At 43.1% G+C, this 141,063-nt stretch overlaps 12 protein-coding genes, 3 non-coding genes and 2 pseudogenes across 15 annotated transcripts in view; 9 read left to right on the forward strand and 8 right to left on the reverse strand.

Annotated features, from left to right (window-relative positions):
* Nucleotides 1-19,144: 19,144 nt before the first annotated feature.
* LOC115679219 (agmatine hydroxycinnamoyltransferase 1-like) lies at nt 19,145-21,016 on the forward strand. The gene has a single exon (XM_030602818.2). The coding sequence runs from the start codon at nt 19,239-19,241 to the stop codon at nt 20,622-20,624; it is 1,386 nt and encodes a 461-aa protein (XP_030458678.1). The 5' UTR covers nt 19,145-19,238; the 3' UTR covers nt 20,625-21,016.
* Nucleotides 21,017-26,207: 5,191 nt separating this feature from the next.
* LOC115679173 (uncharacterized) lies at nt 26,208-29,212 on the forward strand. The gene is made up of 4 exons (XM_030602760.2): nt 26,208-26,607; nt 27,236-28,210; nt 28,420-28,467; nt 28,606-29,212. Exons 1-4 carry the CDS (start codon nt 26,386-26,388, stop codon nt 28,996-28,998), a joined length of 1,638 nt encoding a protein of 545 aa, XP_030458620.2. The 5' UTR covers nt 26,208-26,385; the 3' UTR covers nt 28,999-29,212.
* Nucleotides 29,213-29,715: 503 nt separating this feature from the next.
* Nucleotides 29,716-31,581, reverse strand: LOC115679178 (GDSL esterase/lipase At5g22810-like). The gene is made up of 5 exons (XM_030602764.2): nt 31,275-31,581; nt 30,970-31,100; nt 30,549-30,788; nt 30,173-30,428; nt 29,716-30,073 (listed from the first exon to the last, which is right to left on the reverse strand). Exons 1-5 carry the CDS (start codon nt 31,525-31,527, stop codon nt 29,880-29,882), a joined length of 1,074 nt encoding a protein of 357 aa, XP_030458624.2. The 5' UTR covers nt 31,528-31,581; the 3' UTR covers nt 29,716-29,879.
* A 1,995-nt stretch (nt 31,582-33,576) lies between these two features.
* On the reverse strand, nt 33,577-33,738 carry LOC115679301 (U1 spliceosomal RNA). Its single transcript, XR_004005485.1, has one exon. It is a non-coding gene; the product is annotated as a U1 spliceosomal RNA (small nuclear RNA).
* A 5,497-nt stretch (nt 33,739-39,235) lies between these two features.
* On the forward strand, nt 39,236-42,684 carry LOC115679177 (UDP-D-apiose/UDP-D-xylose synthase 2). Its single transcript, XM_030602763.2, has 9 exons — nt 39,236-39,627; nt 39,941-40,033; nt 40,178-40,285; nt 41,217-41,331; nt 41,405-41,538; nt 41,641-41,742; nt 41,825-41,917; nt 42,015-42,150; nt 42,228-42,684. The coding sequence occupies exons 1-9, from the start codon at nt 39,364-39,366 to the stop codon at nt 42,341-42,343; spliced, it is 1,161 nt and encodes a 386-aa protein (XP_030458623.1). The 5' UTR covers nt 39,236-39,363; the 3' UTR covers nt 42,344-42,684.
* A 2,333-nt stretch (nt 42,685-45,017) lies between these two features.
* Nucleotides 45,018-45,099, forward strand: TRNAS-GCU (transfer RNA serine (anticodon GCU)). The gene has a single exon. It is a non-coding gene; the product is annotated as a tRNA-Ser (tRNA).
* A 144-nt stretch (nt 45,100-45,243) lies between these two features.
* On the forward strand, nt 45,244-48,820 carry LOC115679175 (protein RETICULATA-RELATED 1, chloroplastic-like). Its single transcript, XM_030602762.2, has 7 exons — nt 45,244-45,848; nt 46,252-46,350; nt 46,543-46,763; nt 47,259-47,328; nt 47,543-47,622; nt 48,042-48,106; nt 48,496-48,820. The coding sequence occupies exons 1-7, from the start codon at nt 45,321-45,323 to the stop codon at nt 48,687-48,689; spliced, it is 1,257 nt and encodes a 418-aa protein (XP_030458622.1). The 5' UTR covers nt 45,244-45,320; the 3' UTR covers nt 48,690-48,820.
* A 53-nt stretch (nt 48,821-48,873) lies between these two features.
* Nucleotides 48,874-51,062, forward strand: LOC115679174 (scarecrow-like protein 3; annotated as a pseudogene).
* A 934-nt stretch (nt 51,063-51,996) lies between these two features.
* On the reverse strand, nt 51,997-53,280 carry LOC115679179 (tubulin-folding cofactor C). The gene has a single exon (XM_030602765.2). The coding sequence runs from the start codon at nt 53,155-53,157 to the stop codon at nt 52,099-52,101; it is 1,059 nt and encodes a 352-aa protein (XP_030458625.1). The 5' UTR covers nt 53,158-53,280; the 3' UTR covers nt 51,997-52,098.
* Nucleotides 53,281-66,136: 12,856 nt separating this feature from the next.
* LOC130137832 (uncharacterized) lies at nt 66,137-67,513 on the forward strand. The gene is made up of 2 exons (XM_056310230.1): nt 66,137-66,700; nt 66,844-67,513. Exons 1-2 carry the CDS (start codon nt 66,485-66,487, stop codon nt 67,324-67,326), a joined length of 699 nt encoding a protein of 232 aa, XP_056166205.1. The 5' UTR covers nt 66,137-66,484; the 3' UTR covers nt 67,327-67,513.
* A 127-nt stretch (nt 67,514-67,640) lies between these two features.
* Nucleotides 67,641-71,986, reverse strand: LOC115679172 (GABA transporter 1). The gene is made up of 7 exons (XM_030602759.2): nt 71,823-71,986; nt 70,599-70,829; nt 69,262-69,359; nt 68,966-69,152; nt 68,731-68,861; nt 68,336-68,569; nt 67,641-68,209 (listed from the first exon to the last, which is right to left on the reverse strand). The coding sequence occupies exons 1-7, from the start codon at nt 71,923-71,925 to the stop codon at nt 67,829-67,831; spliced, it is 1,365 nt and encodes a 454-aa protein (XP_030458619.2). The 5' UTR covers nt 71,926-71,986; the 3' UTR covers nt 67,641-67,828.
* Nucleotides 71,987-81,406: 9,420 nt separating this feature from the next.
* On the reverse strand, nt 81,407-81,489 carry TRNAL-UAA (transfer RNA leucine (anticodon UAA)). The gene has a single exon. It is a non-coding gene; the product is annotated as a tRNA-Leu (tRNA).
* A 108-nt stretch (nt 81,490-81,597) lies between these two features.
* Nucleotides 81,598-85,316, forward strand: LOC115679114 (splicing factor U2af small subunit B-like; annotated as a pseudogene).
* A 1,725-nt stretch (nt 85,317-87,041) lies between these two features.
* LOC115669334 (uncharacterized protein At4g22758-like) lies at nt 87,042-88,420 on the reverse strand. The gene is made up of 2 exons (XM_030590564.2): nt 87,761-88,420; nt 87,042-87,652 (listed from the first exon to the last, which is right to left on the reverse strand). The coding sequence occupies exons 1-2, from the start codon at nt 88,146-88,148 to the stop codon at nt 87,447-87,449; spliced, it is 594 nt and encodes a 197-aa protein (XP_030446424.2). The 5' UTR covers nt 88,149-88,420; the 3' UTR covers nt 87,042-87,446.
* A 6,709-nt stretch (nt 88,421-95,129) lies between these two features.
* On the reverse strand, nt 95,130-96,026 carry LOC115679115 (putative phytosulfokines 6). Its single transcript, XM_030602679.2, has 3 exons — nt 95,809-96,026; nt 95,607-95,695; nt 95,130-95,453 (listed from the first exon to the last, which is right to left on the reverse strand). The coding sequence occupies exons 1-3, from the start codon at nt 95,903-95,905 to the stop codon at nt 95,346-95,348; spliced, it is 294 nt and encodes a 97-aa protein (XP_030458539.1). The 5' UTR covers nt 95,906-96,026; the 3' UTR covers nt 95,130-95,345.
* A 12,105-nt stretch (nt 96,027-108,131) lies between these two features.
* On the reverse strand, nt 108,132-109,641 carry LOC115679280 (arogenate dehydratase 1-like). Its single transcript, XM_030602883.2, has one exon. The coding sequence runs from the start codon at nt 109,613-109,615 to the stop codon at nt 108,296-108,298; it is 1,320 nt and encodes a 439-aa protein (XP_030458743.2). The 5' UTR covers nt 109,616-109,641; the 3' UTR covers nt 108,132-108,295.
* A 29,898-nt stretch (nt 109,642-139,539) lies between these two features.
* Nucleotides 139,540-141,063, forward strand: part of LOC115679299 (probable ribosome biogenesis protein RLP24) — a 1,838-nt gene continuing 314 nt past the window's right edge. Inside the window, exons 1-5 of the mRNA XM_030602903.2 lie at nt 139,540-139,655; nt 139,983-140,095; nt 140,360-140,473; nt 140,630-140,766; nt 140,876-141,063. The exon at nt 140,876-141,063 is cut by the window's right edge and continues 314 nt beyond it. Coding sequence (XP_030458763.1) covers nt 140,015-140,095; nt 140,360-140,473; nt 140,630-140,766; nt 140,876-141,050 — 507 coding nt within the window. The 5' untranslated portion in view covers nt 139,540-139,655; nt 139,983-140,014 and the 3' untranslated portion in view covers nt 141,051-141,063. The remainder of the gene's footprint in view (nt 139,656-139,982; nt 140,096-140,359; nt 140,474-140,629; nt 140,767-140,875) is intronic.

Raw genomic sequence — 141,063 nt, forward strand, 5'->3', positions numbered from 1 at the left:
TATTTTCATTGTCGACGATAGTTTATGCCTAAACAGTTTCATGGACTATGAAAAAAATCTTCGTTCATTTATTTATTTTTGTAGGTGATATAAGCCATCTTTTTTAAGAAATTTTTTTCAAAATTATTCATTTTTCGCGAAACAAATACACCAATAGCAAACAGTGGATTTCTTGCGTTGTTAGACGCAAGGAATGTGAATATCAAGTCCTTGCTTGCTGCACTTCGATAAAATCGCAGGTACACCGGATTATAAATCTTTTACTCATATGAATATAGAACTATGAAAACTCGTGTTTATATGAATATAAAATTATCTTTAGTACTAAATGGGAAATTCTCGTATGGAGTCGGTCTATCACAAGACAGATGAAACACGCGTCTTCGATAAAAATGGACCTCACGTGAATTCCATGATATTAACAATCGAGATTCATTCGATTTACACGAATTGAATTTAAGCAATAATATTCCATCGTCTCATCCATTTCTTTTGTTCATTGTTATGTGCTAAAATACCGGTGTTTAATTAAGAGCGAGTATATGCCAAAAAAAAATTTAGAGCGCATAGATTGACTTCCTACGACGATAATGTGAAATACCTTTTGGCTGCGTTTGGTCGTCCAGATTTCTAAACAGGATAGGACTAGATAGGATAAGATAAGAAATCCTTGGATTTCTTCATATCCTATCCACTGTTTGGTGGACTACGGATTTAAAGTCGGATAGGATAAATTTTTTTTTTTTTTGCTATTCACAGATTCGGAGGAGTCGGTGAAGGAAAAAAAGCCGAAAATTTTTTTTGGTGAAAGCGCACAAGGTGTGGGGATGAAGATGACGGTGAGTGGAGCATAAGGTTTCTGAAAAAATAGACATTAGAAATCCTATCCAGGTATATCCCACCTCCCCCCTCGGATTTTTTTATCCGGGCTATATCCGGTCTATATCCGACCTTATCCTATACTGGACCACCACCAAACACAGGATAGGATAAAACATATCCTATCCTGACTTTTATCAGGTCGATCAAACGCGGCCTTTATTCTTAGTAGTCCGTATATGGAGTGGAAATACACAATTGCATAGTCTTTGACCTGTCCTCTCGACTAACTAAAGGTTTTCTTTTTAATTCAACGGTGAAAAAGATTTGTGCGTTTGAAAAAAAAAAAAGATGAAGCTTTCCGACATGTCATACCTAGATTACTGTAAATTGCTCACATTTTTGGTGGTCTCGTTAATAAGCGTCATTGGAAAATTCAGAGTCAACATAATAATAGAAATAGTAAGAATGTTCCTCTTAATGAAGTATTTTAAGAATCGAACAACTTTTACAACTGAACTGCTTCCTTTCACATTGCCCTTTCTCTACTTGATTAGATAAAAGCGCGGGATGAAACGAGTATATCATGATAAAAATGGTTGAGATTCATTCAATTAATGTGAATTCGATCTAAGCAATAATTTTATGGAATACATCTCATCCCCTAACTTTTATTTGTTGTGGCGTGCGAAATACCGGTGCAGAATGTAGATCACAACGATTGCCTTCCTAAGACAATAATGTTGCGTACCATTTGATCCTCACTAATCCGTATGTGGAATAGAAATATGCACATGCATAGGCCTTGGCCTATTCCCTGGACTAACATAAAAATTTTCATTTCTTAATTCGGAAGTAAACTATATTTTTGTGTTTATAAGATCTCGAATTTTTGCATCTTATTAACAAGTGTCATGGGAAACTACTTTTAAAGTGAATACATAATAATTAGACATAGTAAGAATTTTCGTCTTTGGCCCGATACGATGAAGCGCTTTAGGAAACGGACAACTTTTACCACTAAACTTGCTTCCTTTCGCATTGCCCTTTTTCTCTACGTGATTAAAATAAAAGCCTGGAAAATGGGCCTCGTGTGGATTCCATGATAATAACGGTTGAGATTCATTCGATTAATGTGAACTGGATTTAAGCAATAATTTTCTGGAATGCATCCCGTTCCTTTCTTTTGCTTACTGTCGCATGCGAAATAACAGTATTGAATATAGATAACATCAATTGCCTTCCTAAGACAACAAGGTGACGTACAATTTGATTCTCGCTAGTCCATATATGGGATAGAAATACACACTTGCATAGACCTTTCGCCTGTCTCCTCAACCAACATAAAGGTTTTTCTTTGTAATTTCACAGTAAAAAAAATCAGTGTTCAAAAGAAGAAGGAGCAAGAAAAAGGGAGAAATTTATTTTCATATGTTGTACTTTTTATTTGTTTGTCCTATCTCTAACTCTTCTTACTCTCAAACTTTTGCCCTTTTCTTACACATATACTAGCGTCCCAACCCCCCAATCCCTTTATCAACACGGCCGCATGCCTATTAATCATGCGTTATACTTAGATCATTATGAATTGCTCAAATTTCTGTGGGTCTCATTAATAAGTATTCGTCGAACACTATTTTTAAAGTTAAAAAATGATAATACACATGGCAAGAATGTTCCTCATTGGCCCAATGCAACGAAGCACTTTAAGAATCGAATAACTTTACAAGTGAACCGACTTCCTTTCACAGAACCCTCTTTCTCTATGCGACTAGATAAAAAAGCCTGCATCTTCTGCCAAATTAAACAAATGATAAAAAATAAGATAGAGAAATTGCATCTGTCCGATCTATTTCTTTTAAATAATAATGTTACGTATTGTTTGATCCTCACTGGTCTGTTTGTGGAATAGAAATACACACTCACATAAGCATTGGCTTGTTACCTGGACTAACATAATCATTTTTTTAATTTAGAAGTAAACAATATTTCTGTGTTTATGAGATGATCAAACCTTTGCATCTTGTTAAGAAATGCCATAGGAAACTACTTTTTAAAGTGAATACATAATAATCAAACATAGTAAAAATGCTCCTCTTTGGCCCAATGCAATAAAGCACTTTAAGAATCGAACAACTTGTACAACCGAACTTGCTTCCTTTCACGTTACCCTTTCTCCGCGTGATTAAATAAAAGCTTGGGATAAAATAGCTCTAGCATGGATTCCATAATAATAATGGATGAGATTCATTTGATTCCTGTGAACTAGATTTAAGCAATAATTTTCTAGAATGCATCCCATCCCTTTCTTTTATTTGTTGCCGTGCGCGAAAAACCAGTGTTGAATGTAGTAGATAGAAGCAATCGCCTTCCTAAAACAACAACACGACATACCATTTGATCCTTACCGGTCTGTGACGGTATATAAACACACTCTTGCACAGACCTTTCGCATGCTCCCTCAACCAACACAAAGGTTTTTCTTTTCAATTCGACAATAAACAATATCAGTGCATTCAAAAAAGGAAGGAGCAAGAAAGGCGAGAAATTTATTCCCATACGTTGTTGTACGTAGATCATTTTAAATTGCCCAGATTCCTATGCGTCTCGTTGAACATTATTTTTAAAGTTAAAACACGATTTTTTTTTTTGCTAAAAAAGTTAAAACACGATTGAACACATGACAAGGATGTTCCTCGTCGGCCCAATGCAACGAAGCACTTTAAGACTCGAATAACTTTTACAACCGAACTCACTTCCTTTCACAGGACCCTCTTTTCTTATGCGATAAGATATAAAAAGCCTGCATCTTCTTGCCAAATTAAACATATGTGAAAAAAGTAAGATAAAGAAATTGCATATGTCCGATCTATTTCATTTAAATAATGTTACGTATTGTTTGATCCTCACTAGTCTGTTTGCGGAATAGAAATTCACAAATAGGCTCTGGCTTGTTCCCTGCACTGACATAATTATTTTTTAATTCAGAAGTAAGCAATATTTCTGTTCTTATAAGATGCTCAAATATTTGCATCTTGTTAAGAAAGTCATAGGAAACTATTTTTTAAAGTGAATACATAATAATCAGACATAGCAATGAGGCGTTTTAAGAATTGAACAACTTTTACAACCGAACTCGCTTCCTTTCACATTACAATTTCTCTGCGCGATTAAATAAAAGCTTGGGATGAAATAGCTCTCGCATGGATTCCATAATAATAATGGATGAGATTCGTTCAATTCACGTGAACTGGATTTAAGCAAATGATTGCTGTTGAATGTCGACAACAGCAAACGTCTTCCTAAAACAAACAACGCGACGTACCATTTGATCTCACTAGTCTGTCTACGGGATAGAAATACACTCTCGCACAAACTTTTCGCATTGTTCCCTCAACCAACATAAAAGGTTTTTCTTTTTTAATCGGATAATAAACAAAGGGATAATGACACAAACAGTCCCTGAACTTTGACCTAATGTGCAATTTGGTCCCTGAACTTTTAATTTGTTCAATGTAGTCCGAATGAACTTTTGGCTAATGTTGATGTAGTCTGCGAAACTTTTATTTTGTTGATATAAATGCGAAGCTTTTTGGTATATATTGGTCGGTCGCGAATTATGAAAATGTTGATATAATCCTCGATTTGAATTAATGGAAAGAGTGTATTGTATTAACATTTTCATATAAATCGCTCATATTCCTGCGGGTCTCGTTAGTAAGCGTGCCGGGACACTATATTCAAAGTGAAAACACAATAATTACACACGGTAAGAATGTTCCTCTTTGGCCCCAATACAATGACGCGCTTTTAAGAATCGAATAACTTTTTACTCCCCGAACTGGCTTCCTTTCACATTAGCCCCCTTTTCTCTACGGGACTCGACAGAGGCCCGCATCTCCATCTCCAAAATCAAGCAAAAGTTCAGAAAAAAAAAAAAAAAGAAGCAAAAGGATAAGGAAGCTGCATCGGACCGATCTATTTCATTTAGTTCGCTTTGTCGTCTGACCATGATTCTCAGGAAGGCGACGTGGAAAAGGAATTCAAAGCGTAAGCGACAAAGGGGGGAAAGAAAAGCCAAAAAAGAAAAGAAAACAAAAGCACGTTCCCTCGCAGGTCGCGAAAGGGACGAGGCTTGGGACGCATTGTCCGTACACTCGGGACGAACTAAAGGAGTTTAACGCGCGCGCGCGTCGCGGAACGTGCTGCTTCGGACACGTGTCGAGAAGATACTGGTCCGCCCTCGCCCAGGGCCGGGCTAAGGAAACCGAATCGATGCACGTGTCGGATGGAGAGGATCGCGCCCACCGCAATCCCGTGGGGCACGACGCAGCGGAGAAGTCATCCCGGGGGTGGGGGGGTGGGGTAGGGGGGTGTTTCGGGGAAATGGACCGCCCGGTCGGGTCGTCGTGGACTATTGCCGCGCGAGGTCTTTGCTTAGTGGGGGGGATTTATTAGATCCCCCTTTCTTAGCAATCTGCAGATGGGCGATCCTGCTTCTTTATAAAAAGGGGTTTGGGATTCGTTATTAGCTGTCCCCGTCCAAAACATACCAAACCCTCACCGCAAGGAATTAATTGGCCTATTCTCAAACCCCAAACTTTATTTGTCCCACTATACCTCTGAATTTTTTTTGTCTCAAGCAAATCCTCAAATCTTTTCTCCGAGCCCCAATCTACCTCTGTCAGTTCAATAGACTGCCCACTAACTGCCGAAAAAAAAAACTAGACTGAAGCACATGGCTGGCCGGCTGTTGTCGCCAACTGGCACGCCGCCATACGCCGGAAAGAGCTTACGCTGCCCAAGGAGCGTCTGAAGGGCCTCGTGTACCCGATCTAGGGAGGACATGACCCCGCTCCAGACGGGGCCGCAGGCCCCGCCGGCGACTCGCTCCTTCCCGGCCGGCCAGGATGCGGCCACCACGCATGGTTGCCAGCTACGCCGCAATTGTCGTCCGGTTTTTTTTTTTTTTTTTTCGAGACGTTAACTGGATTGGAGTATATAAAGAGTGCAGATTTGGGACTTATAAAGTTTGAGGCTTTTCGAGACAAAAAAATTCAGGGTATAATTGGGACAAAGTGTAAAGTTTGGGGTTTTTTTTTGGAATTAGGCCGAATTAATTGATTAATAACGTCTCTACGTTTTTGGATTTTACCGAGCCCCGATCGAGTCGCGCACGGCGTTCTGATATCCCCGTCGCGTTCTCTCGCGCCGATTCGACGTGGGCGAGGTTGGACGGAGTCAAATATGAAGAAAATGCAGCCACCGTTGCAGGTGCCTTTTCTTGACCGTGAATTTGACCGGGCAGAGTGAAGTGCGGTGAGGTTAAGCTTCATTTTTGCCTACGACATTGAAAAATAACGTTTTTGGAAGAGCGTTCGAACAAAAAGAGCGTTACCCTTTTCCACAGCACGCGGGTTATCGTAAATTGAATCAAGTCGGACTGATTTCGCTTTCTATTGGCATTTTCGGAACGGAAAAGTTATTAGTATGGCATTTACAATATATATAGACCGTTTATCCCACAACCATGATCATGCACGAGCCGTACAAGGAAGGCAATTTGAGAAATATTAACTGGATATCATTGCCGAGCGACTATTCAGTTCATTGCGCAAAAAAAGAAGAAGCAACGTGCCATTGTGAACAAAGACATATAAATTAATTTGGCCAGTCCTCTAATTTTTAGGTTCGATTGTGTTAGCTGAACATCAGTGCCATCTTTCATGTGACAGCAATTAGGTGTGTTTCGTTACTTCAACACCTTGCTTTTGGACATACATACATACATCAAAATCAATGATTCATTGCCCGAGGGTGGCTACGAACTCAATCGGCCCGTGAGATTAGCACTTGCGAGGCTCGAAAGGCTAATGAAGTGGGGCACGACGCACGAGCAAGGATTTTAACGTGGAACATCTCGACTCAATTGAACTGGGCCTGGCCCAGCTTGAACAATTGCGTGTGATTTCATGCGAGCATGTGTGCGTGCTTTTTCTTTCTATTATTCGGATTGGACAACAATGTTACGTCTAGACCCGTCAAATGGAGAGTAGGGTCAAGTTTGAATCATGTCGAAAATGTTCCAACCCAAAATGATCGAATTCGATTGAATACAAATCTAGTGACTTGTACCCTATCTAATACCCATATTACTAAAAGTCATCTATAATTAACAAAATCTAAGAAAACTCATACCCAAATCGAGGTGATAATGCGGAGTGAGCGAGCGCGAGTTCAACGAGGGCTAAAAAGAGTCATAAAGGTGGGTTGGATCTAAGAAAGTTGTGAACTCATATAACACATATGTTATTTTAAGTTTTACCATCCTAAATCTATTTATGATCTGTTTACTAAACATAAATAACTCATATACTCAGTTCATTAAATATGTGTTAAAGTAACAGGTCGAACATCCGACAACGAGCTTTGCTCAACCCATAATCTGTCCAACGATCATCTCTACCAACCCGTTAATAGCCTCGATTTGCCTTGAGCCGCCGAGAGTTGAACTTTTCCCGAGCCCAAGTCCTATCAGGCGACGGCCTATCGCGCTATCCTCTTATTTGGGTAAGTTCTACACCCGACGAGGAGCCGTCTTCATTTTTGGACAGCAAAGACAAGGTCCATTATCTCCTTCTCTATCTTCGGAACAAGACATGACTGGATCTGGTTTTGGTTTAGGCGGTGGAAACATGTTACGTGCGTGCCCAAATGGTGAGGGACACATAGAGGAATACGTAGTGCTTCCTTTGCCTGGGTCAAACCAAACCAAGAAAAGGGAACGAAAAGAAACAGAAAAGAGGCGGGAAAAAAAAATTGCGGAATGCGAAATCCCCAGTTTTGCAAAACGAAATCTCAATGAATGTCGGGTTGCTCAGGCCCGTCCATGACCCAAAATTTACATTGCATCGTTCATTCGTTCGGGCGGGCAGACCCAGGCCGAAGTTCGCGGGGCCTTTTAATACAAGGGTCGTAGCCAAGCCCACCTAGAGGTCTCCACCACTCACCCGCCCACCTATTTAGCCCAAGTTGTATGTCGATGAGGTGGGGAAATTATCGAAAAAATCATAAATATGTTGCAATCGTGTCAATTCAGGCCTAAACCTTTTTTTAATTCGACCAATTAATATTAACCTTTGCCAATTCAGTCATTCCGGTCGATTTTGGCCGAAAATCGCTGACTGGACGCGGGTTGTCCTAAGTTGCACGGTTAGCGTTGACGTGGACAAAGTTTGTAATTATTTAAAAAAATTGAATTTTTTTTATTTTTCTTTCCTTGTTTTTTTTTCATCGTGCCAACAAGGGTCATCGGTGACCTTTGTCGACCACAATGGCCTCGCCCATGGCCAGCGAGATAGCAAAGGCCCTCGCGCTTAGTCGGCAAGGCCACGATGGCCTCGCCTAGGGCTTTCGCGACCGCGTCCTCACCCTCGGCCGATGAGGGTCACTAGTGACCCTCGCCGGCACAATGAAAAAAGAGGAAAGAAAAAAGAAAAAAGAAAAATTCAATTAAAAAAAACTACAAAAATTGTCCACATCTGTGCCGATCATGCCTCTTAAGACGGCCGGCATCTACGTCAATAATTTTAGGCTAAAATTGGCCAGAAGGACTCAATTGACAAAATATTTTTAGTAATTTCCCGTTAATAAGTACATACGGAATTCTTTATCAAAGAGAGAATGTTATGGAGTTCATCAAAATATCATTCCGTGGGATGCAAGCGCCCTTATACACTCAGGCTGTGTTTGGTCGTCCGTATAAAACTCGAGATAGGATATGTTTTATCCTGTCCCGTGTTTGGTAGGTGTCCCTGATAGTATAATGTCGGAGATAGAGAGGATATAACTCGGATAAAAAAATCCAAGGGGAGGGGGTAGGATAAGGTCGGATAGGATTTCTCCTATCCGTCATATATAAGCAAATTTTTAGAAACCCTACCCTTCATTCATGCACTCTTCACCCACGCGGCTCGTCGAGATGCTGAACTGGAAGGACCCGCAGGAGGAGGAGATCATGTGGTCGTCCGCGGAAATACTGTTGAAGCTTGCCGGGAAGAAGCGCTTTTCCGCACCTCGCCGGCGACATCAGAGAAGCTCCGACCCTCTTCGTCGCTTCTTCTTCTTCTTCTTCTTCTTCTTCTGGGCGCACTGACTGCTCTGCTCTGCTCAGCTCAGGTATTGTTACTGTCCTCTCCAGTTTCGCACTGTCGTCAATGGCGTTCGTCGTGTTCGTTGAATGGTATCTAGTTCGCGGTGGCGCAAGGAATCGGTGGCCCTTCTTCCTTGCAATTGCTGATTTAGTTCTGTTCGATTTGTCTGTTTCGAAAAACAACGCGATTGCGGACGATGAAGGAACTCACCATCTCGCTGTTTCGATTGTTTGTTTTGTGCTTGCGATGCTCTGTGGTTCGGTGGAGTTGAGGTTTGGTAACTTGGAGCTTGTCTCTCCGCTCTTCGCGGCTTCAGTTGATGTCGAAAGATGGCTTTTTTATTTCACATTCGAGTTCCATCTTTGTTATCCCATTTAAGATGTTCTTCCGACGTTGTTGTGTGTAAACCCTGGTATTTGATGCTTTTGCAGATCAATGGGTGGCTTGGCTGTTAATAAGAAGAAGAAGAAGGGTGCGGGTGCGGTGAAGCCTCCGCCTAAGAAGAAGCTGAAGAATGATTTGTTTGCGGAAAAGCGCTCGAAGAAAGATGATGATGACAATTTTCTTGTCTCATTTGTTTCTATTTTCATTTTATTTTTTTTTGCAAAGAAATTTGAAAATCTAATAAAATGTCATATTTTCAAGTTTATTTGTGTATGAGAATGTTATTTTTATAGTAATAAGATAGAAATATTTCATGAGCATCACGTAGGGGTATATATGTCCTTTATATTGATATACAGTTTCTACCAAACGCAAGATAGGATAGGATATGAGAATATCCGACTTTAAATCCGTACTTCACCAAACAGTGGATAGGATATGGCCAAATCCCTAGATTTCCTATTCTATCCTATCCAATCCTATCCTGATCAGAAATACGGACGACCAAACGCAGCCTCAGTTTTCTAACAACAACTCACAATCACCTGCTGGGGAAACTAGCATCCACCTGTCCAGGTTCATTCTCCCAAAAAGGAGTGATCAGACCAGAGTGATCTGAATCACAAAGTGAGTTTTTGTCGTTGAATTGGCGCATGTAATGCTAAAAAATAGGGACATCCATCTCCTCCTACCTTGGATAAGCCTTCTGTCGGGGCTAAATCTATTCCACACCTAACAAAGAAATTTGCATTAAGGGACACACGCTTCCCTCGATCATGCTGAAAAGTCCTCGAAAGCAATGAATGTGGACGCAATTCGAGATGATCTTTCGGGCATGTGAAAGTTCACTCGATCCCTTGTTCGCGGGATATAACATTGACTTAGCCGGTGCCGATAAGCCGATGCTAAGGAATTGGTTTTCAAAAATGGAGAGAAGTTGTTGATGACGATGACATCGGTTCGTTCTCGGTGTGTTTGTCAACGGGGCCAAACGCATTTGTTAATTGATCCCAATTTGGAGTTCTTCTACGTTAGAAAGCCAGTCCAAGGTGAACGAAGCCATGTAGATGACGTACAGAATAGTCTTGTCTGGTATCAACCTTAGTTTCTCAATCTAACATGGTGGCACGAAGAAAGAAAGGTTTTCTCGGTTCGACGATATCGAATTTGCCTAAGCAAGAAGGGCCGACGGCGAGATGGCAGAGGCTGGCGATGATTAAAGGTAGAGGGAAGAGAGAGCAGGGGAAAAGAGTTCGGGTTTTAGGGAGATTTTCCAAATTATTCATTTTTAGCACAACAAATGCGCACTTATTCTTATTTTAGAAATTGCTTTGCAATAAGTAATTCATAAGATGTTCACTGAACGATATTTCCTTTTCGTGAAAATCCTCTTAGTCAACGTCCTTTGGTTAAATGCAAAGTCATAAAACCATTGCTCTCTCAAATGCACTCGAAGAGAGCATTGTTTGTATAGAACGGGGATTGTCGGAGAATATTTTTCTCAATCTCATTCCGTGAAGCATAGAAGGGAAAATTCCAAATAGGAATATGAAGTGTCCTCATTTTCTTCAAAAGAGGATCTAAAGTGGACTTTGTTTAAAATAAGGGCCTGAAGTGATTTACTTAGTCTTAAATAAAAGCCTCGGCGAGCTCATGCATCTTACATGCTAATTTTGGCGGCATGGCCAGGGGCTTTTTCGTCCAATAGCACTTCTTTCCTTTTCTTTTCAATTTACTGTTGATCGTCTTCTTCATTCTTCCTTCTTCTTCTACACAATGCTGAGCATGCTCAAGCCGCAGGTGCAGCAGGTTTTCAAGCTCATCGACTAGACAGTCCTAAGTCTCAAGCTCACCTCTATATTCGACTACGGCTATCCATGGCTGTAAGGCTTGATGGGCCACAAGCCTTGACGGCAAGGTCGAGTTCGTGCCTCTAGATTTGATTTTCCGATGGCACAACATGGTTACCGTGATTGACACTGCCAGCTTGCCATGCGCCGACCAGCTGTCGCACCACCTCGTCATCACAAGCCTAGGCGCATCCTCGAGCTTTGAGCAAAGCCCCTTGCCTTTATCCTCTGTCTCTGTGGGTCATGGGAAGGATCTTGGTTCGGGACATTGGTTAAACGTTGCGAATCCCTGTTGCCGATCCCGACCTTAAAGATCCCACATCTATTGTCCTCCAACGCCGGCGACCTCCGTCGTCGCAAGCCTAGGTGTAGCCTCAAGCGTCGAGTGAAGCTCCTCCACTCTCCGTCTTTACGAGTTTGGGCTCGAGATGTTGCATCCGATGTCGCCGATCCCAGATACGGCGTCATTGACCTTGGAGATTGTCGAATATCTAAATTCGATCCTATCAACGATACAAGAAAGTAATGAAAATTCGCACAACACAAGAATTTACGTGGTTCAGCAGGGGAGATGTTCCGCCTACCTACGTCCACGGGGAGATGAGATCTGTTTCACTAATAACGTAGAAAAGTGTACAGCCGCTCTTTCTCACTCCCTCCCTCCCTTTTTTTTAGATACCTGTTTCGCCCTAAACATATATAGCGAAACCCTACACGGCACAAATTACAAAATTGCCCACATAGCCTAAAATATTTAGCTTTTCTATATAAATCATTCTATGACTGAACATAAAACGCCTCTGGCGGCCCCCGTGCTGTCCAGTCGTCAGGGGGCCTTTCGGAACCGCGTCATAATCTCTTGGATAACATAATACAAGACATCAACCTCAACAATCCCATATCTTGTGTCCTCCGAGGCCAGCGATGCCATTGGCAACCTCTGTGGTCGGCGACACCATTTGACACATTTTATTCCGTTGTTTTTCCTTTCAAGATGTGCATGCCCATGCTTGTACCCTCCTTGTTCATGCACCTATGTGATCTTTTGCTCGGCGCACCATATTTTATTTGTTTGTTCTCTTGTGTCTTATTTTTGGGCCTATGTCACGACCCGCCAAATTTTCGCCGAAGAGGGAAAATGGCGTAGCCTGGTACGCGCGAAGGGGGCGTTTGGAAAGTTGTCAAATAGTGAAAATTTCTATTCTTTTGTTCCCAGAATTAGTTGGGAACAGAAATCCGTTTATTAAAATTTTTGTGGCCGGGCACAAATTTGCAAAAAATTATTCCCGGAATCGAGTTTTGGAATAAAATCAAGTAGCCTCGCCCGGCCAAGGTGAGGCCAACCTCACTATTGCTGGGGGTGGCGAGGGCAAGGACGGTGGCGAGGGCCGCGACGCCCTCGCCGGCCCTGGCCTGTGGTTGGTTGCCGGGGCCGGCGACCGGCCATGGCCAATGAAGGGAAGGAAAAAAAAGAGAAAGAAGTATTAAAAAATTCAAAATATTATTAATAAAAAGAAATTTTGTGTAGTTACCAATCGTATTTCTGTTATTTTTCTATTCTAAGAATAGAAATTTTGGGTAGTTACCAAACGCCTTCAAATATTAGAAATTATTCTCGGGCACAGAATAAAAAAGAATCATTTCTAAGCAGAATCAGTTCCCGGGCACAGAATCGTTGCCATGGGCACCCTAAGTCTAGGTTTGGGACTTAACTTGGGCTCTCCCAAGCCCATATCATATCGCGACTTATGGTTTAGGTTTTTAACCTGCAAATGATTTTTATCTAGGAATCGCCACTAATCCATTTGGGGTGGGTCGATTAAAAATCCAAGTAAAGTGACAGTAGAATCACCCTACTCTAGAGGTGTCAAAATGGGTCTTAGACCCATATATGACTCATTTAAAAATAAATGGATCATATATGTGTCACTTTAATTTTAAAGAGTCAACCTTAAATGGGTTTTAAATTTTAAAGCTTAAAGATAAATGGGTCTAAATGGGTTGAGTTTGGAACCCATGTCCAACCCACCTACTAGACCCATCCACATACTCTCTCCCTCTTTACAAAAATGTTTTAAAAAAATCGAAATTTAATTATTTTTATTTTTTCTCTTTTTCTTTTATTTTTTCTTTTCTCTTCTTTCTTTTTCTTTTTTTTTTATTCCGGCCGGTGGTCGGCCACGGCGACCGGCCACTGGGCGGGACGACCTCGCCGAGGCCGGTGGCTCGAGCTCGCCGGCCTCGGGCGAGGCTCGAGCCTCGCCGTCTGGCGAGCCCTCAAGCTCGCTTGGGTCAGCGACCTTGAGGCTCGCCGTCCCGCGAGGCCGCCGGCCTCTCCCGAGATCGGGCGCAACGAGCTTCGCCGGCCTCCGGCGAGCTCGTCCTCGCCTGTGGTCGGTCGCCGGCCACCGCGGCCGGCGATCGGCCAAAAATAAAGGAAAAATAAAAAACTAAAAAAAAATAAAAATTAAAAAAATTAAAAATTCGATTTAAAAAATAAAAAAATATTAATTTTTTTTATTTTCTTGGATATTGACTTTATGGAAAATATTTTCTAGAAATGTCGCATTTTTCGTAAAACAAACAGAACCTCAATTTTAAAAAAAATTATAAAAAATTTTCACTAGCTTTGTATTGCATAAAATGTTTTAGCAGTATAATTTTAAAAAAAAATCATAAGAAATAAGTATTCCTAATATAAAAGTGTTTTAGCAATATGGGTCGGGTCGGGTATGGGTTGGGTATGGGTGGGTCGGGTATGGGTCGAGATATTTACACTATGAATAAATGGGTCATAAACGGGTTAATGGGTCAATTTGGGTCGGACCATTTATGACCCGACCCAAACCCGATCCGACCCACCCGTTTAACAGGTCTACCCTACTCCAACGAACCAGAGATTAAATGAGTAGGGAACTTGGTTACACTAGTTGAGTAACTAGTGCCCTTTCGGTACCTTTTATCCTGTTTATTTTAGAAAATATTTGTCAGGTAGTTTGGATTGATTTTATGACCTATCTCCTAACATGTGAGGTGATCAAACGAGTCCACAATCATCAAATATTAGCAGTCAAACTAGATATGCAGCTTAGGGTTCTAACCCTAACTAAGGCGGCAACATTCAAAACATGATAATTTATGCAATTATATTCTAATTAGAAACAACATGCATAATAATAATAATACAACAGTAGTAATGATAACATGCAAAATCCCACTGTATAGCCCTATATAGGCTTATCCGATTTAGACGTAATTATTAATCAAATAATTCACATAATTTAGAAAAATATTCAAAAATACTAATTTCTAAACTATTTCCTAATTAATTTTTAAAAAAGAAGAAGAAGAAGAATAATAATAATGATAATTACGATTTAAAAATAATAATTTTTTAAAATTTTTAAATTAAAAATAATATAAGTATAAACATAATATTCAACCGGGTCGGGTCAGATCGACCCGGGTCAACGAATCTGACCCAAAGTCGTTGACCCGGGTTCTAAATCGGATCGGGCCTGGTGGAAAATGCCAAAATAGACCCGGTCGAACCGGCCCTATTTGGCATGCAGACCGGTCCGGTAGGTCTTTCGGCCGGTCCAGGCCGAATTTCGGGCCTCTTAGACGCGGGAGGCCATCGGCCGGGCAAAAATCCAGCGATTTGCCGGCTATTTCGCCCAGCCTTTGGCTTCAGTTTCCTCAGCACCTCAAGCAGAGAAGATTAGGAGGGGGTAGATCGCTGGCGGGTGACCGGAGTGGTCGCCAGCCAAGCTTAGGCCAAGGCTCATTGAGCCCCAAATGTCTGTTGGAGCTTGGCCGGCCGACACAGGTCATACTTTGACCTCGTCTGGGCTCCAATGGCCGTCACAAGGCCACCCAAGGGGACGAAGATTTGCGGGTCAGCTCGCATATCGCCAACGGGGGACTTAAATAAAACTGACTTCATGTGGGCATTTCGTCGAACACGTGGAGTGCACGTCCGAAACATGGGAACTTCGACCTATTCCGAGACTCAAACCTGTTCCGACGACCGTAACTCACCTCTGACGTCAACCTCTAGACCGTGAGCAAGGACGGTATGGGTGAGGATTCGCGCGAAACAATCGGCGCGAGTCCCGGCCAACCTATAAACCAAAACAGGGGAAAACAGAGTTCGACAAGGGCTGAGAAGGACTTACCGGTTATGGCTGATGTTGGGGGGTCGCCGGTCAATCTGCGGGTAACGGCGAGGCCGGCTGGCTTCCTCTTCAATCCCTTCAAACACTCAGCTCTCACTTTTGCTCTCAATTTCTCTCAAAATCTCTCAAAATATCTCTCAAAATCTCTTTGCTATGTTTTTGGCCGACCATTTCTCTCTCCTCTTTGCCGGTTTATATAGTGGTCGCGGGTCACTTGCTTTGTCCCGAAAGTTGTCCATTGAATACTCTGCACCGGCCTCTGCTCCTATTTAAGACTTTTGTGGCCATATTGTGCGGTGGAGCGGGTTATTCGCACTTCCCAAGCGGCGGTCGGCTGCAGGGGAAGTCAAAGAGGAAGGAGGAGAGAGGGAGAGAGGCCGGGCTAGTGGGGGAGAAGAAGGAAGGAGCTGGGCCGGGCGAGAAGGAAGAGAAAAAAAAAGGAGGGAGTGGGCCAGGCCCGCGGAGAAGAAAGGAAAGAGCCGGGTCGACCCGGACCCGACTCGGACCGATCCGATTTTTTTTTAAAATATTTTAAAAATATTTTTAATTTAATAATAATTTAAAAAAAATAAAAATGCTCTAATAGACCCTATTAATACAAATCTGCCTAATGTCTATATGCAATGCAATTAAATAAAAAATATGTATACTTTTTCATTTAGGAATTAAGGACATTAACCCCTAAATTTTGTATAATTTAATTGGGCAATTAAAAAATAGGTGTCAACAGCCTAATTCCAAAAAAAAGTACAAACTTTACCTTGAGTGACAATTCGGGCCCTAACTTTTTGTTGTATCATAAAAAATAAAAAACTTTTATTTAAATCCCAAATTTGGCCCAAACAAGTTGATGCTTTTTTTTGAAATTAGCCCCTTATTTTTGTTTGAAAGTGAAAATATTTCTCTGGTGAGCCAAGCGCTTGTTTAGATTTTGGAAAGTTCAGGAAGAAGGAAGAAGATGAACAATAAAATGAAAAGAAATGGAAAGAAATGCTTTTGGCCAAAAATGTCCTTATTTGTGTTGTTAGATAGCATGTGCTCGTTGACCGGCGACAATTTGGCCGGTCGGCTAGCTAGACCCTTATTCGAGACTAAGTAAGTCACTCCGGGCCATTATTTGAAACAAATTCCACTTTGGATACTTTTTTGCGAAAATGAGAATACTTCGGACCCCTATATGGAATTTTTCCAGCATAAAATGTCGTTAAGTCTTCAAATCAATCCATGTCCCGATTATCTTAAGCCAGAATGCATAAAAGGAGAATTAAAAATAAAAAAAGAAGGTGTCTCTGAATTATTTACAAGTGGTTATGAGGATAATTCAGAATTATTCCAAAGATATTCTCAAGAGGTCGAGGTCTTGATCCTTCAATCTCAACAAACACCCTCGCCTAGTGGAGGCATTGAAAGTCTAACTGAGATAGACAAATTGATTGACCTTTGCACATAGATCCTCACCCGAATGCTCCCTCGACAAATCGCAATTAGAATGTGGGGTTTGCTACTTCCAATGTCTTCATAATTCTAGAGGACAAACAACCTTAAATGACCTTAAAATTGACAAGTTGAGGGGCGTTAGGTGTAGTCTTTAAACGAGCCGAGAGGGCCGGTGGCTCAGTCCAGGTGCCGCCTCCCATGTCTTTATCGCGTTATTTATTAGTTAGGACTTCCACGGCGCCCCCAAAATTCTTGATCTTTTCTCAATGGTGCTTACCTAACCTTGATTTTTGTATATTCCCCACGATGCCAACCATGAACATTTGACAAACTTTATTAACTTTGGACTTATCCATGACAACGATCCAATGATTTTGTTGATGCGAAAACTAATGGTACGTGTGAACCTCCTAGTGTGCTGTAACTGTTGTTAATTTCGTCGCGATTGGATGATGTATACATGTGATGATCATGTCTCAACTAATGCGTAGACGTGAAAAAAAAAAAAACCATGATATGTTTAATCGTGATAGTAATGGTCAAACTAACGTTATCTCGTGTTCGATTGTGAATTGACTGAAAATGAGATGGGGTTCAGCTTGAGGTCAAGGATGTGGCGGGGAGGGCATTTGTTTGATAGATGGGATAGGATTTTGTCCCTTAGCCCATTCGAAAAAATTAAAAAACAAATTTGTAGAGGAATAAGATTTTCAATCAGAATTCTGATTGGAAAATGTGTGTCGAATTTCAAATGCATGGAGCGCAATCTCCGGCTACAATTCAATTATAAAGAGTTCCACTAATTCTTTCCTCTCTCTCTCGAAGGCGATTCGGGAATCTTGATGCTTTAATTTTGAGTAGAGAAGCACAAATGTCGATTTTCGCTTCACAGATGGACCCAAGGGTTTTCATGTCATAAATTATGTACGACGCTTACTTAAGTGTTATAACTATTTTTCTGATTACTCGAGAGTTATATAACTTTTCAATCGATCATTTGAATACTATAATTTTTTAAAAACGTTCATGATAATTGCCATGCCACATCGGATTTTCTGCACTTGGGCGAATACTTTTAAAAAGTTATCGTACTCAAGTAATCAATTGAAAGTGATGGCACTTAAGTAACCGTTTTAAAGAAATTCTGGCATTTCAGTGATTGAAGAAAAAGTTATAGCACTTAAGTGAGCGCTGTACAAAAGTTATGACGCTTGTGCTGTCCTTATTCGTATTTTAATAGCAACCCATAGTTTGCTACTAAAAATGAATTTGATGGCATTCAATCATAGACCAAAAATTATCGCCGTCTACACAATTATTATCCTTTTAACAACTTCTTTTCCTGTTAAGATAGAGGGGACACCTTCTTTTTTTGGGATCTCATGGGTAGGTCGACATAATCTTAATAAAAAAGCGTTTCATGTTCCACTCATATTCCTATTGTTCCCAAGTACATGTACACGTGTCGAAGTAGGAGTATTGAGTTTGGCAAACTTTGGGTGGCTTCATCCTTTAACTAATAGATTTAAAAAGAACTATACTCCCTACCGGTATTTACTTCCCAAGATTTGTAATGCGCAGAGGATTTAATATGATCTAATAATCCTCGATTAGCTTACATCCTAGTCAACATCTTTAGTCTGATTAACTTTATTGAACGATATCGTCAAGTGTCTCGTTTTTGTGTCGTGCCACTTTACCCACAATAAAGCTACGAGCGAAACTAGGGTTTCTTATAAAAAAAAGTTCATGGAGCTTTGCATCGTCAACCTGATTAACTAGACTGATTATAACGAATTATCAAAATTTTCTCAATGTATATATGATGAGAAAATTAGTATAATTTGGGCCATCGAACGGAAGTAAATATTCACAAGAACTAGCTTGAGTTCACGCTCACCATTATCAATTGTCGTTCAAGTGATCATGCATGCATGTAAACCGACGCCAAACCTTGCCAGACTGCCGCTTATTGATCAGCACATCATCTTCTGTTCTTCCTACGGATCCACAATACAATGTCTATATACGCATCAACCAACTCCTCGTTATGTTCTCTCTTCCCAAAGAGTACTGTCCTCACGTTCGCCAGCTGAAATGTAAAACAAAGAAATACCAGAATAATATGAACTCATGCTAAAGTCAACCCTTAAGTTTGCTGATGAGATTTTCGTAACCACTAGGAACAACTGCTTCGCATGATAGAATAAGGGTCCTCTTGGATGGGCTAAGTTTTTCTTTCTTTGAAGGGCACCTTACGCAATTTTTAATATAGGAAAAACGCATAGTGCCCGAAATCTCTGTAAATTAGATTGAGGTCAGCATTTCAAAGCCGTTCTATAAAAGCTCCCTCTGTTTCTCTCCTACGTACAAAGCCAAACAAAGAAGCCTTTGAAACGAAAACCAGCTTTGGCAACATGAAGGTCAAGATAGAGAGCTCGAGGATCATCAAGCCTTGTTATGATGGTCCTCCTCCATCAACCACCCTGTGCATTCCTCTTACCCCTTTCGATAATGCAAACTATGATGGCCAAATGGCAGTTATCTACGCCTATCGTCCCCCGACACCACCGAACCTTGCCATAAAACTAGGGTTGCAAAAGGTTTTATCGGTGTATAGAGAGTGGGCAGGGAGGTTGGGTAAGAATGAGGAAGGCGACACGGTCATTATTTTGAATGACAATGGGGTTCGGTTCGTCGAGGCATCTGTCAATGATCCCATCGATGAATCGATGCCCTCTTCGCCATCGCCCGTTTTATTGACTCTTCATCCGAGCCTGACGGATGTAGAGGAGTTGGTCCAAGTTCAACTTACCAGGTTCAGTTGTGGCTCACTCGTGGTCGGGTTCACCGCTCACCACCTTGTAGCCGACGGTCATGCCACCAGCAACTTCTTGGTTGCATGGGGAAAGGCTTGCCGAGGATTCGAGATGGGCCCACTTCCGACGCATGACCGAACCATTTTCGTTCCTCGAGATCCACCAAAGTTCGAGTTCCAGCACAGAGGGGTGGAGTATACAAGCAAAAAGCCAATCAAGATCGATGATGGTTTTGATGACAGTATTCTCGCCGAAGAAGTTGTGATTCACAAAGTCCATTTTACGACGGATTTTCTTGCCAAGCTCAAATCTAGGGCTTCTTTGTCCCGTACTGAGGATATGAGAAGTCCCCTAGATTTTAAATCCGATCAGATTATTGTATCATCTCCAACCGGTATTTCCAATGGCCTAACGCAGCCCAACAAAATGTTTAGCACATTTGAGTGCTTGGTTGCTCATCTATGGAGATGCATAACTCGGGCTCGTGCATTGAATGGATTCGAGACAACTCAGGTGAGAATCTCCGTAAATGGTCGAATGAGGCTGAACCCTAGAGTTCCAAACAATTATTTTGGCAACTTGGTCCTTTGGGCTTTTCCGAAGGCTAAGGTCGAGGATCTCTTGAACGAGCCAATATCATATGCGACAAAGGTCATCCACGAGGCCGTTTTGAAGGTCGATGATCATTACTTCAAGTCATTCATCGATTTCGCAAGCCACAAGTTGAAGGCGGAAGATCTCTATCCCACGGAGAATATAAACCCGTCCCCGGCCAATTTGGAGGTGGATAGTTGGTTGCGATTTCCGTTCTACGACCTAGATTTCGGATGTGGGAGCCCTTACATGTTCATGCCCTCCTACTTCCCAATAGAGGGGATCATGCTTCTTTCACCTTCTTTTAAAGGCGATGGAAGCATAGATGCATTCATACCACTTCACAAGGATCACCTGGAGAGGTTTAAGGGGAACTGCTATACCCTTTAAAACCTGGGGTTTGGTAGACTACCAAACGCATACTTGCCCGCAGTCGCTATTTGTAGTTGTTTTAGTCTTATTATTATGCACTTCAGATTTATGTAATAACTATAAACAATAAAGGATAGAATAATCGAGGAAAGTTGGCATCCACTATCCTACTTCAGAGAAAACTAGTCGGGCAATGAATAAAGAAATCTAAGTTGTAGGTAGAGAGAGTTTGATTGTCGTTAGTTATGTGTTTTTAACATCTGGGGAAGGGATCATCGGGCTTGGAGCAAGTCGGTCGCTTGTCCCTATTTGTAATGATGCTCCTTGATCGTTGAAAATCTGTGTACGGTTTGGAAGGAAAAAGAGAGGTTCCTTCATGAATAACAAAGCATATATTGGCCCATTATTGATGATTGGCTCGAGATATTGTACACAAGAAGGACGTTGTCTCTTGATGTGCATCGAAACAAATTACTCCAAGACCGAAAAGTGTTTCATATATTAAGTTAGTAGCTCTATCACATATATTTCCATTTTACTCTCGATTAAGAATATAAATTATTGAGCCAAGTAGAACGCTATCCTAATCACAAATAAATTGCCACGTCAAGTATTTTTGCTGACGTGACTTATTTAATAAATAAAAGTTAAGCACAATTACTAACGTAGCTCACTTACTCAACAAGATTTATGCCATCTTCATCTAAAATGAATAAAAAAATTTCTTTCACTTTTTGTCACTTTACTTTTTCATTCATGTTTTTCTATTTCATTTTTCTTTCCTCTTTTTTTTTTTTTTTTGCGCCAACTTGTTTATCTTCTTCCTCAGTTCACTTTCGCTTCCAGGCTCCAACATGCCATTTCTCATTATCGTCAATTGCCACACTATCACCATCTCGACTGCTAATGTCCACATTGGGCAGTTGCCACCATCTTCGTCGTCGCCGTCTCCATTTGCCGATGTCCATCAACAGTCTTGATGCTTACTCTCTCTCTCTATTGGAGTGAATTAGGTACTCATTAGGGGTGAATACTGGTCTAAGGTAGACCCTAGAATCGAACGTGACCGGATCTACCTAGCCAGTTTTGGTCTGGTTCTCGGCTTTGGGTGCGGAGCCGGGCTGAACCGAATCGAGAAACCTTAATTCTTGTATTTTGAGTGGGAATTCAGGTTAAGCTATTTATCAACACCATGGCGGGACTTCATTTCAACTATCAAGCATTAATCACAGCAAAAGAAGGATAGCTGAACACAGGTCAAGTGCTCCGACCAAAAAAAAACAAAACACAAGTCAAGAGCCAATCTTTTATCATATCTGTGGACCAAAAGACTCAGGCCCGGTTTGGTTCAACTTTTCAAATGCTACTTGGGGGAATGCAAATACCTTTAGGTTAAAGTCCCTTGGAAAAATGCAAGCGGTGTTTGGTAAAAAATCATTTATAAAGCTATTTTGGCCCAAGTCGTGTTTGGTAGAATTTTTTTTGCAAAAGGGCTTTGGGAATTTTTTTTTATTAAAAAAAAAAACCTATCTTACCCTTCGCCGGGGCCGGCGAAGGCCTACGGCCGCCGGCAAGCTAGATCTGGCGCCGGCGGCCGTCGCCCGAGGCCATGCGACCCAGGCGGCAGATAGGGTCGAGCGACCCAGGCCGGCATCGCCTGGGCGGTCGCGCGACCTCAAGCGACCGTCGCCTGGGTCGTGCGACCTTGCCGGCCTCTCGCCGGGCCGATCCGGTGTCGGCCGCCCTCGCCGGCCACCTCACGAAGAAGATGAACAGTACCAATAGAGGCAAAAATCGGAATAAGCCAAATAAGTGAGGGTAGTTTGGGGATAAAAAATTTGGGTTCAACATTTGTAGAATGCCAAAAGCCCAAAGCTGATCCGGACCAATTTTGGGCTTTCGGCATTCCAAATGCTAGCATTTGACCAATGCTAGGCCGAATGCTGAACCAAACGGTTCAGCATTTTGGGAAGGGGCTTTCGAGGTCGAAAGCCCAGTCCCAAAGTTGAACCAAACGGGCCCTCAAAACACTTGCACCACGACCACAAGTGAGATCTATGTTTTCAGCATATAGGATCAGAAAATCCATTATTATGACAAGCATTCTACAATTCATATTTTATGTTACGTGTTTTGAATTTTTTATTGTTTCTTTTATTTTACGTGTTCATCTTTTATGGATTGTTACTTTTGACGGATGAGAATTTCTATTATTGCTTTAACTTTTACGTTACTTGACTTAGGGATGAGTTGGATACTTCCCAATTCCTCTATAATTCTATTTGTTTTGTACCGTTCTTCTCGCCGTTTTGTTGCGCTACTATTTTGCTGTAGCTACTATTTGTCTCGATTGCGAATAAAAAAAATAGGAATTGGCTTGTTCCCTAGTAAAGCAATCGGATCGGACTGACATGGTCGATTCTAGGGTTTATATGATAAGTTTCAGGTTCCAAAAATTGGGAACCGGATAGGTTCTAGATTTCAAGTTTCGAATTTATTCATCCAAAAATCGCTCACTCCTAATGTTCATTAAAAGTTTAAGCACTTGCGTTGTTATTTCTCTTAATTTATAAGAGAGAGAGAGCAAATAGACTTACTTATCAAATATCGTGGCACATGTTGAACGAATAAATTAGCGTAAATATCTTCCAGAAGTTTGAATTTTTTCTCCGACGGTGTCCCATATTCTTCCGGAATGACCTCCTGCGGTACAAGAAATAATAAAATGAAAGATTCCCAATGCAATAATATATATATGTACACACACAAATAGTGGTTATTACACTAGAAATAGCACTTGAAACTCACTGGTTTTCGACGCGTAGTTGGGTCCACGCCTGGCTGTGTGAAACCAACATATGTAATCTTAATGTCAATCATTAGATGCATCGGCCGTCAGTGCTGACGTCATTAGTCCTATAAAGAATCATGGGATTATACCTGCGTGGACAATCAACGCCTCCTGTCCGTGACCGGTGTGATGATTTTGGGTCTTCTATGGTTGGAATGACCGGACAAGAGACGTGTTGGACCGTCGTGTTGGTTAACCATAGCATGGATCGCATGAGAGAATCGCATTAGGTCAACATTAGGGGTGAACATTGGTCTGGGGTAAACCCTAGAATTGAACGGACGACTCCACCCAACCAGTTCTAATTCGGCTCCCGATTCTGAGTTTGGAGTCAGGCTGAACTGGATTGAGAAACCCTAATTCATATATTTTGTGTGGGATTTCTGGTTAAGCTGTTTATCAACACCGTAGCGGGACTTCACTTCAACTATCAAGCATTAATCACAGTAAAAGAAGGATAATCGAACACGGGTCAAGAGCCAATCATTTTATCACATTTGTGGACCATAAGACTCGAAACACTTGCACCACGGTGAGATCTATGTTTTGAGCAAATAGGATCAGAAAATCCATCATTATGCCAATCACTCACTATTGCATGTTTTATGTTACATGTTTTGAATTTTTTACTGTTTATTTTATTTTCGTATTAATTCATCTTTCATGAATTATTACTTTTGATGGATGGAAATTTCTGTTATTGTTTTAACTTTCATGTCGCTTGACTAAGGGGTGAGTTGGACACTCCCCAATTCCTTTATAAATCTATTTGTTTTGTACCGCACTTCTCGCCATTTTGTTGCTTTACTATTTTGCCGTAACTACTATTTGCCTCGATTGTGAATAAAAAAATGTTTTACTAAAGTTCGTCCTTTCAAGGAATAAAAAATATATAGGAATTGGGCGGTTCTCAAGTAAACCTCGGAATTGGACCGGACCAACGTGGTCGATTCCAGAGTTTATAAAGTAGGTTCCAAATTCTAAAAATTGGGAAACAGTCCCGACATGATAGGTTCCAATTTTCAGGTTCCGAATCTACCCACCTTAGAACCGCTCACTCCTAATACTCATCAAAGGTGTAGGCACTAGCATTTGTCATATCTCTTAATTTAAGAGAGAGAGTAAATGGACTTACTTTACCTATCAAATTTCGTGTCACACATTAAACGAATGAATTAGCGTAAATATCTTCCAGACGCGTGAATTTTTTCTCCGACGGTGTCCCATATTCCTCCGGACTGACCTCCTTCGGCACAAGAAATAATAAAACGAAAGATTCCCAACGCAATAATAGATACATACACGCACATATGCATACACACATATAGTGGTTATTGCACTAGAAATAGCACTTAGAAACCCACTGGTTTTCGCCGCGTAGTTAGGTCCACCGCCGGTGTGAAGCCAACAGCGTATGTAATCTTAATGTCAACCATCAGATGCACCGTCCGTCAGCGCTGATGTCATTAGTCCCACAAAGGAGCATGGGTGCGCACCCGCGTGGCCAATCAACGCCTCCTGTCCGTGGCCGGTGTGACGAATTTCGGTCTTTCGGTGGTTGGGAGGACCGGGACGAGAGAGACGTGTTGGACCGTCGCGTTGGTTGACCAGCGCATGGATTTGCATGATCCCGCCCGCCGGATAGTCCCCCTTCGTTGTCACCCACCTACCTTAACGATAAAAGGGTGTGAAAACGACCGCCACCTAATCTTTGGTACGCAGCCTCTTTTGTTTAGGGTCGTCCGGGGGCCGATCCCCATGTTTTGCTTGTGAACGTGAAAATTTAAAAAAGGTGCAATCATCGGCCACCATGTTAATAAGAGAAGAGAGAGACAACGGGGGCGAAATTGAGATGCTCTTTGTTTCCCTGCCGACATTAATTAGCAGTAATCTGACTTGGGGGACCGTCCTCCACGCAGTTAATCGCACGCTTAACCTGACTAAGGTTGCTGGGTATGGATGATTAATGCAATGTATAGAGATTAAATACGAGCATTGCATACAGATAAACATTTCCATACTTTGCACGCGTCTCCCACTCCATTTTAACGAGTTGAATTTCGCGAAATTTTTGAACTCGTGTTACCTGCTCGCTGCATCGGACTTGTGGGCCATCGCGATTCTACTAGTCGGACTTTCCGGTGCGCGTGATTAATATCTGCAGCAACGGCGCTTACCCATTTGCTCAGATCACGCGATTCTCTTGTGCTATCACAAATTGAGCTGATGGCTCTCGCTGTTGAGCCAGATTCTACGAACTGAGGTGTGAATTTTTCTCCTTACGATATGCGTCATTTGGGATTATATCATTTTAGCAAAGGGAAAAAGGAATTTGTCACTTTTGGCAGACGAAAGGGTTAAAGACCGAGTTCTATTTCTAGATAATCTTGTACCACGGGACATTCACGTAAACAAATGGGCCCCTGAATTGGCCGAAAGCAAAAAGGGCAAAACAAATGGCCCATTTTGTTCGGCCCACCGGGCCTAGCCCCGCACACGCTTTTCCAAGCTCAAGCCCGCTAACTCGGGTCGGGTAGGGGCCGAGGCTATTCCGGGCGGATATTGGGGTGATCCGGCGCCGCCCGGTCAAGTCGGGTCGCCGGATGGGCTCGGAACGTGGGCCGGATGTGGGCCTTTGCCGGCGCGTCACGCCCACGCGCCGTCGCCGCCCCCTATTTTGCGAAACGATGGCGGTACCCCACGCCCGCGCACACGCACGTCAAGAAAGAAGCTGTCCTGTCCCTCCTCCCCTGTCGGTGTCCCCATAATTTCTCCATTTCTTTAAGCTGCCGGCAAGGCAAACAGCTCCCAGAAACCCTAACCCCCAAATTCTCCTCCCTCCCTCTCACTGCCACCAGTCCACCATTCATCGCCGGATCAATCGAGCCAATTCGAAGCCGGTCGCCGATTGGGAGGTCCCTCTCGTCAATGGCGGAGGACAGGGGCGGCGGCGACGGCCGCGGGGACGACGTGAGGAGCGCGGCGAGCGATTACTCGTCCGAGGACGAGGGGACGGAGGACTACAGGAAGGGAGGGTACCACGCGGTGCGGGTGGGCGACGCCTTCAAGAACGGGTGCTACGTGGTGCAGAGCAAGCTCGGGTGGGGCCACTTCTCCACCGTGTGGCTCGCTTGGGACACTCAGATATCGGTACGTGCGTTCGTCCTCCCTTGGGGAGTTTGCTGTTTGATTGGCAAGAGTACGGCGATGAGGGAAATGGGATTGAGAATGAAGTTTTCGAGAGTAAAGATTTGTTTTTTAAGATTTGGCCGCGAAGGAAAATGACTGAGGATAGACATTTTGTAATGTGTGTTGTCTGGTTCGTAAGTTGCTGTTGTTTGTTTGAGCAGAAGCATTGATTATAGAGATTAGTGACATATTAAGTGATGTAGAAGCATGAATGTGTTAAAGTGTGATGTTCTTTGCTCGAAGTACTGAAAATTTGGTTTAATTGAGCCAGTAATCAGTTCACTCAGGTATGTTAGTTGCAGAAAGGAATGTGTATAGAGTCTTCATGGGTAGTTGTTTTGCTACTGTCTGAGGCTTCCCTGAGTAGACGGCTTTGCTCCTTAGGTCTTAGTAATAAAATTGCCGATTCCTCTATTGGAAATTCCTAGATATTGTCGTCTCTGGTGTAAGTCTCAGTTACTCTTGAGATTTTTCATGTTTTTTTTTTATGTTGAGAACTTTTGACTTAATTGCATCAACTGATTGGGGAAGTCGCCAAAAATTCTCTCTGTTCTAGTCGTTAACAACTGGAGAAATTCATTATTTGTAGCGTTATGTAGCTTTAAAAGTCCAAAAGAGTGCTCAGCATTACACAGAGGCTGCAATGGATGAGATAAAGATTCTCAAGCAGATAGCAGAGGGAGATCCCGGTGACAAAAAGTGTGTGGTGAAGCTTTTGGATCACTTTAAGCACTCTGGGCCAAATGGACAGCATGTTTGTATGGTTTTCGAGTACCTGGGGGATAATCTCTTGACCCTTATCAAGTATAGTGATTATAGAGGGGTTCCTCTCAACATGGTTAAAGAACTCTGTTTCCATATTTTAGTGGGTCTGGATTATTTACATCGACAGCTTTCTATCATACACACTGATCTGAAACCGGAGAACATCTTACTTTTGTCAATGATCGATCCATCTAAAGATCCCACAAAATCAGGTGCTCCACTTATTCTCACAAGCAAGGATGAGGCAGCACGAGTATCTGCTATTTCCAAGGAGACTAAGAGCGGGAATGGGAGTTTAACTAAGAAGCAAAAGAAGAAGATCCGAAGGAAGGCCAAGAAGGCTGCTCAAGGCTGTGTGGCAGAGGAAGTTTGTGAGGAGGGAGATTCTAAAGCTTTTGAACCAGCAAGTAGTAACAATGATGAGAAAGAATCTGAAGATTCCGTCGATGTGCAATCTCATGATTCTTTGAACAAGGATGATTCAGCTAAGAGTGATGACAATAAGGATGCCTGCAAAGGAAATACACATCATAGAAGTAGGAGTCGAGCGACAAGGCAGAAGCTCCTGGCAGAAGTTGATCTCAAATGTAAATTGGTTGATTTTGGAAATGCTTGTTGGACTCATAAACAATTTACAAATGACATTCAGACAAGACAGTACAGGTGTCCAGAGGTTATCTTGGGTTGTCGATATTCAACTTCTGCAGATTTATGGTCCTTTGCTTGCATTTGCTTTGAGTTGGCCACTGGCGACGTCCTCTTTGATCCTCATAGCGGCAAGAACTACGAGCGTGATGAGGTATTCACTCATCAATGAAGCTTCGAGTACTATTGTTTCCTGTGGGATTTCTCTCCTTTTTAACTAGTTTTCTTCTATTGAAAACCCAGTCTATGATCATATGTCACAGTTCCTTTGAGGTTTCTGGAATATATTAGATCTTCCGGTTTTGTTAATTATGAGATGCTTATATTTAGGTGTTATTTCACTTCTTTTGGCTAATTTTGCAGGACCATTTGGCTCTCATGATGGAACTTCTCGGCGTGATTCCCCGTAAGGTAATTCATCCGGTAGCTATAGGTGCATTAAGCTACACTTTTATAGATAATTTGTTTGTTTTTTGTGTGACAACAGTGGTTATCCCGTGCTTCTGTAAGTTAAGCTTATTCAAGCCACTAAAGTGATATTTCTTTCAGATTGCAATAGGCGGTCGATACTCTCGTGATTTCTTCAACAGAAACGGTGAGTTGAGACATATCCGCAGATTACGTTTCTGGCCTCTTAACAAGGTTCTCCTAGAAAAGTACAAATTCAGTGAGCAGGATGCAAATGACATGGCCGACTTTCTTCTGCCCATACTTGACTTTGTGCCTGAAAAGAGGCCTACAGCTGCCCGATGCCTTGTTCATAAGTGGATTTCTGGGAGTCCTCGAGTTATTCAGCTTTCCACAGCTGGTAACAATGTTTCACATGAAAAGGAGCAGAAGGTTGAAAGGGAAGCAATGGAGCATGGCGTGGGGGAATTTGAAGTCAATGGAGCCCCCAAGCAACAAGTGGAAACTATAACTTCATCCGATGTGACCAAATAGACATGACTAGCCTGTTTGGTTTGTCTCGTGTTCTAGTCTGTCCCTCTGCATTCACACAAATCGTCTGAGCTCTTACTGGAAATTTTGTGGGACGTATATAGATATAAGTAGTGGTCACCCTTGCTTGAAGCTCTATTGAAGTTGCAGATGGTTACTGTGAAAAAAATTTTGATGAAGTAATGAGAAGTAAATCACCCGCCTATCTTATTCTCCAGTCTTGGATTGTTGATGCCCCAATTGCTGGATTACTCAAGTTCAGCTTTCTCACTTGTTCATCAGACAAACTTAGCATTCTTCAAGGAGGATGTATGATTCTTTGCTGTGACGTGGAAAAGAATTTATTTTTTGTGGGATACGGTCTCCCAGAGTGCATATCCTTGTTTTCACCGGTTTTCATGCTTTGGATTTGTGGACCAGTTACGGCACATTTTATTTCCGCCATTGTTCTTCCTGTTAGTCCTAGGAGGTTTTAAAGAGTGACATGATTCTGAATTGTAACCCTGGGTTTCCTAACTGGACTAGCTGCGAGTTTTGTGGGCAAAAAAGAATTGTGCTGCCAAAGAAGATGCGGAAAACGAATAGAAAAGAAAAGAAGACATCAATATGAGGATTTCTAGGTTTATTTGTCTTCATTAAACTAAACTACCAAGATCATTAGTATGGTTGCTGTTGTGATCGTGAGCTGTTCAATTGCTAGTTTGGAATTAGAGCAGGTGCTATAAAAAGTTATTGCCTTTGTTCATATGAACTGGTACTGTAACACAAACAGGGGTGTTCGTACATATAATTTATTCTTACCTCTCTCGCACACATGGTATACTAGGTATTAAAGACAGTTGAGTGGAACTAAAATGGTTGGAGTTCTGTATATATGATCCTAGCTAGAAGATGAGGGAGATGCCGTTGGTGAGCAGATCATCAGACAGTATCTTGTTGGTCGCTTCCGTTGGATGAAATCCGTCCCAGAACACATATTCCGATGCATTCGCGCACGTGCCCACCGACTTTGGGTTGCACAAAATCGATGTTTCTAACAAGCCTGTTCCGCAACATGCTCTCCTCGCCTCGGCAAAACCTGTCAAGGTCACCGAGTTATGTATTTTCGCTTAAGGTGACCATTGCCCGACTCTGAAGGTGTATGCCCTGAACATTTGAAATAGGAATTTTCACATACCGCTGTCGGAGGGCTTTTGGACGATGTTGTAGAGAGGCTGGTAGATGTCTAGGACCACCAGAGTAAGGCCAGAGAGCTTGCTCTGCAAGGTCTGAGAAGTGGCATTGAGCTTGTTGTTGAAGGAGACTGCGTCCCTGTTCAGCTTGGTGACGCAGCCCTCGCTGTGGTTGCCGAATATCGTGATCGTCGCCGGCAAACACCCGAGTGGCGGTAGCGTGGTCACCCCAATCTTTCTTGCCCCTAACGAATACAATTCCTGCCGCAGAAAAACACCATTTTGGTGTTATACATCGCAGTTCTCTTCTGACCATAATTATATAGGGCGACATTAAATTGACCAGAATGAACATAGACCCTCGAGAAAGAAAGAAAGAACCTGAATGAAAATGGAGTAGGAGTGCATGAGAAGGTCTGAGAATTGGTCAGGCGTGTAGACTTTGTAGAGAAGAGGGTTGATGTAATAGTTCTGGGCAAAGTCGCTGCTTCCGGCACTGATGAGGTAGAGTCCATCTGATATTATCGCGGTGACGTTTGCTTTGTACTTCGGTGCAATCTTTATGATCTTGTTCTGGTACTCCTTGTAGTACTTCAGCTGCTCGGTCAACGAAATCGTGTGCTACACCCACCACAACTCCCAATTGCACATTATTAATTAGTAATTAGACTGGCAAAGTCCAGATCAAGGCTAGAGATGCAATAACCAGCTTAGTATTATCAAATGTTACAAAATCTAGAGAGAGAGAGAGAGAGAGAGAGAGAGAGAGAGAGAGAGAGAGAGAGAGAGAGAGAGAGAGTACATATAGTTTGGCTGTGGAGTCATAGTAACCAGAAGAAGCAGAAGCGAAATTAGCGCCAATCAGAAGGTGCTTTCTTCTGGCCTTTTCGCTGAGATAGGCTGGTGGGTAAGAAGTAAACCCAATGTTTTCGGCTGCCACCAATCACACATATTCATTAGCCACACATGAAACACATTACTAAATCCTCAAAACCCAGATGAATGTTAGAAATAAGTTGAACTAAAAGCCAAGAAAAGAAGGAACAGGAATAGAGAATGTACAGAATTTGAAAAAATGGGGTATGACAAGTACGGTTTTGTGTGTACCAGTGAAGTCAGCAGCGAGCTTGCCATTACAGAACCTCCCGGTGGGCTGGTGCTTGATGAAGTCCCGGCCATACGGAGGGAAGTTTGCCTTCACGATGGTGGAGAGGTGGTTGTTGTTGCCGGCGTCCACCACCGAGTCCCCAAACACGAACATCGAAGGCACCAGAGGTTGGCCATCGACCACCACGCCCAGCATTGTCATCATCATCGCTCCAAGCAAGCATGAAGCACCTAAAAGACTCGATAAGCCCATTGTCTCTAACACGAGAAAACTTGCGGATAAACTATGATACGCTGTAGTGAGGACTAAATGTTGGACATTATAAAAGAGAGCGCGAGAGTCTGGAAGAAGCTGATAAGCGCGCGAACAGGTCTAAGGAGAAAACAAAAAGAAAGGGAAAGAAATTGCTGGAGGTTGAGAGTGCATGTGTCGCAAGAAATTAACCCGATGAAATCACCAAGCTTAAGACTCACGCGTACCTTGTTCATTAATGGCGTTAGGCCGGGTCTGACCTAATTAATTAAAACAAAGATCTTGTCTAGACCAGCAGATGATTGGTGGCCATCATGTGTTGAACCTCGTTGACCTGATATCATTGTGCCAAAAGAATTGCAATCCTGATTGAAGAGGTAACTTTTCAAGTGAGTTCATCAAAGGGTCTTGTTGACATTTCGTCCCCGACTGTATAGAGAGCAGAAAGGAATAGATTTGCAAGAAAATTACGTCGAAACAAGGAAAAAAAAAAACTTAAACTTTGTCAAAGCATACTTTTGTAGTTTTACTGAGCACAGAAAAGAGAAGAACATCTTCTAATGGTGGTATGAATGTGTCGCGCTGAATAGTATCACCGATTTGTTCGGATCTTTTGATATTTGAAATTTCAAACCATGCCGGTTTATAAGCATGTCAATCAAAATGGAGAATTACGGATAGTTCGGTGATATTGCATTGGCACCGCACGGCATGTGATATCACCAATGAATAAAATACAATCTCTCCAAGACAATCATTTAAATTTTATCCAATCGATCAGATGAATGCACGAGGAACAATGCTATGATATTCCTTCAATCCTAATATATATATATTAGTCAGTTTAGCAAGAATGAACCCAGGAATCATGTGCATGATCTGTCAGTTGAACTTGAATCTTGCTGCATTTTAACCTTACTCTCTCTAATGTTCAACCTACCAAGAAATCACTCTCTTAGCTAGTAATTGCGATCATCATGGGCATAAGCATAGACCCTTTTTCGATCAACATTGAAATCAATGAGATCGGACCCGATACATCAAGGGACAGAGTGATTGTTTTGTAACAGGGAAAAAATAAAGGGCGATGGTTCCACCTATAATACCCTAATGGCGTGTCTTGATGAACTCTGCATTTGAGCTGTAGTGGCTTCCGCGGCACTCTTTCGTCTTTTCCAAGCAGATGATGATGATGATGATTCACAAGGCGTGTACAAGAATCTCTGTTTCTGAATAAGCAAAAACAGAGAAGGGGACAAAGAAGAGCTGAATTGCTGAATGGTTCAACTAGAGGAATGTGGTTGGCACTCGAAGTTAAGGCAGTGTCATGTGTTCTTCTGACCCTGTTCTTACTTTCGTGTCGTGCATCCTCGATTCTTCACTTCTGTTGCTGTTCCAATGTCACTATCCATAGAGATCAGAGATGGCATATACTGAGGTTTGAGGTCGAGGCGCCTTGCGAGTTTCCAAATAATATTTTCAAAGTGTTATGTGTAGTAATGAACTGCATATGCCAGTCCCTGTTCACAAAGTGATCGTGCGTTATAAGAAAAATGACCATTTTTTAATTTTCAAGCAAACCTAAGGTGGCGGCGCAAGGCATATCTCTCATGCAAGATAACTTTTTTCCCTTTAATTTGGGTTAAAATTTAATCAAGTACTAATAATCCGATTACAATTTTATCATATCACGAAACGACAAACACCAATTTGGATGCGTAGACACCTCATGCGATATAACGCTGCACATGCAAGACTTCACACGCTATCCAAGCTTCTTAGAAAAAAAAGACCAAACTAAACTGTTGGCTAGAGCAAGTCCATGGGGAAATTCGGTAAATACGAACCATCCGATTCGTACGCGTCAGCACGCACGAGCATGGTCGAGAAAATTAGAGAAAAGCCTGAGTCCCGATCCCGCTGGCCTGTCATATGGAACCGACCGACTCTACCCTTCGTCGACCATGCCCTTTCCCTCCCTAACGAGCCAAAATCATAATGGCTAAAAATCTCAATTAGACTGATGAAAGAAAACTTCAACTTGTAATGGTAGGGGCCGCGCGAACGCAGGCCCCCGCTGCCACAAATTATGACGTAGGCTCAACCACTATGGGTTGACCTTAGGCGAGCGCCCCTCCAGAGTGCAATGGAGGTCGCTAACCTAGGCCATGGGCCTTCATGATCGCCCATCGACCCCGTCCAGGTAAGTATGTTGCAACTTAATCCGAGCCCGTTTCTTATACTCCTTCGACCTCCTCTTTCTCGTGCTTCCCCCCGATGTGGGACTCCTCGAACAGCCTTCTTCCAACCGTGCCACGAGGCTGCCTGGTGTGCTTGTAGTAAAAGCACAGCGGGTTCATCCTGAGGACTCCTCCAAGCTTTTTCCACGCCGCGACTAAGATTCGATTCGACCTTCGTTTTATTTTCATTCCTTTGAGGCGTGCGGTGTCTCCGAAGCCCCCACCTCTCCAGTCTTCATTGCCTCCCGCAGTGAGCATACACTATACGAGCATCTGCTACTCTTGTGTTATTTTATCCAATATGTTGCTCCCCATTGGTTGTGGAAATCGGCGGTCGCTCCTCCGTCCATAACTCTGGTCGAATCCCGCGCCAACATTCGCCCCGCGGCTATAACTCCATTGGAAACGTCGGCACCCTGGATACCTTCCTTCCGGAAGTGAAACCCAGCTCGTTCGAGTCCCGTCACACGAGAACAGGGAGATGAGAAATGAAACGAATCGAGTCGAGAGCCAAGTGGACATTTTCTTATTCAAACTCGAGCTCGGTTTGCAGTTCGAATCTCAACCCAGAAAGGCACAAAACCCATAAGAGTGAGTGTGAGATTGTCCTACTGACTTGGGAGCTCGGCTTGGGCTTTTGAGTTCTCAAGACTTCCCCAAATGCAGGAACGTGCAAAAGATATCAATCAAAGTAAATCACTCAGATGTAGCTCGTGAAGGTGCCAGATCCGACGACGAGAAACCCAGACCCAGCTCCATCTGGAATTCCAATTACTCTAATTCGGTCGTTAGCGGTGCTCAGAACGAATCACGTCGAGTTCGAACGACTCCGTCTAGATCGCGTCTGTGACCTTTGGAAGCTTCGTATTCCTCTCACGTCTCGTCATCAAGTGCTTGTCTGGGCAAAAATCTATTGATCCAGGAAGAAGCGACTCGGTTGGGCGGGCTTTGGGAACGCTTGGGATCGACCGTCCTGATCGACCCGCTGGGCCGAGTTTGGTGAGACCTTCGGCCATTATTGATGATGGGCTTTGAGAAAAGAATGGCCGCTCGCGGCGCTCGTCGTATTCGCAGTGGCAAATGCGTGAATCCTCCCTGTCGGTGCTGCGGCGTCCCTTTCTGTTTTCGCCGTTCCCCGCGAGGCGCACGCGCCGAGAAAAACGCGCCTTCCTCGAAATCGCCAGATGGGAAATGAGCAGGGGATCGTGCCCGAAGATTTACAAGCATCGATCGATCCCCTCTTAATCTGAAGCCGTGTGCCGTCTTCGGCACGGACTCAGTAGCTCGATGTCTGTGCATCCTCGAGGGAAAATGAGTCACGTGGGTGACGAATGATAAAAGTGGAAGACGATAATATTTGCGCCGATGCGTCGTTAAAAAAAAATTATAGAGAGCTCTACTTGTTAAGTATACTTGATAATTCAATGTATCGATTGTACATAATTAGAGGAAGGCGGTGCATTCGAAGTTACTGTTTTTTTTCTTAATTTGGGGGTTAAACAAGTGCCTTGGACACTCGTTAAAGAAAATCCATTTGAGATGTTTTCATATCATGGGATTTTAGAGTAATCAAATACAAATCAATTTTCCCTTGCAGATTTGGATCTTTAGATGCATTCCGACCGACAGATGTCCCGCGTGTTTCTCGTTTTGGATTATTGATTGTGCTCGGTTGTGACGCGTGGAGCTAATTCACAGATATCATCCTTGGAAGTGCTAAGAAACATATTGCATGTCGCGGGCGTGATGTAGATTGCAAGTTTGTTCTCTTATGAGTACTTCCTCGATGTCATGGAAAATTCGTTTCTTTCGCTATACTCTACTGAAGAATCCCTCCTGTTTAGTAGTAAAATTTGTGAAAAAAGAGCACGCCCGAGAAATCAATGAAAATTCTGACTTCGTAAGCGAATCGATTAGTGACCAAAGTAGAGCATACTTCATTTAAGTGATGTGGCAAAGGACTAACCCGAGCAATGACATATTAACTATGTGTCCCATTTGCCGACATGGCGATGACGTGGAAGTAGCTTAGACTTGACAAAACAATAACACAAAAACCACAGTCCGCAGAGGAATCCCAAAGCAGTTGGGCCATGTGAGCGAGGGCACATAGAAAATGTATTCAATAGACAAATGGCTATTGAAATGGAGTTCCACTGTCCCATTATACGCACTCTTATATAGGTATCCAAACTATTTCAATCGCTGAATGATGTGTATGCAATCTGTTGTTTAAAATTTACAGTCGAATACATAGATAATCGAATTATTAGGATGCCGGTCCGAACATAATATGAAATACAAGATCAATGTTGTAATCAGCGCGCCACTAAACTCGTAAAGTACGGTGCCAAAAGCGTCATATCTTAGAAACTGTGAAATCAAAGTTAAAAATCTCGCAATTTTCTACACGACACAATAAATTGACTTTCACTTCTGCGGAGTCTGGGCCAATCACGACAAAAGCGTTTCAATTCTAATTTACCCAAGAAAAAACAATCGCGTCCGCGAAAATGTTCAGACACACGCGACATTAGTCTCGACCGAAACACGCTTTCCTTGCTCAGCACTTCACGATCCGATGCTGTTGGGCTGTCGATTCGTGCTTTGTCTTATTCTGACGTTACTTAAGCTTACATCCCACGAAGGAATGTCTCTCCTTTTTTATGGCTTCCCAAATCCCCCCCCACTTAGCGAAAAGGCGATCGCATGAAAGGCTTGGATTGACACCTTCGATTCGGTTCTGTAATCAGATGGCGATTTACGGAAAAGGGACAGAGACGTTCCTTTACCTTCCCGAGGAGGCGCGTGAGATTCCTTTTCGGGGATCGGCGCGCGTGGGTCAGAAACGAGCGGTGCTGCGCACTGCGCAGAATTTCCGGTTTCAGAAGGGAGAAAGGAAAAGAAAAATAAATGGGACCCACGCGGGGCATCATGAGCGCGGACAGCTCACTGCTAGAAAGCCAATCACATGACCCGTTTCTCTCACGGAACGCGGATACCTTTTTTTGGGTTTCGACGAGTGCTTGTCGTGCAATGGAACGACCACGCCCCGCTGGTCGCTGCTTCTTACGGAAATTCTCCACGAGTTTTAATAGTCAAAATCGAACCTGGCTAATTCACAAAAGAGAAGAAGTTACTGTGCTAGTTTCGTCGTGTTGCCCCGACTAATGTGGCACGTTTATAAGGTTGGAATCCACGAACGTTCGATACGCGCTCAAGGAAGCATGCCGTGCATTGAGTTCTTGATCTTGAATTTCTGATTGCCTATTATTTCGAGAAGAAACATATTAAATAGTGTCCTTTGTGCACTTGCTAGAAATTATTTTATATTCGTTCGAAATTTAAAATTATTTATTTAGGCTAGGTGAATTTCTTAATTTGTGGGGCTGTTCTATAATTAAAAGTGTCCCGAAAGTCCTTATTTCCACTTTTAGCTAACTTCGCTAATGCCTTAGGAGAACTTGTTAATAAGACCCTTTTTACCAAGATGCTAATTCTATTAATGTCATATTGGTTGTTTTTATTTGATTTATATTTTGAAAGAATGAGGTCTTAGATAAACACATTTTAATCAACACTCGATAAAAAAAAAATCGCCTTGCAAAAACGTCTAGTGTACCTAGCAATGTAATTTTGTTCTGACAACGAAAAGAAAATCGTGGAATGAAGCTAAGAGTGAGCATCGGCATAGGGTTAACCTTAGATCAGCCAAATCCAACCGGTCCTGGCTTTGTTCCCAAGGGGAGTTGACCCATTTCCTAGTACCAAGATCCCTTGAACCGACATTATGAGGGTTGGTCCTTGGTCTCGGGGTTAGGATTGGTCCAGTCAGACCAACCCTGTATATATATTTTGTCCAAACCCTAGGCCCCTCCTCTTCTAGACTGTTGATTTATAGTGATAACAGAGATGGTGACTTTGTATAGAATAATCAGTGGGGCTTTTTTTTTTTTTCGGGAGTCAAAGAATCGGTGGGACTTAACGGCGATGGTAACGGACATTGTCTTTGTGCTTTTCTTTCTTGGTGCTTGGGGTAAGAATAAAGATGACGAAGAAGTTTACGAGGGGGTTTCGTTAAGGATGAGATTGCCCTTCGATGGGATGGATGCAAATAATAATATGATGAAAATGGCAAAATATTTGGGCCGTTCAGGAAACACTCTTGCCACTCTTCTCTAGAAATTTCGCCTTTTCTTGCTCAATGCTCACCTCACAATCACAGCACAGCTCAGCTCGTGACATCGCTTGCCTCTCTTGGCTCGCCTCACGAACGCAGCTTGCTTACCTCTCTTCCCTCACCCCACGAACGAAGCTCAGTTGCCAAGTTCCAAATTAATGCTTGATTTGAGAGCTTCAAGCTCGTGTGAGTTCTCGATTTATGTTGGGCATTTATTTTTTTAAATTGGCTTCCCGATTTATGTTTGATCTAAGAGCTTCAAGCTCATGTGATTTCTCGATAAATGTTGGGTATTTATCAGAGGTGTACAAAGAAATCGGGAATCGCCTAAAACCAAATTGGACCGGCGGTTCCCGGTTTTCATTTACTAGAATCGGTGAGTACCGATCAAGTTTCCAGTTTCAAGTATGGAACTGTTTGCCCGTTCACCTGGAACGGTATATAAATATTATATGCCTTTTGCCATTTACCCTACATTTTTACTCATGTCTCGCGATCCTCAAAATAAAAACAAGAAGAAGAAACGCTAGTCTCATCTAACTCTCTCAGCGAGAGTCTCACTCGGCCACGCCTTCAACTCTGTTGGTGCATCTTAGACTCGCAATTGCCTTGTGCCTCGCCTCCGACCCTCCCTCACATCTCGTCTCGTTTGGTTGTGAATCTGTAGGGATTAGGGACCGGTTCCATGAACCCATTTGGAAACCAAACCGGACCAACAGTTTGACTTTCGGGTGGATCCATGGAGCCAACCTTTGATTATCGGTTTCAAGTTTTCGGAAAATGATCCTTAATGAGCGGTTCTCGGTTTCATGGTGAAACCGCCCACTCGGATCATACTTACCCCTAATATTTATTTTTTTCCTTAGGCTTCATGATTTGTGTTTGATTTGAGAGCTTTAATCTTATTATAAAAATCTCTTTCTCGGTGATGAAACAAAAAAAGAATCTATCTAGAATCGGACTGGACCGTCAGTCCCCGGTTTTAGGCTCAACATGATCGATCCCTGATCGCGAAATTTGAAAATCAACATCGTGCAAGTTGGTCCTTGATCAGGCGCTCATCGACCATGCTCACCCCTGGAATGAACAGTCCAAAGCCGGAAAGCCTATATGCTGACGTGGAGCAATGATGCGGCGAGTAGCTCCCACTCCCCATCATCCTTTCCACACCTCTCTCTCTCTCTCTCTAGCATCTCATTAGACACCCGGATCCATTGATTTCCCACCCAATCCAACTTAATTTGTTTCCCCCTCTCTCTCTCTGCGAAACGATAAATAGCACATGAAAAGAGCCGCGTCGGTCCTCACCCTCCATTACCATCATCATCAACGCTTCCCCCCATTTCTGCATTCCTAGATTCTCTAGAGAGAGAGAGGGAGAGAAGAGAGAGGAGAGAGAGAGAGAGAGCAGCGGCAATGGCGAGAGTAGATCTGGACGGCCGGCCGATCGCGCCGCTGACCATATGCATGATCGGCGCCGGGGGCTTCATCGGTTCCCATCTGTGCGAGAAGCTGATGGCGGAGACGCCGCACAAGGTGCTCGCCCTCGACGTCTACGGCGACAAGATCAGGCACCTCCTCGAGCCGGAATCCCTCCCCTGGGCCGGCCGCATCCAGTTCCACCGCATCAACATCAAGCACGACTCCCGCCTCGAAGGCCTCATCAAAATGGCAGATCTGGTACCCTCTCTCTCTCTCTCTCTCGCTCTCGCTCGCGTGATTCCGCTGGTTACGGTTCTTCATCGATGTACGCGAGCTAGCTCGTGCTCGTGAACTGCGATTTGTCTGCTAAGCAGTGCTGCTCTCTCCGAGTTCTCTGAAAACGAGCGGTTCATCATCAGTCGTGTTTTGGATACCGCGGTTGATGGATTGAGCGTTGTGATTCTGCTCTTAGTCTTAGTTGATCGGTTGTCCGTGCCTTGAGCAGGCTTACGAGTGGTTTCGTTACCTTTTATTGTGCTTGACGCTGATTTCCGTTGTCCCTTGCTTCCAGACGATCAACCTCGCCGCGATCTGTACTCCCGCCGATTACAACACTCGGCCTCTCGACACGATCTACAGTAACTTCATCGACGCGCTGCCTGTGGTATGGCATTTCGGTTTCCATAGAATGTGCACTCTCAAAGCATGATTTCGGAGATCTATAGTTTTGGTGGTGCAATGGAGACTTCGAATGTTTTTTTTATAGGAATTCATTGAAGTTGATGTCTGATTCTGCTGTCGATTTTAGGTCAAGTACTGTTCGGAGAACAACAAGCGACTCATTCACTTTTCGACCTGTGAAGTGTATGGGAAAACGATTGGTAGCTTCCTTCCCAAAGATAGCCCACTTCGTGAGGTGTGATTTCCCTTTCTTAATGTGTTTTTGTGCTAATGCACTGTTATTAAGCTCTATGTTTATATCTTGCTTTTCTAGCTGTGCGTTAGCATTTGTATGGTCTTAACTTTTCCAGAGACTGGATTACTTTAAGCTCTTTTTGAATGATTACGGATCTGTTGATTGGTCTTATCCTATTATATCCTGGCCCAAATGTTGAAAGAGATTTGTACACTGAATTTCCCATAGTGGATATGGGATTAGAGAATGTGCAGTAGTGCAGAAAGTATTTGTAAGCACTTATAAGGGGGAGAAGTCTTGGAAGTTGTTGCTATTGGTATTTTTAAATCTGAAGTCTCCATCATTTATACTCCTACTGTTTTCAAAATAGTTTTTGTGTCCAACAACTTAAGAGTAGATGTTGCATGTTTGGTTTTCTCCTGATGCATAATTAACCGTACTCAATTCATTATCAATATCACCAGTGTAGAAACTTACTGCATGTAATTGGCTGAATGGGTGTTTTTAGGATACTCGATAGCAATATTCATATTTCATTTGTAAGGTGATTGGAATCTAGGTGGTCTATCTGGATGCTTCTAAATTGAGGGCATTCAATAGGAAGTTCGAGCAAAGAACTCATTGCTACACCGAGATCCAAGATCAACTCTTTCTTTTATGTGATGCTATTGTATTCATAATGCATATTGTGCATTTAAATTTTGGTGGGCTTCCTTGGCTCATTGATGATTGATCCTTTGGCACTTGATGGCCGTTTTGAGGGAGGTACAGATCGATTTTATGGAAGTAGGTCCAGTCAGTTATTGCGAACAGGGCACGTAACTAGCTGTTTTCTGGCTAATAAGAAAAGACTGTTTGCATCATGGTGTCATTTTTCGCATGCAAGATTGTTAAACAAAATCTGAATTAGTATACATTGTCTGCTTTACAGGACCCTGCATATTATGTTCTCAAGGAAGATGCTTCCCCCTGCATTTTTGGCCCAATTGAAAAGCAGAGGTGGTCCTATGCATGTGCAAAACAATTGATTGAGAGGTTGATTTATGGTGAGCGATTGTTCATTGAATTGCAAATTTTTACTTTTTTCTTTCATATGCTTACTTTCGTCTCCATGCACAGCCGAAGGAGCAGAAAATGGTCTTGAGTTCACTATAGTGAGGCCTTTTAACTGGATAGGACCCAGGATGGATTTTATACCTGGCATTGATGGTCCAAGTGAGGGTGTACCCAGGGTTTTGGCATGCTTTAGTAATGTAACTCCTTTTTCCATTATGGGAATCCATTCATTTTGAATTTTGCTCCATATATCTTCTGGCATCTTTAGTAATATGCATTTTCGTTCTCCCTTTCTGCAGGCTCTACTACGTCATGAGCAACTCAAACTTGTAGATGGTGGCCAGTCACAGAGAACTTTTATTTACATAAAGGATGCCATTGAAGCTGTTCTTCTTACGATCGTGGGTTAAACTTTCCCCTTTTTCGTTTGAAGGTTTCTATTGTTATTTAGATTTGACAGCTGACAGTGCAGTAACTTCTCAGGAAAACCCGGAGAGGGCTAATGGGCACATTTTTAATGTGGGTAACCCGAACAACGAAGTAACAGTTAGGCAGCTTGCTGAAATGATGACTCAGGTGAAGGATGTTGCACTTTGCTCCTTCATTGTAAATTAAATCACGCATATAAAGCTTCCATGTCCAATGATATAACTGTTATTTATGCATTATGCAGATCTACTCAAAGGTCAGTGGGGAGGCAGCTTTGGATGTACCTACCATTGACGTTAGTTCCAAAGAGTTTTACGGCGAGGGTTATGACGATAGTGACAAGAGAATCCCGGACATGACCATCATTAATAGGCAATTGGGTACGCTGGTTCTTTATTGTTCTGGTTTACCTGCCTTTTTTTTTATTTAGCTCTGAAATAAATTACCATGCTTGCAGGTTGGAATCCGAAAACATCCCTCTGGGACTTGCTAGAAGCCACGCTTACTTATCAACACAGGACATACGCTGAGGCCATCAAAAAGGCCATGTCAAGGCCAGTTGCGTCCAGCTGATTTAGTCGAAAAACTGGGTTCTCGTGTTGGATGCTGGCTGTTGCAGGCGTTTCAATTCTTTGTAAGGTTTTAGTTTGTCCAAATGGGTTGGTTTTTGTATACGTTGGTTTTTCTCTCTCCCATATCGGTAGTCAAGTGCTCGGGGAATGTTGTCTCTGCAAAATCTAGTAGACATTCGAGGGATCTGTATCTTAGCGATGTAATTCGTAAGTCAATCTTAAGCTACAGTTGGGATGCAGAGCATGCAACGAAAGCAATCTGCTCCGGGGGTTTGATTGCCGTGCCCCTATTTTAATTTATTTTTTCCCAAGGGCATTCTATATAACTTTGTTTAAGCTGTATTCTCGTTCTTTCTCCTCCATTGATTGATCATTCTAGTGCAATCACGTTAAGCATACGGAGCACATGTTTGGCATTCCTGTAGTAAGCGCTTGGGAAAGCAGAAACCATTAATTTGAAGGTTATATTCACAAGGTGAAGGTAGGTTTGCTGAACTGGCATCTGTAATCTGCGTATATGCAGTCTTTTCTTTTGGGCACGCTCTAGTCCCGTCTCCAGCCATTGAAAGAACACATCATATGCGGGACTGTATTGGGTCTTCTGTGGGCGTGGTGTGAGATGCATCGCTGGTCAAATTTCCCTATTTCGTTCTGTTGGCATCATCCGCATCTTTTGATTCTTTGTGTGTCGCGATGCTTCTCTGATTTAATGTGCTGTGTCGGTAACGACGCTGCCGCGCCTGCCAATTCGCACGAACTCGTTGGATGGGCCTTCGCTTTCGTGCTCCATTAGCGTTGATGCAGGCAGTCCATGCCCCTAAACTCCCTTCCGTACTCCATCATCGTTGATGCAGCAATCCATGCCCCTAAACTCCCTTCAATTTGGGAAGGCACTGCACTTGTTACGTCGCGGCCGGAGAAACTATACAATTTGATGATCAATCGTACTGTAATCTATTATCATATTTGATTTCATATAGTTTAAGTTGGAGCGAATAAGTTTTTTACTTATATATACTCATCACATGACACTTCATTTTATCTATATACTCGTCACGTAGCAAGTTTTCTTGGCAATTTTTCTTAATTTGGATAAGGCGGGACCTTTTGTAAAACTCCGGATCTACACTGTGCAATATTGTTTGCTTTTATCTTGGGTACAGGTGCGAACGCATCGCCATCCCTCTCAAGGTTTTGTTTTCATCACAACGGAAGCTTATGTGAAACGCGTTACATAGATATAAAATCCCAAGCCTTATAAGCTAGTCCAGGACTCCCCCTCTAAGCGATGTGGGACAAGAGAGGCTCCCCCTCCCTTCCCTACGCACGTCCGAGGACCGAGACGCGGACGCACCGCCATCCCTCCTCCCCGCGCTCCGCCGCTTGGCTTGGGCCGTCACACCTTTTGTTGCTGAAGCTTATGAACAACCTTTGATGATTATCGACCCCTTCATCCCACACGCTTCGATCACTGACTTTCAATGTCAACAAATTAAATAAAGATCGTTTCTGAATATTGTCTTTTAAGTGGGAGCGAATGGTTATACATTTCCAATAATGTACATGGCGAAAGCTTTTGAGCATAGTATCTTAACTATATTTTTCATAGTGACAGCCTTTTCTTTTATCTCACACCACAGAAAAAAGGTCCAATTAAAAAAAAAACCCTCAACTTTACACTTTGTCCCAAATATACCCTGAACTCTTTTTTGTCTCAAGAAAAACCACAAACTTTTATCTAAGTCCCAAATCGCCCTCTAGTTAAAATCCGTCGAAAAAAAAAAAAAAAAAGAGAAGGCAGGCGGTGTGGCGGTGTGCCAAGCCTTGCCGGTGGGCTGCCCATGCAGCCGTCGGGAAGGAGCGGCGGCCCACGCCTGGGCCTTCCGAAGGCCGGCGACCCTCGCCGGCCCGGGCGACGGCCGCTGCCCCGATCGGGGCGGGGTCGCGCCCTCCCCAGATCGGGGCTGCGTGCCCTCGCCGGTGGCTCGCCGGGTGGCGACCCCGCCGGCCTTTGAGAAGGCCCGGCCGATGGCGGCGACCCTCGCCGCCCGGGCGAGCCGCCGGGCGAGGGCGCGGCCCCGTCTGGGGCGAGGTCGCGCCTCCCCCGAGATCGGAGGCTGCGCGCCCTCGCCGGCCGGCTCGCCGAGGGCGACCCCGCCGGCCCTCACAGGCCTTCCCGAAGGCCGGCGACCCTCGCCGGCCCCGCGAGAGCGCGCTGACCCCCGTCTGGGGGAGGCGCGACCCTCGCCCGAGATCGGGGCGCGCGCCCTCGCCGGCGGCTCGCCGGGGCCGGCGAGGGTCGCCGGCCTTCGGGAAGGCCCAGGCGTGGGCCACCGCTCCTTCCCGACGGCTGTGGCGGCGGCCACCGGCGAAGGCTTGGCTACCGCCGCAGCTGCCGGTTCTCTGTTTTTTTTTTTTTTTACGGATTTGGACGGATTTTTAACGGGAGGGCATATTTGGGACTTAGATAAAAGTTTGTGGTTTTTCTTGAGACAAAAAAAAATTCAGGGTATATTTGGGACAAAGTGTAAAGTTGAGGGTTTTTATTGGAATTGGGCCACAGAAGAAATTTAACGAGATAAAGAAATAAGATCCTCAATAGGACGATAGAATTGTTTATTGTTATAATAAATAAATATATATCTACTCTATGTATGCGCGCTAAAAGCAACAACGTCGCTTTGGCCGAGTGGTTAAGGCGTGTGCCTGCTAAGTACATGGGGTTTCCCCGCGAGAGTTCGAATCTCTCAGGCGACGTGTCGTTTTGATTTTTCCCTATTCTTCTTCTTTTTTTTCCCCCTTTTTCTATTGTTTTGTCTTTTTTTGGGGGCATTTCTCTCGACGGAATCCAAAACTAGAACCTCTCTGGATTCTCTCTGGTGTATGTAAATGTAATGTAGAAGTTCTTGCGATTGCATCGCGATTCAGGCACGCTCTCGAAGGATCATTCCCTCCGATTCCGATTCGCATCGTCGACCATGTCCGCCGCGAGCTCGCTCGATCTGCAGCCGTCTCGTTTCTCGGCTCCGGCGAGCAAAGCCAACGGCGCGACGCTCGAATTGAGGATCGCCTGCTGCTCCATCAAGAACCCTAGCTACGGAGCCCCGTCCGCCGCATTGTCGCTGCGCCGGTCTTCGGCAGGGGACGGGCCGGCTTTCTCCATCGTCAGATGCTCGAGCTCGGAGCCCGCCTCGATGGGGACTACTACTCAGGCGATCCCCGGCGTTTTGGAGAGCGGAGCTGAACCGACGATTGGTGGCGGCGGCGGCGGGGGCGGCGGCGGCGAAGAAGGGCCCCGGGGAGGTGGCGGAGGTGGAGGCGACCACGGTGGAGGTGGTGGCGGCGGCGGCGATGGAGAGGAAGAAGAGTTCGGTCCGATATTGAAGTACGAAGACGTAGTGAGAGAGACGGAAGCGCGAGGCGCAAAGCTTCCTGCCGACATGTTGGAGGCCGCCAAGAGTACGGGGCTTCGCGAGCTTATTCTTCAACGATATCTGGATTTGCAGGTTCTTTCGCCGTTTCAAATTAGTGAATGGATCTCAACTTGTCGTTTCCATGCTGTTGGTTCTTCGAGAATATCATCGCTTCACTTGTGTTTCTATTATCAAACAAAAGTTGCGGGAACTTGTGAGTAGATATTTTGAGATATTACTAGAGGGAGAGCCAAAATGGGAATCGGAAGGTGAAATGTGTGTTTTAGGAGCATAAGGTTTTTCTTTTCTGGGCACTGCAAGGACAGTTACCATCAAACTTTTCACCTTGTTGTATATAAAGATTAGCCTTGCAAGGTTGCCGAGGGGATTGGTCATGTTTAAATGTCCAGTAGTCGAGTTGAATCTATATCTCTCTGGTGCATTTTCTGTGTTGAAGTTATTTTTTCTGGTGCTTATACTCAAATTATACTTGCAGGGGTCATATTGGCCACTGGGCTTTCTAATGAACCACTGCTCAATGCTTCGGAACAGGATGTTGGCTGATCCTTCTTTTCTTTTCAAAGTTGGGACTGAGGTACATTGATGTTCTGTTTCGGTAGGTGGGTTTGGTATTATGTGATGTTATCACGTGTTCATTGAGGACACTTGACACCGATAGAGAGACTGAAACTGCTTATTGCTTGACCTTCCAGTTGGATTTTGTGCAGTCTAAAAATCTGTCATGTAGTTGTGTACTAAGCTCCTTTTGTTGTCTTGCATGGTGCAGATAGTCATCGATTCCTGCTGTGCAACTTTCGCTGAAGTTCAGAAGAGGGGCAAGGATTTTTGGTCAGAGTTTGAGTTATACATGGCTGATTTGTTGGTTGGTGTGGTGGTAGACATTGCTTTAGTTGGTTTGTTAGCACCATATGTTCGTATAGGGCAGAAGTCTACGTCGAGAAGTATGTTTGGACGCATTCAACATGCTTGCGGTTCTCTTCCCAGCAGGTTTAGCTTCCCTTCCACAATCTTCTTGTCATTTGAAACTTTAAGTAGTGGATGATGAGTTACGAGATTTAGCTGTTGACATCGTGTAAATCACTATTCTATTTTTGTTTTGGTAAGGATAAATCACTATTCTATTTGTTTCCTGCAATTGTTGAAAGTCGATGATTTGATGAAAACACCTAGAATTAATTTAATTACTTTGAAGAACAACCCTAGCTAGTCAGTTAACTTCTTTTGACTGAGTAGTTAAAGGCTCAATACCGCTATTCTCTGCCTGATAAATGTCAGTGGTAGGAGTAATGTGGCCCCTGGTTACTTTTTTTCCTTTTTTTTGAAGCTGTACCGGCATGTTGTTCAGGTTTTGATTTGGTCGTTGTGTGTTTGATACGCCACAATTAGTGAAAATGGTTTTTGTCTGTAAATGGAAGATATATGTTATCTCATTTCCTGTTGAGCTCTTGATAATTATAGTTACATATCCTTTGATCTGTGCAGTGTTTTTGAAGCTGAAAGGCCTGGTTGTAGGTTCTCTATTAGGCAGCGGATTGCTACATATTTCTACAAGGTATCAACCATAGCTAGATTTGTTATGTAGCTCAAAGGACATTTCTTTAAATATTTTGGAGGTGGGAATTAGATTGTTGGTTGAATTTTGTGGTTTCCAAGCTTCTTTCCATTTCCCTTTCCTATGCTCAATATGTGTTCGGGATTTTGCTAGTTGTGTTTCTATTTGTAAACTTTAATTGTTTGGTTGGCTGAGTGGTTCATTTTGGATCCAGGGTGTATTGTATGGATCCGTGGGATTTGGATGTGGTCTTATAGGTCAAGGAATAGCAAATTCGATCATGACTGTTAAAAGGTAGACAACAAATCCTACTATCCACCTGCATTATTTTGCAGATCTTGATAATCTTTTCACTGTTACGGAGTGTGATGTGGAACTTCTGGCATTTGTGACTTTACTCTTTTTTTTTCCATTTTTTATTATCCGGCAAAGCACTTTAAGCATTTTTATATATGCACAAAAATGATTTCGTGGAAAATGGTTGGTAACGGCTTTTCTCTCCAAACATGTGATGTTGGGATTACAGAAATAGCTTGTGCTGCTCTGGTACATAGCTCCCTGTCTCTCTAACACCCAGATCCGCACTCCCTGCACACATACATGAACAAAGCACATGGACCTCGGTCATAATAGTCGTAGAGCTGTCATGGATTTTCTTTTGCCATTACCTCTTCACTAGGTGACTGATCTTATGAGTGCATTGTTATCTTCAGGAACATTAAGAAATCAGAGGAGGATATACCTGTGCCACCTCTTATACAAAGTGCCGCACTTTGGGGTAAGTTCAATCGACAGTTTTTAGGTATCTGTTCAAGTTATTATAGAGAGATCATTGCCTGGAAAATTAATTTCTTAATATTTGAGTAGCTGATGTTTCGTTCTTTTCTGCTTAACCTTTCTTTTTCTTTTTATCTGCCGACATGTTGTGCATTTTAAGGTCGTTGCCGGTGGTTAGAGTAAAAAATCCGACACTTTGGCTCTAGCGGGCTAGATTCTTGTTTGCATATTATTGGTCGTTCTTTATATGCCGTCTTATAAGAGCTGGAGAGGAAGCAGCGAGAGCTTTTCTGCACTAGAAATTCAACTGTAGTGCTTTGCATGTACAGCTAGACATCCATTTGAAATTGCATGATTCTGTTCTGTGTGATGACTTTGCTTCTCTCTCAGGTGTTTTCCTCGCGGTATCTTCCAACACTCGTTATCAAATTATAAATGGCCTAGAGCGCTTGGTTGAAGCATCACCTTTGGCGAAGAATGTCCCACCTGTCGCAATGGCTTTCACTGTCGGTGTGCGGTTTGCCAACAATATCTACGGTGGGATGCAATTTGTAGATTGGGCTAAATGGAGTGGGGTTCAGTAGCAGATGCTTGCGCGTAAATTATATTATCCCATGTATACCATTTGTCATTCTTTGAAACGGGGACAGAATTTCTTTGTTTGGCAAACTGTCGGTTACATCGGTAAGAACAGTATGATTTTCAGGTTTTATAATGATTTCCATACGGTGGCGTGTTTCTGCTCTTTTCTATTTGGCTACGTGAGGTGGAGAAGTAAATGGTGAGACGTGAAGATAGGTCTCGTCTAGAATACTGGACAGAGTCCCTCTCTGAGCTCACTTGCTCGAGTCGTACTTTTCCTCCGAACACAGCTCAGACTTCACGGATTACAACTCTTGGTGAGGATTTTATTTGTTTTTCTTTTCTGGGTGGTCGCTCTCTTACTTAATTGGCACAGATTTGTTGTTGTTCTTCACTCTCTGTATATTGCTACTTGGCATCACTTCTTGTTTGGTTTGCTGGATTCTGTCGGTCTAATTTCTTTCTCCTCTTGTTAGATGGTAGGAATCGCTTAATCTTATCATAACTTCTCCGACTGGTGGACCTGTTCTTCGCCATTCTCATTGCCCAATCCGATACATTGACTTGATCGGGTCCGGATAGAGTTTGCTCGTCTCATTTCTGCCGATTTCTTGAATTCCTTCTCTCTTTCTCTTTTGGTCATCTTCTGGAATGAAGGATAGATGTCTGCCCTAGTCTGAAGTAGATTACCACTGTTTAGAGTATTCCCGTGGACTGTCCCCAAGTCACCTCCATTGGGACTATTATCGCCTGCGTCAATTTTGGAAGTTTTTTTGAGTCTTTGATCAGTAATGCGATGTTTCAAGACGACGGGTCTTTGTACGTAACATCCTCTCCTTTCCAGTTCTGTTCCATGATGTCACTTTCGCCAGGTTTTGGGTCACCGCATTCATTGCCAAAGGAACTAAAATCCAAGGAACGGGGCTTGTACTTGATACATTTGTTGCTAGCTTGCGTGAATCACGTCGCCAACGGTAACCTTGAGAATGCAGACATTGCCCTCGAGCAAATCTCTCGGCTCACGTCTCTCGATGGGGATACTATGCAATGGATCGCGGCATACTACATGGAGGCGCTCGTTGACCGGATACTCAAGGCATGGCCTGGCCTTCATAAGGCACTTAATTCTACTAAAACGTTATTGCTGCCTGAAGAGCTTCTTGTCCGCAAGCTGTTCTTTGAGCTGTTTCCATTCTTGAAGTCGGCATTTGTGCTCCCAAATCAAGCTATAATGGAAGCTACGGAGTTGGAGTAGAAGGTTCATATTATTGATCTCAATGCAGCTGAACCCACACAGTGGATTGCGCTGCTTCAAGCTTAGAATGCACGGCCTGAAGAGCCGCCCGTTCTCAGGATTACAGGGATTCATCAGCACAAAGAGGTCTTAGATCTTGTGGTCCGCAGATTGACTGAAGAAGCAGAAAGATTGGATATTCCATTTCAGTTTAATCCAATAGTTAGCAAATTAGAAAATCTTGAGTTTGAAAAGTTGCGTGTGAAGACTGGTGAGGCTCTGGCAATCGGCTCAGTTAGTCAGTTGCATATACTATCGGCCTTGGACGATGAACATCACCGGAAAAGATCGCCTCTTCCATTTAAGAAAAGTAATGGAACTAACTCACACAGTCTTACTGATGAGCCAAAACACGCTGGGTGAACTGCTTGAGAAAGACTTGGTAAATGGGAGTAGCCCAAGTACTGATTCAGCTGCATCGTCGCCGCTTTCTCTAAATGCTTCGGGCAAGATGGATAATCTCCTCAATGCTTTGTGGGGATTGTCCCCAGAAGTTATGGTAGTGACACAGCAAGACTCGAACCATAACGGATTCGCTCGCGGAAGCTTTGCACTCTTATGCTGCATTATTCGATTGTTTGGAGTATATGGTGTTGAGGACATCTTTCGAGAGATTGAAGGTGGAGAAAATGCTATTTAAGGAAGAAACCAAGAAAATTATATCATTCGAGGGAGCCGTAACGAAGGAACGACACGAGAAGCTCGAGAAGGGGATCCAGAGGCTTGACTTGGCTGGATTTGGGAATGTGCCGTTGAGCTACTAACGGGAGGTTGCAGGTGAGAAGGTTGATGCAGGGATACAATTGTGATGCCTGTAAGATCGAAGAAGAAAACGGATGCGTGATGATGTGCTGGCAAGATCGGCGTCTTTTCCCCGTGTCGGCTTGGATATGTCAAAAGTAAGATATTATATTTTGGCATTGCTTCATTGGCTCACAAGTGTGTCTAATCATTTGTAGGATCTGTATCTCCTGAAGAGTGGAACTAATAATTTTCAATCCGGATGATTGAACAGTGCACTCTTAGGCAAATAACAGTCGGTCTTTATACTCTTTCGAAACGGAAATGTCATTGTCAAGTTCGTGAATGTGCATTTAGATCGATCTGATTATGGTTACTGTTTCATCCCTCGAGTTGCAAACGTCGACGTCTTATCACATGCCGGAGGGTTTCGAGCCTGCATGATGATGACAAAGAAAGAAGGGTTGGGTTGATATTGATTCCTTGTCATGACTTCTTAATGGAATTAGCATTGTTCTTCTGGTTTTAATCAGTTAAGTCTGTTTTTCCTTGAGCTATTCAGAATTCTTGAAGGACTCCATTAGTTCATCAACGTTAAATGACCTGAGCCTACACCCAGAGAAATGGCCTAGAGGGTTTCAAGCGTGCTCATTAAGTTTCGAAAGTCGTTACGCACGCACGGCTCACGCAATGCTCATACCGAGATCAGAACTTCGTTCTTTCTGGTCTTTCTCAAGCTGTGAAGTACGACATTTGACATCAAGGTGTTAGTCGAGTCTGCAACAACCGGATCTCTGTATGAGCTACGAGATTCGAGATTAATGGTGCTTGTGATCAACAGGCGTTCACTGGCAGCGAACCCAATGATGTTTCTTTCTTCCCAGAAACAAAAAATGAAATCCCACGATGCTTTTAATCCCCAAAGCTATTATGGGCTTTGCGTGGATCTTATGAAGCTTACACTGCATCAAATTCGTCCCCAAGACTTCGCGACGTCACAGCATGATCAAATGCCTCTCGACCTGTTTCATCTTAAAAGTAAGCTGATACTGCAGTTCATGCAAAAACAAGAGAAGGGTTTGAACTCTTCAGCAGTCTCTTGAAAGGCAATGCACGACATTGCAGAATGATTCGAACATAAGTGCAAGACAAGATTCAGGAACCAGGATGGAACCAAGTGAAGCAGATGATGCTCAGTGCTTTGGTTGGTGGTACACAAAATCCGTTTCTCTGGCGAGAGGCATCAAGCACAGGTATCAACAACAGCCGCAAAATGAAGAGGATGAAGATCAGTCGAATCAACACAAGCCAATTAACAGAACAGACAGACAAAACTCCACCGGAATCTCGGCACAATCTCACGCCATCACGAGCTCTCAAGCAGACACATCGGAGATGTCAATAGTTTCAATGCGCTCGTTCTCGGGCAAAACTGACCAATTCGGAGACTGTGCGGCCCTCAACCACTTGAAATCGTCGACCTTGGACCAATTCCCGGTTTCTTCGCCGAGCGCGGCGTCCTCAAGATCCCGCTCGATTCCCCGGTAATGGAGACGACACGGCGCGAACCTCACTCCCGAGCAATCCTCGATGATGGGTCTGCTCCTCACCCTCAAGTAGAAATCGCTCGCATTGGCGTTGTGAATCCTTATCTGGTGCGACGCCAGCACGAACACGCAATCCTCCGCCTCCTCGATCAGGACTGATCCGGTCACGGGCCCAGCGTAGACCCTGCAGTTCCTCAACCTGTGCACGAACAGCGCCCTCGCGCACCCGATCAGCCTCACCTCGCACGACTCCAGATCCGACAGCGTGAACTCGCCGATCTCCAGTCCCCTCACGTCCTTCGCCAGAACCTCATTTGCCCTGTTCCTAAAACCCGGCGAATCGGGCACGGCGACCGCCAAGCTCCCGGCTTTCGCGGCTGGCCTCGAATCGCGAGTTTCCGCTTCGGCTCCCTTCAACGAGGACGCGGTCGGTTCCTTCCTTGCGGGCTTGTTCTTGAAAGAGAACTTCTTCTTGGGGATCAGCTCGGAGCTCAGGTTGTCGAGGGCCTGCTTCAGATCGGAGATGGTCTTCAGAGAGGACCGGACCTCGTAGGAGGGCAGGTAGTAGGAGCTCTCCGCGACGAGCTTCTCGAGGTCGGCGATGGAGGCGGAGATCTCGTCGAAACTGGGCTTGAGCAGGGACGGGTCGGCGAGCCGGCACCGGGCGAGGCGGGACTCGATGGACCTCCTGGACTCGCCGAAGAGGGAAAGGAAGGACGAGGTGGACTCGAAGGAGGCGGCGGAGGCGGGCGGCGAGGGGCCGGGCACGTCGGGGCGAGGCTGGTGGCGGTTCGAGAGGCGCTCGAGCATCGCTAGATGCTTCTTGCGCAGTGCGGAGACGTCGGCGGAGTCGGATCCATCTGCTGCTGCTCCTCCTTCAGTTTCCATCGCCGGAAGCAGAGCGAGCCGGGAGATGCACGAAGCCGATTCGAAGGAGGAAGACGACCCGACCGCCTCGCGAGTTTGGGCTCCTGTTCTTTCGTTCTCAGAATTTCAAAGCTTTGAGTTTAATCCGAATTGCTTGATAATTCTCCTATTATATGGAAAAAGAAAAACGTGAACTTTTTTTTTTCTTTTTAGTAATATTAATTAATCCTGAGAATAAAAGTACAGGCGACATCGAAGAGCAAATTCAATAATTCCGTCATTTCTTTAATTAATTGAACTTTCAAGCCTCTGAATGCATCGAAATACGGATTTTTCCCATCAGATGGCTGTTTTCTCGTCAACTCCATCATCGTTATCAATACATTAAGATTAGCGTAAATCGTGTAGTTAACATACAACTATGCCGCAAATGAAAAACAAAAAAATCTAGTAAATTGTATGGATATGGGAGTGTCAACAATCAATGTCTAATGCACCGATAGCATAGCCAGGGATAATAAAAGTTAAAGGCGAATTTTGATGAGTGACCAAGCCAAAATCGAGTCAATACCTGTCAAACGAATGGATCAGATCAAGTTTGAGCGGGTAAAAACTTCGTGACACCAAGGCTAAGGAAATGAAAGAACAAGCATAAATGCCGACAACAAAGAGCTTTCAAATCAGTCACCACGTCGTCGCGGACAATTGCCGCCAAGAGCCGTTGCTGTCGCGCCTCCATCCGATGATACCAACCCCTTTGCTCTCTCGATTCATGTGGCACGTCTCTATCTATTTCTCTATGCTAAGGTCGCAACTCGTTTTGGGTGTGGTGGTTGGGTTGTGAATTACAATTTGTGTGGTGACCCAAGTGAGTATGCGTGGTTCGACTCCACTCATCCAATTCAAAGTGCCCATGGGCAATTGGTAAAATTCGGACCTAAATGGATTCTCTAGAAACTCATTAAGACTCAATTTGACCGACTTTAATTTTTTAAACCCATTTTCACATTACCTTTTACATATATAGAATTCAGTCCTAAAAGTACAAGTCAGAGAATGGATATATGACTCATTTTGACACTTCTAGACATAAGAGACCAATAATGAATTTAACTGTAAACATAAAATGTTATAAATCCAAAGTATGCGAAGTCTTATACGTAATTCATAAGAACTCTCTATTATCAGTTAGATTACGAAAGATGATTGACTTATGACATACTACAATGAATATTTCTTCTTATTTTTGCAAGGCATTAGAGGAAAGATATACATTTTCAACCTTGTAAAACCTTATTATTTTATGGATTTTAAACACAATCATATCTTGCACCAAAAAATCGAAAAGAGAAAAACAAAAATGAATAGGCTATGTTACTTTGGGCCTGAAAAGTCCAACCATTACCATAAGGATAGTGGAAGACGAAGATAGAAAGTAGTGCCATCGTACCGAAGTAGCTTCATTGGATTAAATGGGTTTAAATTGGTTTTTTTTAGCCCATTATAGCCCATTATTAATTGGGCTTTCCTCTATTAGACCCATTGCAAGTTAGCCAATCCATATACCATCGAACTTATTAATTATGATTTAAAATATAGTCATTGACCCATTTCGCCACCTCTACTCCATGGAAGGTTTGGACCTAAGAAACCTTATCTAAGTTTATATTAAGGGCCTAAAAGGATTACTAATAACAATCAATTGTGTTTGGGAAGGCCACGAGGATCATGCGGGTCTATTAACTTGAAACGTCTGACCCTAGAAACATTATGCCTATGAAACCATGATGCCAAGTTGCAAATAATAATGATTAAACCTATGTAATCCTGTTTTGACTTATATATGAACGGGAATGCTTCAAAATTCGAAAATAGTTTGATCTTTTGCTTTGCATCCTCATTTATAAAGTGACTTGGAAGGAATTATTTACAATATATGCGTTTACATTTATTGGATTTTCTCATCCTGTAATGAAATGTAATAATTAGTTATAAAGAAGATGATTTGCACAAATACTACTACAAACTACAGACAACAAAAATGCAATGACGTGTGGCAAATAGTGGCTAGATTTGATCATAAATTCCGGCAAGAAAGTAATTTCGTACTATTGGGATTTTTACGGGCGAATTCCCTAAAAAACTTCCAACTTTAGGTTAAGTCCCAAATCTACCCCGAACTTTTTTTTGCCTCAGGAAAAATCCCAAACTTTAGGTCCAGTCTCAAATCTGCCTCAAACTTTTTTTTGTCTTAGAAAAAACCCCAAACTTTAAGTCCAGTCGCAAATTTGCCCCAAATTTTGTTTTGTGTAAAAAAAAATCACCAAAATTCAATTTATTTAAAAAAATATACCCCCGTGATCCAATCCCAACTTAACGTGGTACTTTCATGTCGACAAAAAATCCACATTAGAAAAGTAATGAGGCGATAGGTACAGGCTGATGTCGCATTCCACTTCGATAACAAATCCAACCCAATAAAAATTGTTGAAATTCTCCAAAATAAAATCGTTCTAGGATATGAAAGTTAGGGATGATAACAAATCCACCACAAATTTTTTTTTTTAATTTAAAAAAATTGAATTTTTAGGTTCAGTCCAAATTTACCCCGAACTTTTCTTTGTCTAAAAAAGCCCTATTACTTTGTTGATGTGGATTTGTTATCGACGTGGAAGTGTCACATCAAGTTGGGATTGAATTACGGGGTATATTTTTGAAAATAAATTGAATTTTGGTGATTTTTTTTACACAAAACAAAATTCGGGACATATTCGGGACTGGACTTAAAGTTTGGAATTTTTTCTGAGACAAAAAAAAGTTCGGGGCAGATTTGGGACTGGACCTAAAGTTTGGGGTTTTTCCTGAGACAAAAAAAAGTTCGGGGCAGATTTGGGACTTAACCTAAAATTTGAGATTTTTTAGGGAATTGGGCCGATTTTTACTTTTGGAAACTAAAATTTATGCCAAAAAAAATCAAAATTCTGGTTTTAATTGGAGAAATTAAGGTGGCCACTCCAAAAAATGTTACATTGTCGTCTGGCCTAAATTTCTTTTTATAAATATAGTTGTGCTTATCCAGACCGCAATGATTATTTGGGCCTACTTACTTAAAAAGAATGCAGGCAAGCCTAGAAATATCGAGCCGTTAGTCCCCTGAATCCACGAGGCCAAATTGTTAGTAACATCTAATTTATAAGAAAATTATGGAGAAACAACATTTTACTAGAAAATTGAATAATAAATCTCTAGAACATGTACCATTTCGATAACTTAATGTGCCCTAATTGCTGCTACAATCCGTAATTCATTACTATATCAAATAGGATTCTCTCTTAAGCAAAGGCAAGTTGAATGACAATTACTATAAACGATCCATGCGATGAGGACACAACATGTGTGTTCTTTCCATGGAGCGAACTTTTGGCCAGATTTGGTGATAAATTCGGGCCTGAGTTTGAAATTATGCCCTTTCCATTATTTAGATACCGTAGATGGCTAGGTCTTTTCAAATAATCCATAATTCATTTCTGTATCAGAAATGTTTCTCTCTTAAGCAAAAGCAAGTTGAATAAGAATTACTATAAAAGCTCCCCACAATGAGGACTCGACGCGTGTGTTCTTTCCATGGAGTAAAGTTTTGACTAGATTTGATCATTAATTCGAGCTTGAATTTGAAATTATGCACTTTCCATTATTTAGATACCGTGGACGGCTAGGTATTTTCGAAGAAGTAAGATAAAATCAATAGAAAAATCCAAAAGATTGGTTTTAATTCCATAACATCAAAATGTTGGAAAAGAATTGAGTAAATGTTTTCACTTAAATGTGAAGGAGAATTTTTTGAAATTTGAAAATATATTGATTTTTTGCGTTGCATCCTCATTTATAAAGTGACTTGGAGGAAATTATTTACATTATATATATATCTTGGATTTTCTTATTAATATGTATTGTGATGATATCATTGAAATGTAATAAATAGTGATAGCGAAGATAGCTTGCACGAATACTACTATAAACTGCACACAACAAATATGTAACACACGTGTTGAGTGAAATGTATATGTGAGTTGTGTAAGACTAGTCTCACATCAGAGAATTGATATGGTATTGAGTAGTTAATATATCTAAGTTGGCCTATAGCTTATTGGCTACTTGCTCGTTGAGTGAAAGTGGGTCAAACTTGATATGTTGACGGGTTCAGATTTTGGCTCTCTCTTGGCGATATCACGAGATGAAGGTATCGGGTATCTGTTCTGGAGTTGATAGTTGATTGATGTAGAAACGCGGGCTTGATGGCAGACTTCATAGTTCGGTATGTGTTTTTGAGTGAATGTGGGTCTAATTTGATACGTTAACGGGCTCGAACTTGGGGGTGTAGCAACACAGCCCGATGGCAGACCTCATAGTAGACCAGATTCATCTATCTTTCTCCGGGTGTTCACCCTACCTTTTAGCCTGTGAAATGAAAGCAGTCTAGCGAAGCCTTGAAGTCACTTTACTCTCTTGATCCGAATCCCTTTCTGGTGACATGAAAATTCCACTGCGCTTAACACTTGGAGTTCGAAGTGGGATAGAGATAATGAGCTCTTTAAAGCCCTACATTAGACAATTAGTGTATATCTAAGTTGGCCTATAACTCATTGGTTTAAGCTTTTAAGTGAAAGTGAGTCAAACTTGATATATTAACGGGCTCAGACTTGGACTCTCTCTTGGCGATCTCCCCGGATAAATGTATTAGGTTTTTGCTGCGCGCTCACAACAGCATGCCGCGTGTGTGTTTTCCTTGGAGCGAGCTTTTGGCCAAATTTGGTCATAATTTCGAGCCTGAGTTTGAAATTATGCACTTGCCATTATTTAGATATCACAGACGGCTAGGTCTTTTCAAATAATCCATAATTCATTACTGTATTAGATATGTTTTTCTCTTAAGCAAAAGCAAGTTGAATAATAACTACTATAAAAGCTCCCCGCAATGAGGATGCGACGCGTGTGTTCTTTCCATGGACCGAACTTTTGACTGGATTTGGTCATAAATTTGAGCCTAAGTTTGAAATTATGCACTTTCCATTATTTAGATACTGTAGTCGGCTAGCTCTTTTCAAATAATCCATAATTCATTACTGTATCATATATGTTTCTCTCTTAAGCAAAAGCAAGTTAAATAATAATTACTATAAAAGCTCCTCGCAATGAGGATGCGAAGTGTGTGTTCTTTCCATACAGTGAAGTTTTGACTGGATTTGATCATTAATTCGAGCCTGAATTTGAAATTATGCATTTTCCATTATTTAGATACCGTAGACGGCTAGGTATTTTCGATGAAGGAAGATAAAATCGATAGAAAAATCTAAAAGATTGGTTTTAATTCCATAACATCAAAATGTTGGAAAAGAATATGTTTAGACACTCGGGAGCAAATTAAGTATATCTGTCATTTACTCAACTAATTGTATTTTCGAGCTTCTAAATGCATCAACATACAAGTTTTTCTGATCTGGTGACTGTTTTTTCATCGATCTAAGACATTAGCATTAGTGCATAATGATTAGCATAAATCATGTAATTAACGTAGTACTATTCTATTCAAAAAAATGAATAATCAAGTAAATTATTTTAATATAGTCATTGGCAGTGTTAAGAGCCTAGCATATTGAAATGAATTTGCTAGGAATAACAAAATTTGAAGTTGATTTTGGGTTGGTGATTGGGCCAAATTCGAGTGACTTGCTTTGGAAAATAATATGATAATCTCATTTTGTTTTGCTCCTCCATGTAGATATGTTAAATGGGTGCATAGGGTTAGGTTTGGATAGGTCGAAAATTGATATGACCCGAATTGACTCTTTCAAGCAATCTTGACATATTTTTGTATAATACAATTTTAGCTATTCATACCCAATGCAAGCTCCATACCAATTTTCTTAACCATTTATATTACCCAATTTTTTGTGAGGATGGATCTCAACCATTAAAGTTGAAAGGTTGAGATGCGTCCTATTTTTTGTTCATTGTTATTCATTTTTAGTTTTTTTTTCTTTGTTTCCAATTTTGGCCGTCTTCTTCTCCATGACACCAAGGTTAAGAAAATGATTGGACAAACTTAAATGTCAACAACGAAGAAATTTGGAACAAGTCGACCTGACATCGCCAACCATTATTGCCGAGAGCCCTTGCCGTCGCGCCTCCATTCGCCAGCTACACTGATCCCCTTGCTCGCTTGACTCATCTGGCGCATCTCTATCTATTTCTATAAGGTTGCGTCTTGTTGCTATGGTGGTAGGATTGTGAATTATAATTTGTATGGTGACCCAAGTGACTATGTGTGGTTGAATCCTGCTCAGCCAATTGAGCGTACCAATAGGCGACAAGCCATAAATGGGCCAGAATGGGTTCTTTAGAAACCCACGAAGACCCAATCCGATTGACTTTAATATTTTAAAATTCATATTCATCTGGCTCTTTAAATATTTAAACAACATCTAAACAACTTGGTCCTAAAAATATGAGTCAGATTTTGACACTTTAGGCATAAGAGACCAACTATGATTTAACTTTAAGCATCGGATGTTATAGTTCCAAAATACGTAACTAGTAAGAACTTATATTATCAATTAGAATAAGAAAGATGATTGACTTATGACATTCGACAATGAATACTTGTTCTAATTTTTGAAAGGTATTAGAGGAACAAAAAAATTTTCAACTTTGTAAAATCTTTTTATTTTTATGGATAACACAATCATTTCCTGCACCGAAATATTGAAAGTAAAACGAAAAGCAATATGCCATGTTGCTTTGGGCTTGAAAAGCTCAACTAGCATCCAAAGGATAGCAAAGACGGAAAGAGAACGTGGCGTCATCGGATCAAAGTAGCTTCTTTCGATTAAATGGGTTGAAAGTGGGTTCTTTCTAAACTCATTATAACTCATTATTAGTAAGGTTTTGCTCTATTAGATCCCGTTGCAATCTATTTTTTTAAAATCTTAGCCAATGCATATATCACTGCAAATATGCAAAGATATTCATCGAAAATCATCTTCCCTCACCGAGGGAGCAAGGCCGGACCGCCCGCGAGGCCGACCGGCGACCGCCGGGGTCGCGCGACCCAGAGTGGTGACCGGATCCGGCCGAATATTAGCGGTTCGGCTAAGTGGAATATTCGTGATCCGGCCGCGGTGTAGCTCCACCGGAGCCCAAAAAAAAAAAAAATTAGCAAAAGTCCTTTAGCCAATAGTTGATTTTGAAAAATACTAATATTGTCCCAAACATTGTCAATTTTTTTCATATATTATATATTTTTCCAATTTTTTTTCCATGGCCTTGTGGGATCAAATCAGAACTACAAAGGAAAGAACGGAATAATCGGTTCCCAATTCACAAATAATATTTAATATTGGTCCCATTGGAACCGGACCGGACCGGACCATACCGATAAATATGTATTTTTCTAGTTTTTTCATATATATAATATTTTAATATATATGAAAAATATTTAATATTGGTCCCATTGGAACCAATTGTTCAATTTTTTCATATATTATATATATTTTTTCAATTTTTTCCATGGCCTTATGGGATCAAATCAGAACTACAAAGGAAAGAACAGAATAATTGGTTTCCAGTTCACATATAATATTTAATATTGATCCCATTATAACCGGACCGGACCGGACCACGGTCTCAAGACTAGCCGGTCCAGTCCCCGGTCCTAGAAACTGGGAACTGGTCCTCCCGGTCCGATTCTCGATTTTTGGATTGGACCAGATCGGACCGGGAACCGCTCACCCCTATTCCTCACCCATTTTGACACCTCAACACGCGAGAAGGTTTGGACCTAAAAACCCTAACCTAAGTTTATATTAAGGGCTCAAAGGGATTACTAATAACAATTAGTAGTGTTTGGGAAAACCACAACGATCTTGCAGGTCTATTCACCTAAGCCTAGGAACATTAGGCCTGTGAATCCATCATGCCAAGTGGTACATTACAATGACTAAACTGTGTAATAATGTTTTTGATTAAATGTGAAGGAGACTTTTTTGAAATTTGAAAATATCTTGATTTTTTGCGTTGCATCCTCATTTATAAAGTGACTTGGAGGAAATTATTTACACATATGTATATTTGATTTTCTTATTAGTCTGTATAGTTATGAAATCATTGAATTGTAATAAAAAGTGATAACGAATATGGCCCGCTAGTCCCTTTAGCCCAAAGGTATTTGCATTCCCCCAAAATGTATTCCCCCAAAGTCGAACAAAACGGGCCCCAAAGTAGCTTCTTTCGATTAAATGGGTTGAAAGTGGGTTCTTTCTAAACTCATTATAACTCATTATTAGTAAGGCTTTGCTCTATTAGATCCCGTTGCAATCTATTTTTTTAAAATCTTAGCCAATCCATATATCACTCAAATATCAAAGATGAATTAAAATATGAGTTCCTCACTAGGGGTGAGCAAGATGGACCGCCCAAATCGCGACTGGACCGGACCTGATCGGACCGACTGATTTGATCCGGTTCTCGGGAATATTGGTCCGGTTCCTGGTTTCTAAAAGTGGAATTGATTTCCGAGCGATCCGGTTCCTGGTTCTAGGGTGGGAACATGACCGATTGGACTAGACCAATAAATATATATTTCTAATTTTTTCATATATAATATATAATATATATGAAAAATATTTAATATTGGTCCAATTGGAACTGATTGTTTAATTTTTTCATATATTATATATATTTTTCTAATTTTTTCCATGGCCTTATGGGATCAAATCAAAACTACAAAGGAAAAAACGGAACAATCGATTTTCAGTTCACAAATAATATTTAATATTGGTCCCATTGGAACTGGACCGGACCGGTCCACGGTCTCAAGACTAGCCGGTCCGGTCCTCGGTCTTAGAAACTGGGAATCGATCCTCCTAGTTCGGTTCTCGGTTCTTGGGTTGGACAGGATCGAACCGGGAACCGCTCACCCCTATTCCTCACCCATTTTGACACCTCAACACGCGAGAAGGTTTGGACCTAAAAACCCTAACCTAAGTTTATATTAAGGGCGGATTACTAATAACAATTAGTAGTGTTTGGGAAAGCCACAACGATCTTGCGGGTCTATTCACCTAAGCCTAGGAACATTAGGCCTGTGAATCCATCATGCCAAGTGGTACATTACAATGACTAAACTGTGTAATAATGTTTTTAATTAAATGTGAAGGAGACTTTTTTGAAATTTGAAAATATCTTGATTTTTTGCGTTGCATCCTCATTTATAAAGTGACTTGGAGGAAATTATTTACATATATATATATATATATATATATATATATATATATATATATATATATTGGATTTTCTTATTAGTCTGTATAGTTATGAAATCATTGAATTGTAATAAAAAGTGATAACGAAGATGGCTTTCACGAATACTACTTTAAACTACACACAACAAAAATGTAACACGTGTCGAGTGAGATGCATATGTGAGTTATGTTAAAAAATTCCCACATCAGATAATTGGTATGGTGTTGAGCTGTTAATATATCTAAGTTGGCCCATGACTTATTGATTTAAATTTTTGAGTGAAAGGTGGTCCAACTTGATATGTTGAGAGCCTCGGACTTAGGCTTTCTCTTGACGACATCCTTGAATAAAGGTTTTGGGCTTTTGACGTGCGCTCCCAAAAAAGGCGATATCACAATCTATTCTAGTGTTTGGTGAATGTCTCAAGAAAGGAATTTGGTGACCAATGTGGTTTCCGAGCGGTAGGTGTTGTAGTGTAGAAACGCGGGCCTAGTGGCAGACTTCATAGTTCAGTATGGAGAATGAGATATCGTGTTGTATAATGATATCCGGATTAAGGGGAAGCACACCTAACACTAAGTGGGCCTGATGGTAGATTTCATAGTTCAGTTTGGAGAATGAGATATCTTGATGTAGAATGATATCCGGATTAAGGGGAGCACACCTAACACTAAGCTCACGTGTGATGGGGAGATTGTTGAGATGCTAGAGAAGTCTCACATCGGAGAATTGGTGGTGTGAAGCAGTTAAAATATCCAAATTGGCCTATAACTCATTGGTTTAAGTTTTGAGTGAAGGTGGGTCCAACTTGATATGTTGATAGGCTCGAACTTGGGGGTATAGCAACGTGGCCCGATGATAGATCTCATAGTTCGGTTTGGAGAAAAAGACCAAGGATAAAGTTGGGCGTTGATGAAGATTCGAATTGAGGGGAAGTACACTTAATATTGAGTTCACACTTGAAGGGGAGAATGTTGAGATGCACGTGTGATTTGTGTTAGAGAATACCTACATCGGATAATTAGTGTATATCTAAGTTGACCCATAACTCATTGGCTTAAGTTTTTGAGTGAATGTGGGTCCAACTTGATATATTGACGGGCTCAGATTGGCGATCTCCTCGGACGCAGGTACCGGGTTTTTGCTGCGCGCTCACAACAGCATGCCTTGCATTACATGTGGCAAACAGTGGCTAGGTTTGATCATAATTTCCGGCCAGAATCTAATTTTGTAATGATTAGGATTTTTACTTTTGGAAACTAAAATTTATCCAAAAAAACCAAAATTCTGGTTTTAATTGGAGAAATTAAAATGGCCACTCCTAAAAAATGTTATATTTTGGTCTGACCTAAAAGGGTTTCTATAAATATAATTGTTCTTGGGGTGAACCACAACAATTATCCACGCCTATTCACTTAAAAAGAGTATGTGCAAGCCGAGAAAAATTGAGGCGTTAGTCCCATGAATCCATGATGCCAAATTGTTAGTAATATCCGATTTACAAGGAACTTACTAGCAAATTATGGAGAAAATAACTTTTTACTAGGAACTCGAAAAATAAATCGCAGGAACATGTACCCTTCCCATGACTCAATGCGCTATAGTCCATAATTCATTATTGTATTGGATAGGATTTTCTGTTAAGTGAAGGCAAGTTGAATAAGAACTACCATAGAAGCTCCCTGCAATGAGGACGCGACGCGTGTGTTCTTTCCATGGAGCGAACTTTTGGCCAGATTCAGTCATTAATTTGAGCTCCAGTTTGAGATTATGCACTTGCCACTATTTAGATGCCGCAGACGGCTAGATTTTTCAAATAAGGAAATAAAATCGACCGAAAAATCCATAAAAATTGGGGTTAATTGTGGCAATCCCATGGCCATGCCAAAAGCCAGCCTCTTACTCTCTGTACGAAAATACAAGGAAAAACGATAAGCAAATTCCTTACAAATTTAGGCAATTTCAAGGAATAAAATTAATGTAATTTGTTTTTTTCTCAAAAATATAAAACCAGGGTCCAACTCAAATTTTCAAGTCACGAGGGGTAGAAGAGGAATACAATATATCTAAGGACCCTATAAATACCATTGCCCTTACACAATTCTCCACAAGTCCTAGGGACCAAATTACAAGAAAAGAGTTGAGGTTCTTGTCGTGCTCCTTTCCAAGATTTTCATTTTCATTTTCATTTTCTACAGGCCTTTTGAGAGAGATTGAGATGGAGAGGAACTCAAGAATCGTATATTCAAAATAAGTGTAACTTCATTTCCATGTCTATGCAGGATTGGGTGGCAAACCATTTCGCCATAGACATGCCAAGCCAGATTGTCGAGGCCGAGGGAGTGCAAAAGGAGGACACAAACGCGGCCATGTCGTCGCCGGAAGCTACGGTGGCCGCTGACGCCAGCGCAGGAGGGGAACCGGTGGTGGCTGCGAACCCCGAGCCGAGCACCACGGGAAAGAGGAAACGTGGTCGCCCTCGAAAGTCCGACAGTGATGAAACAACAATGGGTCCGCCTCCCACACCGGCACGGCGGACAGCCATGTCGCCCGCACCGTTGGCTCTCCCCGTGCCTCCTCCGTTTGCCGAGTCCTCCTCCACCAGGCGCCGCAGAAGAGGGAGGCCGAAGAAAACTTATAAGATAAAGCTCATGCGAACTCCTCCTTGTAAGTTCCCTCCCAAAAATAATGACGCGACAAGTTACAAGCATTATTATTATTTGGCATTGGAGACACATTTGGTGAGCTTTTACATGCTCCCTAATGCTCTTTGGATGTTGGATGCCACGAAGGAGGGGCGATCCTCATAAGACACCCGACTCCCTCAAATTAAATAGATCTTTCCTCGATCTAACGTTATGAATCTAATCTCTCAATCTACCAACTACTCCCATGTAATACGACAGTGCTCTAAAATACAAGTGCCGATTCCTATAACGGTCTTAAAAATGGCGTTGATTTCTTTTCGAGTAATTTTTGCATGAAGGGCAGTTCGTGGTGCCCTCACAAAGGCAAAACAGCCCCGTCTCGGTAGGGATGATATTGATCGTTGATCGGTCTGATCGGGTCGGGTCGGGTCGGATGCATAAATCAGACCTATCGGGCTTGCGCTGCAAAATTGTGAAGGGTTTGAATTGGGTTCGTACGGTCCAAAGGGAGAAAAATGAAATGATTCTTTGTACAACTATAGGGTATCCAAAGGGCTGAAAGCGGGACAACAATAATAGATATTTACGAATTTACCCTCGAATTTTATTTCGCTTATTGAATCTCTAAAATCTCAATGATTCTCGCAAGAACAGAATTGAACGGTAAACATGCATAGCCCAATGTCATATGTTTCGTGGCTAAAACTAACGTAACACTCTTTGCAGCCGCACTCGTTCATAAGGTCGGACCAACCTTCAAGCCGTACGTGCTATTGGTGCCCGCGGGACGCGTACGTATCGTCATATATACAAATTTATTTTGTCGTCGTCGCCACCTTAGTCGGTTATCTGATTTCAAACATCTGCTAAACCGTGGTTTTCAGGACATCATTCAAGAGCTGTTAGCATATGTTCAGGAAGAACATACAACGGTGGTTCCTATCACTGCTACTGGTGAGGTCTCTTCTGTCGCCTTCCATAGCAGCAATCCTGGTGGAGAAAAAACCGCATTCGAGGTTCTTCAGTCTCTCGCTCCCTTCTTATTTATTACATCGGAACGAGTTATCGACTTTTTCAGTGCGCTCGCCGGAAAAATTATTCTCGAGAAAAGGCCTTAATCTTACGAGATGTGTACTTTCTGACAATGAGTAGTCGGCTTAATTCGATGAGATTTTCTGCCGTGCCATGCCTGGAACACGGGATTAAGTTGTAGGGCTCAATTAGGTGACTGATGAAAATCCACCGACGATTGACAATCATTGTCAACCATCGGCCGGCTCAGAAAGGGTCCGAGACTGCTGCCATGTTTTGGTTCACAGCAATGTAGAAAGAACCTCATTTGATGCTACAGACATCGCCAGATCAGTACTCTTTGTGGCGAAAATCGACAAAGATTGACCATGTTTTGCCAACGAAGTTCGACTATTACTCCTAGAAACTTTGCAATTCTTTTATGTGACCAATTGATGTCATCGCAGGGCCGCTTTGTGATTAATGTTCTGCAAGGGTCATTGAACCGAAAGTATGGATTGTTGACTCTATGGATGACAGATACTGACGGGGCACATATCGGCGGCTGCCTCGCCGGCCCTCTAATTGCAGGCAACCAAGTTCAAGTAAAATTCATATCTTCATTCACTTTCTTTTACTTCCGATCCTTCAAAAGACTCGAATTTGAATTATCATTAGTTTTGCAAATTCTAAGTTACAAATATGCAACTGATAAGACCGGATTTTGGATTGGGTTTCTGTTAATCAGATTGTTTTCGGCACATTCGAGGATACTATAGAGAGAAAGTACAAGAGAAAGCGTTCGGCTACTGCTCCTGCGGCTGCGGGCGAAGTTGATGACGGCGAACTGGTGGATGTCCCCGTGTGCGCGGGTGAGATGGTGGAAGCCAATGCAAATGGCAGCTCTCCTGGACCTGAGGGCTCGGACGGGGGAGAGCCGATCATGGCCAGCCCTATTACTATTGTGCCACCAGCCTCGACTCTCCCCGAGGGATCGGAAGAGGAAGAGCCGATCATGGTCAGCCCTATTACTATTGTGCCACCGGCCTCGAGTCCCCCCGAGGGATCGGAAGAGGAAGAGCCGATCATGGCCAGCCCTATTACTATTGTGCCACCGGCCTCGAGTCTCCCCGAGGGATCGGAAGAGGAAGAGCCGATCATGGCCAGCCCTATTACTATTGTGCCACCGGCCTCGAGTCTCCCCAAGACACCGGACGACCCGAATGAGTGAGTCCATGGATATTTGTGGCAGTGACCCTGAGAAGTGAAGTTCTAGCCCTGGCGAATCGTTGTTTTGGAAGCTACTGTCGTCGTCTTCGATTGTCTGTTGTTATTTTCTTTCGGTTTAATTTCAGTGAATCGGACTTATCTAATGTGATCGTGCTTTATGAATAATGACTGTTGTCCCATTTCCTTCATGTTTGGCTTTTCTTCATTTCCAGATCAATTCTTACCATGGATTTATATATAGCATGTGCAGTTTCCATCTGAACCCTGCATGCGTACTGTATAAGGGGAAGAAGAAAGCAATCACAGCTCTGCGAATTTATCTCTCAAGCAAAGGAAATGCTACTGATAGTTCTTGCTTTACAAATTTCCACTGCTATTTTACCATGACTGCGAAAGAATTTCGGTGTCAGCAGTGGACGAATCGGTGTCCTGGTTTCAGTGAAGGGTGGCTAATATCTGCATTCATATAATCGGGCTAGCTTTTGAGAGCAAATTACATCTGTTTACAAATTAGCAAATAACTGGTACGTATCCGCGTCGAGGGCTATTTGCCTAACCGCAGCAACAGCTGCAACAACCGCCCCCGCTGAGAACACTGCTGCAATAGTGATGTTCAGCCAGAAAATGGGGCTTCGTCTCGGTGGCTTAAACGTCAAGTTGTAGAAGACCATGGGCAAGACGAAGTCGAGAGGCAGGAATCCGAATGATCCAATCAGAGAATTGATGTCTCCGAAGAAGGGGAGCATCGCCGCTATTGTTGTTGCCACAACGACAGATGTCGACCGAGAGATCAGGCGAGGTATGACATTCCGTGCAGAGAATTCCTCGCTCATGGGGTCCGCGAACATGTTCTCGAGAACTTCATTAGTAGGCTGCAGATAAACCTGCCCAAAACAATTCGTTCTTCTCATGTTACCGCCGTCACATATTCCACCGTGCGTGTGCACGAGAGAGAGAGAGAGAGAGAGAGAGAGAGAGAGAGAGAGAGAGAGAGAGAGAGAGGTTCTTACTACACCAACAGCTGACAGTTGGAGAATGGCGAACACGTTGGTCATCAAAATGAACCATTTCGGAACCAGCGCCTCCCCATCAACCAAGAAGTTGTTGAGGAGGAGCGCATCTGCTTTGTTGCCAAAAGCCCAATAACCGGAGATCGCGACGCTGAAGAAAGTGACCACGACCACGACATAGCAAATGCACAGCCCCTTGAACATCTTTCCCTTCACCGGAGGCGCCAACGTGGCCTATAAATCAATTTACACAGATTGAACATGATGGGCTAAAGTTCAACCGGTGGTACAAATGCTGAACCCTTATCGTTCATTGAATCTCTCCGCCTGACCGATTCAAGCGGACATCAAATCATACTGAGCTAAACAAAACAGACGCATCACGAGTATCAAACCTGAATTTCAGGAATAATCCCATTCCCGTACGTCGTCGCAATAATGGCGACAGCATTGAAGACACCGAAGATGCGACTTTCAATGCTCCCTACCAAGGAATAGTCCTTTTCGGGCCCCTTGGACGAAAGCCCTGCAACAGAAAGAGGAGAAACTCGACATCGGATATGATTGTCATGAACCAGTTTGCTTTGCTATTAAGCACTATTTGAATTTCATGTATGAGTTAATACTTACCGATGTAAATGGAAGCGCCGGTGGCACAAGCACTGTACAGAAGGGACAAAACCAAGGACACCAAATTGATGTGCCTGAGTGAGTGAAAAGATGGTACTTGAGCTAGGACTAACATCAAGCATCCGAATATTATGATGAACTCGAAGAGCTTCATCGTCCCATCTGGGTTCGACAGCAAGTAGATCGTCTGGGATTGTTTGATAAAACCATAAAAGAATGAGCTCTCTATACACTAAAGTATGACTAAGCATGTACAGAAACAGACAAGTAAAGTTTAAGCGTTTCAGTAGTCAGACCTTGAGGCATTCTCCTCCCAGAAGAGTGCTGCCAACAACAGCACCATAGCAGACCAAGAATTGGATTGGACCGACGTAAAACTTCCCCCATATCGGCCCTGCCCAAACCCATATTTGTTTCACTGTTAGCCTCGTTCACTTCAAAACAGTAAGCGCCATTTTTGGCGGCGCCGAACATGCCACACGCAGACACTTTTGCAAAAGCTTATGTAGCCGTATCGGGTTTATCTCTAACATTACACGTGATGACAATTGGCTTGACCAACGTTATCATAAGCTACTTACGTTCCACAATTTACTCTAACCTAAAGATTAGGCTCAGATAAACGGAAAGAGCTAGTAATTCGTGAATTCAATGACAAGCAGAATGGTCCTGAGTTATTGGTAGCTCAAAAACTACCCTAGGGCTACTTTGTACCACAGGGCGGCGTTAGAAATTGCAATGTCAAACGTTTCTCTTTCGTCGCTTCAAACTGTTGGCCGGACATGTTGTCCGACTTAGTATTCACCTAGTCCTGAACGAAATGAAAGTTGCGTTTCTCTGACCAAAGAGAAAAATGTCTTGTGTGCTGCTATCGATTCAATGGTCAAAGCACGGAATCTCGAAATGTCAACAAAGTTACGTGGTGTACATCACAAAAGAAAAGCGGGATGATTTGCGGCTCTGACCATGGATTGCAATCCAAAAACAGTGGATTGGGTACGATCAGGGCAGCTAGATCGAAAGCATCGTGCCCAAGGAGTTCAAGTAAACCATCCGGGTTCACATGTATCCACACATGTTTTTGAAACTCAAACGATTGACCACGTGCTTCGACACAACTTGTCCTAAAGTTCAAGGCCAATCTCTTCATCTCGGACACGGACTTCCGGGGTCGAACGTCGTCACCTAACCGCCAACAACTTCCTCACTTTAAAACAATCGCATGGTAATGTTACCATCATACGTGTTTCGAGCGCTGTCTCTTTCAATAATCATGTACTTTCAACCGGTTAGTTAGAACAGGGAGTTGCTGACGTCATCATGATGTCAGCCACTCGGACCAGGAACCCGGCAACCCGACTCAGACGATGATCGGACCTGAAGACCCGACCCGACCCGACCCGACCCGACCCGACCCGTTGACTAGTCAATGGTCGGACCGGTCCATGATCAACGGTCGGACTCAAAAACCTGCACCTATCACATGGGAGAAAGGGGACGTGATGTAGATAATTGTCCCACTCTAAAATATAAGATTTAACAGCTCATTGATAAGAAGATATTGAACTTTCAAGAGCAATGTCTTAAGATAAATGTTACTGTTGAGACGAATGCTACAATGATTAGGACTTACCCATGATGTCGTAAGCCATGTCTCTGAACCGAAGATGCCGATTGCCCACCTGGGCGTTGTGCTCCAGGACGAGCGATATGAGGTTGTAGGAATAGAAGCTCACGACCGCTCCGATGACCAGGCAAATGATCCCGCCCGTCCATCCCAAGAAGGCAAAGGCATAGGGAAGGCTCAGAAGAGGTGGCGCCACAATCGACGTGGTCAAGTGGTATCCGCAGTGCATCCATGATCCTGTTTCAATTCCAATTTCCAAATTAACAATCAGTTGATTCTTTCAAGTATTCTCACAAACTGTCTTTCGATAGTTAATTCGGACATGGACCGTGGGACTGCAGCCTAGGGATCAGCAAATTGTCTTAGATCCAACCTTTGGGGAAAAAATAAAGAAAGAAATGGAGAAAAGAAAGAAAGGACCTTGTACGTCAAGTTGTCACGGACAATAACGACGTGCCGCCAATTAAAAAATCTCGAGGACATAGTCGCCACTGTTTAATCGTAATTATCATTCTAAATTTCAAACAAGATGTAATTAATTATGATATCAATACTGCGAAAAGAAAAACGATTCGCCCGGTAAAAGTTGGCCGACGTACTTTCTCTTGAATTTTCGTTCTGTAGATGACATGTATATAGTCCGACTTCGTGTTATGCATTATCAAAAGTTGGTTACTATTTAATAAAATCATTTATTATTTTTTTAATTGCGAGTAAAGGGTAAAATTAGTGAAAACGACAAGCATTTTTCTTGGCCATATACGTCTTGGAATCAATGGAGATGCTTGCGGGGGATTGTTCTCCACTTTTGAGGTGACCCCCACCCACCAAATGGCCCCCAGCCCAAAGCTAAAGAGGTAACGTCACTTTCCTCACGGCTAAACAAGAAAAGATACCATTACATCGACCATTTATTTATCTTTTAATAATGATAATAAAAAGAAAGAATTCACCACCCAATGTTCTTGAAGTGCGCACATACACGAAATTCCAAACATTAATCGATTCATGTGATCGACAGCCTCACCTCAAAGGGAGGAGGGAAGGGGCTCGTAGAAAGTTAGATTCAACCCAGCACGCTCGTAGATATAAGAACGGTTGGGTACAATAAACTCGTTGACTACTGATAACAGAGACGGAGGAGGAGGAGGTGGCGGCGGAGGTGGCGGCGGCGGCCGGGGTTGCAGAGCACGAGAGAGAGAGAGAGAGAGAGAGGAGAGATGGAGTTACCTTCAGATTTGAGAACGAAGAGAGCACCGGCGTCGCGCTCCTTCGGACGGTGATCTTCTCCTTCTTGCACACCCACCGCCGAGCTCGGTCCCAGAACCCCCATCTCTCTCTCTCTCTCTCTCTCTCTCTCGCTATGCGTGTGTGGAGGAGAGAAGAACTCTAGCGAGTGTCTGGGATCGAGGCGGAGAATAATACGTAATTATATAGGCAGGCATGTGGGATGGACAAGTCAACGAGTTGCGTAGTCGTGAAGAAGATAACGATGACATGATTCGTTCCTTTTGACTCAGCCGTCCAATGGCCATTCGGTTCCACCTACCGTTCACGAGGTTCGCACTACCTGTATATTCCCCGGTCCCACCGGCTCTTGTATGAAATAAATCCTAAGTGTTTCACTGAATGCAAATTACTATCTCGAGGCTATTGGGAGGACAGATACAAGTTTCTCTTACTAACCCAAATTCAAACGGATCTCGATACGGGGTTGTCACCCAAGAGCACTCTAGGTAATCCTTGAATGCAAGACCACAATAAGGGAGACACATTCTCTTGGGATGTAATTAAGGTGACTAAACATGTAGAATCATATGCTCTAAGCAAGAAAGGAAAAAGCAGCAAAAAAACAAAAAAAAAAACTGAAAATACAAAGTATTATACAATTTTTTGTGGTGCTATGACGGTAAACAAAGCATAAAAATTCAGGGTTTCAATGGAGGTACTCCAAAGGAGGCGATAACCCAACTGACAAAATTCCCAAGTTTTTGTTTGAGGAAGTTTGACACCATGTGACTTAAAGCTGGAGGCTATTGACGCACTACTTAAACCCAAAATAACCAGGATCTGTTTTAGCGTGCAACACCACGGATCAGGAGAAATTCTGGTCCCGTGTAATCACGGTGACTAAAATGTAGAATATATGCTCTAAGCATAGAAAGGAAAAAGCAGCAAAAAACAAAAAAAAATTCCAATGCATTATAAATTTGGGTGCTATGACGGAATCAAGCTAAAATTGGGTTGCAATGGATGTACCCAAAGCAGGCGATAACCCAACTGACAAAATCCTAAATTTGTGCAGTGAACCATGTGAGGTGGAGTTGGGTCAGTATCACACCGCCCGGTGATCTGGTCCCTGCAGGGAATTGGTATGAGGAAGAGGCAGAGGAAGAGTCGCAGGTGGGGCCTTATGATAGGGGTATAGGGAAGAGGAAGAGGCAGAGGAAGAGTAGGTGGGGATGGGGGTTAGTTGCACAAAGTTATTGCTAGGCAATGGAGAAAGCAGCTAGACACGTTTAAGCGTGCATCATTATAGTACCGATCTCACACGTGCGCACGTCCACACACGTAATAAATGTACCTACATGTATATGTGCATTACACATGTACGCGCATAATTCGTGTCGAGTTATGTCCCGATCTTGTTTTCACCGAGCTGCTGTAGTGCACATGCTTTGAATTCGCGTTCGCTGTGGTCGAAGTCGGGCATCATCCGATCGCCCCCTTGGAATTCGAGATCAATCGCTCGTCAATTAGGAGGCACACATGTGTTGTAATCCTCACTGACCAGGCAAATGATCCCGCCCGTGTCCATCCCAAGAAGGCAAAGGCATAGGGAAGGCTCAGAAGAGGCGGCTCCACGATCGACGTGGTCAAGTGGTATTCGCAGTGCATCCATGATCCTATTTCAGTTCCAATTTCCAAATTAACAATTAGTTGATTCTTTCAAGTATTCTCACAAACTGTCTTTCGATAGTTAATTCGGATATGGACCGTGGGACTGCAGCCAAGGAATCAGCAAACTGTCTTAGATCCAACCTTTGGGGAAAAAAATAAGGAAAAAAAATGGAGAAAAGAAAGGAAGGACCCTTTCCGTCAAGCCGTCACGGATAATAACGACGTGCCGTCAATTAAAAAATCTCGAGGGCATGGTGGTCATTGTTTGATCGTAATTATCGTTCTAAATTTCAAACGAGATCTAATTAATTATGATATCAATACTGCGAAAAGAAAAAAATGATTTGTCCGGTAATAGTTGGCCGACGTACTTTCTCTTGAATTTTCGTTTTGTAGGCGACATGTACATAGTCTGACTTCGTGTTATGCATTATCAAAAGTTGGTTATTATTTAATAAAATCATTTATTATTTTTTTAATTGCGAGCAGGGTAAAATTAGTGAAAAGGACAAAGCATTTTCCTTGGCCATACGTCTTGGAATCGAATCCATGGAGATATTTATGGCCCCCCCCCCCCAACCAAGTGGGCCCCAGCCCAAAGCTAAAGAGGTAACGTCACTTTCCTCACGGCTAAACAACAAAAGAAATCATTATATCGCCCATTTATTTATCTTTTAATAAAAATAAAAAGAAAAGAGAAAGAATTCACCACCTAAAGTTCTTGAAGTGCGCACATACACGAAATTCCAAACATTAATCGATTCATGTGACCGACAGCCTCCCCTCAAAGGGAGGAGGGAAGGGGGCTTGTAGGAAGTTATCTTCAACCCAGTACGCTCGGACATATAAGAATGGTTGGGTACAATAAACTCGTTGACTACTGATAACGGACGCGGAGGAGGAGGAGGTGGCGGCGGCGGAGGTGAGATAGATCAGCGGCGACTCCTAGATAAAAAAAATGAACTTGAACCTTAAGTCGCGAATTGATATGAGCTAAGGAGAATCCGAGTTAAATCTAAGCTTAATAATCTATTTGCTGAATCCTAGGTGATGGTGCATCGTGCATCTTGAGGTAAGATCGCTGACACCACTCACCTCACTTACTCCACGTCTTGAGGCTATTTAACGGATAAAGTTTAAACCCAAACTACCATCCCAGAGCACTCTAGGCAATCCTTGAATGCAAGACCACAATAAGGGAGACACATTCTCTTGCGATGTAATTAAGGTGACTAAACATGTAGAATCATATGCTCTAAGCAAGAAAGGAAAAAGCAGCAAAAAAACAAAAAAAAAAACTGAAAATACAAAATATAATATAATTTTTTTGTGGTGATATGACTGTAAACAAAGCATAAAAATTCAGGGTTTCAATGGAGGTACTCCAAAGGAGACGATAACCCCACTGACCATATTCCTAAATTTGTTTGGAAGTATGAGCCATGTGATGGTGGAGTTGGGTCCAGTTCATTCACACACACATGGATCAAGGTCTGGTCCCGTGCATGGAATTGGGAATTTGCATTGATTCCATGCATCAAAGGGACCCTGCGAGATGTCGCAGGTCGAGCCACAAATGGCAGGAAATAGGTGAAGACACCACCCTTTCCTAAGAGAAAGAGGAAGAGGCAGAGGAAGAGTAGGTGGGGATGGGGGGTAGTTGGACAAAGTTGTTGCTAGGCAATGGAGAAAGCAGCTAGACACATTTAAGCGTGCATCATTGTAGTACCGATCTTACATGTGCGTACGTCCACATACGGGTATATGTACCTATATGTACATGTGTATTACACATGTACGCGCACATTTCGTATCGAGTTATGTCCCGATTTTGTTTTCATCGAGCTGCTGTAATGCACATGCTTTGAATTCGCGTTCGCAGTGGTCGAAGCCGGGTCTCATCCGATCGCCCCCTTGGAATTCGAGATCAATCGCTCGTCAATTAGGAGGCACGCATGTATTGTAATCCTCACTGTTTAGGCAATTGAATTTTCAATAAAGGCTTGCTGGCTGAATGCGAGCCAGTCGAACGACACCAAATTCTAGGGGTTGCGTAATCAATCGCAATTATTGTGAGCCTAGAAGAAAAGTCAATGAATCCATGAAAAGATTCGTAATTTGACCCCTAAAAAATAAGGAAAAAAAAAAGAGATTCGAACACCTAGAACTTTTGTTTTATGCTCTTCAATCAAAGGATTTTGACATCTTTTATTATTTGAGACGAATTCAAAATTGTTCGAATTGTATAAATGGCTAATTGCTCACATTGGTGAACGATCCAATCATTCACCTGAGAACCTCCAAGGCGTAAGCATCATATGGAAGAACACTGTTGTCGGCTTCTACCAGTGTATTGTCTCTGCACTTTTGGGATTTTGCATGGAATGGATCCTTTTCATTTTAGCAGCATTCGTGGAACGAACGGATGAGAATTGACTGGACCTCGATCACATGGATTGGGTCTGTGTACTCATTGTTCATGCAAGTCTCACACGATTAGTGGTTTGTTAAGCTTTTTATCAACATTATTGCTGCTACGCCCATGTTGACAATAAAAATTAGCTACATATCTCGCAGAAAACTGTCGAAATGCACCAAATTATCTCGACTTTTTCGCATACAAAAACAGAGAAGTCCCTTGTTTCTGCTTGGCCCACCAAACCAATCCGCCTAATGAACACCGTTTGCTTACCAATATATCCAATAAGTATAAATTTGTTTATATTTCTTAAAGGCCATCTTAAAATAGGTATATAACTTCAATTTGCTACAAAAGAGCTCCTATTCATGCAAAAAGATTGCCGGTCTTCATAGTAGATCTACTGTAATCAATGGTGTTGACTGCTGTAGTGGTGTTACATGTCTTGCCTATGCTTCTTTATTCTTTTTCTTGTTTGGGGCCCGTAATCTCGCACATGCTTATATCTACCTAGTACCAGCTAATCCGTCAACTGGGTTTTATTAATGGATGTCTCTGGGATACTCTCTATCGTCACCATTTTGAAAGGAAAAATGAACGTTTGTCAAGACATTTGAAATGGATTGAAGCATAGCAAAGTTTTACATGTCGTGATGATATGACACGAGCTGTACTATTGTCGAGAGCAGATTTGAGTCCTAATTTATATACATTGGATCATGATGGCGCAAATAAAGAAAGTAGTGCTTCAAATAATATGCAACTTTTGACATGACATGTTTATTTGATCAGATTGCCATAAGTTTGGAAAAATATTTAAGGATGTTTGTAAATTTCAAGAATAATGAATTTCTTCTCTTAGGGCAAATGTTATTACGTTTATTGTAATGAAATTACTCTCTTTTTAATCGAGAAAGAGTCCACTGTGATGTTATTTTTTCTATTTGAACTTAGCAAAAAACGAAATTTTAGTTTTTTATTCATAAATTTGTAAACACATTTCTTTTACACTGAAAATTGTGGCCATCGTTTTTTCTAATTTTAAACAAATTAAAAATTAAAAAACTTAAATTGATCATCTCGAAGGATTTCTCAAATGTGTTTCCATCAAACGGCCTATCTCTTTATGTTTTTTTTTTCAAATACTTTTTCCAAAAGCGAATCAAACACAATCTAAATTCAATAATTTATTCTTTTTTTCGAATAATTTTAATAAAGAACTACTAGTTCTTTTTTTTTAAACAAAAAGGACAAAAAAAAAAGAACGAAAAATTCCACCAAAACAGCCCACACTTTTTTCTAAAGCTGGCGACGCAATAATTGACCTTTGACTGGCAACTAACAATTTCAAGAAATTGTCCAATATGTTCAAAGGGTGCACAAGGCAATGGTTCTGTAAATTGACTCTTTTTGATTCCGTGCCCAGAAATTAATTTTGAGCATTTGAAGACATTTGATAACGGCCCAAAATTTCCATTCCTGAAATAGAAAAAGAACATAAATATATTTGGTAACTGCACAAATTTTTTTTATTAATAATATTTTTAAGTATTTAAATATTTCTTTCTTTCTTTTTTTTTTTTGTCTTCTCCTCCTTCTTGGCCAAGGCCTGGTCGCTGGCCTTTTCCAGCCCTCGCTTGAGTTGGCAAGGGCCGCCCTTGAGGCTCGCGGCCTGGGCAAGGGCAGCCCTCGCCGGATCTGGCGAGCGCTGGATTTTCGCCGCCGCCCTTGCCAGATTCGGCGAGGGCGGCCCTCACCCAGGCCATGAGCCTCGAGGCGCGGCCCTCGCCTGTGTTGCTGATCGCCGGTAGCCGGCCGGGCAAGAAGAACTGAAGAAGAAGAAGAACAGTAAAGAACAGGAAAGAAGAAGAAGGAAAAAAAAATAATTTCTTTTCCATTTCCAATTCCAATTCTTGTTCCTAGATAGCTTCTTGATTCTGTTCCAAAACTGATTCTGGGAATAATTTTTTGTAAATTTGCACCCGGGAACAAAAAGTTTACCAAACGGATTTTTGTTCCAAAACTGATTATGAGAACAAAAGAACAGAAATTTTTACTGTTTGGCAACTTGCCAAACGGGCCTTAAATTTACCGTACATATGTTAATTCAGTTATAAACTTTTTAGTTTTGCCAATTTAATCTTAAGTCTTTGCATGAAATTCCAATATAGTCATTCAGTCAATTTTCGCCGAAAATTACTGACGTGGCAGTCCAGTTACATGTTTTGCTTGTTCAATTGATTGTGTGAAATCGTGATGTCTCGTGCTCTTGTTTCTTATGATGAGAAACCGTGGTCATGAATTTTGGATTCAGGGTATTTGCAGTCAGGATGCTTATAGTATGAAAGAACAGTGCTACGCACTGAAAAGCGAGAGTGTCAAGTAAGACATGTAGCTTGTTGCATGTTGAAGTGCAAGAGAGGAGGAAAATTTACATGAAGAACTACTCTGAGAATTTCATTGCGGCGCTAATGTATTTCGCATTTGTGGCCGATTTCTGCTGATAAAGTTGAATGTAGCGGTAGGAATGTAGAAGAAGAATCTTGACTGGTTCACTGATTGCCTGAGTGGATACATGCGCGCGAGCATGCATGAAGATGTACGTATTCCTGATTTACTTAGTATGGCGAGCCACCTTTAAATTTTCATGCATCCTACAGAATTAGATAGAGTGGCATTCACTCATGAAATTTTTCATCTCAAAAATCTCTTAACGAGGAAAAGGACCAAAGCAGCATGTCACCCAATGGTGTGACAAATTATAGTATGCTTATTCGCCAAGACGTGGAGGTTAATTGGTGTTATGGCCATGTGCTCGAGAAATTTACGCGTAGCCACAGCGTTCTTTTTGTGCTTCTGAGTTCGTTACGTCTGTAGTGGTTCAAACACTTGTGCCGTCACAAGTCCGACTTCTCTTAGAAGCCAAGTAGCAGTACTCGTATGAAATTTGCTGATATCTGCTGAAGGCATGAATCCTGGGTCTGGGTTCATTGTCTGAACCTTGACTTGCGTGATTTTAGGTATCTGTTTATGATGTATTGTACTAGCAAAACTATGTTGGCTTGCGGTGGAGCGAGTGCGCTGATTATTTTATCAAGCTGCGAACAGGGCAGCTCGGTATGATGCTCTCTCTTTTGACATCTTTTTTTGATCCTGTATGCTTGTGTTATAGCTCTTCTTGATATGCCTTTGGAATCTGACAAGTGGGGATGGAAGCATGTAACTGTTTCCTGAGGGTTTGACAAGGGAAGTGGCACAAGGTGGTGGAAACGTAACCACTGTAATGTCCGGTATAATGGATGGGTCGCTCAGAGAAGCCTTTCAGATTCTGGAGGAAGAATGCCTTGCAAGGAAAAAACAAAGAGAGCTTCTACAAACGAAGGCAGAGGAAACACATGTGGAATTCACAACCCGATCATACTTAGGCTGAAAAGAATGTGTACAAAGAGGATGCAGATGACAGAGTGGCAAGATTTTTCTATGCTGATGGTTAAATGTCAATGTGATCAACTCTCCCCGCATTCGTAGAAATGAGAAAGGCATTGGCCCTGCATATGATTCCTTTCGAGAGAGAGGCTTTGTGATTCCTTCTCAAGTAGAGAGAGAGAGAGAGAGAGAGAGAGAGAGAGAGAGAGGAAGGATCGACAAGTTTGTGACCATTATTAGGGACTCTTGACCTCATACCGGCTGCACGGTATTCTGTTGGTCATTTCGCCGGCACATTAGGCTGCTTTCACAATAAGATATCTGTCTCAAGTCCCGGAGGACTTCTGTTCACGAAAGCAGTAGTATAGATGACCGCAACGAGGTGGATGATGTATTTACTGCTGTGCTTGGCAATGCAACCTTGAAGTTGGACCTGCGAATGTACTACAGATAATCTCACGCCTTGATCATGCCGATAAGTTTTCTGAAACATATTTTGGTCTCCTTGCACATCAAATTCTATACAGATGTCGATGGAAGAAATAGCTGAAACTCAATCCGTTAAACCTATAGTAATTTGTGCCAGGCAAATTGAGGAATGAGTAACTGAGTATGGACGCCTTTATCCTTGTAAATTGAGCCGAAGTCAGGAAGGAAATTCTGACCCGATTTCCGCCGTCTTAGCACCTTCATATTGCACTATCCAGAGGATTCTCGAAATAAAGGCAGCACTTCGTGAGGTGGTAATGAGCGAAGAATGGAAGAAACGGAAGCTCAGTATTCTGGATGACGTTTCCAATATGGAAGCCACCGTTTTAGGAGATGACTTTTGGAGCGGGGCCCTTTCCTTTATGCAGCTATGTTATCCTTCGCGAGTTCTTTGGCCACCTTCAACATAGAGAATTCTTTCATGGGTGCCGTTCATTACTGGCGGGTTCGGACACTAGAAGCCTTAAAGAGTTCTGCAATTGAAGAACTTCTACTGAATCAATACAAGCACTGTTGGAGCGGAGGTTGGATGAGTTGTTTTCCGCTGCAGGTTACATTCCCAATACTATGTTTTTCGGGAAAGGTCAAAACGAGGATAAAATAGTGATGAGGGGTTGGAAAGCGGTTCTTGGTAAGTATGAATGTGAAAGTGCAGCGAGACGGATACTGACTCAGTATTACCGATGGAGGAGCTCATCTCTTATCGGAGGCTTGAGGGACCTTTTGGTGAGGAAGATGCTGTCGTTTGTAGAGACAATCTAGACCCAATTGCATGGTCGGAGAATTTTGGTTTCGGAACTCCTCGTTTACTAACTTTAGAGATTTAGGTTCCGAGTCAAATTTCGAGTGTTAAGAGTATATATCAAGAGATGTGGCAAGCCGATGATTTTTCATTACGAGAAGCAGCTAACCGATTCGGGGTGCAGAGAATCGAAGATCTTTTCTCTGTTCAGAACCTCAGACTTCACATTCAGCATATGTGAATCCAAGTACTTCACCAATCAATCTGACTTGATTTCCAGCTCTCCCATCTGGAGAGAACATGAGATATTGCTCATCTTGATCAGACCAAAGGCAATAGTAAGTACATACGAAAGTAGCCTCAGAGGGCATGAACTGCATGGATCTGGGAGCTCCGAACTTGATAATTTCTCCGTCATTTAGAAGAATCCATCGCTTGAGTACTGACAGAGTAGGTAACAAGTGCCAAATGACTATTCCGAGGAGATCATTTCATTTTCTTCCGTCTTGGTGTTCAGCTGCCATAAGCGAATGCTGAAAAGATCAGGTTTGAGAGCTGAACCTGTGACCAATCTTGTGCTATTCATGCTGCTGAGAATAGCCATTGTGAAATGAATTTAGTCTCATCGAGCGAAACACTCGAGACATGTTGTGGTGAACCGCTCGCTCCTTGCGACACCGGGCTGTCCAAATCTCATGATGATGCTAATTAATCTGTCACTGTCCGAAAACTGAAATCTGCATAAGAAAAAACAGAAGGAGAAGGTGGATGGAGAAGCTCCAGTTCGTTCAACAGTTTCAAAGAGGCCATAGGAAAGCTTTTACCAAAAAAAAGGGTTGCTGGCTGTGGGGTTCGAACCCACGCGCACTTATGTGCAGAAGATCTTAAGTCTTCCCCCTTAACCTCTCGGGCAAACCAGCACCTCCTCGACAACCTCTCCGCATTATTAGATTTAGAACTGATATCTCAATGGAAACACCTAGAAACACGTGGCGTCTTAAAAATCCAACGGATCCCGTCGCCACCACGCAGAACCTCCAAAATCGCCGAAGCGCTCTCGAGTCTCCTCGTCGATCCCTCTTGTTGCTTTGCTTTGGTTTGCTTTGCTTTGCTGAATTCCGGTCATGGCGGAGCATTTGGCGTCGATCTTCGGGACGGAGAAGGACCGCGTGAACTGCCCCTTCTACTTCAAGATCGGCGCCTGCAGGCACGGCGATCGCTGCTCCCGCCTCCACACCAAGCCCACCATCAGCCCCCACGCTCCTCCTCTCCAACATGTACCAGCGCCCCGACATGATCACCCCCGGCGTCGACGCCCAGGGCCTCCCCATCCAACCCCGCAGAATCCAGGAGCATTTCCAGGTATAACTATTTGCCGACGCGGCGTTTCCCTCGCCTTCTCTCCTTTTTTTTCTTGCCGCTTCGGTTTCCGTTTCGTCCGTTTCTGTTTCGGTTTGGAACGTCGACGCCCGTGATCGGAATCCGATTGGGTTGAGATGTTCGTCCGTCGTCGTTCAACTTTTTTTTGGGCTCGAGATCGTTTTCGCCTTGCGGATTCTGATGAGGTGCCTGCTATCGGTTTATGTATTCGTTAGTCGGCAATTTGTGTTTGGTAGCTCTGGATTTTGAAAGAGAAGGAATTGAGTTGATTTACATGGTGGTTCTAAGGTACCTTCCAATCGGAAGATAGAACCGATGCCTTCTCTTTTACCGTTCATTTACATGATCATGTTGACGAGGTGTAACCTTGCTTTGATGTTTCGCTACTGTGAATGAGCGCACGATCGACCGTGTGATCATGTTACTGTATTGCCCAAGCGCGTTGAGTTCGAATTCCTGAATAAATTTCGTGGAAGTTGCTGGCTTAAAAGTTCTCTAACCTCTAACCGAGGAGGAGGACGTGCTGTTTTCTTGAATCCGCGGGATTCGCGGCTCTAGAGGCTTTCTATCGTTCGCATCTTGTTACCCGTCAAACTGTATCTAATCTATCTTATCGCGACAATTGATGACTGCTGTTGTACTGGGACTTTCTGCTATCATCTACCGGTCAGTGTCTTGTTTCGATCATGCGGAAAACTTCCACCATCAACACTAGTACTGAGGTCGGATGTGTTTCTTGCCTGGCGTTGCAGGATTTTGACGAAGACCTGTTTGAAGAGCTGAACAAGTACGGAGAGATCGAGAGCCTGAATGTCTGTGATAACCTCGCCGACCACATGGTACTGCTCTGGAAACTGACATCGAGAACATCAGGGATACTCCTTTTAAAGACAATTTAATTCTTAGTAGTCTGTTTTTTTTATTTCCTGAGCAGGTGGGCAATGTCTATGTTCAGTTTAGAGAGGAAGAACAGGCGGAGAGGGCCCTTCAGAGCCTGAGTGGAAGATATTATGCAGGTTAGGGAACCTCTTGTTGGTGAAGCACTTGAGTTTAATTGACTATCCATTCTTGGTTTATTATGTTTGGCGTCTTACATTTCAGGCCGTCCCATTATTGTTGATTACTCTCCGGTGACCGACTTCCGAGAAGCCACCTGTAGGCAATATGAAGAAGACAAGTGCAACCGTGGTGGATACTGCAATTTTATGCATTTGAAAAGCATCAGCAGGTACATGATGTATTTAATTAGCTTAGCTAAGTCCAATGTTTTTGCATGATTCTTATGAGACTAGTTGACATCTCATATGTAGGGAGTTGAGGCGGCAATTGTTTGGGAGGTATCGACGTAGGCACAGTCGGAGCCGGAGCCGGAGCCGGAGCCGAAGCCCCTATCGGCACCGTAGCTACGAAGAGCACTCTCATGGAGGAAGGGGATATGGGAGGAGATATGAAGAGTATGACTATCATGATAGCAGGAGCAGGAGGCACAGGAGCACTAGTCCTGGCCACTGGAGAGGGAGAAGTAGGAGCCCACGAGGAAGGAGGAATGCCAGTCCAATTAGGGAAGGTAGTGAGGAGAGGCGTGCCAAAATTGAACAATGGAACAGGGAAAGGGATCAGCAAGAAAATGCTAAAGTGGCCAACTCTAACAGTAACAGCAATGGCAATCTTGAAAATGCTATTAATCAGCATGTGAAAAATGGGGATTTGTGTGCATATCAAAAGCAGCAGCAGCCGCCTTCTCAGCGTGGAGTATGTGGATATTGATTGAATTCGAGTTAATGGTTTGTTTCTTTCTCCTGTTCATTTCAATTTCATAGCAATTTTGCAGCTATCTTGATGGAAGTTTACCATTAAGTGAAGACATTTTTTTAATAAGTGAATCTTACTGCACGTTTTCCACTGTGCAGGTGGTGTGCAGGTTCAGTGTTCTGTGATATGATAATTAAAAAAAAATTACCTCAAAGCATCTTCATCATGATTATAGGATGATTGATTTCATGTGTGATTTGCATCCATGCCACCTTCCTTTTTTCTTTCTACCAATTTGCCGATACTAAACTTGGCCCATCTGCCTCTGCAACTTTTTCCTGCAAAGTCCTACTTTATTTCTTGGGCAACTCTGTCATTCTTTTATGACGTAGTGAGCCTGAGTCCTACTTAATTTTGGGGTAACTCTGTCATTATTTTATGGCATAGTAGGGCATGCTCCAATCAATTTCTATCCATAAAATGGAAGAATAGTTCTTAAACTATCTATGGTAGTGCAAGTCCCCACTTGTTTCCTGCTTGATTTTTGCTTACAAATTTTTACAAAGGTGTTAACACAACTTTGTGATTACCGAAATTCCCTGACATGTAGCATCTTTTGGTGGGTCTTTGGCTAATGAATTTTTGTTATCTTGCTTGAAGATTGTAAATATTAACTGTTAATTGAAAAAGTGTCTGCATTTCCTTTGGAATCATCAGTCTTTATTTGATGGGCCACTGTGACTTGACATATCAAAATGACCCATAGAAGATCATGTTGCCTTGGCAATTGATATATGCACAATATAATATGACAAACTCGGTAAGCCCTTTCATGTGTGTCATTTCTGGATTAATTCTCAGCTTGACTTGTTTTTGTTACTTTTATATACTTTTCATTGGAGATACAAGCATAAAGTTAGTAAACTTGGCCTTTGCCAATGTGCTTGTGGCATGTAGTTTTAGGTCATTTATGCATCTTTTACGCTCAGGAATTCAGTGCGCGCACATCAAGACTTATGTCGAAGCAAACTTCCACGGTTTTGATGGCTCTGCTTTCTGTTTTCACTTTCTACTATTTGCGAATTATGTAAATTAATAATGATCTTACGTACCTTTCAAGTCTTGCAGGTCAAGGTTCTGCATTTTTCCAAGTGGATCCAGTCTTTTACATCTTTAGTTTATTAAGAGAAAAAAAATTGATCCAGTGTTTTGATCGTGGTTTCCCTGTATGTACAGGTGGCCTGTCAGATCGTGGAGAATTGGGTCTGGAGGTTCTGTAGTTGTTTTGGATCTATCGGAGTACTGTAAGGTCATGCCTTGCTTTATTTTATGCATACCAGATTGGAAACAGCGATGTTAGTTGCTGTTTACTGCTTTGATCATCATGAGGACTCTTGTTACTTGTAGAATACTTGCAATCCATATGACGAAATGTTTAATGGCTCATAATAGCTAGATTTGATTGTGCGAGGATGAAGCAAACCGACTAGCGGTGGTCGTCGTTTCGGAAGACGCATTTGCATCCCGCGATTTGATGAACTTCCTGGGAAGTCATTGTCCAAATTGTTGTTTTGATTTGATAGGAAATAGCATGCAAACTGAATCATGCCGCGGATGTTCTTTTGGTCGACCTTGTTTTGTTCACTAGTTTTAGACCACAAGACTCGGACAAGATTGGGATTTCCGTGCGATATATGCTTATAACTGAGATCCAATTACCGTGGCGAAGGAGAAAAAGATACTGGGTACTTGCGTACTGACCTGCTTTCCATTCGTGTTGCGTCGTTCGTTGCTATAACAAATCAACGAGCTCGAGAAGTTTAACTAGTACTGGAATACATTGGGACCTTCAGTGCATATATGCTTTTCCCCAGTGACGGAGGTCCTGATTTATGTTGCCGTCTCGCTTCGATTATCATTCTTGAATCGCATAATGCTTGACGGGGTGTTCTTGGTGCTCATCAAGGCAAATGCCAACCAAGAAAAGGAAAAGGATAAAAGGGAAGAGAAGAAAGGATGATGAGGAGCACTCAGAAGCCTTTTGTGCGAGTTCATTCACCACTTTCGTAAGATCTACAACAGGTACCATCATGGATTTTGTGTTCTTTGAAGGACAGGTTTGGGCATAATTTGAGTTGCACCGCAATTACAGGAGAGGTGTCGGGTTATTGGATTAGGAAATGGATGTGGGTGAATTAGAAGCACGACACATAGTCGATTCTCCACGTCATATCAATGTTAAATGACTTCATATCTGAAACAAATTCAATCATGCTTTTACCTTGTATTTACCTGTAATGTGAGGTTCGTAATTTAAGTATACGCACATAATATAGTAAAAGAATAGTTCAGAAACGTATTACATGTGGAGGAGCATGTGACTAAAGTTTCGGCGAGAGTTTGATTAGAGTCGATGCCGAATGCGCTTCCGCATACAGTTTTTCAATATATTTTTTGATAGTACGTACATTTCTTTATACAACCGCATGTACGATATATGGTCGATTTGTCTTTCACAACTAGTTACGTGATCATGTATAAAACAAAAATTTGGATGGAGTCTTGGGTCTACAGCGCTTATTGCCACGAATTTCAAAAAGGCGGGGGGTCGAGTTGTGAAGTTAGCGAAACAACAAGTAGGAACTTGCCATAATCCCAAAGAAAAGGAAAAATAAAAAAACCAAACAAAAACCAAAAAAAAGAAAAAAAAAACACCCCCAAAAAAAAAATTAAAAAAACAAAAAAAAAAAAAAAACCAAAAAAAATTAATTTTTTTTTTTTAATTTTTTTTTTTTTTTTTTTTTTTTTTTTTTTTTTCCCTCCCCCCCCTCCCCCCCCCCCCCCCCCCCGGCCCCCCCCCCCCGCGCCCGCGGGCCCCCCCCCCCCCCCCGGCCCCGCCCCCCGGCGCCCCCCCCGCCCCCCCCCCCCCCCCCCCCCCCCGGCCCCCGCCCCCCCCCCCCCCGGGGGGGGGGGCGGGCGGCCCCCCCGGCGCGGCCGCCCCCCGGCGCGCGGGGGGCGGGGGGGGGGGCCGCCGGGGGGGGCCCACGGCCCGCCGCGCCGCCCCCGGCGCGGGCGGCCCCCCCCCCGGGCGGGCCGGGGGCCCCCCGGGCGGCCCCCGCCCCGCCCCCGGGGCCGCGCCCCCCCCCCCTCCGGGCGGGCCCGCGCCCCCCCCCCCCGGCCGCCCCGCCCCCCCCGGCGAGGGAGAAAACGGCAGGGAGAAAAGGAGAAGAAGAAAAAGAAAAATTAAGAAAAGAAAAGAAAAAAGAAAAAATAAAAAAAATAAAGAATTTTTTTTTTTATTTTTATTAATTATTTTTGAATTGGTTTTTGATTTTAAGAATTAAGAAGGAAATTTATTCTCCCCTAACTTATGGGGCGGCTGTAAAAACGTTCATTCCATTGCGTGGTCGGTCTCATCACGTGGATCCCACGATTAAATTTTGTTTTAAAGGATGAATTTATAAGACGACAAAGCTCTTCATTACAGCAACAGCAAGCACATTAAATTTCACAAGACGGAAGCTCCTCCATACATTGGCCCACGAACAGTGAAAGTCTGTACAAATATAAAAACGAAAAAAGAAATTGGAAATCTACAACAAACAGCGCGAAAGGTCAAGAGACGGTAGACGCGATCACGCATGGGATTCGAACCGCTGCGGCGGTCATACTTTCGATGGAGGATACTACTTAATGATCGCGATCAACTCTGCGAATGGCGGAGGTGATCGGAGATGGCGGCCAACTACTGTAGCCAGAAATCCATGAACTTGAACCAATTGAAACCGGCCTTTGCGGCTTTCTGAGCTTCGCGAGAGCACGACGAAGTCGCCGCCGCCGCCGCCGTCGCGCCGCCGTCGCCGGCGGCACGACCGTCCGCGAGGGCCTTCTTGGGACAGACGAAGAAGTTCCTCGATCCTAATGCCATCAGCTTCTCCTCTCTATCCAAACCTGCAATTCCGAAAGAACAAAATGGATAAGAGACTTTCGATTCGGGCGCGATGAGGAGAAAGCCGCACATGAACGGATCGAGACGGCGTGGCGTTCCGATTCTCTTACTTTCCAAGCTGAACTGCGAATAGTGGAGGTCGAAGCGCGACGGATCGTCAGACGCCAGGGCGGGACGCCGCCCTTCCTTGGCGTACTGCCTCACGACGGCGGCCACCAGATCGCCGACCGTCGACTCCGGCGTCGTCACCACCTGCACGGCCCCGACGCCGCCGAGCACCGTCACGTTCAGCAGCAGCTTCGTCAGCCGCGGCCTCGGCTCCGCCGGCAGCCACGGCGGCGGCGGCGGAAGCTCCGGCGCCGTCATCGGGCGGCGCAGCTCCTTCGCCCCCGCGATCGCCGGCGGGACGCGGCCGTGGAACGAGGACGCCTTCTTCGGCGACTTCCCCCTCCGGCCCCTGTCCTCCGGCGCCGTCCGGTGAGACTTCGAAGTGGGCATGGCCGAGTTACGTAATAGAGAAGTAGATGTTCGGCGGAGCAGGAGGGGGGGGGGGGGGGTTACCACCGGCGGCTACCGCAAACGGCGGTAGCGGAAGAAGCGGGGGCGAGGGAAACCGAGAGCTGGAGAGTGGCTGGGGCTCTCAAGTTCCCGGTGGCCGGCCGCTATCATAACCAGAGTGGTCAAACCGTAAATTACGGAGAAAACGGAGGGCAAAGGAGGTCTTGCAGGGGACGAGGATGGCGGACGACGAGGAGGAAGATGAGGCTTTGGGCGCGACTTATAAAGGAAAAGGCGAAGAGAGATACCAGAGCCCCGCTCGCGAGAGTGGCCTGATACTTGCGATGCGTGACCGGCTGTAACCGGTCGACCGAGAGAGAGAGAGAGCATAGATCGAGCTCGGAGGAGACCGGCATTTGCCCGTGGCGAGTGAATCCGGGCTTTTGCTTGTTTAAGGCTTGCAAGTTAGGAATATGCGAGTGAAATCAGTCATTTTCAATCGGTTCCGACAGATTATTCGGCGTACCCGGAGAAGTCTCCACGTATCATTATTTAAATGGGGATCTTAGTTTTGCATGATCAATGTGATTTATAGGTCAATATGATATTTTTTTCTTTTCGTAAACCCAGATGAAATCAAATTAATCTGAATCGTTAGATTTGCCGAAACGTACGTGAAACTCACAAATTTTTAATAGTTTTGACTCAGTTTAAAATATAACTCGCGGGTTCTATATTAATTGAGTGTATTTAGCCATTTTAGAGAATTTTACAATTGACAGGTGTGAGTGATGTCGTGGGCTCACATGACCCAATGTATCCAATATCGTGATATATTACATTCTTAGATTTGGATCGCTATGAATCGAGCCCGTCAATTACCACGAATTCAAGTTGTACATAAACGTCACAAGGCCTATTATCTCTTGATCCGGAATATAAAATAAGAAAGAAAAAGAAAAAGAAACAGGAGGATTCGCCACTGGGTCGCGTAAATATATTCTTATTCCAATTAAATGATCTCTACATCTCGATCGTTCTATTCTAATTGAACAATTAGCTGGATTGCGCGGGATGAATATCTTTGACTCCATACTTAGAACAGATGAGGATGGATGGAGAAGGAGAGGTGGGGCATTCTGCGCTTGCTTCTTCGACAATTCTCTCCCGTGCTCAGATCTGTCTTTCTTTTTATGTGCCACGAATTAAATTATTTGTCGCCGAATCAATCAATATATAAATATCATATTATATCGAAAGATTCAAAGACATGAAACGATGATAACGTGGTGTAACCTAGATATTGGCCGAGAAGGGGATAAAGGGGATAAAGATAAGCAAAGAGACCACCCGCCTGGGTGGCGCTGCTGGAGCGCGCACTCTTCCTCTCGCAAAAGGTTGAGTGTTCGAATCCCGGGCGCCGCAGGGTGACTTAACCGGTGGTACGTGTATGGTGGCTAGCACGTGTCGCCCCCAGGGTTTACTCCCCGACTGTCGGCCGTACGGGGGTTCCCTGGATTATCAAAAAAAAAAAGAAAAAAGAAGATAAGCAAAGATGTCCCGATAAAATCCAGCACATGCTGATTAGGGCCAGTAGAGTATATCAGTCCCGTGTGACCTTGATGTTGTAGTTTGATTGGATGTACTGCAATTCAATAATGTTGGGTCAGCTTCTCGCACGGTGACGGACGTTGGATTCCGCGAATATCGAGGACTGCTTAATATTAAGGCCAAATTCTTTTTAAAAAGCATTAACTTTAGTTGAAATCCCTATTTGAAAAGTGACACAAACGGCATCTGAATTTTAACTCAACTTGCAATTTGATTTTTGGACCTTTAATTTTTCAATATGGTCCCAATGTCGTTCCAGAACTTGGCCCCTAAATTTTTGATACAAATTGACATCGACGAGGGAGATTCATTGACGATTGTATGGCATTGATATTTCTGTGAAAGATGAAAATATGTTTTCATTATCGATAAATAATTTATGTCTAGATATTTCCGTGAAAGATGAAAATATTTTTCGCTCGTTCATTTTTGTAAAGGATATAGGAGATTGTTTTCAAGAAAATACTTTTTAAATCATATATTTTCTGTGAAATAAACGGAGCCTTACTCTACAATCCACGACGGCGCGTTAAAAACTTGGCCTTACGGAGCCTAACAAGCTATAATCCAGTTATACCAATGGTTTGATGCTCTTCGAATGAAGCACTTATACCCATTTTCTAATAAGCCTGGAAATTTAATATTAAGCCCGACTCTCTTGGTGGGGGAAGATATTTCGTAATATTGTCGGGAAGCGCTCCTTTTTCGAGTAGCACTGGCCTTTCACATCCCTAAGTTCGTGATAAGAATGTTTTGATTAGTGCACGTAGCATTCTCATCTTGTTTTGAAAAGAACTTCCATTATTATTTGACAATATCTCGCAATCAGCCTCGTGACTTATTAAATATGTCGTTGTGCACATTTCATCAGCCACCGTTGATTTCGATAAACATGGGGCTCTTGTGACGTTTACTGTCGCGGAACAAATCCCCGGCATGAAGTGGGATGAATACATGCGAAATCTTGAGCGCAGCACATAGTAAATTCTGCATCATAAGTATATTATTCACATACCATGTCGGCATAAGATAGATTCGGTTAGTAGCTAATGAAAACAATCACGGTCTTAAAATTCTCCAAGAAGGTTATGAAACAGCCAACTCCTCAAACAAAGGTGGGTACGAGACAAAACACGGGAGGGAGCTTTCCTTTTGCGAGACACTCTCGTTTCTCGATTATTACTATCTCTGCATTCTCTGTCGTAGAATTCGATCAACAGGTGTTATTGCGTAGACAAGATCTACCGGTTCAAAACATGTCAATTTATTTTCTTTCACAGCTCATGAAATTTGTCCACAACGTCCTCGAATCCAGCAAAGTTGTCAAACACGTCAGACATGCGAGCTGGTCCATACAACACGAAGGGGCACCTCCGCGAGAAAAGGGCCAAGTGGCCCATCCTCCTCTTGTGAAGAAGACGGTGCCCTCTCTTTGTCCTATCTCCATTATTGCAGACACTTGCCCTCCAGCACTTGGAGAGAGGACAGTGACTTGGACATGCTTTTGTCCATTGAATCTTTCCCCCAACCTTGCCCACCATCTCTTCTCCACCCTCCCCCCCTCCCCCTCTCTCTCTCTCTCTCTCTCTCTCTCTCTCTCTCTCTCTTTCCCACCACATGTTACATTACATCTTTCTTCATCAGTAAGAAACTTGGCTCATTGAGGTTTGATCACAACGTGGGGGGTTCCACCTTCGCTTCTGGTTTGGAGTTTTGCATGTGGCGTGCCTTGGTGGGATTGCGAGATCATCAGTAAACGCCGGATTAGGGAACTATCTTGCCTTTAAATCGCGGGTTAAATGCGTTTCTCTATAGATCTAGGGAAAATTACCAAAAAAGACCTAAACCTTTTGCAATTATGCCAATTCAGTTCTAAACCTTTTTTTTTGTCAATTCAGTCCTAAACTTTTTGCAATTGTACCAATTCAATCCATCCGGCCACTTTTGGCCTGCCGGCGTTGACGTGGACGTCGGCGCGGCTGACGTGGCAATTTTTAATAATTTTTTGATTTTTTTTTTGATTTTTTTCTGGCCTATCTTCTTCCCTGGTCGCCAGTCCGGCGAGAGGCTGAGGCCGGCGAGGTCCACCTTGACGGCCATGGGCGAGGCTGGCCCTCGCCAGCACTGGCGAGGGCCAGCCTCGCAGTCGCCGGGCCAGGTCGACCTCGCCCGGTGAGGGCAAGGTCGACCTCGCCCTGCGACGGCGAGGTCGACCTCACCAGATCTGGGCGAGGCCGCCCAGATCTGGCGAGGCCTCGCCGTCGCCGGGCCAGGTCGACCTCGCCCGGTGAGGGCAAGGTCGACCTCGCCCTGCGACGGCGAGGTCGACCTCACCCGAGATCCGGGCGAGGCCGCCCAGATCCTGGGCGAGGCCTCGCCGTCGCCGGGCGAGGTCATGGCGAGGTCGACCTCGCCCGACGACGGCGAGGCCTCGCCAGATCCGGGTGAGGCCTCGCCAGATCCGGGTGAGGCCTCGCCGATCCGGGTGAGGCCTCGCCGTCGCGGGGCGAGGTCGACCTCGCCAGGCGACGGCGAGGTCTCGCCAGATCTGGCGGCCTCGCTGTCGCCGGGCGAGCCCTCGCCCTAGCCATGGCGAGGTCGACCTCGCTCGGCGACGGTGAGGTGGACCTCGCCGGCCTCAGCCTTTCGCCGGACCGGTGATCGGGGAAGAAGATAGGCCAGAAAAAAAAAAGAAAGAGAAAAAAATAAAAAATTATTAAAAATTGCCACGTCAGCCGCGCCGGCCTGCATTCATGTCAGCGCCGGCCGGCCAAAAGTGGCCGGATGGACTGAATTGGCACAATTGTAAAAGGTTTAGGACTGAATTGGCAAAAAAAAGGTTTAGGACTGAATTGGTACAATTGCAAAAGGTTTAGGATTTTTTTGGTAATTTTCCCATAGATCTATTTCATTGATTTGGTGGTTTCTCGGATGTGGAGGAATCTTGAACGATCCGGAAGAGTGTTTTGTTTCGGTGAGGAGGGTTGGTGCATCTCTTTCGCGTGCTTCTGAGATGCCCCATTCAAGGAGAAACTCCAAGAATTGACTTATACTAGGTCGCCAGTTTCTTTCTGCTCCTCAATTATTGCAACCGTGGCCTTGATGATTTTAGGGTTTGTGTGGATGGGTGACCCGATGTATGTGGTTTGACCATGATCTTGCGTGTGAGCACAATACACGTACATGAAGCATACGTTGTGCTTAACGCATTGCTTCTCTCTCTCTCTCTATGTTTTTTTTCTTTTTTGCATGAATAAGAATGTACCGACAATTAGATTAACGATATGACAATTTTCAGGGATGACGTCGAGATGGGGTGGGAAACATGATTGTATCGTCCAACCCACGCCAACCCATTTGGGCCCAATCCACATTTACCCGAAGTTTGGAATATTCAATAATTGCAATCGCTACGTGTGATCGACATGAAGATTGAATTGGACATACATGGATAAACATAAAGATCATTGGCTATACGAGTTTACTGTAGATAGTTTTCATTATTAATTAAGGGAAGACAAAAAAATCTTCACGTGAAAACTCTCCAATCGAAATCAAATAAGACGCGATCAACCTCAGCCCGGCCCCAAAACCCCATTGACGCTTCATTGGTGGCGGGGGTAAAAGTTGTCATACCCAATCAAATTTGGACCGTCGTTTTGACATCTTTAGTAATACTTCATTCGCACGATGGCGGAGTAAATCGAAATCATGTTCAAATTCCAACGCTAGCTGATCGAAATTCAAAGGAAATCGTGGACTTATGCATGAGATTCCATCAAATCGCAAGGGGAATTAGTGCGTGGGAGCAACTGAAATCGAAGTGGCGAAACTGGAATTGAAACTGAGATTTTACCCGGAATCGAATTTGGTTAGACATTGTTGGGCTGTTCCACAATCTAGCGTGGGCCTAAAACACAACGTTAGCCCAAATCCAATTCGCGCTTCCATCGGAACCGTGGAATGGGCCTCTTTCCGGTCCAACGGTCAACCCATGAAGGTTAAGTCTATATGGCCCCCGAAAAAGCGAGTAAACGAGATTTTTTTCGCCTTACTTAGCCTGTAATCAGCAAAATCGATTGAAAATTTCCAGCAATTTCTTATCGGAAATTATCTGAAAGCATTGTGTGAATGCAAAGCCGTTGATTGTATATCAAAGAGCACCTTTTTATGGACACTTTTTGTGTAACCCATTAAGAAAAACTACTCGAGATTCTACATACTCAATTTTATAGTTTTGTTTCACGTAATTGAGATATCGAAATCAAACCGATCCATTTAGAACAAGTTCAAGTGCCTTGAGGACATACATTGGTTAAACTTTTGGTTAAGTCGATGATGTCGCCGTGAGTATTCCAGACATCGGCGTCAAGAACATTTGTACCCTCCATGTCCAAGTTCAAGACCCGAGAATAAAACTATGTCAAAAAGTGCTGCGTAAGATGCTTTCCGCAAAGCGATTCCGTGGCCCCATAATGGAGTATCGGCTTTTCCCAAAGTTGTACAGCATGGGTTTGCTCGATGCCCCCAAATTGAATAAAAAAAGAGAGAGAGAGAGAGAAAGATTAAGCTATTACAGCTTTTTGGGTATTGCAATTGCTTGAACAGTTAATCCGAAATTTAAACCAACCAAGAACTAGGTGTCGATTCCTCCATCTCTTCATCACCCGATTCAACTGGACTGGTCCGATCTGACCTGGTCGAAAAATCGTCTGAACTGATAAGAGCTAGTTAAGAAAGGGTGCTGTAATTCAGAACCTCATCTCGTCGAACTGGTCGTCCGAACTGATGCGATACATGCACAAAATGGAAGCCGCTGCTTCTAGTTCTTCCCTTGGGCTGCAAATTTTCACTCAGCGCGGCAGTTCTTCCATGTCACTAGGAATTGCCCAAATTGCAGAGGAAAGCGATTGATTACGGATGATGCAAACGTTGGGCAACTCTCATCGGCACACGAATACCATCATCTTTTGCGCGGCGATCTCATGGAAGCATCGCAGCTTTTCAAAGGCGTTCGACGAGTTCGGCAAAAACATAAGCACCTCGTAACTACGGCTATCTGGCTGCTGCCAAAAAAAGCTTATGGATTTCTTCCAGGATGCTGCCCCGACCAATTTCAAGAAACTACAACTCTAGAAACACTTTACCAATTACATGAATGAAGAGATAATAAGTGCAGACGCAACTATGCAGAATCAAACATCAATGATCAAATGAACTAAAGATTTCGCGAGTCCTACCATGATTTCGCTTAAGCTTTCATCAATGCCCCCTCTGAATATTAAGAAAAACTTTAGCTTGTTATCCGGTTTAGCTTCATTCAACAATGAAAAATATTGGGTTTTGCTTTAGTATAAAAGAGTACCATCCTTCACATTAACAACAGAGATTAGGCCAATTAACTGAGTTAAATACACCATAACTATACACAAGTACAGGCAGGGCTCCAGTCCCACCCCACTCATATCCCATGATCTGCATGATCATGAAGGAACTGCAGCAAATTCAAGTTAATCTGCATAATCCTAACTTTTGCTGATGGAGCTTCTTGCTACATGAAAGAAAACAAAGAGACAGAATCCTTAATCAATGCTTATGTTGCTGGGTGTAGATGTAGTCCAGGTGTGCCTCTGACATGAACCTTCTTTTTATGCATTCTTCTTCGCCATCCTCGCATGCCTCCTCTCCCATCAGCTGCATTGAATTTTTTTTTAAAAATTTTTCCCGAAAGAAAGTCACACACGACAGAACAAAAGAGCAAATTTAGATCACGATGAAAAGAAAATCGCGGAAAAGGACATGCGGATGCAGTAGGTGAAGGAAAACAATAGGCTGTGCAATGCGTACGTTACGGATCATATCGTCACTTCCTTCCATCTTCTCTCGCATGGAACCTCCCGAGCTGGCGATTTTCTCCATCTCTTTCTCTTCAAGCCCTGGAAAAAAAAGAAGATACAGACAGCTTCCCCCTTAATTAGCCTTTCCTCATCTTTCAAACGTATGTGATGATGGGGTCGAGGAAGGATCAACTAATAGATGCTTCAATTACCTGGTTCATTTGCTGCGTATTTTGCAGCTGAACTTGATGACAGAAGAAGGAAGAGGAGGAAGATTGAAAGGGCATGAGAGCATAAGCCAAACTTCATTTTTGTTTTGAGCTTGTATCAGAGACCAGATGGTGGAGAAGATGAGTTTCAGAGGGTTTTGAGAGAAGGGGTGATTGGGGATTTGGAAGGACTAGGAGCACATTGATGCACTTAAATGCATGCAAAAAGGAAGTGCCACTATACTCACTTTCTTCATTTTCCTTTTGGTACATGCTTCTTTTTTGGGTGGTTAAGATAATTTTCAAGTCATGTATTTTGCATGACAGATGTAGAAACTCCCGTCCGAAGTAGGGTCCACAACCTAGATGTAATCATAGCCGTTGAGTTTTTTGAAATTCGAATGATCGAGAGTTGGAATTGACTCAGTTCATGTGAAGTGGAATCCCGACAAGAAATTTCCCTTAGACAGCGTGCAGTAGGAGTTTTGGGATGTGTAATCCGGTGAGGAATTGACGATTAATTGATCAAGATTTTATTATTATTACATATGATGCTTTAGTTAGATTTGCTTTAATGTGTCGGAACTGTGAATAGTTTTATAGCAAAATTCGAACGAAAAGAACTAGACATGCTGAAGAGGGTGCTTAGTTTGTTGCAAGTTGGTTGCCGAAGTGCAAAGCCAAAAAGGTACGTTGGCCCCCTTTAATGTCATAAAGTGAGGAACCCGGTTCTTAAATCGAAGGCCTATTACGATCTAGAAGGAGTGAGCAAGATGGAGAATCCGAGAGAGGAGCAAAAAAGGTCGGAACTCGAACAATGCAAGACACGATTTAGCTAACTCAGTCTTATTGATCTCGAAATCTTATACAATTGATTCGCTCACTCATTAAAGTGGCATACCAAAAAAGAGAGGAAAGATTCAATCCAAACATAAGTTACCCTAACGCTAACTGCACATTCGATGCTTATTCCTATACTCTAACTTCTTATCCTATTCCGCTTTGGCTGTAACTTATAATCTCTCGTAAGGGTCGAATTATGGACGGTAAGTCAATAGATACACCAATTCTTAGAAAAACAGTCCCATGATATCACGTCTCAGAAAATTGCAAAATATAAGGCTATTGAAGATTGTATAAACAACTCTAAATCAACCATTTGAGGTACGAGACTCTTGAGATATACTAGCCTTTGCTCGGTCAATTTCAATTCCCTTAAGCTCGAACTAACTTGAGTATCAGAGCTTGCTCGGAATCCCATCCCCGGTCGGAATTTCCTATGTGTAGTGTGCCGAGTACGCAGGATCAAGAATTAGCTGTGGTTCAATTCACATTTGACTGTTATCCAACGTCAGATGGTAATTGATCGGCGTCGACACTAGAAAAGCACACGAAAGCAAAATCCTGAAAAATTCACAGGAAATCAGTTCACGAAAGTCCCAAAGTCCTCTGTGTGAGAGAGAGAGAGAGAGAGAGACTGTGCTTTACGTCACTGCCTGCCAATAAAGTGGTCCCACGTAGTTCAGAAATCAATGCAAAGGTGGGAGGGGTTTCACTTTCACTTTCTGACAGTGTCTGGGAAGTCAACCATCTTGAAGAACGCAGTAACAGTCGTTCGATCCATTCGAGTAAATTTTACAGCGTGGCGTTGCAGTTCGTGCCAAGAAAACGCACGACATTTTTCGTTCGACAGCTGGTGTCCCATGCGCACATGTGCTCGTCTTTTGACGTGATGGGGGACACGCGGGGCAAGATTCTCTGAGTTAATAATGCTGCGAAAAAGCGACAAAACCATGCAAAGATCCCTCCAAAGTCCGAACTGCAATCGCACATTTAACTAGGCGCGTATAAAGCATCTCGTTTGGAGGATTTGGGTATGTGTTTGTTTATCAGTGGTTAAGAAAATTTGCTGTTAAATTAAGCTAAAAAGGAGGAAAACTAGTGGAAAAGATCAAAACCCCTTTCCTCTGTTCCACAGAAAACTGGCAAATACACCTTTTGTTTTCTATAGGCCAAAAGCCACAAAAAAAAAAATTTAAACTATATCCAATCGTGATATATTTATCTTCAATTGTTTTTTATGGCACAAAAAATCTTAAATTTGTACTGTGTGACACATTTATCCTCTTTTAAAATTCTGTCAATGAAAATCGAAAAAAATCTGCCTGCATGGACGTTAGAAAGCAAACTATGTTATATGGCACCCACGTGACTTAAGTGAAATAAAAAACGACGTTATTTTGACTAAAAAATCATCTGACGGAACCTTGGGGATTTTTTATGTTACAAGAAAAATTTTATGGTAAATGTGTCATAGCGGGTACAATTTAAGGTTTTTGATGTCATAAAAGAATTCAAGATAAATGTATTACTATGGGCCTAGTTTGGATTTTTATATGGCCTTCCCCTTTATAGCTAACTTTGACTACTATTGTTTCCTGTTCTTAAGATGTTTTTATAGCTTGCAACACTTAAACTTTCTTGGCCCGATCAAATTTCAACGGTGCACGCAAATTGTTCCGTCCTTGTCCGCTTGCATCATGTAACATTCCACTTCTAGGGCAATGGACGCGGCTCCGAGGTTTTGGAAGAAGTTGTGATTTGAATAAGAGAATTGCCACGTTCAAACCAAATGTTCAACCAGCTGGCCACCGGCGAAACTCTTGAAAGTTTGGTCTGATTTTTATCCGATATCCAACGCTTTTCATGACTTTAAAATCACGCATAGGGTGTTGGCATTCGAAGTCAGTTGAGACTGCATGGAATTTTCACATAGCTTTCTAAAGTTTTAAGTAGAATTCTATTGTTCATTTTGACAGAAAAGTAGCCTCAAATCCGAACGTTCTAGGCTTGGAATGAATTGAAGAGGCGTGTGCCCAGGAGAGGATGGTTTCGGAAGTCGGTCGGTCCAAGAAAGCGTTGTGACGTTTCTCGTCTAAAGCATTATAAGCCCAGAGGACAAAGCTATTGTGTCTGGGTTGGAGCCCATAAAGTACTGCTAGATCTCAAATTTCTTTTTTCTCAAACCATAGTTAAATTAGATTTAAAAGCAAAAAATTGCTCAAAAGTATCCAAAGAAAAAAGGACCAAAAGCCAAGCTACATCGACAGTGGGCTGGATGGGTAGCGGCGAGGGTTCGCTGCCCTTGCCGGTGAGCCCTCGCTCGAATCTGGGCAAGGGCCCTCATCTGCGTCGCAGCGACGATGGTGTCGGCGTTGCCACCATTGTACGAGGGTCGGTCCTCACCTATGGTTGACGAGGGTCGTCGGCCCTTGTCGGCACTAGGGCAAAGTAGGGAGCAACAACACCTTGAGCTTTGTCCATTTTTAGTAATAGAAAATTAGCTTCTTTACAGATTATATCCTCTCTTCTTTCAATATTTAAAATCGTTTCTGATGTGGCTTTTGCTGGGTGCCACATTGGCGTCATATGTCTTTAAAAGATTAAAAAAAAAAGTCACATCTCATCAACATCTTGCGTCAGCCAAATCGGACGGAATAACAGAAAGATTTGATTGCACCAACTTAGTAAGTTTTAGAACCTTTGCACCGTTGGAAAGCCTTAAAGCTCGATTGTACTTTCACAATAAATTTCAAATCCTCCGACACACTTATCTCATTAAAAAAAAAAAAAAAGATGAGGTAGGACCATATTTCTACTCGAAGACAAACACCCCAATTGAGGGTTAGAAGAAAACGTGCAGGTAGAGAAGCCACACTCACCAACTTAAAAAGGAAAAGGAGATACTTCCTACTCCCTCTCCCAAATTATGATATTTTTTTATTTTTCTAATTCTTATGTGACTATGGTTGTTGTTGCCATATTTTTTTTATTTTTATTTTCTTTATCCTAAGCACATATTTACCTCGTTAATTAACCCCACATGTCTCATTTCCACACCCTCTCGTTCGTCACTCTTTGGTTATTTGTTATTACTAAGCTTGTGTATTGAGAAATATGCCAAGTTGTGACCCCAAATTGGCATTTACTATGATAAGTGAAATTACATCCCGTTTGTTTTAATAACCCTAAGCTTGAACCAACTCCGAGGTAGACCTTTCGTTATTTGCAAACTGAGTCAATTAGGTAAGGCGTCCTCATTACCATTTTAATTTGCTATTATAAAACTCTTCAGAATAAATGTTGCAGGCCTACAAAAGAAAATTCATCTGGTAGGTATAAAAATCGTATGAACGCGAGAAACAATGTTTCATATATGTCACTTGGCGACTTCGTAATGATTTTGACAAATTTAAAGTCTTCGGCCTTTTTTTTTTTATTGGGGCTAATTCCCTAAAAAAAGTTTTCGATTTTAGGTGTAATCCCAATTCTATCCCCAAACTTTTTGTGTAGAAAAAAATCCCCTGACTTTCACTTTAGTCCAAATCTGTCCACAGATCCAAAAGTCGCCACCGGTTTCTTCAAGATTATTAACATCATGAGGCTGTTGTCGTTATGTACGAAGGTGAGTGTGTTGATGAAGGCGCCGGTTATGATTACCGACCTCTAACTGGTCCTGATGTTTATAATTTTGAGTAAACCAATGGTGAATTTTGGACGCGTGAGCAGATTTGGGATTAGAGAGGAAGCCGAGGATTTGTTATTCAGACCAAAAAGAATTCAGGGCAGAATTGTGTTGGACTTAAAGTTAGGGGCTATTTAGGGAATTGGGCCTTCTTTATTGGCCAATAAGAAAATTTTCCGATTAAACAAAGGATGTTTGGTTAAATCCAATTTTTTTGTTTACTTATTAAATTCGTTTTGGGTCAGCGGAACGATGGGCGACAGAGAACCAATTTTCAATGGACAAAGGAATCAAATGAAACATATGATATTAAGGGCTGAATTTGTCTTGAAGGAGGGGAGAAAAATTCTAAGCGAAAGTATCCCTCCAGACTTGCCCAACTACAATCCTCTAAAGTTTGGTGGAAGTTTTTAGGAGACTTGGTCCAATTATCATATACTAATTAATTTCATGCATCTTACATAATCGAAATGCCAAAATCGACGTCTTTAAAAAGCTCATCTCTGAGATGCTCTACTGTCATCTGTGCACGTAAGCCTCCAATGTCTTTTCACAAGGATCTTTGCAGGACGCGTCGATATTCTAACCGCATTATGCAAAGTGTTTATTTTTTTACATGATAATTGAACTGATGAAAATCTTTATAAATGGGATTCATGAAGAGTTATTCATGGTGATGAACATTACCTCATGGCTTGTCCAAGAGATGCTTGCTCAGATTATCCCTTATTTATTAATCAATGGTATTAATTTGCCCCATCAGCTAGAGAAGGCGATTAGTGAGTATGGACGACCCGTACTTTATATTATTTTTTGGGCTCGGTAGTGGGTGCGAAGATTGCTAATCCCTTCGTCAAAAAGCCCAATCCAATGGGTGGATAAGACAATGGCCCCGTTTGGTTCAGCATTTGGAATGCTCATTTGGGCTCTAAAGTCCCTTGGCCAAATGCAAATGGTGTATGGCAATTTTTTTTACTCACTTTGGGGAGATGCAATTGCATTTGAAATGCTCCCCATGGGACCTTTGGCCAATGCTCCACCGGAGATGCTTTGGGAAGTTGCATTTTCGGAATGCAACTTGCACTATTCATCAACACTGTTCATCTTCCCTAAATCGAGGTTCGGCGGCCGGTGACAGCCGCCTGAGGGCTAGCCCGACTCCGGCGACCACCGCATGGGGGTTGTGCGACCCCGACGACCGCCGCCTGGGGTCGCAGGGCCTCGGGCGGTCGCCTGGGTCGCGCGACCCCCAAGCAGTGGTTGGCCTGGGTCGCGCGACCCCGGTGACACCCGAGGTTCGGCGACCCCAAGCAGTGGTCGCCGAGGTCGCGCGACCCTCAGGCGACCACCGCTTGAGGTCGCACGACCCTAGGCGGTGGTTGCCGGGCTCCCACGACGCCGCTTGGGGTTGCCGGACCTCATGTGTCGCCTGGGTCGCGGGACCTAGGCGACGCCTGAGGTCCGGCGACCCCAGGCGGTGGTCGCCGGGGTCGCGCAACCCCCAGGCAACCGCAGCCTGAGGTCAGGTGAGGCTGGCCGGTGACCAGATCTGGTCGCCGGTGGTTGGCCGGCGACCAGATCTGGCCGGCGGTGGTGGTCGGTCGCCAGCTTTTTTTTAAATATCAGCAAAAGCCTTTTTACAAATAATTTTTATCAAATGGTATTTAGGCCAAAGTTACTTTCAAATGTGATTTTAAAATACACATTATCAAACACTACTTGCATTTCGGAAAACCCTTTTAGCTCAAAGGTCTTTGCATTTTGCCAAATACATTTTCTAAAAGCTGAACCAAACATGCCCAATATCTCTACAAATGCATACAACTTTTGGACAGCACTTCAACCTCATAACCCAAGGAAAAATTTCTCGAGTATAAGATTATAACCTTGGGGATTGTACCGATTTATCAAGAAGACGAGCTAATGCAAAGCTTGCTCAAAGCCGAACAATTACCGTTGTCCATTGTATCGTGGCAGCTCACATGTCGGAATTTAAAACGGTTTCTTTGAAATGTACTGACACCTGTATTAAGTAGATTAGGAGTCATTGCAAAGCTGACTCGATCAATTTTATAGCTACGAAAGAGGCATCACATGGCATGATACTTATTAAAAAGGGAAAAAAATATGTTTAGAGTATATTCATTGTGTAAAGTTGGATCGGGCTTTTGCCATTTGGAAATTGCACCATTTTAATACAATGTTAGTGGAGTTGATTGTTTGTGAGATGATTTGAAAAATGCTAGAACTTGCTTGATGGAATGAATTGTTTGAGGTTCTACGCTTCGTTTTGCGAACCCAATTTATGAAATGGATTATGATTTGATTTTGTGGATGGTTGGAGGACGAAGTAGAGGCTTTATTGTTGTTGTCAATATGATCATAACCCATTAAGGTGTTGTGAGCATGCGTAAACATGCCCATATCTTATCTTGATGATATGGCTTAATTAGGACCAATACACAAGACCCTCTTGTTTGATACCTGTAGCCGAATCGTAGCTACATCGTGTTATAAAATGCCATGACTTTCACGTTTGGTAATACATATTGTAAAGCTGTATAACATTAATATTGGGTGAGATGGTTTCCCAAAAACAACTATAAATTGTTGTAGCTTCTGAAATTGTTGCGGCTGTGAGGTACTTGCCAAACACCTTATAAAAGCTGCAACACCCCTTTTCACATGGTCGGAACTACCACGGGAAAAAAGCTATATCGCACGGCCTCTAATCAAAAGAAAGGCTCGTCAGCAGAAGAAAAACTCCATTTAAGTCGCTTAAACTTTAACATTGAAGAAAACTAGCACTAACTAAGGATGCCCTTGGGCACCCCAATTGTTCATCGATGAAGAAGTGACCCATCATCCTAAACAGAAGTTACTAAATCGAACCCCACAAAATTAGGTAAAGATGTGGAATCGAACAGAGAACAAAAAGAAACTGGAAGCAACGAAAGATGCGGCGACAACGACCGCCCCAAGGAGGGGGAGGAGCACCGACGCACGTCAGCGGGAGGTGTCGAGATCGTCATTGCCATCCATTGGAGTAGCTCTCAACCATTAACACGCGCATCGTCTTCTTCACCTACCGCAACCATCTCATCATGCTCACCAAACCCCTCCCCCTCCCCCTCTTCCCCTCCCATAGAATAATCCAACAACAGCAATCTCCTCATTCTTCTGCCGTCATCATGTCCACATCTACTACTCGCATCTCGACCTGCGAGCATCGCACCCATCGATCGAAACGGGAACCAATCGAGGATCTAACAATGGGCAATCCCCTAACTTTTCGAAATCTGGGTGCGCCTTGCATCCGTGGGAACGTGCTTCTCGAGCCCGGTATTTCGGGCCTAGAATCAGGTCAAGGATCTGGGGTTTCCAGGTGCCGACCAGGACCTACTGTTCCTTATTATCATCATCATCAAGAGCTTGTTTGACAAGGCCTCGGAGATCGTTCTGCTAACGTCTTTTTGGTAGGTGTTGACATGGACAAAGCATGTCGTAGAGACAAGTTTAGTGTCGTGGCTTGTCAAACGATTGACGTTTGGAATCGATGATCAACTTGGGCACCTTGAGAGAGATCAAGACAACAGCTTCCATTTCTATTCTTTTATTTTATTTTTCTATCATTTCCCCGATTAGTGCACAGCGCATTCGTCTCGTCGCTCACATTGATTAGGCGTTATTTAGAAACGTCGAGGAAACTTTTAAAGATATTTAAATATTTGCCAAAATATTTAGGATATTTTCTCTTATTCTTTTATATTTGTGGTGATTATGCATGTCTAATTTTGATGTCCTTAAATAATCATCTAAAAAAGCCTATTCATGTGCTCTTTTCTATATGCACATTGAAATGTACATAAATTTCACATTTTTTCTCTTTCTGAAGAAATCCTCAAGGAAACTCTAAATGCACCCCGTACACACCCAAATAAATCCATCCCGCACTTCATGTGCATGATGGTTGTATTCTGACGCCAACCGCATCGACTAGTTGAGTGTGTCCCGTTCGAATATGCACTAGATGACTTGGGTGACCTTAGAATCGACTAGCTCTGATACCAAGATAAGAATAATGCGAAAGATAAGAATTGAGAAATTTCAATATTTCGATATATCATATTGAGTACATCAGCCTATTTATAGACTTTATTTGATGATTATCTATAAAAATCAAATCATATATGCATAATCAAAATAAATATGGAAAATCAGAGGAAATATCCTAACTATCTCCATCATATATTTAAATGTCTCTTAACATCCCCTCAAATTCAAAGTGTATAGAAGATGTTAACTTGAGTTTCGATACAAGTCTAAACAGAAGTCTGAACAGCGTCCAGCTGTGGCAGATGAGGCGGTGTTTGGCGGCTGTTCATGGCAAAACTTCCAAATCTAGCTGGTCTGAAGACAACGAGTCTAGTGGAGGTGTTGGCTTTTTGAAACGACGCACGAAAGGTCGAGAATCAAATGGGAAACGGCAAGCGGCCGATGCGGCTAGCTTGCGAGACAGTAAATGAGCGACGTGGGCTGGCTATACGGCTAACGTCCTAGCATCAATGATTACAGGGCGACGTGAAGCCACCTCCGTGAAAAAGGCTCGACCGATTAAAGTGATTAAATATCTCCAACCGAAACAATCCCAATCTAATTCCCCAAATCCAGCGGCGCTTAGTTTGTGCAGTTTTGCAAAGAAGTTGAGCAGACACGAGAGGCGGATTTGCTAACCCGGGAAGATTCATAATGAAAAAGTTGACAATGCGCAACCTAACTATTACAATATGGTAAACAGAAAAAGACATCGTGTGGCTCAATCTAGACGTATGACTCCACCTAAGTGGTGATCATCGTTTACCCATATTTCAGCTTGACTTCGCAGTTGTAGTCCTCCTTTTACCAAAAAGCATGCACTTCTTTCCACCAAAGATATTCCATTGAAAATAATAAATATCCAAGAGAAATATCTATTTTGTCGCAATTATTGACGGCACCCTCATACTATTTTCAAAACTCCATGCTTATTTGCTTGAACAAGTATTATTATGCGCCAAAGCTCCCAACGACTACACGCAAGCATCTCTCGTCACGACTCGCCAGTCGAAAGAACGCTAGCTTGAGCCTTTCTTATGAATGACTTCAGCGAAATATCCTTTGCAAACTTATTTTAGTAAACTAAAGACCCCATTAGTATCGATTGATCAAAGCATGATTTGCAATCGACGTAAATAAATAAAGGGAGAGGGGAGTGGGGGAACAAAAGGAAGGAGAAGGGAAAAAGGCGAAGAAAAAGTTTGACAAGATCATATTTATATATACTTTCAAGTTCATAGCGTGGAGCAGTTATTCAAAAAATAAGTTGTTCTAAAGAGCATTCTCGAGGCAAATTCTTTCGCCAGCTGTGTTCGCACGTTGGCATGGGAATCCATTCCATCTTATTGATCGACTAATCATGAACTCATTCCGGTCGCACCTTGATTGCGAAAATTTCGGCTGCCGCCGCGCCAAACCGTTAAAAACCATTGATAGATCCCGTGTGAAGGTGAACAGACAGACAGACTCGTGAATGCCATGCAATGGTGTGATAAAGAAACAGGGGTGAAGCAACCTATGGAAACACAGCAGGGACGAAGCCATGTCAACTGAAAGAGGGCCGTACTCGATGCTGATTAGCGGATGCGTTCCTGGGAGCAGTTCATTGTAACGGGTGAAGTAGAATTAAAGAATTCAACAGAGAAAAGGATGCGAATACGGGACAGGACCCCGGCAGCTAGCCCAAAAAAACCAAACCCTAACGTGCGGGGATCGCGTGCTCTGTTCGAGGACGGACAATGCAGTGTGGTCCTCTCATGCCCACCTGCCACTTGCCAGTCCTGAGCTGAGCTGAGCTGAGCTTCGGGTCCAACGCACGCGTTCACTGGTGCTCTTTACAAGGTGGATGCATCACGTGTAGTTTCCCCTGGTCCATGTGCTCAGGGACAGTGAGGTGTCGTCCATGCTCTTTAGGTACCTACTCTACTGTTTCTAAATCGGATTTTGTTAAGAGGGGCACGACGCTATTACTAAATAGGATTAATATAACGAAAAATTCCAAATCAGTATATTCATGACAAACTTTCCTTAAACTAATTTTTTGACCATAAAAAACGCCAAATTGGTGCATCCGTGATAAATTCACCATCCGTTAGTTTCCGTTAAATTGTACTGTCGGTTTACTGAGTTAGATGACATAATGAGTGTACTGATTTGGAGTTTTGCCCTTCATTTTATCATAAGTGTATCAATTTGGAAATTTTCGTGATATTACTCCAATCACAAAGGAGTAGATGTGGGAATTTTTCAAGTATTGTGACATTTCCTGTGATATGCATCGCTAAAATTATGAAAATTAACTACTTCTCAATTAAATATGTTTAATGGTAGCCGAGTTTACAAAATCGTTTCTGACGAGAGACGTATTAGGAAATTTCTCAATTAAATATATCTTAAAGGAAATTTCTACTTTTTCATGATAAGGGATAAGTGCACCGGAAGTTTTAAAATTTATTACGAAGTACAACTGAATCTTAAAGCTTTCAAAAAGTGCAATTAAATCTTCATACTTGTCTTGTCACGAAAGTGCAAACTTTTAAAAAGTGCAATTAACGGAATGATTTGATTGGATCAATTTGATAAGTTTTATGTCTTGATTGCACTTACTCAATTACACTTTCGTGACAAGTTTTAGTTCTTGATTCCACTTTTTGAAAGTTGTAGGTTTCAATTGCACTTTCATAATAAGTTTTAATTACTCACGATACATCTATTCCTTACGATAAAGGAAAAGTTCATTTCCAAGCACTGATCATTATATATATCACGAGTAAATGTCGTTTCTTTAAAGTACATGAAAGCCCCGAAACACTCTGTGAATCTTACAAACTAGTCCGGTCAGGTTCAGATCTCCTGTTGTGCAGGTAGCTCTAACTCCTAACGATTTACCAACCCAAGTAATTGTAAGATGCGAATATTGCAAGGCTTCCCCACTTTCCGGGGTTAAAAAAATTCCTGATTCTAAGCCCGTCGATAGAAGCGCCCCCCAGTACTACCAGCAGAACATATCGGGTCCTGGGACAGAGACCTCGATCACATAAAAAAGAAAATTAGACACGTTATTCTCGCCGAATCCAAAATCACATCGAAATCAAATGAATAATACGCTCCATCTAGGAGCACCACATCTCACCTACCGCCCGCTCTATATAAATGAAAGACATTAACTTGTCCGGGCCCCATCGCCATCGCCAGGTTGTCACGTACACGTCCACACGAAAGAACGCTGTTCTATTCTCTCCTGTAGCGGGCCTCGTAGGAGCGAAACAGAGCAATGATGAATATAGATAACGAAATTGTAATTTGATTTTGCAGTTTAACCAGAATACAGAGATCTCCAACATTCGAGAAAAGAGAGGAGAGGGGCGAAAGTGTGGGACTGTTTTCTTTCAATGAATCTGAACTGAACTCGGTTTTACCCAGTCCCATGAGCACAACAGCAGGAGAAGAGACAAGAGAGAGCGGGTAAACCGTGGGACTCAGATTCTTACACGTAAACAACCCACGAATTCAGACGAGCCTAACATCATCATCTCCTTCGTCCTTCCCTACTGACGCAGCTTCACATATTTACCCACCAACTCGGATTTTGATATCTTGGCTGGTGTTTCACAATTCATTCACGAGCAAACCCAACCCAACCCAACCCAACACCCAACACCCCCATTAAAGAAAAAGAAAGATCGACAAAGAAATGAACCAATAATGGACTAGGAAGAAGAGAAGGTAAACGGAAAAATCCTCTGTTTGTGCAGTAGACGGTAGTTAATGAACACTTGCTCTGTTTATTTTTGCGAATTTTTTTTTTCTTTTTATTTTACTATGATTTCGATTCTGCTTTCTTGCGGGGGGGAAGGAGGGGGGGGAGGGCTAATCTCCTCGGGAAGGACACCATGGCGTCATGTCCATGGGGTAACTCCCCAGGACCCTGAGGAAGGACGTGAACTCCTGCACTTCGGCGAGCGCGTTCTGGGCCCTGACCTCCGCGAGCGACGCCTCGAAGTCGACGTAGAACATGTACTCGAAGTGCTTCGCCGTGCCGACGTTGGCGTCGTCGACGAGCCGGATGGGCCGGTTCCGGTGGGGCCTGGACTCGATCTTGGTGAGGCTGATGTTCCGGAAGGCGAACGCGGAGAGCACCTTGAACAGCACGCTGGTCCCCTCGTCGTGCGCGAACACGATGCTCGTCTTGAACGGCCGGTCCGTCCGTGGGATGATGGGCTCGCGCGCCAGCATCACGAACCGGGTCACGTTGCTCGAGTCGTCCTGGATCCCGTCCGCCAGGATCTGGAGCCCGTACAGCTCCGCCGCCCGCACGCTCGCGATCGCCGCCGTGTCGCGGAGGTTGTTGGCCGCGATGTACTCCGCGGCCCCGGCGGTGTCGTCCACGGCCTCGCGCGCCGCCTGCGGGGCCAGCTTCGTCAGGGTGTGCTCGCACTGGGCGAGCGCCTGCGGGTGCGAGATCACGCGCGAGAGGTACTCGACGCGCGTGCCGGGGAGCGCGAGGAGGCAATGGTGGACGGGGAGCTGGACCTCGCCGACGATGTGGAGGCGGTGGCGGAGGAGGAGGTCGTAGTTCCGGTGGATCGAGCCGCCGAGCGAGTTCTCCACCGGCAAGACGGCGCGGTCCGCGATCCAGAGCTCCACGGCCTGGAAGGCGACCTCGAACTGGTCGCACGGGATCGCCTCGCAGTTCGGATACGCCTTCCCGGCGGCCGCCTCGGAGTAGGCCCCGGGGACGCCCTGGTACGCCACGCGGAGCTGCGAGCCGTGCATCGGGGCCGGGGACAGGTCCGTGATGGTGAGCGGCTTCGGCGGCTGGGGGGCGGTCGGGGAGAGCTTGTTGTTGGCCTCGATGGGGACGAGGGTGAGGTCGACGGCCGCCTTGTGCCCGTTGACGGAGGCCACGATGTCGGGCCGGCCGCCGCCGGCTTCGTCGGCGGTGGACGGGGGCGGCTGCTTGTCCTGGGAGATGATCTTGCTGGCGAGGATGGCGCAGGAGCTCTGCCAGTCCGCTTTGCAGGAGCCCACCCCGTTGGGGTAGTGGACCGAGTCGGACCGGTACGCGCACCGGGCGCCGTGGCCGCGGGCGGCGGGGGCGGCGGCCACCTGGGCGAGCTGCGGCGGGCGCGGGGCTGCCCGGATGACGGACCGGAGGCTAGCCGGGGTTTGAGGGGATAGAGACTGCATCTTCTCTCGTGTGGGGGGGAGAACGGCGCACCTCGAACGAGACCCAAAGATAGGAGAAATTGGGAGAGAGGAGAGACGTGAAGAAGAAGCTAGGAGCAAATTTGCTAAAGCTAATGGAGATACTAAAAAACAAGAAACCAAAGGGAAGGGGCTTGGAGTTTCTTCTCGGGGAGAGAAGGGAACCTCAAGCTGAGGAGGCAGGGAGAGAGAAGCGGGTGTTCTTATACGAGGGGAAGTTGGAGGGGAGAGGGAGTAGCGGGGAGGAGAGGATTGGTGAGGAAGTGGTTCGGTCAATCTCTCACCTACCCCCCCCCTTCTCCTCCTTCTCCTTTGCCTCCTCCTCCTCTTTTCCACCCCCTATCTTTTCCTTCATTTTTCCATCGCGTTTCGACAATCAAACATGTGCCCCATCGCGCGTTTCAGGGCATGAAAGTTGAATCGAACTTTAGCCCGATTTACGGCTGCCCTTTCCCCCCCTTTCGTTTTCCACGACGTCGCTTCGAGCGTCCCGTCTCCGGCGCATCGGATTTGACTGCTCGGCAAACATTAACTTGGACCCGTTTTTCGAATCCGCGTTTTCGGCGCAGCGGGTGCGAATTTGTTCCTCTCCAGCGGGATGGGTTTATGGTCTCTCGGGGTAATCTTGCGCCGGCGGATTGAAATGATACGGATTTTGGCAGTCCGACGCGTCTCGGCGGTCCAAGCCCGACTTTTTGATGTGGAGGTAATGCGCCCTTGAGGGGCCATAGGCTCGGCCCCCCTTCTTTATCCTACTAAAAACAAACTCGCTAGGTCACGAGTAAGTATGCCGCGAGTGTATTGAGTGCCGTAAAACGGTAACGAAACCGTTCGAACTATCTAAGGTGGGACATTGTGGCGCGATCCTTTCGAAATGGACGAATCGAATACAATCTCCGGTACAAACGAAATGGCTTCACCCTATAATTGTCCGTTAGATCGTGCGGCATCCATGGCCACACGCCTTCCCGGCAATTCATGTCGAACATGTGAGACACAACAGATGAGATAAAGTTAAAGGTCAGTAGGTCACACATGACACACGCACACACATACTTCCCTTGGAAAATTTCAGGTCTTCGTCTTCGTCACGTCTTCGCGTGACTGCCTTGCAATTGCAATTGCAGCCTTTTAGGCCCTTCCCATCTTTTTCCCGTGCCTTTTGCGTTTAGGGACGAAGATAGCGCGAAACGTCATAGACCGTACGTGTTGACATCCCAAAAAATCCCGTTATTATCGATAAGCGACAGGCTTAGTCAATTTGATAAGAGCTTAGTGAAAACAAAAATCATCGATGAACTGAACAATCGACATTTCAAAGGAAATCGACAACTCGCCCTATAAAGTCATTGATGATTGACATCGCTCATTATTTACGAGAACCTTCGCCAGTCATCGAGGTCATCGACACCGGCATGAAACTACCGGATACTAGAGTCCATAATTTCGGATTTGTAACTTCTGATGGATAACTTCTCGTGTATTTTGTATAAGAGTTGCGATGAAATGCACGTGGTTGAAGAGCTACGACTGCAAGATCGGTCTCTCATTGGACCACAGAAGCCCCCTCCGCTTATAAGGGGTAACAACGAAAATTATGCAAAGTCAAAATGCCCACTCTGCCTAATTCACTGTTATAAAACCAAAGAGAAGTGGTCCCCGTTTTAGGCTCGGAACATCTTAATCTAATTTTCGGCTCCGTTTGTTTCGCAAAAAATAAATGATTCGAAAAATATTTTCCAAAAAATGACCGCTTGAAATAATTAGTCAATAGAAAATATTTACATTATTAGCAACAATTTATATCTAAATAATTTCGTGGACAACGAAAATATTTTTTGCTATTCATTTTTATAAGTAATTCAAGCGATCATTTTTTGGAAAATATTTTCCGTGAAATAAACGCACCCTTAAATGGAACATCTCGATAGAATGGTATGGAATTACTGTATTTGGTAATAAGACATTAAGTCAAGGGAATGGAATTGAACAAGAATGCATTGTACTCGTATTATGATGTAATAATTGACATGCCATAAACAAGTCCTAACTACAATTAATAACAAATTATAAAATTAATTCAATATTAAGTAATTTTTTTGATATAGTTTAAGACTGGATACGATTATTGTATTTGGTAATAAGATCTAGGAATGGAATTGAACAAGAATACATTGTACTCGTATTAATGATGTAATAATTGATATGCCCTAAACAAATCTTAACTACGATTAATAACAAATTATAAAATTAATTCAACAGACGTTAAGTATATTTTTTATATAGTTTTAAAATTTATAACTTTGGTGTTATTTTTATCTTGATGTCTTGATTGTACTAATTATCAATAGTTAACAATTTTTTAGCGATTCAATTTTAATTAATAAATTTTTCAGTTACCAAAAAAGGAAAGAAATTCCTCCACTTAGGTGGAGAACTCAAAAAAAGTCTCTTGTGCTCTAAATAGGCATAATTATACGAAAACCCTAATATCTCCGGCAACTCCCTCTCTCTCTCTCTAAAAAAAAACACCTTCCTCAAAGAAACTTCATCTGCAGAGAACCTGCTTTGCTCTGTTTTTTTTTTCTAGGCCTTGATTTCCTGTTTTTTCTCTCCCGATCTGATCTAGTAGTTTTTTCCACCTCGTTTGGCTTCTTCATTTGTTCATTGTGCTGCTTTTCTTTGCTCGTCATTGTGAATAAATCTGCCTGCAATTGAAAATTTTGTGAGAATGTCATCACCACTCCAGCCAGCAATGTGCTTGGGACATGGTTCTATGACTTCTATGAGATCGGCAAAAGCTCTCCTCTCCTGATTTAGGTATAGATATAAATTTGAGAGCTTTTTCCTCTCGATCTAAATCTAGATAGTGGGGTTTCTTAGAGGTGTTTGATATTATCGTGTTGTTGTTGTCTCTGCATGGCCATGGTGTTGCGGATGCCGAACCTTGGCGCGCACTACAAGCCAATGTTTCAGGAGGGGAAGATCTCGACATGTGACCATTACCGACCATTCCGGTGATCGGCCGTAGAGTGACAGATTTGGTCTTTTGGGATGAGAGCATGCTTATGGCTGCAAGCTATACTAATTTGTTTTCTAAGTGTTTTTTTTGCAGCTCTTTTGAGATTTGCTTTGCTTCGAAGCTTTTTATATTTCTCTCATGTTTGATTCTAACAAATGAAATTTTATTTCGACCAAAAAAGGATGTAATGGCATGTCGTTTGTCTTTGGTACCTATACCCAAGATGGAAAAAAGAAAAGGACAGTAAATGCCTACATTTTTCACATATTTGGCACATAGGACTCTCGTCTAGTCCTCAACGCCAAGACTCGAGAACCAACGTTAAGATTTCCGTGCTCAAATGTAGAGTTCGGGTCCAAGCGCCGATACCTAGTCATATTTTGAAAAATATTTTGCGGTTTTCAAAGAGGAAATCATTTTCTTAAATTTAAGTATATGTTTTTTGTTAACTAAGAAAATATTTTCCGTTGACTCATTTTCCTAAACGAACCAAACACTGAAAAATGGGGAGAATGTTTTCCCACCAAAATATTTTTCGCGAAACAAACTGAGCCTAAATTTTATTATTGGATTTTGTTTTTGGGGGTCCTTAAGTTTTCAAGGGAGAAATTGTCCATTCCACCATAAACCTATTGTACATATACCAATTTAGTTATAAACTATATAATTTTATCAATTTAATCCTAAACATTTACGTAAAATTCCAATGCAGTCATTTCGGTCAATTTTCGCTAGAAATTGCCGACATAACAGCTTGTAACGTAAAACGACCGGCAATAATTAGACCGTCATGTTAGCGATTTTTTGGCAAAAGTTGATTGAAATAACTATATTGGAATTTCACGCATAGGTTTAGGATTAAATTGATAATATTGAAAAGTTTATGATTGAATTGGCATTCGTACATGTTTCGCCGGTTTTTTACTCCGTCGAAAATCTTTCACCGAACGCTGCGTTTCGAATTTTATTAGAGGAGACCGGGGTCTTGAGTCAAGCTTGGACAAAGAATGTCAAATGCGTTTATTAATCCCAATTGAGATCTTACACCATGACTCGATATGATACCCAACTCGATAATACTAACAATGAAACGACAACTTGCAAATACCGAGACCAAGCTATGTCGGAATCTAATTAACGACACAGCTAATATGCGGTATTACCATTTAAGGTACGCCAGAATCTAATCAATGACGTAACTTGAGAGAATATAACTGGAATCTAATCAACAGCTATATTCCAAGCACAACGCCGAAATTTAATCGACGACGCCGAACTAATAGCACAACATTGGAATTTAATTAACAATGTTGAACCTGATAAAGACTCTTGCCGGAATTGAATCTACGACGCAGAATCTGAAAATTATAGCTAAAACTACTCCTAATGTGCTAAAAGTAAAGCTTGATAAAAGATATGTTGTGTTGTTTGCGAAAAGGTCCTTTCCTCGTTGGAAATCCTTGAGTATTTATAGAGCAACTTGATAACTGTTGACCGCACTTCTCCTTGAAAGTCGATTTCCACTTCCTTACGTTTCGCGTTTTAACCGCTTCCTGACTTATCGATGTTGCTTACGCTCCTTGGGCATCACGCAGTAGCTAATTTTCTTCCACGTGTCTCTTTATTTCTCCCTTGATCTTCACGCCCACGGTCATATCTTTACCTTTTGACACGTGTAAATGAATTTTCCGTCACATATTACCATGATTCCGTGCAAAGCTCGTGATCTTGGATTCGTCGACGTCACGTGCAAAGCTCGTGATTTTGGATTCGTCGACATCACGTGCAAAGCTTGTGGTCTTGGATTTGTCGACGTCACGTGCAAAACTCGTGATTTTGGATTCGTCGACGTCACGCGCAAAGCTCGTGATCTTGAACTCGTCGATGTCACGTGCATGGCTCGTGATTTTGAACTTGTCGACACCTCTATGACGTGTCTTATCGACAATTACTTTAGGTCTTCTTAACGCCTCTGGGCCTGACTTGCGGCCTTTTTGTATTTTCGCTATGTATGCCGTACTTTATATCTTTTGTAACTTGTAAACGGCCCACTCCCGCCAGGGATAATTTTGGGTGTCAACATATGCTCCCTTTTAAAAGGAATAAATTTGAATTTATTTCTTTTAAAGGTGTACCTTGTCTGTGTACGAATCCCCAGGCGATGATCATGCTTTTCTGTCCTTTGACGTCCTTTCGAGCAATCCCTACGAATTCTTCACCCAATACCTGTTGAACACATCACCTCGTGACTTTTCAAATCGTCTTCTTCATCCTTTATTCTCGTAAAAACCTTGTTTCACCGTCGCGTCTTCTTCTCTAATCCTAAAAATCCTTTCTTGAACCCTTTTCCGATCTTGATCCATCGCTTCTTATGGCATCCAAAAAGTCTGAATATTCAGCCAGCGATTACATCGCAGCTTTTGATAAGTTTAAAGATGATCCGCGCGCTGGTAATTGCTTTTTTCATTTACTGAAAGCTATCGAGGATGAATGCAACTGTTTCTCTCTGGGCCCCAGTTTCATGGACCATCTCAATATACCCGTGAATCTCCAATTCCATTTCCCATATAAACACAGTGAGACTTTGGCACTGCAACATTCTTCTATTACGGATGTGTGGTCCACCGGGTCTTCTTGATTTCGAGATTTCCCTTCTTACGAAGAGGATTTTCACAAATGGTTTATTTGGTTGAAGGCTGACCAAGAAACTCGACTTTTATGGACAACTGCCGGAATCGACATTGCTCTCGAGGTTAGTATGTCATCTTATGACCTGAAACGTGGGTTATTGGGCTTCGCCATCACTTTCTGGTCCTCTTCCAGCAACTGTTTCGTTTTTCCTTAGGGCCACATATCCATCACTATGCTCGACGTGTTTACCATAGCGGGTTTTGAATTGGTTGGTAACGCCGTCGAGAATTTGCCTGTACTGTCCACTCCTTTTATCTCTGAAGATGCTCTGGCATACAGTAATTTCTTGTCTCGATTTCATCGAGCTTCGGGTCCTGTTACCTAAGATGAGCGTATCTTTTTCTTGCTCTTTTGGCTGTCAAAATATGTGCTTTTTAGTCCTGCCTTTAAAGTTTGCAAAGATTATCTGCAAATTGCCGCAGCCCTAGCCACGGGACAACGCCTCGCATTGGCCCCTCTTGTTCTTGCAGTTTTATATAGAGGCTTTACTCATGCTTCTCGAGCGATAAAGTTCGGGGATTCTGGAACTATCTCGGGCGCTTTTTGGATACTTCAAGCATGGATGGCTTTGTATTTCCCTTCCCTTTTTAGTAAAGGTGATCGTTATCTTCCCCATTTTGTTTCTGCAAGGGTATAGAAGACCTATACCTTTACCCCTGGGGTGTCGATTGCTGAGCTGTTCCCTTCGACATATTGCTTCTCAGGCGCCTCCTTTTATCTTCTATCTTCGAGCTTTTATTGCACTGAATCATGACCGAGTCATTTTCTTTAAATATGACCATGGAGAGTTTGATTATTTGTTCGATCTAGCTCGATTCAATCTTTATAGGCCTTTCTGGACTTGTGCTCTATCTGCAGTAGATCTTCCCATATGGACTTCATTGAAGGGTCGATTCTATCCTGGATTTGAGGTATACTCTCCACAATATTGCGCTAGGCAATTTGGACTCTGGCAAGCAATTCCCATGCCAATTCCTTATTCAATGGGCTTCTCGGAAGGGACTAAGAAGAAAGAATACTCTCACAAGAATCGAAACCCACTTCTCTATTGTATTGAAATTGCTAACACAATGCGCACCCATTACAGTGCAGACCTCCCTAATGGTTTCAAAGCCCGTCCAGGATACCTTGCTGAATGGCAAACTTGGTGGTATTCCTTTGCATTCGAAAGTACATACGAAGAGGCCCTCCGGTCTGCGATTGGTCGTGTAAAGCGAAGTGGTTCTAAGAAACCGATTACCAAAGGTATCGACACCACCATTCTATGTTTTTATTCAGTTTCAATCCGGTGCATCTTTTAACTTTCCATTTCTTAACTCAAAAACAGAAGAATACTCTAACGCCGAAGGTGTCGATGCTGCAGAAAATCCTATTGATGGTAAATCTCTGTCTTTCTTCCTCTATGTCAACTCACCTTATCCTCTTCTTTATATTAGTTTGTTACTTATAAGGTCTTTCTCCCCTCTGGATTGTTTCTGGGATAAACGAAGATGAAACGTTGGAAGAGATGGTATCATTGCTGAAAAGGAAAAGGAAAAGATCTTCTCCTTCTTCTCCAAGAAAGAAGTCCAGCACTTTATCTGTCGAACCATCTGCTGAACCGGTTGCACATGATGTGGTTTCTTCAGAACCCATTGCTTCTTTGGATAAAGGTCCGAGAGATAGCATCTCTGTGCCCACAATTCATAACCCTATTACCATCCTGGCATCTACTGATCTTCCTTCTGTCGAGCGGGTTAGCAACATCTTAATTCCATCGACTGGTATTTCTAGCACCACACCGGCCGCAACTACCTTAATCTCTTCCAGCACCTCTGCTGCCAATTCGATGGCATCCCGAGTACAGCTCGTCACTCAGCCTGGTTCATCAACTATTGTGACCCCTGGTAAACTTTCATTGTTGTCTGGTGTATTCTGCTCGTCTTATTTACTGGATTTATTTATTCTTCTTCTCTTTCCAGTTATACCAGTAATTGTTCCCACTTCTGCTCCGATTCTTGATTTCACCATAGGGATCCCTGTCGCTCTTAATATGGATGGACGTGAGACAACTATGCCTGAGACAGGTACATATCTTTCAAACATTACGTTGTCTTCAATTCTAATCCTGATACTGAGATATCATTCTGGTTTCGCAGCATGTGGTCCATCGATAAGTATTATGGTCCAACGGACCACTATTCCAGCCACTGCGGTTAATCCTTTCACAGTCTTACCGTCGACGTCTTCTCCAGTATTCGTAGCTTTGGCCCTCACGACTAACTCTGCTGAGGCCTTATCATCGACGCCTGTCTCATCAACTCCTGACCATCAGTCGACTAGCGCTTATACGAGCAAGGCAATGCACGCTATAAATGAAGCTGAATTTATTTTGGCATTTAATCCATATGACTTGTCGCCTCATTCTGGTCAATCAAGGCTGGCCATTGTCAAGAAGAAGATGGAGTTGACGCGTTTTTTAGACTTCTCTATAGGAGGATTCGCAAGGATGTCATATGATGCCACAGCCTTAGAGCAATTCAACCTCCTCATTGAGTGTCTTGGGAATGACAATGCTGAAGTTGGATCCATTCTTCCTTCGGCACTCAGGGAACGACTCAAGGTCTTCTCCCAAGAGTTTCAGACTATGTTCAATAAGTATCAACAACTCTTGGATCACGTACAAGAGATGGCCATTCCTACAGAAGTACATGAAGAACCAACTGATGTTGTGAAGGAAGCTAGTGAGACAGTGAACGCCCGTCGCGAGTCCCTTCGGATTATTACGGACGAAGGAAGCGTTCTTGTTGAGAAGGAAAGGCGTCTTATGGCAGCTCTCGAGGAGATTCGTCGACAGCGAGAGATGAAGCTTCGTCAACAGGCAGAACTTGAGCAAGAACTGCGTCATCATGCTGGCGTCCTGAAGGGCTTGAAGCAACAGGAGCATATACGAGTATTGAACTCCACTATGGAACATCGTCAAAATAGAAGTGCATGTATTTCAGAGATGAGTAGATTAAAATCTCAACTGTTTTTGCTCCAACGAGGGGTTCACGATTTTCTGTCGAATAAGCCTTCTTCTCCTCAATAAAAAATCCTTATTTTTATTGAGTATCCTACGTGTGCCACGATCATAACCAATTTTGATAATGGATCCCGAGCCTTACGCCTTCGTTTATGTGCACGTCATCAGTTAGTGAGCCTAACTCATCGGCCAAATAGACTAGTATAAATACATAATAGCCGTTAACCAGCTTCATCACTTGACCCATCACAATGGCTAACTTTTCTTTTTCCCAAACCAATGCTCAAGCTCTCATTCGCCTGAATTGTTTTGAGAACCTTCGAGGTTTTGAACGACAAGAGCGCCTTTCCCTATCCTTTATGGATTACGATGCAAAAGCTCGTCACGTGATTTTAGGTCCATATCTCAAATCGACACCTCCACCATCCATCTTTACTGAGCATTTTCCACGTCATTACAAGGAGATTCTTCCCATTAGTCGATCCCGACTTAGCATCTCCACTTGGGCATCACCAAATTCTCGTTTCAACTCGTATCCATGCTACGATGAACAATTCTCTCGGTGGTACCAAAGGATGAGACCAGAAATGTCCAGTATCTGGAAAGCAGCAAAGATAGAGGAGGCCTTATCATTAAGCTGTCTTTCCATAGATCCTGTGGAATATGGGCTTATCGGAGCCCTTTGCTGTCTCTGGTCACCATCGACTAATTGCTTTTTCCTGCCCCTTGGTCCGATAACCATTACTTTACTCGATATGTGGTCACTGACTGGCCTATCACCTTTTGTGGAATTTTATAATCAGAAGTCGTGATCATGTCCAGATTTTTATGGTATCTCTTTCGTTGATCTCTCATTTCCTGACTTCATCAAGGAATTTAGCAAGCCAGATGGACCCATAACTCCTCAAGAGCATGTTGCATTTCTGCTTTGTTGGCTCTGTCGATATATCTTTTGTACCACCTTCATATCATATGGGTTTGTGGACATCGCATATGCCCTTCCTCAGGGTGTTGATGTGGGGTTAGGTGGAATGGCCCTGTCCGCCTTGTACAAAGGCTTGACTGATGCACAATCTTCATTGTTTAGTGCGCATCCTGATCCTTTTATTGGTCCGCTGTGGATGTTGCATGGTTGGGTTCGATCATATTTTCCTCATCTGTTCACATCTTACGGTTCTACACCCGTCGACTGGTATGATGCACATAAGCAACCCATAGATACTGTTTTTGGACCTTGAAAGTTTTGTAGCGTTTTCCTCCGGCCAATTGGAGGGCTTCCGGTCTTGGAATACTTTCTGGGTATTCTGCTTACCCTGAAGGACTTCACTTTTCATAGGTTTGGCATAAACTTCGTGTGTGATTCATCGACTATACAACATGATACCTTAATATTTTGGGCAAGCATCCTTGTTCTCACCGATCTTTCCCTGGAATTCACTTTTGGAGGAAGATTTTCGATTGGCTTCGAGGCATACAACCCCCATTATTGTGCTCGTCAATTTGGATTGGTGCAAGGTATTCATATGCCAATTGTATACTCGATGAACTTCCCTCATCCTTCGTCTCCTCGGAATGATGCTCTATCATGCTACAATGAGGTTGCCAAATATATCCTGGGACAATTCAAGCTTGTCAATAATTTCAGCACTCTGTATGGTTTGATGTCATTTAATCAATGGTGGGATGAATATAAGGTCTTGATTTTTCCTGAAGACCTAGATTCTGCCTTGTCGAGGATAACCCTGCTCCCAATGGGGTTGTTACATCCTTTCAGGAGGTTTCCTACGTCCGATATACCCTTATCCCCGAGCACGCCATCATTATCTTTCTCTGATGTGGATGAATTCCTAAGCGAATCGATGGACGAAGTGAGCTCTACTATGGATCATTCTTCCCTTAAAACTCCTCAGGTTAACAACATTCGAGTCATTGGGGGTACACGTCCTTCGGTAAGCAACTTTTTTCCTCCTGCTACTCATGATGAAATTCCCTCGAAGGGAGCTCAACTTTGTGAGCTCCTAAATGAAGGGTACGACGTCATTTGCGACGTCCCAGAGATCGAAAGCAAAGTCAGGTCCTTGCTTGATTATCTGACTAATTTACCTTACCCTTTACCTTGTCGAGCTTTAGACTTTGCTTTCCATGAATTCTCTGATTCATTCGATGTAACTATGAAGGCTTTTAAGGCAGGGCTTGAATATGTTAATGACATCGAGGGCAAAGAAAAGACCTTGAGTCTTAAAGAAGAAGAATTAATCGAGGCCCATAAGGTCTTTGAAGCATTCCGTGTCGATGAAAGTATTTCTCTGTTAACGCTCTTTGATCAAAGCAAGGCTATATTAAACCTCGAAGTGACTATGAAGCAACTGAGCACTGAGGTGGAGGACAGCCAAGCCAGAAAGAACGAAATCCTGGAATTAAACTGTGATCGGGAAGTCCAACTTCACGGCTTCGTTCTGGGCCTTGAACAACATTTCGTTTAATTTGCGATTTCTTTCTCTTTCCTTTTCATGTCATTAATGCTGGGAATAGCATTAATGTAAATATCTTTATTGCTCGGCTTTGCCTTTTATCTAAATAATCATAGTCTGCGCCTGCTCTGATGGCATTATTGACCGAACTACCCTTTCTTTATGTTCTTGAAAAGACGTCTGTGTACAATCTTCTGTACTTGCATTTAATGAATCAGTACGACGTGTGATCACTTTATATCGGTGTGATTTACTTCTGCCGTCGTATGGATATCCGTCTGAGTGATAGTTAAATCCCATCGGTACACGTGTAAATCATCGAGCGGCTAAGAATAATTATCGGCACGTTTTTCTCCAAATCTTGCTTCGTGACCTTCAAGGAATAAATACCAATTACTCGCAACGTTCCAATCCCTGTATCCTGGGCTGATCAATTAGACATGAACGTGCCCACCGAGATATTCGTCACGTCAGTCAATTTTCTCGTACCGATTTGTGACGATTCGAGACTCTAGTCGCGGGCTATAAATAGTGGGCTTATTGCAATCAAGACTTCACCACTCGACTTTGAATTTCAACCCCTCATCTTCTAAAGAAACCCCTTTTCTTTCACTGTGCCGATCGTCGATGGAGTCCAGTTCCTCGTCATCAACCTTGAGTGCCCGTAAGTTCAAGGCCTTGTGGAAGGAGATTATCTCCTACCTAAGCCCGACTTACGCCGTCCTGATTGTCAAGCCCCAGGCGGTGTCCAAGGTCGAGAAGCTGATTCGCAAGGGGAGACCCGATGACCTACCTTCCGATCATCCTTTTCTTGCAGACTATGAAGAGTTCGTGACCGTCTTCGAGCATGGGGTGTCCTAGTTCCAGGACAATGAGAAGGCCATTCGTGCGTACTTCGTCATAGAGCATTTGTCCGAGAGTATCAAGGAGGAAAGTGAGCATGCTGATGTGGTGTACAACACACTCTGTGACGTGCAGGGCCAACTCCACTTTTCCTGAGAGCAACTTAACAAATACCGGGAGCCAATTGTTGAGTGGATTCGGGGAGCAGAGAAGAAACTGAGGCGAGGAGTTCCTTGCCCCGAGAAGGATGAAATCGAGATGGACCTCTCGATGGATTCTCGTTATGAAACCTTTGTCAACTCCGCTTCCACATCACTGGGTAGAATGGCCGAGAGGTCGGAGATGAACTGGTGGAGTCCCACCTTACAGTTATCCGAGGGCTTAATAAACGGCTGTCGAACCTGGATGAGATGCTCCCCAAACTCGAGGAGGCCAAAGAGCAGGCTGAAGTGGCAAATCAGCGCTTGGAGGAGCGAATGCAGCACTTCGTGGCCCGCTTTAGAGATCATATCGGTCTCGACCTGGGAGTGAGGATGGTTGACAGGTCTGGGTTCGGAAGGAAGGAAAGAAGGGAGGAAGAAGAAGAAGAAGAAGAAGGAGTAGGAGAAGGAGGAGGAGAAAAATAGGAACGAGGAGAATTTTTTTTTTTATTATCCGTCGTTTGACTATAAATGAAATTGGATTTGCTCAGAATTTTTAGTCTCTTCTTCCTCCATGTCTCGCATCTCCCACATAGTAGGGTAATACTTTTTCAAATATTTGCCGTTGATAGTACGGGGGAATTCCTTTCCGTCGATATGCATCAGTCGATAAGCATTTCCGCCAAATGCTTCGGTTACCATAAATGGTCCTTCCCAAGTTGGTGACCATTTGCCAAACTTTTCACTGTCCAAACTTGTTGGCAAAATAGTCTTCCATACTAAGTCGCCAATTTCGAACTGTTTATGCTTCACATGTTTATTATATGCTTTGGCAACTTTATCTTTCTGGAGGATTAGCTTTTCCAGGGCAATCGCTCTGTTTTCTCCCAATTCATCGACGTTGGCGAACATTAACTCGTCATGTTCCTCCTTGGCCAAGTTATTTTGAAGTCTGACTCGTAGGGATTGAATTGTAACTTCGACAGGGAGAACTGCCTCTTGTCCATAGGTGAGCATATATGGGCTAGTTTCGGTAGCAGTCTTTTTAGACGTTCTATAAGCCCATAATGCAGTCGACAACAACACATCCCACTCTCTGGGATTATCCTCCAGGTGTCGTTTAATTAGTGCGATGATGGCTTTATTGGAGACTTCAGCTTAGACATTGATTTGGGCATAATAAGGAGTTGAATGAATAATTTTAATACCTCTAGCCTTGGCGAAACTAATCACCTCTTGTCCAGTAAAAACCGTGGCTTGGTCCGTAGTTATAGATTCTGGAATGCCAAATCGATGGATAATACGCTCCTCGATGAATTCCCTCACTGTCTTTTGTGTTATATTCTTGAACGAGGCTGCTTCAACCCATCAACCCACTTGGTAAAATAATCGGTAGCAACGAGAATGAAGCTATGTTTTCTTGACGAATGGGGGTAGATTTTTCCTATTATATCCATAACCCATCCTCTAAATGGCCAAGGTTTGATGATAGGCTTCATGACGGCTGCAGGAGCATGTTGAATGGGTCCGTACTTTTGACAAGCTTCACATCCCTTAGCATAGCTTATGCAGTCTCGAGTAATAGTTGGCCAAAAGTAACCATGTCGACGGAGTAACCACTTCATTTTTATCCCTGATTGATGGGCCCCACATATGCCTTTGTGAACTTCAGCCATTGCTATCACAGATTCTTGTCGTCCTAAACATTTGAGTAATAGCCCATCCACAGTCTTACGATACAACTCATCTCCAATCATTAAATAATTGAAGGCCTTTCTTTTGAAGTTTCTATCAGTAGAGACTGGGTTATTGAGATACTCTATAAATGGGGTTCTCCAATCTTGGGTTACTATTTTGTCAACAGTCGTATTGTCGACAAGAGTTTCTGTCGACTGTGTAAACATGATTCTATTGTCCATCGATGGTAATACCTTGGTCTGAGTAATCATATGGCCAACAAGTTCTTTTGATATTTTATAACCGGAAGCCATTTGTGCCAAATCATTAGCCTCTACGTTATGCTCTCTTTTAATGTGGATCAACTCAAAGTAGTCAAAGTGGTCTAGGAGCTCTTTGACTAGTGAATAATAAAATATAATATTCTCATTAAGATACTGATACTCCCCAGATAATTATTTTATCACCAATTGAGAATTCCCTATAACTTTGACGAAACGTATTTTCATGTTGGCCAAGATGTTTAAGCCAACAATTAAGGCCTCATATTTGGCCTCATTATTGGAACATTCAAAATCCATTTTGAACATAAGTTTCGTTTTCTGTCCATGAGGGGATACTATCATGATCCCAGCCCCAGCAGACCCAGGGGTACTGGATCCATCGAAGTAAAGCTGCCATGGGACCACGTGAACGTATCCCTCACATCTTTCATCTCGTGCTTCAAGATATTTCGTAATGAAATCTGCTATGGCTTGTCCTTTTATTGCTTTGAGTGGTATATAGACCAGATTTATTTCGGTCAAAGCAAACGTCCACTTGGCAATTCGGCCTTTAACAATAAGCCGAGTCAACATGTCCTTAATCACGTCTGTTTTACATATCACATGTACGGTAGTTGGCAGCATATAATGACGTAGTTTTGTACATGCATAAAACAATGATAAGCATAGCTTCTCAATCGCAGTGTATCTTGTTTCAGGATCGTTCAACATCCGACTCAAATAATACACCGCTTGCTCTTTGCCTTCACCATTCTCCTCCGTCAGCATACGCCCGATGGTAGTATCGGTAGCGGCCAAGTACAATTTCAATGGTTGACCCGCTTTAGGCGGCATCAATACTGGCGGATTAACCAAGTATCTCTTGACTTGGTCAAAAGCGTGTTGATGTTTGTCTTTCCATACAAACTCTTCTTGACTTTTCAACTTCAACAATGGGGAAAACACCTCAATTTTTCTTGACAGGTTAGCGATGAATCGACACAAAAAATTTATCTTTCCTAAAATCATTTGAAGCTGCTTTTTGGTTGTGGGAGGCGGCAATTCTAAGATGGCCTTAACTTTATTTTTATCAATTTCAATTCCTCTTTGATTAATCAGGAATCCTAAGAAGTTACCAGCTCTTATTCCAAAAGCACATTTCAATGGATTCATTTTCAGGTCAAATTTCTGCATCCTAATAAAAGCTTGTTCTAAATAATTTAAATGACATACCTGGTCTGACTTGACAATAATGTCATCGATGTAGACTTCCATAAATTCTCCAATCATGTCATGAAAAACAAAGTTCATAGCTCTTTGGTAAGTTGCGCTTGCATTCTTTAATCCAAATGGCATGACGAGCCATTCGAAAGTGCCAATGGCCCCAGGACACCTGAATGCAGTTTTATGGACGTTCTCTTTAGCAATGAATATTTGATTGTAGCCTGAATGACCATCCATTAATGACATAATTTCATTTCCAGAAGCCGAGTCAACTAACATATCCGCCATTGGCATCTGGTACTCATCCTTGGGCATGGCTGCGTTCAAGTCTCGGAAATCAATGCAGACACGTAACTTCCCATTCTTTTTCGTTACCGGGACTATGTTAGATAACCATTCGACGTACCATGCCGTTCTAATAAACCCTGCTGCTAACAATCGCTCGACTTCTTCTTTTACTTTAAGGATAACATCCGGGGCGAATCGTCTGGGCGACTGTTTATGAGGCCTGAACCCCTTTTTAATGGGTAGCCGGTGTTCAACGACATCTCTACTTAATCCTAGCATTTCTTTATAGTCCCAGGCAAAACAATCCTTATACTTCTTCAGGAGTCTTATCAACCGAGCTTTGAAGTTATCATCGATCAACGAACTAATGTAAATAGGTCGATGTTCGTTACCGAGTCCAAGGTTGACTTCTTGTAACGAGTCTTAAGCTTCAATTGATTTTTCAATTTCTTTTATAGGTGACTCTTCAAACTCAAGGATTCCATCGACAACTTCTGTGGATTGTTCTGCGAGCTCGGCCTGATAGGCCGAGTACCTCTCAGTGAGGTCTTTTGACAATATAAGGTTCTCCATGGACAATCTCATTTAATTATGCTGCCAGTTGACTCTTTGGGACCCACTCAACGATCCCTTTGTCGAAACGGCAGAATGCAATACTATTTGGGTCAACGAGAGGTGGCTTACTGATGGATATACTGTCTTCCAGCGTCAATGCATGTGTATAGGTTGTTTGTGACTTGGTGTTTGCTTTGACGTATTCTACCTTATCTCCATTCCAAAATGCTAGCATCTGATGGAGAGTTGATGGTACACATTGATTACCATGGATCCAATCTCGGTCCAATAGCAAATTGTAAGATCCATCTGTATTAACCACACAGAAAGACGTCCTGGAAGTTTTGGTACCAACAGTCAAGTCAGCAATGAAAATTCCTCTAACTTCGGAGACTTCTCCAGTAAAGTCGGACAATTGGATGTTTGACGGAATAATCTCCTCGTCACGCCTTTCTAATTTCTTGTAGAAACAATATGGGATGAGATTTAGTGTAAATCCCCCATCCACTAATACTCGAGACACCGGTCGGCCATTAACTTTTGCGTTTATATTCAGAGCCCTTAAATGGTTTGAACCCTTGGGTGGAGGTTTCTCGAATTCAACCACCTCCTCTATATCAAAGTGAAATTCTGCTTTTTCTTTCTCTTCCATTGTAATTTCTTCCATATGACCTGGCTCCACCGTCATAACCCGAAGGTTCGATGGAAGACATACTCGAACCATGCAAGAACTTAATGACAAGATTGATCTTGACAATTGTTGTGGTTCACACCGTGTAGGCTCAATGTCTTGCTTTGGTGAAGATTGCTGAGGTCGACCAGATGTCGATACTTGAATTCCTGGTTTTCTTTTCCAGACTAAGTTTCCACGTTTAGGGTACTTTGGCTTGACCTTTTGTTCTGCGATTAAGGTTGGTCTAACATGCTTGATGTGAACTTGACTTACTTGTTGTTGGAGCTGATACTCCTTTCTTTTCCTCAGCATTCTCCTTTTTTGAGTCCGCGTCAGATTTGAACTACGATTTTGAGTTCAGCAGGTCTCATACCATTGACCTACAAGTGGGTCTCTTGGCACTTTCAGAATTTTTCGACGTGGTGGATGAGGGTTTGTGCAAAGATCCTCTTGATCAGGAAAGTTAGAACCCCATCCACTTGGCTCAATCTTCCCATTGTATGAAGGTGGTGGAGCATAGCTAACATAATAATCATATTTACCACTAGGCTCTCCCAAAGTACCAATAGTCGTATCACCTTCTTCGTACCTTTGCTTGAATGACTTAATAGTCTTATTACGGCTTCGACGGTCTCTATGATCATTAACACCCCTAGGAGGAGTTTGTTCATCATATGAATCAGTGAGGACCAAATCGTGGAATCCGTCGACAACTTCACTAGGCAGACATCTTCAACTGTTGGAGTGATGTTTGTCTTGTTCCAATAGTCGTCTACACTTTTCGCAAAAACGATACGGATGATGCCCCCTGATCTTTGTCCTTAATGATACCATCCCTGCCATTACAGGAAAAGGATTGACATCAACTTCCATCGGGGACTTACCTTTATCCTCAGAGAATTTTATCTTCCCTTGCTTAATAGCTTCCTGGACATTTCTTTTAAACACAAGACAGTCATTGGTGGTATGGCTCCATGAATGATGCCATTTACAGTACTTCTTTCCCGCTAATTCTTCTTTGGTAGGTATAACCTGACCCTCCGTGAGTCTGATCTGTCCGTCGGCTAATAATAAGTTAAATATTTCCTCTGTCTTATTGATATCGAAAGAATAAAATATAGGTTCCTTAGCCTTGGATATGAGGTTGGATTTTTCTTTAACTCTTGCTGGCTTTAGAGCCTTGCAAACATATGGCTTATCAATCACCATCTTAGCAAGAGCCACATCTGCTACATTTGCTGACTCAGTTTCATCCTCGCTCTCGTCAGCGTCAGCCCAATGAACTTCACTCCGTCGGCCATACCTTTTGTCTTTTTCCTGAAGGAGACTTTCGTGCTTAGTAACTATGGTTGATAATTGAAACAGATCTGAATATGGTTGTCCAACCATTCTTTCTCGGATTTCAAACTTTAGTCCATTAAAAGCGAGGTCCGCAAAAGTTTTTTCAGGTCAAGGGACTAAATACTTATTCCTTGCCCTTTTAAACTTGGAAACGAACTGATCGACAGATTCATTAGCTAACATGGTCGATAGATTTGCTACCGACAAATCCGGCACAGCTCTTTGAAATTGGCAATGAAATAACCTCTCCATTTGTTCCCATGATGTAACCAAATTCGCAGGTAAAACAGTATAACATGTAAACGCGGTTTTTGATAAGGATAAGGGAAATAACCTCAACTTCCAATAATCAACATGAGCCGCATCACCACATTGAGCCAGAAAATGATTAACATGTTCGAAAGTGGACTGATCTTCTTCTCCGGTGAACAATGTGAATTCTGGCATTTTAAAACCCCTTGGATACGGTATAGTTTCCATCCAATCAGGATATGGTTTTCTATAAACGTTTGGGAGGTATCCCATATCATGACCATATCCCCTCATTACAGGGTCCACTACTAACTGATTTTGCACTTGACCCATGACAGGTGCAGGAGCTACAACATAATTAGGTGGCAATGGCTGATTCAAATTTTAATGAGGCAATTGGTAGAATGGCTGCTGTGGTAACTGTGGCTGTTGTTGAGATGGTGGGTGCATTAGCTGTGGTACGTTGTGAGTAATCATGTGTGGGTTGATTGGTGAGTTTAACTGTGCTGGCAATGGTTGCTGGATTACATTTAGACCCATAGGGGGTGGAAAAGGTTGATTTACGTTAGGCACTGCAGGCTGGGGTGCCTGACGTTGTGGTTGAATGTTCATTTGTTGGATCTGTTCTTGCCCCCTAGGCAAGGGTGCTGCAAGATTCTGAACATCTAGGACTACAGGTGGAGGATTTACCTGGATCACAAGGAGACCATGCACCTGAGTAACCTGATGTCCCCTTTGGAGATTTTCATCGATCATCGACTGTCGAGCAATTCCTCCATTTGGGTCCACGCTAGCATGAGGTAATCCCTCGCTGGGTGCTCTTGGCAAAGTTTCTCCCCTTGGTAATATTCGAATGGGTGGGATCAGAGATGTACTTTGCATCATTGTTCCAAACTGTATTGCAGGACCGCCCGTTACTAACGGAAGTCCTGTTCTCAGTTGGGTCGGTGTGATGGACCCTCCATGTTGACCTTGCGTGCATTCATGATAAGTGTTAATAATCAAAGGCCTAACCACTTCAGTCATACGCCTTACCACATAATCAGCGAACTCGTTCTGAGTTTCTTCGATAGTCCGCCTCATGGTAGAAAGTGCAACTGGTGTAAGCTCAGTTTGCCTTCTATCTTCAACATTCTGCCTCGACATATCTGTGACCTCCTCTCGAGATTGGTTAGCAACCTCGGTATGAAGAAGTTGAGCGGATGATGTCTCAGCACGGGCATTATCTTCCGCCATCGATGCAGCTTGCTCGTCAGTAGTATTATCCGAGTTGGTTCTACTCCGGGTACGTGGCATAGCACTCTCTCTACTTAACTCAATAGGGGTCCCACCGGGCGTGCCAAAAAGATGTTTCGCCGGTTTTTTACTCCGTCGAAAATCTTTCACCGAACGCTGCGTTTCGAATTTTATTAGAGGAGACCAAGGTCTTGAGTCAAGCTTGGACAGAGAATGTCAAATGTGTTTATTAATCCCAATTGAGATCTTACACCCTGACTCGATATGATACCCAACTCGACAATACTAACAATGAAACGACAACTTGCAAACACCGAGACCAAGCTATGTCGGAATCTAATCAACGACACAACTAATATGCGGTATTACCATTTAAGGTACGCCATAATCTAATCAATGACGTAACTTGAGAGAATATAACTGGAATCTAATCAACAGCTATATTCCAAGCACAACGCCGGAATTTAATCGACGACGCCGAATTAATAGCACAACATTGGAATTTAATCAACAATGTTGAACCTGATAAAGACTCTTGCCGGAATTGAATCTACAACGCAGAATCTGAAAATTATAGCTAAAACTACTCCTAATGTGCTAAAAGTAAAGCTTGATAAAAGATATGTTGTGTTGTTTGCGAAAAAGTCCTTTCCTCGTTGGAAATCCTTGAGTATTTATAGAGCAACTTGATAACTGTTGACCGCACTTCTCCTTGAAAGTCGTTTTCCACTTCCTTACGTTTCGCTTTTTAACCGCTTCCTGACTTATCGATGTTGCTTACGCTCCTTGGGCATCACGTAGTAGCTAATTTTCTTCCACGTGTCTCTTTATTTCTTCCTTGATCTTCTCGCCCACGGTCATATCTTTACCTTTTGACACGTGTAAATGAATTTTCCGCCACATATTACCATGATTCCATGCAAAGCTCGTGATCTTGGATTCGTCGACGTCACATGCAAAGCTCGTTATCTTGGATTCGTCGACATCACGTGCAAAGCTTGTGGTCTTGGATTTGTCGACGTCACGTGCAAAACTCGTGATTTTGGATTCGTCAACGTCACGCGCAAGGCTCGTGATCTTGAACTCGTCGATATCACGTGCAAGGCTCGTGATTTTGAACTTGTCGACACCTCTATGACGTGTCTTGTCGACAATTACTTTAGGTCTTCTTAACGCCTCTGGGCCTGACTTGCGGCCTTTTTGTATTTTCGCTATGTGGGCCGTACTTTATATCTTTTGTAACTTGTAAACGGCCCACTCCCACCAGGAATAATTTTGGGTGTCAACGGTACAATACATTTATGACCGGTTGAGTAATTTTCCCACCCAAGAACTTTTGGGCTTGCCTGATGAATGTCCATTATAAGTCAAGGCAACATAAAAGAAGGATTCAAGCATGGAAAATGAAAGGATGGGTTCGCTTAAATTGTAAGATAGTTGAGCCTCACGTGACAGAGCGTGGGACCTAATGTCGACTGGAGTTAAGTAGAAGCAGCCAAGACTTTTTGACTTTTACCATTTTTCTATAGAGCGACGGAAAGTAAAAATTGCCTTTTGGTGGGCAATTCAATCACCTTCCAAGTTGTCGACGGCGACCTCGGAAGGCTGGCAAAGGAGCTCTTGGGATAGGGCCTCCGAAATTTGTTTGGGAAGAGATGAATTTCCTTGACTGCTATCGATTATTGATCACTTAGGTCGAACATTATCTAATGTTAGGGATTCATCCAGCACAAGGGTTAAGCATGATTCGGATGGGCGGTTTCCATCGTGAAACCGGGAATCGCCCACTAATGATCGATTTCGAAAAATTGGCACCGGGAGCCGCTCGTTAGTTTCATGAACTCACTCGGGAATCGGACTCACTCTCAGTTACCTCCATTTGCGTGAAACTAGGTGGGATTGGTTTCATGGACCCACTTGAGAACCAGACCGATCGAGAGCAAGAGAGGGAGACGATGAGCCGCTGAAGGTGCGGCCGTGAATTAATGGGAGTTGAGAGTCGAGGCTATGAGTCAATGAGCATTGAGCTTGAGAGTCGAGACCATAAGTGGAAGATAAAGAGACGATTTAGATAAAGTGAGAGTGAAACGAGACAGACACTTAGTTGATGGGCGTTGAGGTTTAGATTAGGGATTTTAGGGTTTTCATTTTTCTTAAAATGTTTTCTTTCTTTTTTTGGTTGGAATTTTTTCTTAAAAATTATAAATATATTAATATTACTAGTCCGATCTGGGTGGGTGGACGGATGGTTCCACGCCTAGAACTGAGAACCGAACTGGTACTCACTGGTTTTAGTTAATTGGAACCCGGGAACCGGATTGGTCCCCATAGGAACTACTGGTTCCGGGCTAGTCTGGTCCGCGTGGTTCCTAGTTCCTTTGTACACCTTACCCGGGACACATAGATTGGGCCCGTGCATGTTTTACCTTATCGAAGTGGCAGACAAATTGAATCCTCAAGTGTTGGCCAAGCGCCTTCCGCCTTAGGATGCTTAAGTCCGAGATTCTCAATTGCCAAATTCATCGGGGCCACTACAGAAGCATAAATCCATTTGACTTCTACTTTTTTGGTGCGAGCATACCGAGGCAGGTGTCGATCGGTAGGACTAACCGATTCTCAATTGCTCGAGAAATTCTTGTCGAGTGTCTAGCTCATGGATAGCGTACGGTAACTATTCTCGAATATTAAATTTCTATGATCAATGCTTACGATTGACTTGGTTTTTTTTTTTTTTTTTGGGTCAGAAAAAGAACTTCTCATTAACCTAGTTTAAAGTTGGAAAGGCCCGAGAGATGGGCATCATTACATAATAACTCCCAAAGAGCTAGGGGAGGGGAGGAAACCCAATTTGGAGGTAAGGTATTTTTCCGGTGGGTTTTAGCAACCCAGTCGACGACCGACTTGGCCTCTCTAAGGCAATACAAAACATGGACTTTAGAGAGAGTGAGTAGAATTTCCTTGCATTTTCCAATTGGCACATGGGCTTCCCAAGTGAGTTGGTGAGGGCACGTGAAAGCATTGACCAAGACCAAGCAATCAGTCTCCACTTCAATCGCATCGTGCAGGCGAGGGGAAAAGCCATTCTCTTCATTTTGAGGAGAGAGAACGTAATTGAGAGCATCCTCTAAGGCGAGGGCTTCGACCAAGAGAGGCGACACCGCGGCAACCGTTTTCGCAGCTCCGTGCAGCAAACGACCAGCAAAATTACGGCATACCCACGCGATTGACCCCTCCGTCGTCCCAGGTACAAAAGCCCCATCGATGTTAACCTTAAAGATGCGAGTTGTAGGAGGTTTCTAGCTACCTGAGGCATTTCCTTCTTTCATTCCAAGTTTACTAGCTGAAAGGCTCCATTTTTGGAAGCTTTTAAGTGTGGTGAGGCCTGTTTCGACAACATCGCTCGGGTTTGGGGGTTGGTGTCTGAAGATGGCTGCATTTCTGGCTTTCCAAACACCCCAGAGCACCGAAGCAACCATGGCTAGATTTGGTAGGTTGTTCTTGTGCTTCGATAGATTGCTAATCCATGACTCGAAATTTGCAGGTTCAGCTTTGGATTTGCCCACACTGCCCCGGTTCAAGGACAAAGGAGGCATAGGTGCTTTGCCATCTCACTGTTCAAATTGCGCAGGGGGCATAATGGGTTAGGTACAATGCTTCTTCGATACAAATTTTCCTTTGTTGGGAGTGCATTCTGGCATATGTTCCACATAAAAAGCTTAACTTTTGGAGGGACTTTCCATAAGGTGTTAGATGGGCGGTAAGATGTTGAGGCTTGCTGCTCTTTTTGCTTGCTGGTTGATTCTCAAATATAGTGATAACCGCTCTTTACTGTATATTACCCTGTTTGTGCGCCTATCCACACAATTTGGTCTGTTTTTGTTTGGGGTCTAATTTATATTGCTAGTATTTCACAAACTGTTTGCTCATCAAAAAGCTCCCGCAGTACATTTTCATTCCATCTCCCCTCCTCCCTTTCTATTAGGACTGATACAAACTGAGGTTCGTTAATGTTGTCTGGGCCAATTAGCACTCCGTTTTTCAGCCACTTGTCTTCTCTAATTCTTATTCTTGTCCCATTTCCTACTGCCTACATAACTGAATGAGAGATTGAATCTCTTCCCATCATCAAGCTTTGCCAACCCCAAGACGGGCGTTGTCCCTTTTTTGCAAATCAAAAGTCTCTATGTGGAAAGTAGAGACCTTTGAAGAGTTCACCCCACAAGGAGTTTAGGTTGTTACTTAATCTCTAGGCTTGTTTGGCCTACATTGCTTTGTTAAAGTCCAACAGGTCCCGGAATCCCAACCCCCCTTTGTTCTTTCTTATCTTCAACAGCTCCCACCTTTTCCAATGAATGTCAGCTTTTTGCTCATTAGTCTTCCACTAGAATTGCGCTATTTTCTGTTCAATTGCCTTACAAACTGAAACTGGGATTTTGAAAATAGACATGGCATATTGCGGTAGCGCTTGCACCACTGTTTTAATCAAAATTTCTTTCCTTGCTTTGGACATTAATTTCTCCTTCCATCCTTCTAGTTTAGCGCTGACTCATCCAATTATCCATGCAAACATTTGTTTTTTTGATGTTCTCCAATCCAAAGAGATCCCAAGGTACTTCCCGGTCTTCACTATGATAGACACTCTCAATTCGGTCACCATGTTTTCTTTTAATGTTTGGGGGCAGTCCTTGTTGAAGAATATCCCAGATTTGTTCAAATTTATCTGTTGTCCAGTAGCCATACAGTATTGGTGCAGGATTGAGGCCAAGTTTTGACATTCCAAAATTTTCTCATCCAAAAAAAAGATCGAATCATCCGCAAAGAGCAGGTGGGAGAGCGTGAGGCACTATCTGTTCAGTTTGATTCCCCTTATACTTTCTTCATCCACCGCCTTCCTCATGAGCGATGTTAAAACATTGGCTACTAGGATGAATAGGTAGGGGGAGAGAGGGTTCCCTTGCCTAATTCCTTGGGAAGGTTGAAAATAAGGAAGGTGCTCCCCATTCACTTTAACGCTGAAGGATACAGTGGTGACGCATTGCATTATCCGGCCCACTCATCGCTCATCAAAACCCGTTTTAATCAGGCAAGCCTCCAAGAAATCCCATTCTACCCGGTCATAAGCTTTTTTCATGTCTAGCTTCAAAATGGATGAACCGGACGTACTTTACTCCACCTCTCTCTGCTGTTTGTGTAGCTCTCTCTATCTTTTGTGTAGCTATGGCTTCCTCTCACCTCTCTCCACATCCAAAACCCTAACCTAAACCCCACCATTGACTCCCATTACACCACCCTCGAAAACCCTATGATCATGAGTGAACCTTGGTACCCACCGCCTTCTCGATTCTCCACTCCACTCCACAATGTAACCTAGCTTTCTCCCCCTCCCAACTTCTCTGTGCGCACACCTCCTCATGGCTCGTCTAACCACCCAATCGGACTGAAGGATTGATTCTCATCCATTGTCGCGGCTCCAGTTTAAATTTTTGCTGTCCTCTCTTTGTTGCATCTCTGGCGTCTCCCAAGTTCTCGCCCCTGCACTAATGGTGCTGCAAGTTTAGTACCTCCTGTTGCCCTACGTTTCTGGAAAATCCTCAAGGTAGAGCTCACACCCATGGACGAAGACAGTGGCGCCTCTGTAATAAACTGGGTAAGCTGTTGCATAAACAAGACATTACTATTTGGGATGATGATATTTCATAGGAAAAAATTATGGAGTGTCAGTTTACCCCTTGTGGGACATCTTTTCCAAAACCCCAACATCAATTTTCAAGCTTTTCAGATAGCCATGATAAAGGCGTGGAGAAATGAAAATGTAGTTGTGAAACCTTTATAGAATGGCATTTACTCTTTTACCTTCAGCAAAGAAGAGGAAAAAAATAGAGTGCTTAAAGGGGGGCCATGGTCTTTCTCGAATAACTTATTGATGTTAAAGACTTGGGCACCTGATAAACCACCGCATTGGTATGAGTTCAACAAATGTGCTTTCTGGGTTAGAATTTTCGGCCTTCCTCTTAAATGGAAGTCCGAAGATGTGGTGACAAAAATTGCAAGTACGGCAGGGACAGTGTTGGAAGTGAAATTTGAGGACAAAGGACCGGTAGTCCAATGTGTTGGGAAAGCAAAGGTAGAGCTGGATATGTATGCTAAGCTGTAAGTGGGACAGTCGGCCACACATAGGGGTGGGAAGATTTGGCTAGATTTTAAATATGAATGGCTCCCATTCTTTGCTACTTGTGCGGAAAGGTGGGGCATTATGCGAGTTACTGTAAGGAGGTACCCTATGATGAAGAAAAGTTCACATCGAAGATGAGAAGTTGTTATGGGAATTGGATGCGAGCAGAAGTTCAAAATCACAGCCCCCTTTGGGATGTATTCTATGAGAAAAAAATCGAAGAATATAATGAAGAAGTGGAGGAGATCATCCCTGAAACACAAGAACAACAAAGACGGATAGTTGTGAGGCTAGACCAAGCACCCCTGTTTGCCCGGGAACTTCACAGAAAAGGGGGTCTGAGTTTCTGCAAATTAAATTTCCAAGCAGGAATTCAATTGAAAAGCGAGAAACCAGCTGCTGGGAAGGATATTGTGATGCTCCCAGCATCCTCCAAGGGACAAAAATCCTCAGATAACAAGAAAAAGGGAAGCAAGGAACCAAAAACCCCTTCACTCAAAAAGCAAAAAAGGTACAGTCCCTATACTTCTGACTCCTTAACTCCAGGGTGGCTAGATGAGACCCAACTTCTGAATACTCCAATCTAGATGACTAAAGATACTGTTGGATGGGCTTTGGTGGCTAGCCCTAATAAGCCACCAAAGGAATTATGAATTTTCTGTGCTAGAACTGTCAAGGGTTGGGCACACCCTTGACAGTCCAAGAATTAAGAGCCTTTGTGGCTCGACTCAAGCCCGTTGTGGTTTTTTTTATGGAAGCTAAAAATCAAGAGTTGGTTCTTCAGAGAATAGGGAGGATACTACAATTTCAAAATTGTAAAGTGGTTAACCCAGTGGGAACTGCTGGTGGTTTGGCTATCTTGTGGGATGATAGGGTTGAACTTACTATCGATTCACAAATAGAGAGTTATATGAATCTCAGGTGCAAAGACTTATCGAGTGGCAAGAGGATGAGAGTCACTTTATATGCTCATTAAAATTTTCAAAAAAGATGTGAACTGTGGGAGGAGCTCTGTGTTATGAGCTTATCAAATTCATTGCCCTGGGTTTGTCTAGGAGATTTTAATGAAGTGTTGTTCTATTGGGAAATAGTGGGGAAGTGTTTGGCTGAAATTTCTCGTATGACAGAATTCTAGGGTTTTCTGAATGCTTGCTTGTTAATGGACATGGAAAGCAAAGGATGCACCTTCACTTGGTCAAATAACAGAGATGGAGAGGAAAACATCAAAGAACGTCTTGACAGGGTTTTATGCAACATAGAATGGAGGATCTTATTCCCTAAAGTAGAAGCTTTTGCCCTCTCGGTGATAGGATCTGACCATAGCCCTATAATTCTATCTCTTCAAGGCAATCACGAGAAACGTAAAAAGGAGTTCTAATTTGAAGCTTTTTGGCATGAAAATAACCAATGTAAGGAAATTATAAAGGAAGTTTGGGATTCCCCCCTCCAGGCTGAAAAGAACTTAACAGGGAAACTACGGGCTGTGACTTTTGCATTGACAAAGTGGAGTAAGAAGACATTCGGGAATGGACAGAAAAGAATATGTTCACTGAAACAAGAGCTCCAGTAATACATGAACATAAGTGATAGTCCTTTCGATAGAGAGAAGGTCAAGAAACTGCAGGGAGAAATTGAGACTGTAGAGACAGGAAGAGATGTATTGAGGGCTGCGATCAAGGATAAACTGGCTGAAATGGGGTGATAAAAATACAAAAATTTTCCATGCGACAACAATTCAGCGAAGACAAATAAACATAATCTCGATGATTAAAACTTCATACAACACCTGGATTTCAGAACCAGGGCTGATTAAACAAGCCACAATGATATTTTTCGGAGAGTTGTACCAATCTGAGGGCCAACGAAACTTCTCCCCAGGTCTAGAATAATGCCCCAGGGCTGTTACTGAGGATATGAACCACTCATTGCTAGCTGATTTGAGTATGGAGGAAGTTAAAAATGCTACTTTTCAGCTGGGGGCGGCGAAAGCACCAGGGCCAAATGGTTTGAATGGCCTCTTTTATCAACAGAATTGGGAAGTATTAAATACAGATATTTTTATGGAGGTAAAATAATTTTTCAGAAATGGAACCATGCTGCTAGACCTCAACAGAACCTTGATTTCCCTGATTCCGAAGGTTCCCAACCCTAAGAAACTTGATCAATATCGACCCATTAGTTTGTGCAACTTTGGATACAAAATCATCGCTAAAGTGTTGACAAACAGACTCAAACCGCTGTTGCTAGAAATCATAGCTGGAGAACAAAGTACATTTGTGGGAGAAAGACAAATTCAGGATAACATATTTGTGGTGCAGGAGGTGTTACACCAAATCAGAATTCGGAAGAGGAGGAAAAAATTTCAAGCCAGATTGACTTGGTTAGTAGAGGTAAGTTTGTCTACAACTCTACTGACCCAGAATCCAATGGGTGATTTTAAAAGGAAGGTGAGAAAATGAGAGAGCTGCATCAGCGGGCCCTTGCGGAAAATTGAATGATTGAGGGTTGGTCTGGGCCAGACCGATTTGGGTAGGCTCGACCAAGGCGTAGTTGTAAAAGTTCCCACTTTTTTGGTTGTTCTTTTCTCAATCCTCATAAACACACACACATATAGTCAAAACATAAAGAATTCATTGTAGGAAGGGCATAGAAGAAGGGATACTTTTCAGATATTTCAAACTATTATTGATTGTTGAACATGGTCCACCTGACTCTGCCACCCACATCGTTCATTCATTAAGCATGCTGAATTGGTAACCCGATTTTAGCATTCCTAACCTTGTTCCGAACAACGCAAAAGGCTTGCGCGCATCGGAAAAAGCAATTACGTGATGATTAGGAAAGCAATGCTGGTGGGTAAGTCCTTCGATATGCGTTGTATGATCCTGATTGTAAGGTACGAGGCTTCGGTGTTGGTCGATATGGTCCTGGGCACTCCCACCTTAATAGCTAACTTTTGGGATGTGGATCTCTGCCATAAATCGGGTGTATGTCCCGTAGCTTAACTTGACATCTTTCCCACATGAGAATTTAAATAATTCAAAAGGCAAAAGCACATGATGAAGACTAAAGACAAATCTTATAACCGAAAAAGCGCCAAATGCCAGTCATTGAATGAGAAAGTTGTATAATAACGCCGAGTTTGGGATAAACTGAGTTGACTGGGATGCCTAATTTCTTTTCCTCCTTTATCAGATTCTTGGGCACGTTGTTCCATAGGTTTGACAGTTAAGTGAAGGTCACATGTCGTAGGTACAAATGGGGGGCGTTCAAGTTCATTTGCAGAGACAACATGGTGAAACAAGCAAAGGATGAGGTAGGAATAAGAGGCATGCGCTTGCGTAAAAGTAGGTGGTAGAAGCGTGGAGGGAGGGAGGGCTCTTAACGATGGCATGAACTGATGGTTAGACCAGAGAGGAGCAGAACAGGGCTGCTGCCCGCGGTAGACTCACCTACCGGCAACAGGCAAGCCTTTTACTAATCGACACAGTCTATCGCAAAGAGACGCGACGATGAAAGGAGCGTATCGAAGAGCCAGGGACCCGACCCTCTTCATAGACGATACAGAAAAAAGAACGGCGGCATTTTCTTTTCGGTCGGTCACGTTTTTAACCCTGGGTGTTCTGGGTGCAAGTTCGCGCAATATTGGTGCAGTGCGAATTCATCAAATTACTTCTGGTGGAGATTGAACGATGCTGTTCATCTTTAGATCACATAATCCGCGCAAGACATTCGGATTTTATTTAATATTCTTCCAAAGTTAAAAGAAAAGGGGCGGTCGTTTCGTTAAGCAGTTAATGGCCTAATTAAGAACGGAAAGTTGGTTTTCTTGATTACAAAACTTAATTCGGACGCGAATGAGGTAATACTAAAAGTAGGTCTTTGTCTAATTTTAGTTGCAAGAAAATTTTGGTGGGAGACATGTGGGCCTAGCCGACCATGGACCCTGTCTCGACGGGCTTTTACGTGGGCCATTGCAGTAGAATATGGATCGCGTGATCCGGCCCATCATCAATAGAAGCCCATCACCGCCCACCGGGCCGATTCTCCACGGGCTTGACATATAAATTCGAATCCAAACCTGCTCCACGCGCGTTCCCTCCACCTCCATTAAACCCTGCACCGTCCTCCGTCGGCGGCGAAGCGAAGCGCAGCGCCGAATCGTAACCTGTAAGGCCGCCCTCTCTCTCTCTCTCTCTCTCTTTGAGCTTTGTCGCCGTCTTTCTCAATTAGCCTCGAAGATTACTGGGTTTCGTCCTGATTTCGTGGGCGTAGAACGCTCTTTCGGTTCTGGGTGGTGTTAGGGTTCATTTATCCTGTTTCTGTTTAGATCATTAGATTTCAGTATCGTATCATGGTGCTGTCTCAGCGAAGTGCTGTGTATCTGCTGCTGTAGTTTGTGAGATGTGAGGAATTGGTGGGTATTGTTTGTGATGGTTTGTTGGGCTCTCTGGGTACTCGTCATGGCGACTGCTCACGTTTCTTTCCCTTGTTCAGAAATTTATGTTGCGAATTGACGTGGAAACACAATGAGGTTGGAAAAGTGCTGGTTCTGTTCCTCCACCGTGTACCCTGGCCACGGTATTCAGTTTGTGCGAAACGATGCTAAGGTATGTCTTGGCAGCTTGTACTTCGAAGTCTTCCTTTGGTGTGTCATGGAGAACTTCTCCACCTTTTGCTGGGTTACTGCAAATTCTGTAAATTTCTAGATGCATGCTGTTATCATCTGCCTTTGTTTTATTGCAAATGGCATTGTGTTTTTTCTTCTTTGGATGCATTCAATGGAACCGGTGTCGGTTTGTTGTTATTGGGCTTCTAGAGGGGTAGAACGCTGGGAATTTGGATGTAAGCCCTGATTGTCTATATCCGTGCAGATATTCCGGTTTTGTCGATCCAAATGCCATAAGAACTTTAAGATGAAGAGAAATCCTCGGAAGGTAAAATGGACCAAGGCCTATAGGCGATTACATGGAAAGGATATGACCCAGGTAAACAAAGTGATCTGATCTTTCTTTGTTATCTCATTTATCGATTACTTATTTTCATGGCCGTACATATGTCTTGTTACTTTGTTCGATGATAAAGTATGTAGAGTATTCTGATTAACTGAGTTTGACTCCCTCTGTGCCTTGTTCCTCTTTAAGGATTCAACTTTTGAATTTGAGAGGAAGCGAAATCGGCCAGAGAGGTATGATAGGAATCTGGCGGAGAACACACTAAAGGCCATTAAGAAGATAGACAAGGTTAGGGTCGATAGGGAGGTCAGGCACCACACGCTCAGGTATTAGCTCTTTCCTTTTAAACTTTTTCTAGATGCAGAGAAGTTCTTGCTTCTTTTTTCGGTTCCGCCATGTGACAACAAAGTAATTTGTGTCCCGGTTAAATGGCAGAATGAAGGGCAAGACAGCAAAGGAGCAGAGGGAGGCAGCGAAGGAGTTGGAGCAAGGAATCCACCTGGTCAAAGCTCCATCAGTACTTCAAGAGGAGCCATCTCTCACTTTGCCCAAGGTCAAGGTCAAGGTTTCTCATCAAGAATCTCAGGAAAACCGAGCTATGGAAGAATGATTTTGTTGTCGAA

The sequence above is a fragment of the Syzygium oleosum genome, unplaced genomic scaffold, assembly GCF_021117445.2.
Source record: "Syzygium oleosum isolate NSW1041296 unplaced genomic scaffold, Sole_v2.1 Sole_v2.03, whole genome shotgun sequence".
NCBI lineage: Eukaryota > Viridiplantae > Streptophyta > Magnoliopsida > Myrtales > Myrtaceae > Syzygium > Syzygium oleosum.

Bases quoted from the DNA above. Each gene is read 5' to 3' on its own strand.
- LOC115679219 (XM_030602818.2), top strand. From the start codon at position 19,239: ATGAAGGTCAAGATAGAGAGCTCGAGGATCATCAAGCCTTGTTATGAT.
- LOC115679173 (XM_030602760.2), top strand. From the start codon at position 26,386: ATGGCGGAGGACAGGGGCGGCGGCGACGGCCGCGGGGACGACGTGAGG. The intron at 26,608-27,235 runs GTACGTGCGTTC...CATTATTTGTAG, and splicing joins CTTGGGACACTCAGATATCG to CGTTATGTAGCTTTAAAAGT. The intron at 28,211-28,419 runs GTATTCACTCAT...CTAATTTTGCAG, and splicing joins AGAACTACGAGCGTGATGAG to GACCATTTGGCTCTCATGAT.
- LOC115679178 (XM_030602764.2), bottom strand. From the start codon at position 31,527: ATGGGCTTATCGAGTCTTTTAGGTGCTTCATGCTTGCTTGGAGCGATG. The intron at 31,101-31,274 runs GTACACACAAAA...GATTGGTGGCAG, and splicing joins GCTCGCTGCTGACTTCACTG to CCGAAAACATTGGGTTTACT. The intron at 30,789-30,969 runs GTACTCTCTCTC...TGGTGGGTGTAG, and splicing joins ACTCCACAGCCAAACTATAT to CACACGATTTCGTTGACCGA.
- LOC115679177 (XM_030602763.2), top strand. From the start codon at position 39,364: ATGGCGAGAGTAGATCTGGACGGCCGGCCGATCGCGCCGCTGACCATA. The intron at 39,628-39,940 runs GTACCCTCTCTC...CCTTGCTTCCAG, and splicing joins TCATCAAAATGGCAGATCTG to ACGATCAACCTCGCCGCGAT. The intron at 40,286-41,216 runs GTGTGATTTCCC...TCTGCTTTACAG, and splicing joins AAGATAGCCCACTTCGTGAG to GACCCTGCATATTATGTTCT.
- LOC115679175 (XM_030602762.2), top strand. From the start codon at position 45,321: ATGTCCGCCGCGAGCTCGCTCGATCTGCAGCCGTCTCGTTTCTCGGCT. The intron at 45,849-46,251 runs GTTCTTTCGCCG...TTATACTTGCAG, and splicing joins AACGATATCTGGATTTGCAG to GGGTCATATTGGCCACTGGG. The intron at 47,623-48,041 runs GTAGACAACAAA...TGTTATCTTCAG, and splicing joins TCGATCATGACTGTTAAAAG to GAACATTAAGAAATCAGAGG.
- LOC115679179 (XM_030602765.2), bottom strand. From the start codon at position 53,157: ATGGAAACTGAAGGAGGAGCAGCAGCAGATGGATCCGACTCCGCCGAC.
- LOC130137832 (XM_056310230.1), top strand. From the start codon at position 66,485: ATGTTTTGCCAACGAAGTTCGACTATTACTCCTAGAAACTTTGCAATT. The intron at 66,701-66,843 runs GTAAAATTCATA...TCTGTTAATCAG, and splicing joins TTGCAGGCAACCAAGTTCAA to ATTGTTTTCGGCACATTCGA.
- LOC115679172 (XM_030602759.2), bottom strand. From the start codon at position 71,925: ATGGGGGTTCTGGGACCGAGCTCGGCGGTGGGTGTGCAAGAAGGAGAA. The intron at 68,862-68,965 runs GTAAGTATTAAC...TTTCTGTTGCAG, and splicing joins CGGCGCTTCCATTTACATCG to GGCTTTCGTCCAAGGGGCCC. The intron at 68,210-68,335 runs GTAAGAACCTCT...TGTTTTGGGCAG, and splicing joins AACTGTCAGCTGTTGGTGTA to GTTTATCTGCAGCCTACTAA.
- LOC115669334 (XM_030590564.2), bottom strand. From the start codon at position 88,148: ATGCCCACTTCGAAGTCTCACCGGACGGCGCCGGAGGACAGGGGCCGG. The intron at 87,653-87,760 runs GTAAGAGAATCG...TCGGAATTGCAG, and splicing joins TTCGCAGTTCAGCTTGGAAA to GTTTGGATAGAGAGGAGAAG.
- LOC115679115 (XM_030602679.2), bottom strand. From the start codon at position 95,905: ATGAAGTTTGGCTTATGCTCTCATGCCCTTTCAATCTTCCTCCTCTTC. The intron at 95,696-95,808 runs GTAATTGAAGCA...TTTTTTTTCCAG, and splicing joins ATACGCAGCAAATGAACCAG to GGCTTGAAGAGAAAGAGATG. The intron at 95,454-95,606 runs GTACGCATTGCA...AATTCAATGCAG, and splicing joins GTGACGATATGATCCGTAAC to CTGATGGGAGAGGAGGCATG.
- LOC115679280 (XM_030602883.2), bottom strand. From the start codon at position 109,615: ATGCAGTCTCTATCCCCTCAAACCCCGGCTAGCCTCCGGTCCGTCATC.